Here is a 144,179-nt window from a genome sequence, read left to right as displayed (position 1 = left end):
TAAATAAATAAATAAATAAATAAATAAATAAAAATAATAATAATAATAATAATAATAATAATAATAATAATAATAATAATAATAATAATAATAATTTCATTTTTAGGGGCTGGTAAATAGAACTTGAATATTATTATTAAATTTAAGATTGTTGTTTTTCTCCCCTGACGTTTCCTTCCCCTTTAAAAATTCGACTGATCCCTGCTAGCCATTTATAGTAAAATTGGTTTAAAAGTATGTGTTTTGGTGCATGCAGAACGAAGAAACTACATGCAAAATTAGGGTGCAACATTTTAATAAGCGATTAATCTATAATTTAAAAAAGAATAAATGCAGGACACACTTTATTACAATCACTATTTGTAACTGTATTAACATTAAATAGTCAGACAGACTAGTCATTTTTTATTAAAATGTTGTGCTCTCGTTTTAGCATTCTTCATTCTGCGTTTAATGAGAAAGTAAAGACTTGGACGATTTAAAAGCCTATTTAGTTGTTTCACATTAAAACTCCATACATTAAAGTGGTTTTCCCGCAAAATGTATTAAAAACAGCCACATTTTGCGGAAAAAACGGCCAGTTGGCAGCACTGCAGGTGACATTCGACGGGCCAGACAGAGGGCTCTCGCGGGCCGCCAATTGAAGAACGCTATTCTAGCCTGAAACAGAAAAAAGATCAACAGCAAAAAACTAAAAGGCACTTGAGAATGTTGTACTAATGAGGTAACAAAGAGCACCACACTTGCTTCAGGTCACCTTTCCGTAGGCTGGATTCGCAGCCAGCGCCAGGGAATGATAAAACTTTGTTTAAGCATAGCGCTCGCTCTATTTTTACACAGGTATTCCGACATGGATGCACAAACGCAGATGCATTACTTTTCCTTTGGCTCGAATGCTGAACCAGCCATGCCCAATACCAGTGAAGGACAAGGCTGATCTACGTGTAAATGCAGCTGCAGCATTAGCACATCATGCCTCAACATTGCAGTATCCCATAATCAAAGTTCAGTTTTACACTGAAATACAATTCTTTGATGCTAGTTTTATTACATTATTCAATAGTTTGGCCTGTGCACTACAGTACCTGCAGAAAGAAAGACCTTGAAAGACAGTTCAGTTTGTGCATATTCCAGCCCACTTGTCAAGAAACATGCATTGTACTAACAGGTATGCATCTGCTGCAACTTGCACGGTTACACTGTTGAGTGTACTACGTGATAAAGTACTGCATGACACAGTACAGGTCACACAGCTATCATATCCCTAGGTTGTGTTTGAATCAGAACTGTGTTATTAAACATTTGCTGCAGCACACGCTTTCCTTTGTTCAGCAGTGCCATATGTTTTAAGTAAAACAACAAAAAGCTACCAGCATGACAAAGGACAGGCTGTTCCCTGGGCTGGACCACGATTCAAGTGCTGCTACTTTAATCTAATGCAGCTGTGCAGGCTTTTACAGTTCAGCTGACTTCAGTTAAAACATTTCAGCTCCTCCTGCCCTAGCTGTGCTAGACAGCATTTGTGCCGATTGTTTGACTAGGTCCAAGATTTAGCATACCGTATATGGGGACCAGAAAAAATTTAGCATACTGTATATGGGACCAGAGAAGGTAATGAAACTGCATCCGTGTGCCTACCATTTTGGTTCTGGGTGCTCGATAGTTTACCTAACTATGCAGGCAACTTTAGACCCTCAGTGGATCCAGTTTCCTTTTACACCAATCAGTTAACATTCATCACAAATTATCACTGTGCTCCTACACTCTCTGTCAGGCAGATAAAACAGTTTCGGATGGGCAAGTTAATGAGCTTCAGTTTTAGTGCAAAGTTTGTACCACTTTCTTTTTTTCTTTAAAAAACAGTTCATATTTTTTTGAAATGCAGTAATATAAAACCCAAAAGGTTAAGTTAACTCTTTGTTGCAAAATTTTCCAAACTTTTCACAGCGAGCAAAAGCAAACACAGTTCCAAAACAGAAATGACCCCTACAATAAACAGATCCCACAATGTGATCAAGCTAGTATTCAAACTAGGCTAAAAGCCATTTACCCTAGCCAAACTGCCTTCCCTACTCCACACAAACCAGAAGAAAGTTTACATTATTTCTGTGAATACAATGCCTCCTTTTACAGAATATCCCCCAAGAAAAACACAACCACACCCCGAAATAAATCTGTACACTGCAAACAAGAAAGAAATCAGTTACCTATAGAAGAAGCAATCACAACAAACCAGAACGCCCATGCAGCCTCTTCAAAGGGGGGGGAGGGGGGGCGGTGTCTTCCTTGCCCCACCTCCTGCTCAGGCTCTTAGACGACCAGTCACTGAAGTGTTGCACACCTGGTTGGAGACAGCAGCATTGCAGCCTAGTGTAGCTTCCACTTCCCTGTCCAGCAAGAACCTCCTAGGGAGGGAGGCATTGTAGAGTACAGGTATTTCTCATGTAGGAGTCAATCATACACTAGACGAGCAATCTGGCACACAGAGCTGATGTTAAAAGCTGAAAAAACAGCAGCCGAGTCGGTGACGGCAGCTGTAGCAGTGGCAGCAGCAGTGCGATCCTGCAGACTGAGCTGCTCAACTTCACAATAACCGAGCGCCAGCCTCTCTCTCCTGCTCTTGTTGGCTATGGCCTGAAAGGCGGGAAGACTAGGTTGGCAAAAAGGACTTGCATAAAATAACTGCTGACTGTAGTACTGGAGCTGCTGTAGCGGATCTCTCCGCAAAAAACAAACAAAAAAAAAACTGCTTTTCCCAAGCACTTTCTTCTTATCAATCAGCACTCTTAAAGGTGCAGAGTCTCATATGATTTTAAGCATACTGTATTTACAAAGGTTTTCAAGGCGGTGTTGAAAACACCAGATGTATATACAGTATGTTTCCTGTAAAAAAAAAAAAAAAAGCTCAATCTGGCACAAAACAATGCTGAGCAATAACAAAGCTCTGATGAAAGTATAATCTACTGCTGCAAGTACCGTATGTGCAGTAATGGAGGAAGCTTGTGTCCATCTGCAACTGCTAATAACAGCAACCAAGACAGTACCTTAACGAGTTTGGTTTCAATTTAGAAGACCACATCACAGTGTTCTTGCTACTATCCACCACTACTCTGTGGATAAATAAAAATGGATCCCAGATCTCAGGTCTCCAATTCAACACCCTAATAAATAAATAAAACCTGCAGCAGGCAAGAAAAACACCTGATCCTAGCAGAACCGGTAGGGACAGAGCCGACAGCTGTCAGTGACCTGTTTCCAATCTTTCCGCTTCATTAAGTCACATGTTTAAGATCAGTCTGCCCCTGACAGGCTCAGATTTATGCCTCCAGGTGCACAATTAAGAAACTTGATGTCAGTGGACCATATACAAGCAAATATGAGATGCCTGTGACTGAGAGCAACCAGCATAGTGACAAATCCAGACTAACTTTGGACCCAGATATGATGGCGTAGTGCTTTTTGGTAAGTTTTCAGTTCCCGGAGGCCACAGTCTTGCTTTATTTGTACACTCTGTGCTAATGCTCAGCTTGGATAAGAATCTCTCCCAGGAACACATATGTAACAAAAAAAAACAACACACAACAAATCTATTAAAGTCTGTTATTGAATGATTGAATGTACTGTTTGGAAAACGTGGATGTACAATATATAAAAAGGCAATATGTACTGTATCAGTCATTATAAAAAAGTGTGCCATGCTGATGTGGAAAAAAACATTCTAACCAGATTTCTAAAAAAATAAATAAATAAATAAATAAAACACCACACACCCCCCCCACAATACAACCCAATCTACTACAAAATCTGAGTTTCAGCAGAGCAATAACTTACAGATCAGATGGCCCCATTCACCAATACTTGGCATTGTTTGTTATTTTCATAATCATAATATGATATTAGGATGTTACTGCAATAAAAAAATAGCTCCACAGTATGCTTTTCCCCGCACAGCAGCATTGCAAAATGTCCATATTTAGGTAAGGTAGGGTAGGGTTACATTTCTTAATGCCGAAAAATACTCAGATGTTCAATGGAAATCATCAGAACTCCATGGAATTCCCTAGGAGACAGGTTGCACAAAGCATGTTACCAGTACTCAAACACCTAGTCCTGCACCTTCCACTGAAATGGCTACCGAGTACACAGAAGTTTGGGTACCCTGTGGTATAGATTAATCAAATCAATCAAATCGGACTTGAGTCTGATTGTGTGTGTGTATTCCAATAAAACATGTTACCACTATTACACCACAATTGTCATTCCATGCTATTCCTTTGTTAACAGTATATTATCGTACTATTAAAAGTATCTATGAAAAACATATGTGGACAGACTTTTTGAACGGTCAATTACTTGATAAAAGATCAGATTTACAGAACTTTTGCGCCAAATGCTTCATTTTTCAGAAATAGTAATAAAAAGCTCAGGTAGGTAAAAGCCTTCTTAAAAATAAAAATAAAAATAAAAATAAAAATAAAAATATATAATAATAATAATAATAATAATAATAATAATAATAATAATAATAATAATAATAATAAATCCTTGGCTTTTTAATTCTAGTTTTTTATTCCACCTAGAAAAAAGATGTAGCAAAACCTGTGCTGTTTGCACTGGAGTGCTTTATAGTAAATCTAGCCCAGTATGTTTAGTGACTATGGAATACGGTGAGATAAACATTAAAAAACATAAATAAAGGAGCTGTGTATTTTTCCAATCCCAAATAACATACAGTAGACATATAACTGGAGAATAAAAACACACACATACCGCATATATCTTTAAATTAACGCTGCAGCATTTATTTTAAATTGCCTAAAACAGCTGCAAAGTTTATTCAAAGTGGCGCTTATTTGACGGTGGCGTTTCTTGGAAGTAGCACGGTTTTATGAGGGCGTCGAAACTTCTTGTCCAATATGGTAAAAAGGCAAAACGGTATACAGTGGAACGTCGCATATCCGACCGTCACATAACCACCCTGATCAATTAATCGCCTCGCTAAATAAGTATTAAAAGTAGGCTATGAGAGTAATGGCATTTGCAGCAAATGCAGCTTCCGCGATGGAAACAGAAAGAAAGCGTTATAGTAATCAGCCTTTTGGTGCGTTCCTCTTTAAGAGAGGCGGGCTGTGTGCGTGTGTCAGTCAGCTGCGTGTAGTAGTGATGTTTCAATACACCAGTCGAGAAAGCTTTTTTATTTTTGAGCAATGTGTTTATATGATGGAGCTCACACTTGCAGATATTGGCAGCGTGTTGTTGCAGCTTTTAAATGCATTTGAATTGAACAAAGCAAGCTTCATAAACGCAATGTTTACCGGCCGTTTGTTTAAAATAGTCGAAGCAATATTCAAACCGCTTATCGGATGTTGGAAATATCAAGAAAGCATGCAAAGTACAGTGACAGAGATATTAAGAAAGCAGAACCAAGGAGGCAGGGACTTCTAGAGTTAAGAAAGAAGCCATCAGTTGCAGGTTACTGTACATTTACTGCTTGTTTTGTATTTATTTATTTTTTTTAAAGCTTTGTGTGAAGATGGCTTATAGCAAACCGCATAGCAACACAGTGTATTTGTAGCCTAATTAATCTTGTTTACGTTTGCTTACTTTTAAAGCAAAAAATGTCCCCATGTTTAAAGCAGTTTGCGTGTTGTTTTTGTTCGCTAACCTATTTATGGATGTGTAAGTGCTTTTTCTATAGATGTTCGCAAATCCAACTTTTTCACATATCCGCCTATACCCCAGTCCACAGGGGGTCGGATATGCGATGTTGTACTGTGTATATATATAGGAGTGCAATTACTGTACTTTGACTTTCAAAACGCTGTGAATGTAGAAGCCTTTAGACAACTTTCACGCGATTTGATTTGCATATTTCCCGATTACCCATTGTTCTCTATTCATTGCTTTCATTCCCCTTAACTCGAGTGACCCAGCTGCGATGTGGGGAAAAAACTGAAGCTTGGGAGGAAATTCACCTTTCAGCAGGACAATGATCCCAAGCTCAAGGCCAAAGCAACATTGGAGTGGCTCAAGAACAAAACGGTGAATGTCCTACTGTGGCCCAGTCAAAGTCCTGATCTCAATCCCATTGAGAATCTGTGGCACTATTTGAAAATTGCGGTCCACAAGCGTCGTCCAACCAACCTGAACAACCTGGAGCAAATCTGCCAAGAAGAATGGGCCAGAATCACTCCGACACTGTGTGCAAAGCTGGTGCATACTTACCCCAAAATACTTAAAGCTGTTATTGCAGCGAAAGGTGGCTCTACCAAATATTAATGTGTGGGGGTTGAATACTTATGCAAGCAAGATATTTCAGTTTTTTATTTTTCTTAAAAATATTTCCCAACATAAAACCAATGTCACCTTACAATAATTGATTTTGAGCCGAGCTATTCTGTGTAAAGTAAAAAAACCAAAAAAAAAACAAACAAAAACAAAAACACACAGCAATCCTCCACTATTTCAACTGACAGCAATGTTTGATACAGCCAATTGGCTTCAGTGGATATTCTTGGTGGGCCCTCCCTTGGTGCCTTCATCACGGCCTGCCCAAGATCAGGATTAACAGAAATATTAGGCATTGCACAAAAACAAACACACATACTTATACTAACTTTATATGAATGTGTTATTTTACTGTTAGATAGAATATAAAACACAGAGCTAGTCAAGCGTACTGTAGCATTGGGATGGAAATAAGACTTTCATTGCATAGGAGTTTGATTAATTCCAGGTTTTACTACGAGCTGAATAGGACACACATGAGATTTTTACAGTGTGGCTAATCAAGCTTGTATTAAAACGAGGAATGGGTGAAACTGCTATGCAGTAGGAGTCTAATGTTCATCCATGAAGCGCATGTTAAATAAAAATAAATCAATTGATACATTAATGCCGATATTATTTAACAGACTGTTTCCCCATACAGTATGCTGGTTTATGTACTGTATTTTATTTTATTACATAAACCCCAAGAAATGAAACATCTCAGCTACTCATTAAACCTGTAAAACATGTTACCCATGTAGTTAACCTATATTTTGTACTGACCTGTTGCTCTTGTTGCTTTAGTAGAATGAGCACTTGATTACTTGTAACATTCAAATATCATAATAATAATAATAATAATAATAATAATAATAATAATAATAATAATAATAATAATAATAGAGGATACATGCAGAGGACTGCCAATGGCTGCGACTTATTTATTTTTTCAATCGCTATAGTCCAATTGCACATGTGCTTTTTTGTACTACAGCACAGGAGTCTACACAGATAGGTTTTTAACTGTCTGTAATGCATTGTCCTGTAATGAATACGCAGTACATGGTATATTACTGGATTATTTGCTGCGTTTGAAGTTTTTTTGCAATGGAAAACAATCATTGCATAAAATATAAATGAATTATTCCCGCCTCTGCCAGCTGAACTCTTCACAACAAAATGCACTACTACACAATATTATGTTATGTCTTGGTTCACAGAACAGCGGGAGTAGTTTTCTACTGTAGCTATTTTGTACTGATACAGTATTTTTATAACAGTAACACGTGGGTTTCCACGTTCATTGTGATTTCTTTATAGCGCATTACATACACGAGCATTTATTTAAAATGCACATCCATAGCGTGGCAAAATAACAGTTACATGCAATCAATACTGCTTACCTATTTAGCGTATAGGAGCCATTACTCTTTAACCTCATACTGGCAGATAGGAGTCGAATAAAGTAATCCAGAATGGATCAGTTTTGCGTCCTCGTTTTACCAAAAAAAAAAAAAAAAAAAGTTATAAAACAAACAAAATAAAGGCAGACGACACTCCGGGAGAGACACCTTTTCCCTTTCCTTTTCCCTAGCCGTTTCCAGCGGCTGTCTGTGTGACACAAAGAGGAGGGCTGATTAAGCCACAACACACAGTAATCCGCGCCTAACCTTGTCTTTCCTTTCTCCGGTGGTGTCAAAACAAATTCTCTCCAGCGTTGTGAACACCTGCAACAAAACGCACGCCTCTCAAAATGAAACGCCACCGCACCCCCCTCCCCCCGGCTCCCTTTGTGCCACTACCTTTCTTCAGAGATGAGAATGGTAATTTATTTTTTCTATTAAATAAGCAGCCTCAAATTGTGAATAAAACTACTCTTTTTTCCGTTCTACAGAAGTGCCCCGCTATGTTTAAACAACGTGCACAGAACCACAACCGAGCAAAGAGAAGTATGCAGGGGGTGGTTTTGACGAGGAACAGTTAATTTTTTTTTTCTGGTTTGTTTTTGGTATTTGTGGAGGTGATAAAAATGGGCAACAACGACAAAAAATGAAGTCAAATCTTTAAAATGATTTACTAAACGTAAACAGCCCCCCCCCCCCCCCTCCCCCCCTCCCCCCCTTTTTCCTGTCCAGGGCAAACTGCTGTTAATAAATCACTGCAACATCCTCCAGAAATAATATTTAAGCTACTAAATTTTACAACCACCATGGAGAATCTTGAACATAGAAATTATATATATATACTACCGGTCAAAAGTTTTAGAACACCCCCATTTTTCCATTTTTTATTGAAATTTAAGCAGTTCAAGTCCAGTGAATAACCTGAAATGGTACAAAGGTAAGCAAGCGGTAAACTGCCAGAGGTTAAAAAAAAAAAGGTTAGGTTACCAAAAACTGAAAAATAATGTACATTTCAGAGTTATACAAAAAGGCCTTTTTCAGGGAACAAGTAATGGGTTAACAATTTACTGCTGTTCTGCAGCAATGGAAGTAAATTAAGCCTTGAAAGTTGATGCTAACAATTCCTACAGGTGTCCCAACTTTTGTTGATTACTTACAAACCCTCTGTCTGTATAAAAGCAGTGTTGGAACAGACTGTGTTACTACACCCTCTTAAGCATTATTTGCATAGTATTGTACTGCAGGAAGTAGTATATTGCTCTCATAATGGCGAGAAAAAGGCAATTAACAAAGGAAGACAGACAGACCATTATAACCCTTAAAAGTATAGGTCTTTCCTTTAGAGAAATTGCAAAGAAAACCAAGGTGTCAGTGAGTACAGTTTCCTACACCATCAAAAGGCACTTGGAAACTGGAGGAAACTCTGACAGGAAGAGGTCTGGCAGACCCAAAGCCACAACAGAATCAGAAGACGTTTCTGAGAGTCAACAGCTTGCGTGATAGGCGGCTCACAGGACAACAGCTTCAAGCACAGCTTAACACTGGTCGAAGTAAGCAAGTCTCAGTTTCAACTGTGAAGAGAAGACTTCGAGCTGCAGGTTTGACAGGTCGAGTGGCAGTAAGAAAGCCATTGCTAAGATGGCAAAATAAGAAAAAGAGGCTTGCCTGGGCCATGAAGCACCGCCAGTGGACTACTGAAGACTGGAAGAAGGTCTTATTGACCGATGAATCAAAATTTGAAATCTTCGGTTCATCACGCAGGGATTTTGTACGCCGTCGAGTAGGCGAAAGGATGGTTCCTCGGTGTGTGACACCAACTGTCAAACATGGAGGAGGAAACGTGATGGTCTGGGGCTCTTTTGCTGGAACCAGAGTCGGCGACTTGCACAGAGTGAGTAGTGGCATCCTGAACCAAAACTGCTACCACAGCAGTTTGCAGCGCCATGCAATACCCTCTGGTATACGCCTAGTTGGTCAGGGGTTCATCCTAAAGCAAGATAATGACCCAAAACATACCTCCAGGCTATGTCAGAACTACCTTGGAAGAAAACAACAAGACAGTAGGCTTCAAATCATGGAATGGCCAGCACAGTCTCCAGACTTAAACCCCATCGAGCTGGTTTGGGATGAACTGGACAGAAGGGTGAAAGCAAAGCAACCTACAAGTGCAACACATTTGTGGGAACTTCTGCAACAGTGTTGGGAAGAACTTTCCGAACAATATTTGATTTCCATTATAGAAAGAATGCCACAAGTGTGTTCGGCTGTTATATCTGCAAAAGGTGGCTACTTTGAGGAGTCAAAAATTTAGATTAAATTTTGTTAAACAAAACGATTCCATGATTTCTTTTTTATCTCCAATTGTTTATTTGTTCTATGCTTTAATTTCAGAGTACATTGAGACATTAAACTGTGTAAATTTCAATAGAAACTGGAAAAATGGAGGTGTTCTAAAACTTTTGACGGTAGTGTGTGTGTATATATGTATATATATATATATATATATATACATATATACACACATATATATACATATATATATATATATATATATATATATATACACACATATATATATATATATATATATATATATATATAAACAAAACAAAAAAAAACGAGGTATTCACACACACACTCCCCTTTTCAAAATTAAGCCCTCTTGCCCCCCTGCCTCTCTAAATAATTACTGCAAGCACATGGTCCTCTCAAGTTTCATAGGTTTTATATTCTTGTGTATACAGTCCATCTCAAGCCTAGCTAAACTGGCCAGATGAAAAGGGGGCCAAATCTTCAGGGACAGACAGATCAGCTAAGAATAGAAGCAAGAATCTGCTTAACCCCTAGTTTCCCAAGGTCAAGAACTTCGCTGTGGACTGCGTGGTAGTAGTCTGAATCAAGACAATACCAAACTCTCAGCAGCTCTCACCAGTGTAAGTACTACAATACTATCACAGTAATGTGTGGTGCTGCCCAGTTGCCCTCGCTTTCACCCCTCTTATAAAATTATATTCAGAGACCACCTGTGAAATCTGACTTCTATCCGAAACTATTTGCAGGCAGGTTGGAGCTAAATAAGCCGACAGAGCTGACAAGAAGCTGTGAAAACCGGTTGAGATTGCAGTGCAAAGGCTAGGAATGCTATCCTTTCTTCTTCCCTTCCATGGCCCATTAGATTCAGGCACCAGACAGTGAGTTTACAGGACTGGCTTTGGGCCCAGGGGAATGTGTGCAGTATTTCAGTCACCAGACCACAGGTGCACGGAAGGATTCCAGCAAGGCTTGCAATTCTGCTCCAAGAGATGCTGTACATTGCTCCGGAATCTATACTCTTACTGTGTTTGTGGTGCTGTTACTCTGTTACAGTGGTGCTGTTACGCTGTTACATTAATAGGATCCTGGGGTACCCCAACAAAGTGCTCAGTGTTTGTCATTTTGTAACTATTGTCAACCGTAAATGCGCAATGTAAAGTCCTTGATGAACATCTATGCCATTACTGACTAGACAAGACATTTTCCATGCTTTTAAAAAAGGAGCTTTTAACTCAATTCAACATCAAAGTAGACTTTTTTTCAGATAAAAAATAAAATAAAATAAAAGCTTTTTCCTGCAGCAAACTGGGTTCTTGTTTTTCCCCCCTCATTAAAACAAACTGCCAGTTCTGAATGACGCGTCAACAGAAAAAAAAAGGAAAACAAACTATCCATGCCAACAGGGAGCATTGGCCGGCGACCAAATTAACCTGTATCTGTGGCCGAAATCCGAGACACATCAAGCGCCTGCTTAAAACTTACAACCAACACGTTCAAATGACAGACCTTGGTATTCTCATCTTAGGAGTGGGAGAATTTAACAGAGAACATTAAGTAACGGGGGTATTACTGTAGGAATATTGGATCAAATTCAGTTCAAATCAACTAAAAACAGGGATTTTCAGAACCTGCCACAGTTGTTCAAAACACACCAAGTACTGAGTATTTTATGAAAAGCTATAAATAAATCTTCTTGTAATGTCTGATGGCTTGTGAAAATGCAGTATTACTTATTTAACAATTGCTCCCATGCACTTTGTGCTCAGTGAGCCGCATTCCAGAGGTGAAGGGAAAGAAAAAAAAAAAAAAAGGAGGGCTTGTCTGCCAGTGGACTCCACCCCACCGTGCCTGGTATAAAGAGACATGGAGCAAATTTTAGAACTATTACACATCGCCAGTGAACTGCCAGGGGTGGAGGCAGTCGTGCAGGATAGCCCAGCGCACAAAGCCTGGTGCTCAACCACAAGGCAACAGTTAAAAACATTATCTGAACGGCAGGAAACATCACTTGACTCGCACCTTAAGCTAAAACTCAGTCATATTAAAGCTAGTTTTTCTGGTAATCACCGGGAAATGCAGTCATGAGTTTTATCCTGAAGTGATTCAATAACTTTTAATATGATTAAGACAATAAAGAAAATACAGAACTTCAAAAGGGTATTTTGCACAGTTCAAGGAAGTCTTACTGCCTATGACAAAAAAAAAAAACCCCAAAAAAACAGATCTCTGTTTGCACAGAAGTTACAAATAAAAAATGACATTTCAAAACACTGCTGTGTGCATAGGCTTTTGCTTTTTCAAGTATTTGCATGGGTCTATATGGATGTTCTGTTTAGGAACATGGCTGAGAACATTGGTTCATGTGCATTGTGTTTGAATGTACCTTCCTTTCTCTCTGCATACAGTCTCTTGGGCTGTAAATCCTCCATCTTCCAAGCACAAAACCTCATTCCCATTAGAAAATGAAGAGTGTTGGCACACACTAGCACAGCAGTGCTTTGTAGCCAAGTCAGCTGTTTCTGTTTTGCACCACAAAGCAGCCATGCGGTGGATAGCATTTAATTAAAGGAAACACAATACTGTATAAAAGGATAGGATATAGGAGAGTAAACCTTATATGGCACAAGTAGGATCCAACTTGCAATCAGATGTTGCTCCACAGTTTGGATACAGTATGCCAGGAAAAATCCCTTGGCATATCATAATAATGATATGAATTGATTAAAATAAATTTGCACAAGTTAGCTTGAATTACTTAAACTGAATCTTAAATAAAATAATTAAAATGTTTTTTGCATTAAAATAAAATAAGAACGCACAAACTTGAACACTTCTAGTATTTTAATGGTTAATTGCAATGTGAAGGCTTGTACTTTATTTTGGGGTACTATTTTAAATTATATGGGACTTCTGGTCGTTCTAATGCTCTGATTAAAATCAATGAAAAAAATGCCAAGTTAGATTCAAAAGCAATCAGAGTGCAATGTATAGGATTCACCATGTTTAGTCTTTCCCCACAAACAAGCACCCAGCTTTCTTTAAAAATTTCAAAGCATGCAGACTATACTTCAAGACATTTCAGCCGGGAAGTCCTCAATGATGAATAGCACATGTGTATTATTGCAGCCAGGCTTTATTCAGACTGATCGATTCCTTCAGCTGCAATCATCTCCAGGATTATGCAACCCACCCACACCGGCTCCCCTTCATGGAGACTGGGGCTTCACATGGCAGACCACTGGTTGGTCAAGCAGGTGTATAAAGTCAACAGAATTATGGATACATAGAATAAACCCCACAATACATGGAATGGAAAGAGCTTAAATTTGGTCCTGAAACTTCCCTATCTGATAAGGAGGTAAAGGGCATAATTCATTTAATAACTTTTTTATGAATGTAGGATTTGGGGAAACTCCAAACTATAGGAGTTTTTAAACCAATCAAGCTACATTTAATCAAATTAACTGGTCGGCATTCGTGGCACAAATGGCAACCTGCCGAAACGTTTGACAATATGATTACGTTCATAGTTCTACCTCTTAAATTCATGATGGCATGTTTGAATTTATGTATGGATTTACCGATAGAGGGAAGCAATAACCCAAAACAGAACTACAAGGCAAGAATATGAAGACAGCATGTCCCAGTACTGTAGACCACACAAGTTTAAAAAGATCGTGGCTACGCTGGAAAGGTTTTTGGTGTTATTCTCGATGTCACTGATTGAACATAGTGTTTAGAAACAAATGCAACAAGATCTCCTGGAATCTTTCCATTGCCATTTGCAAAAGCAGGGGATGTTTACAGACTGATGATGTACACGAGCTACAAGGTCACAGCAATGAACCGTGAGCCCAAATCAGACTAGCCTCATTCAATGCTTACAACATTCTTCTATAGTTTAGACTTCCGTGCTTCATCCCCCTTAATAAGACCGCCATACTCGTGAGCTCAAAGAAGCATGTTACCACATTTCCATCTGCACCATGAAACCAGCAATGTAAAACCCAGCCTCATCTCATTCTACAGTAATATCAAACCGGGAGCTGCAGGTTGGGTTTAATTGTATGAGCAGAGATGTTTTGTGGAAAAACAAACAGGAAAGACTTGGCTCTACCTTCTGTAGGGAGTTCAACCAGAACTTCAGACACTTGCATATAACAATACATTTTTTTTTTTTTTTTTTTTATTTTAGAAAATTAGACAACACTTTTTAAACAAATCTTTCTCTATGTAAAGATGTGTTTAAAGATTTGCATGAATGTGTAACAATTGTATGCTGACTTTTGCTTTTAAGCCATTTCTTTTTCCTAAGTGGCCAGACGCAGGGTTTGCGATTTTTCTATTTAAAAAAAAACAAAAAAAACAAAAAAAAACACACAACTCTTTTTTTTTCTTTTGTTTTTTAAATCATGGAATTTTTTTGTTGTACCGTAGTTGTAGCTCTACAGTACCTCCAATTTCAGGATGTTGGAAATGGCGGTTTGTGAATAGTTACTTACCAAACTAAATTACTCAATCTTAAATGAACATATAAATAAAGCAAATTATTTATCATTGTGACATCCTCTAAATGTGAACTACAATATGTGAACTACAAGAATTTAGCGATGGAGTACTCCAGAGAAAAATCCCCCTCACTGTGTGTTCAATTGTTAACGTTCAATTGTTAACGTTCCTGATTGTACCACTAAATAAACCTGGTTTCAGCGGGTCTTAACACAGTGCTCAGCTGTCTATTTGGGACCCCATTGCACTGTCATCAGAATCACTTCCGCGAATATGTTAATGATGGGGCAGGCGCTCTATAACGGGGCAAGACATGTCTTCAGAATACCATTTCCGTGCTGTATTTTTTTTTTCTATGTCTTCGCTTCATTTATGCGCCACAGAATCCCGGGTAATCTCAGTTCACGCTTGCACTCGCATTTGTACTGTGATCAGAATACAGCTCTAAGAGTTTTAGTTTATAGACAGTAAAAGTTTAAGATGTATGTGTTCATAAAACGTTTTTAAAACATACTTTTCATGTGTTTTCCTTGAGAAACTATATATTTGAATCAATTATTTATTTTTTTTTAAATCAAGTGATTTAAAATCGACTTGATTTAAATCAGCCAACCCTGGCCAGACGTGACGCATTTTGGATTCCGAGTCTAATTAAATTACTCTGAACGTCTGGCCTCATTAATTAAAGCTGCTGAGACGGAAGGGAGGAATGCAACTCTCTCTAAATGCAGCTATTATAGAACTCTGTATGTCTGTACATGCCGTCAGGATTTCCTAGTACTGCCAAAATATTTAGTTCGGGGGGGTTGGGGGGGGGGGGGAGGGTTGGACGTGCAATCAGTTGCTGGCCTTCATCAAGTTCATCTTTTACATTCCCTCCATGATACAAGACGGCTCAACTATTAAGGATTTGTGTGTTTTTTTATAGATGTAAAATAAAAAAAATTGACAATTTATATTTTGAAGACCAAGCCAGATGTCTCGACAGTTAAGGTAATACCCTAAATTTTCTACCCACTGACGTCACCAATAAAGCACTACACACACCACCATTCAGTGTCTTATAGTTTTGGATGAAGAACCTCAACATAGAAATATCAACATAATGCAGTTGATTGAACACATAGTTGAAATGAACTTTATCTCTCTCTCTATATAAAAAAAATGTAAAATAGCCATGCAGGGAAAATGTGATGCAAATAGAGGCAGGGAGCTCCTGTTTTTATTTGCATTGGAGTTTGGTTAATGTTGTGCAATACCACCTAGAGTACCACAAAGACAATTAGCTCTTTTATACAACAGGGACCCAGTGCCACTATCCTGTTCAGAGCACCTGCAGGAAAACCCAACGATTGAGCAACAAAGGGAATGTCCCGTCACTCTCAACGCACGTGCTACAGGCAAAACAGCCTGTTTGTGCAGTACATAGAGAGACTGCTACAGAACAGCAGTACTACTGTAAATGTTTTAGGATTAACTCAATTTAAAAAAACAAAAAAAAAAAACGCATTCGGTTAGTTCCAGGTTAGGCCATATTGAGTATTCTGTAGACACACTGAACTTCAGGTGCACCAATTAAGTGACCTCGATATTTCATCATTTTCTGATGTGCGAGCCAGATATAATGAAGCAGCACTATACAAACAGATAGACAAACAGGGCTCTGGCTAATGTTGCGGTGTTGGCCTACAACATTATTGTTCCAATTCCCTTGTAGAAGAACAGGGGCAGCCTGTAAAACAGCCCCCAGCTCCCCCAGGCTTGGGTGTCTGCGTTGAGGGACGCGGAGCACGAAAACTTTGTCTCACTGTGTCGAGCTGATTGAAAATGGATAAGAGCTGAGAGCTTGCCTTGACTTCATGCGACACTTCCAGTCAAAGCAAAAGCGCTTGGACGTCCATTATTGTATGATTAACTGCAGCCTAGGGAACCGCTGTAATGAAAGGCCCATCAGACATCAAAAGGAAACTGTTCTATTATCCTCTACCGTACTAACAACTCAAGTGGCAGGGCTAAGATAAGTACTTGAATAGGCTGTGCAATGAAGTAAATATGTTTGGTATCCTTGTGTTAGTATGTATGTGTAGTACATTAAAATATATTTATTAATAATAATAATAATAATAATAATAATAATAATAATAATAATAATAATAATAATAAATCATAACCGTAATAGCTTGGAAACAAGGGAATAGACCACCCTTATATTTGTGTGGGCTTTTTTTATATTCAAATTTGATAACATTGACTTTTTTCAAATTTAATAGTTCATTTGTAGCCCTCCTACTGTATCAGTCCAAACCTATATAATCAAACTTACACCAATACGAAATGCATTCTCTTTCTCAAACATACCTTGAATGAGTTTAAACCTCTGCTTCAAATACTGTGACACACACAGCGCTCCAGATAAGGTTTTGGGTCTGGGAGTAACTTACCCTCTAATTTTAACACTGAGAGAGTAAAATGCAACATTACCTTGAAGTCATGAGTAATCTCAATAAATAATGTACACTCTTTAATGGTAATGGGGTAGGCATTAAAAAAGAGCCTTCCATTTAAAGGTTCTTTACTGGCTCAGCACATTTATTTCACAGCATCACACTGACTCTGCTAATTAATTATGTTACTTATATTTTAACATAAAAATTCTTAAACTAAGTTAATATGTTAAAACTTCAATATAAAGCCATACAGATAAATACAATAAGGAAATGCATTAATATGTTATAAAACAGTTAGTTTAATATAATAGGCACCTTTTTTAGCGGTTGCTTCTGACGATAGTTCCAGTTGGATTGAAGCTGGAATGGGGTGTTTATGCTTCAACTTGTGTAGCTTCAAATTTTTCTTATTCTTACTGTGATTGGCTACAAAGACAACAGGGCTAGCCAGAGATTGGATCATGTTTGTTGGGTTGTTTTTTTCTTCTGTAGTTACCTAGTAATTGAAGACATTGTATTCTGGGAGATGTAGTTAGTGGAAATTTTAGGGGAGGCCGACAAGCTGTGCAGCAAAATTGTTATGCACATTTTTACGGTTCATATTTAAATTTAGTGCGTATTTCAGATTTGTTAATGTGTAAAAACAGCAGGACCGCCGGACACACGCGAGTAAAACAAAACATTCTGATAGCACGTTTTACCACCAACACTGACTGATTGTTTGGCTAGCTGTAAACTCAACAATAAACAATGCAATGGTATCCAGATCGTGTTGCACATACTGCTTGTCGGGCAATGAGCTCATGTCTTGTTTCAGCTAGATCCAATACCAAAATCATTTAAATATGGTATAGGGATGGAAATAAGACTCCCATTGCACAGGAGTTTGATCCATTCCTGTTTTTATTATGGGGTTAATAAGACTCACCTAAGCTTGTTACGTGACCATTCCTCAATGTTTACCATCTCTATTTCAGAGTTGGAAATCAACAGCAAAGTCATCTGCAATCACTTTGGATAATGTTTCGTATGAAAAGGTCAGGCTTTAATACAGAAGCACCTGCCAACCAAGCACCTTCCACAGCATCAGGACTCTGTCAAAGTCAGTCAGATCTGTTGTCTTTCTCATCATGTCAATTGTTACAGGGAGATGCAGCTTATATATAATGCACATTCAGGAATTTGAACAGTGAACATCCTAGATAGCTCATTTACACAACACATTATTGTTTTGGCCTACAAGAAAAGAAAGAAAAAAAAGTGGCACAGACAGAAAAAAAAAAAAAAAAAACTTTACCCATCATCTCCCTAACCCACCTGCTGGTCTGTAAACACACCTCCAACACCAGAATGTCATCTTAGCTATCTTCTAATGGGATACAATGCACTAGCAATGTTTGAACTTTATGAGGTCAAAGCTTACCTTAAATGCCTCACAGATAAAGTGCAAGCCATCAATGTGGAGGATTCTTTTTAAAAGTGGAAAGGTAAGGGTTCAACTTCAGTTGAGCAGCCAAGAGCGAGTGTTAAAAGTGATAATCTAAAATGAAGATAAGCAGTATCAAATTGTTTGGGAATTTCTGTGCAGAAGAATGGAAGGCTGTGAGATTAAGTAGCCCAGTTGTTAGAAAACGTGGCTAAAGTACTTGCAGTGAAGAGTAAATAACTAAGGATTTAAAAAAATATCCCCCCACCCCACAATTTGCACACAAAGTTAGTAGCTCATTTTTCCAAGCTTATTTTTATGGTTAATGATCCACAAAGGGATTTTTTTTTACCCTGGCACGAACTGCCTACTAATCCAGAGCAGCACCCTCCCCCCTTCATTACTGTATAGAGCAGAGCCGTCTTCTTCCATGTGTGCTGTACCCTCGCACAGCACATCTGCAGCACATCTTGGCTTCAGCACCAAAGCCTGTACCAGTCACTCCCCCTCCTCCTCCTCCTCCTCCTCCCCTTGTCTCCAGCACTTCCCGTCTCCAGTGGCGACCCCCTCAGCACACAGCTCAGACAGTAGCTGTGAAACACTTGCAGTACAGCCATGGAATGTTTTTTCCTGCTTGACTTCCATGTTACCATGGTTATGTCCGATTGCTAAAGTACAACCAGCACATTTTATACAGTGCCTGTAATGTAGCTGCTGCAGTACTATACCTCAACAGACTTTTCTGTAACAAAAACTACAACAGTCTTGATTTATAGTTTGTAATTTCCTTGTATTTTTGTACTGCTTGTTAGATATCCGTCTCATTAAAATCAAATTTTACTTTGGCAAACAAACTAGCCATTTTCCCCATACTGTGGCACTGCACAGTAGTTCATTCTAGTACTTTATAACTCTTCAACACTGCAGACCTGTATAAGACAGCAGCTATTTTAAATACACAGTATTTGAGGACTGTATGCATACTGTATAAAAGTTGTAACTTGATTATGTGTGTTTTCTGTCCCCCTGTGCCCCCTTGTAAAGCATTTTAACCTGCCAGCTGGTGAAAAGAAGCCTTACATATTGTATGCAGTTGACGCAAAAATGTCACAAACCCAAGTGAAGCTCTGATTACTTGCTAAATAAAACACATGGACATGCTTGTTTAAGTTCCCCCCCTCCTCCCAAAGGGTAGAGGTTTCAGATCCAGTATTCATGTTTCATACCATTTATAAATACGTAAAATTGAAATCGTGCACTCGCTCTTAAATAATCCTTAGGTATTTCTCACGGGCAACTGCAGTGTGTAACTGTCAGAGCTCTATCAAGTCACTGAACTGCCCTATTACATTCCAGCCATATCTGTCAGACACTCTGATGTAAGGCCTAGAGTTACTAGCTACCTAAGATGGTGAACCGAGCAGATCGCAGCTGTCAAAAAGCCAGGGTCGTAGAGTCATGGATCTCAAATAGTGTGGGAAAGGTGATGGGTTTGAGGGGGGGGGGGGGGGGGGAGTGGCAGGGGAAGTCGGTCTTTAAAATCCTTCAGTAAGAAATCAAGTCACAAAAGGAATCAGGTCGGGCCACTGCAATGTTCAGGAGGCTTACAACAGTACAGTAGAGCCAGTTAAACCCCAAAGCCTCACATGCTATTACAGAGTTTCATATACTGAAATAGATCAGAGGATCATGCTCTGAACTGAGGTACAACCATAATAAACTATATCAAGCAGACAAACCTGCATCGTTGCATTGGTTTTACCCACCGATTGGTGTTTACAGTAATGCATGGATGTCAAGTCTCAAGGTTTACCCGTGAATCTCACGGTTTTTCACAATTTTGAGAGTCTCACGGCCGTGCAATGGATTCTTACGTTTGTGCATAAGTTTGTTATTGTTTGCGAGGCTGCGAAGCCCTTTATACATGATGCAGCGGTAAATCCAATACAACTGTCAAAGTGTATTATTTCATTTTGGGGGAGGGGGGGGGGGGGGGGGGGCACCATGAAGAGGTGTACATTACCATTCTATATTCCTGTAGCTGCTACACAAACTCCCCCCCTTACACCAAAGAGTTTCTGTACACAACGTCATTACTCAGAGAGAGTCGAAGGAGAGGCTGTCAGACTGTCACTGTCTCGTTCACGCAGAAATGACCACAGAAATAAGAGAAAATGCACAAAGAGAATTTAATTATTAAAGTTGAAAAATGTAATGTTCTTTATGATGCCAGTGTCAGTGGTTATAAAGACAATACAAAGAAAGACGCCATATGGTAAGAAATAACAGAACAATATGAAATTGATGGTATGTCTCTCTTTGGTGTACCCAGACTATATTTGGTTTACTTATTTTATTTCATCTGCAGAAAAGGAACAAAAGCAGACAGTATTTTCTTTTCATGACTAGCTACAGTTGTGTTTTTTTTTCTTGTTTGTTTTTTTATGTACCTGTGCTGTATTCGTGTCGTTTACTTAGCTCCCGGTGTGTATAGCCCTTAAGTCTAGGTCAGTGGTATAGCTGCAAAAATCTTGATCCGTCTCTCCATCAACGTCACCAGCACCCGCTCCCCTCCTCCCCTCCTCCTCCACCACAAAAAATAAAAATAAAAATCTAGTGGTCTAGGTTAAGGTTTTTCATTACTCAAGGTTTTTCAGCAGGGGTCTCACTGGTATGAACACTTAGGGGTTGACATGTATGGTAATGGATGGCATTTTGTGCTAAATATATTGAAAACTGAACATGAGAACACATGATGATTATGATGTGTCCTACTGTAACAAATAGCAAAACAAATGGCCAAGATGATAAGTATATGAATTTCTGTATATTATCCTAAAAAGTACATAAAGTGAGTTTGTGGCTTTGTGCACTGTGAAGTGGTACAGAGAACACTAAAAAAGTATTTTTATTTAAAGTTTAGTCTCAGTTACAACATACTGCAAACAGCAGGATATCATAACTCGAGTTTCCAGTAGATTTACTGAAGGGCAGCTACAGATCAAAATAAAAAGACAGATTTATGGACACATTATACAGAAATATGATAAGTAACTGATAAGAAACTGATAAACCTATGCTGCAGTGCTGAGGTCTGGGTGTGACCAAACAGCTGCAGGTGATACAATCATTGCAGTTCTGCGCAGCCTTACCAGAGATTTAAAACGACACGTGAACTACATTTGACCTAACACTCACGCTTCATTGAGATTAAATAATGGTGTATTCATCACACTGAGAAAGGTACTTTCAGTGGTCAGTCTCTTTGAATACAGCACAAGGGACTGGGCTGGTAAAGCAAAAGTGGAGCTGGATGCTTAATGTTTTAAACTCTGCAGTGGCGCAAGACGTCCCCAACACAAGCAAGGTTACAGACCAAGGATGGTGACAGGCAATTCCTCACACAACTATCACGTTAGGATCTTCACAAGTGTACAAGGATAGGAGCAGATGCTCAATCTAGGCTCCTAATGGCAATCTGCAGCCTAGTTCTTCCCCTGTCAGAATCGGAGAGGGCTCACGCAAGGAAACAGAACGTTCTGTGCAAAAACACGTGGGATGCTCTCTTTGTAAATAAGGAGATAAGAAATAAAAACATTAGTGAGCCTGAGAACTACAATACCAGCCGGCCAAACTCTGCAAGACTTAAAGAGTATTTCACGACTGCACTTTATGCTGCATAGTCTCGGGCAGATATTCAGGCTACAAATATCTGCAACATATTTGCCTTGCAGTAAGAGGTAGAAAACACACATTAAAACACAGACAACATTCCACAGATTTGTACAGTGAGTTTTGGTGATATAATATGCATGGGCTGAGTAAAGGGAAAGGCGACGATGCCAGCTCAATGTTGTTTTGGTTTTTGTGATGCTGTACTGTAGCTCCTTGATAAGATCAGTTACCAAATCAAAAAAGATTTCCTTTGTAAGCATACTTCAAAGCTACTCAACCACACATCGGCACCCATTGTTTTGTTCTGCAGATGGAACAGAACACACGTTTCTAGTGATATACAAAGCACATGCAGGAGTACAGCAGCCATGCGAGTGATGCAAGCAGCAACCTTGTGAAATACATCTCCAGCTGCTGCTCCCACTGATGAGCAACTCCTGCTCACAATACCCTACATATCTGAGGTTCAATATGACCCTGTACAGTACACTGGAGCTCTGTTTAACCCCCCTGATCCAACTTCGTGCTTGTGTTCACTGTATAGTAAGTGTAACACCACAAACAGATAGGATGCAAAGGTGGCAGCTATCTTTGAAGAGTACGATTCATAATTAAAAAAATAAAAAACATCAAATTGGAGGTTATCAGAAGACTACACTAAATGCAAATCTTTTGCTTGAAAGATCATTTGAAATCCAGAATTGCTGATGCTCACTATGGACGTTAGTTTCCATTTAATTCTCAACATTCGAATGTTTGTTACCAAATCAGAAAAGCACTCTTTAGAAGCCTGTAGTCAGCTACTCATGGAGTGTGAAAATGTCCCAGCTCAAGAATCTTCATCCGTGCTATACAGTTAGCAAAACACAAGCTCAAAATTACACCAATAGTCTGGCGCCACCATGTGGTAAAGGTGAATATAACACCTGAAGGCAACAGACAAAAACATTTAAAAAAAAAACACACCCAACTATTGTTTTCAACAGAACGGATTACATTTTCATAGTATTTGGATCAATCATATAAAATGTCCTCCCTTCTTTGTTTTAGGCGTGTCATTATGAACATGTTAAAACAAGCCTAAGCGCCTTTGTGTTCTTAACAGATTTTGGCTTACTTGTACAAAACACTAAATCTTATGGAATAAGAATCTACTGGCAATTAGGCGGAAAATACTTGTTGATTTTTTTTTTCTTTTTAAATATCAACATGCCCACATTTTAAAACTGAATTCTGCTACGAGTTGAAAATATTAGTCATGGAAACAATACAAATGTAGTTTCTACCAAATCCACAGAAATGTGCTTATTAAGCAGCAACAAAATTAACCTATAAAGCAATGCTTTTGAAATATTCGACTTACTGTACTGTGGTAGCAGTAGTAAGGATTCCTACCTTCTGTTAACTACAGGTATTTTGTAAGCTTTGCCTAATAACATGCAATCGGTTTGTGCTCTCTCAGGCTTCCTACAGAGTCTAATAACCTTCTTACAAACAAGTGCTGAGTAGTAGTTAGTGAGAAGATGCAATTAGAAAGAAAGGACCTTTACTTATTAATTGGCAAGTAGTAAGATGTGCAGCAGCAATTCATTTATATCAATATTAAAACAAGTAAGTGATACATCATTAAAATGAGACAAGGAATACAAATCTAGTGAATGCCTTGTAAATATTACATTTGGCAGCCAAGTATATGCCACTGTATATGTATTTTCCACCATATACATACTGAAGGCCTACCTCATTCTCTGAACACACAACCACAATGAATGCAAATCCAATGTAACATGGGCGACACCGCCCCAATCTCCTTCCATCTCCCCCCCCCTCCACTCCAATCCACCAAATGTCATGATGTTGCATGTGATTTTGAATATGCCAAAACTAAAAATGTATAAAATACAAAAATATCTAGTTATTTTAGTATCACACCCATCACCTGCAACTTGTACACACAAGTGCAGCTAACGTATTACTGATTTTCCGAGATGTCATGCTTGATCTATTTGGAAAATATTTAATAATTTGTTACCATGTTAAATCTCTGCTGCATTCAACATGGTTGAGTTTCAGTTCAAGCTTTATAAATACATTTACCAGTAGTTTAAATTTGTGAAAAGGAAATGGGTAATATCCTGTTAACAAATTGAAGAAGTTTTAAAAGGTTTTGAGTATTTTGCAATTCAATTCGAAACTACTATAGAAAATATTGGATTGGAAAGTTTGAATTGGGTGGCCATGCTATTTTACAATTAAATTCTAAAACAAGTACTGCCCTCTTGTGCGAAGACATTGCAATTTCACCCAATACTATAAGGCCAAGACATACAATCTCCTCTACTTCTGAACAACTTTATCTGCCTCTCTTATTACAACAGTACAGTCATAGCTAAAGAAAACTAGGGCTGCATACACCCAAACACATCTGTTTACAGAAGTCCCATAAGTCTTCAGTGTCATTATATATATATATATATATATATATATATATATATATATATATATATATATATATATATATATATATATATATATATATATATATATATATATATATATAATATATAATATTAATGTCATCTTATAAAATGGGAATTGTTGGGATTCCCGACCCCACCACCTGCAGATAGGAAATCTCACTTGATTTGTAACTTATGCAGGTCACATTAGTATAAAGAAATGTAAGACTTGGTTTACAGGCATTTATGCTGTAGTGCAAGCGCTAACAAGACAAAACGCGAAACTGAAGGATGCTGAAATGCAATGTGGCATTACATTACAAAAAATCCTATTGAGCTTCTTGACAGACACCCTTAAGTACCTTTTGATTTTCATAAGATGCTTGCCTGACTACTGTACTTCCATTGCTGCAGCGGTGATGTTTTTTTAAAGAAGTTCATTCATACAGTACTCTGACGTTAAAGCAATCTGGACTGCATTGTGGGTGTACATTATTTGTAACTCTGTTGGACCCACATGAAAACTATGCTGGTATTTCTAAAGAGCTGGTCATATGATCTCAATATGTCAGCCATTGAATTGCAAGTCAATGTCACTGTCAATTTTAGCATGCACTGTTCACATAACCCTGCAAAAGGGTTAATGTTGCTTGCATTATACCCCCCCCCCCCCCCCCCCCCCCAGTCAAACCTGATCTAGACAATCACAGAATACAGATGTGCACCGAAATTGAAGACAGTATCTCAAAATAGTCTATCATCCAGAAGCCAAAAAGTTACTACAACTCTGTTGCACGCCCTTATTCACATGAATGGTCACATACTGTAAAAATGTGGACAAGTGGGGTTTTTGTTATTTTAAGGAGATTAGTTGGGCTTTTCCATTTAATAAAACAGGCCACAGCTGGACATAGCTCAGTCAAGTGGAAGTCAAGTTCTCTCTAAACTTGTTTAATTCATTTTGGCGAGCACCCCAAAGGTTGTTGACCTAAAACCTCCCTGCAAAGTCACAAACACAGGAAGTGGTGCTTCTCAGCACAGCGACTGCCTTCCAAAGCTGCACTTTCTTCTTCTATTCTCAACACAGGCACGGCTGGTACAGATGGTCTAATAACATCAGATGTAGGTCAATGCAAGAATGGAACACTTTACTATAAAACAAAGATTTTACAATGTACATAACCACTTGAAAAGTAGAAAAAAAGGGGGGTCAGCCACACTGAAGAAAACGTACCGTTTAAAACACTGTGCTCTCATTCAACTGCCCAATAAAAACGAACATGTAAAGAATGCCAGCCGCATTGCAATCTTAAGCATATATTGAGAACACTCTCAATTGCTTTTGCCTAGTATAATATTTAGGGATATTGGAGCTCTCTGCTCCCCTGACATGGTGTCTATAGTGCAGAGAGCCCTGTCCTTGAAGTTTCTGATTTCACTTTCTATAGTGGGTGAAATGTATATCTCAGGACCAGTCATTTAAAAATAATGGGAACTATTGAAGCAATTTTCAGGGACTACAGTATAAGAGAGTATAAGACTAACAAGAAACTACCAATAAGTTAACTGCTTCTTTACTGCTTCCCCTAACAAGTATAACCAGTGTGTCAATAGCATGGAAAAGTCATTTCATTCACAAACTTCATTCACAGTATGTAGAATCAACTACGTGTAACAAACATTTATGCAGTTTAATTAAATTTGGAACAAGCTGTTCTGAAGATATCACATTCATTATCCCAAACAACCAGCGATCAGAAATCATGCAAAACTAGAAGATCATTTCTTCAATAATTGGTGCTTAAAGTCTTTACTAAGTTTAATTACAGCTAGCTGAGCGGCTCTCAAAATAAAGAGTTTAAATGTAAGTGTTGGCAAGCGGAGACAGGCATTGGTCAGCAACAGGTCCTTTTTTATTCTTTTTGAATCCTGACAAACATTACTGAAGGTTAAACAAACAAACAAACTGATGGATGTTCTTGTCTGTCAGTGTAATAGCTGCTCTATGTAGTCATGATGGTTTTTTTCAGCAGATTTAGTAATGGAACTCACTGTTTCTCAGCACTCCTTTATCAGCTGGAAGGATGTCGGGTGGAGAGTATTTTTCATCCTGCCATTCTTGCACGGTCAGGAGGCATGTCATTAACTCATTCTTGCCTGCGGTACAGGAGCCAACACATTGGAGGCTTTACCTCATTCCTCGGAGTAACCCAGACTTCGAAACACACAGGGTTAAGCACTTAGTCCTGAGCTGAATGAGCAAGCTGCATGAATTACACGGCAGGCTGTAGGCAGCTTTAATGCAACAAAGCAGCGGCAATTAGCGATCTTTATCTCACACACATTACAATCAATGCAGGAAGTCAGACTCTTCCTCCATTCCCGGCCGGAGCTGTCATGGTTACATTCTTAAAGCGACAGTGTCATTATTAAAAAGGGACAAAATTGGGTTATTCTAGAAAAGATGTTGAGATCTACAAGCATCAACCAAAATATTATGGTATCCGGGGATTTGGGATTTTTGAAGTTGCATTTGTCATGCATTCAAGCATTGCTTATGGCCACTTTGGTGAGGCTAAACTGCCACACTTATATCCAAACTGGCTAGTTCTTCAACTTTGCATTCTCTGAGGATTGATCTAGAGGAAAAATGTGCATTCCCTATTGCACCTTGCACGCTGAGTCTGTAATTGTCGTACGATGGTGATGCGTCTATTTTGGAATCGAAACAAGTTCAATTGTGTTAAAAATGACATTGACCAATGAAAAACGACTGGGAAGACGTGGATTCTTGCAGTACCCTGAACAAAATGGAAAATCTAATTTTGTGTGCAGCCAAATAAAAATTACTTTATGATAAATCCAACAAACATTACAAAGACTTTGTAAAAAAAGAACACATATGGAAAGACATTGTCATGGACTTGGGCATGAATGATATGTATTATAAAACATGAAAACATGGCTTTTTTGCAGTACAGGTTATTACAAGCATATACTATTTATTTCAATTGTCGAGGAAGTAAAGATACAATGGCCTAACCTGGAGACATATATCAGAGAAAGAAGGTTGACAGGGCAAGAGCGGTCAGGGTTTAACAGTCAGAAAAGAGAGGCAGTACATGAAAGTGATGGAAAGTATTTTCGGTAGCTCATTGCTAGCTTCCCAACTTTTAGATATATATTTATTACAGGAGTTTTTGAAAAATTTAATATTGGTCATATGGTTCCTGATGCAATGGCAACCGTGTTGTGTAATATCATATGTGCTTTTTTTATGTATTGCGTAACATTATTGCAGTCCAGTAGAAACGTAATAATTAGCAAACGTTTTCCATCAGCGTTTGCTGATCATTAAGTTTATACAAGACATTTTCTGCGTTCAAAGTTATGTAAGAATTAACAGAATTTAAATTTATTTTTTATTAAAATACTGAAACTAAGTATATTTACTACAAAGCCTCGACAGTGCTCTGAAGTACGATATTAACACATCTAGTGTGCAATGGATTGACTTTTTCGGATGTTGGATTCTAAATGACGGAACGGATCCAGTGTGCAAAGGCCTTTAATCACCAGACAGTAAAGTCAATTTTGTTTGCTCACTCATTGTATTTTGTATTGTACCTGGAATAACACTGTGAAGTTCAAACCATTATGACGTCAGAACTGTACTAAATCAACACGCAGTGTATTCACAGCACATCCGGGAGTGCCATGACAAACCCTGTTCTGTTTCAGGAGTGTCTTTGTATTCCAAGGTTGACAGCAGGCCAGGTAGAGCTCAAATCCTGCATCCTGAAGGTGATTTGCATGGAATCTGAGCAAAGGAAGCGCTGCGTTTAATCAGTTCAGCTCTCAGACACAGGGAACACCCCACACATACAGATCACTGGAATGGGGTAAAAAAAATGAAGACAAACATGCATTTTTATTAAACTCAGCCAATGATGAAGGCACTAGATGAAACGCCTGTTTACTTGAAATTTTTCAGATTTTTTATGTTTTAAAGTTATGGAAAAAACGAAAGATAGGGAGTGCTGGTCATCATGGAGGGAGATCTCATATTATGGATGTCAAAGAAAATTGCCACAATGTTGCAATTTTAACGATATAAAAAGTAAATAAATAAGCTTGCTTTTTTTTTTTTTTTTCTTAGAGAAATATTATATAAAAATCGATAGGATTTCTGTACTGTAGGATCAAAGCTCCACAATTTTGTGGGGATGACATTTACCCAATCACTTGTATTTGAAATAAGGTGTGCAATAAATTTTAAAACCTTTTCTTCAGCTGAAACACCCCAATACACAATGCCCCTTTATAAGGGTATCTTTTGACTCAGGATAATGCATTTTTAATTTGCAAGGTTGATTCGACCTTCTAATGGCCATTGCCCTTTGGCCTATTAAATACAATAAGAGGGCAGGAAGTGGAAAAAAACATTAGTCAGCTTCTCCATACGTGATGAGAGGCTCTGCCTTACAGCGTGAGACAAGAAAACCACACAGACACATCTCTCAGGTGCTGCGTGTGAATCCAGAGCTGTCCTTCACACACACACTACCACAATCTTAAACTGGGGCTGAATTGAATTCTCCTGCATTGAAAGCTATTTTATTTAGTACACCAATCTTATTGGTCATCTGACTGTTGTGTAGTTTTTATCAGCCAATTGTCCAAGAGTCTACACAGTATAGCAACTTACTTTAGACCAACAATACAACACCTACAAATAATCACATTTATCCAATTTAGGGAGCGCTTGTATCAAGCTCTACCAGCAATTAGATCATGAAAATAGATCACTGTGACTTTATTTACCCCTCTCAATGCCCAACAATGATAACCAAGCAGACAGTATAAATCCCAGTATTCATAATGATCACAGCTGCATGAATCGATTATTCGATTACTCAAATTGAGCTCTCCACACAGTAGCAATCAGGTGATGAGACGATGAGGTGAGGTTCAATAGGGTTGAGTTTATTTGGGTTTACCATTCCAATTGTAAAAACAGACATCTGCTTGAACTGCAGCTCTCCAAAGAGGCACAGAGAAGAAAAGCTGACAGTTTTGAGTGTGTGTGTGTGTGTGTGTGTGTGTGTGTGGTGGGTGGGGAGCACTCATCACAAATTCAAGCAGCTGTTTTAATTGGACTGGCACAACGGCCCGATCAAAACCATTCAGCTGAGTCTGCATAATTGTGTGATCGTTTTGTACAGCTCTACAGTTAAAGCAATACAAAAACAACACAGAGCTCAAGGTTTCAGAGATTCCACATTTCCACATTGACAGCCAGTGTCTTATACATCGCGTGTGTCTGTCTGCATACATGTGTTTTTAGGGCCCTTCATATAATGTAATTCAACTTCCAACATTCAGACTGCCCTATAGAAATAGTGGCAATAAATCCATCATATAATAAAAAACCCAATTTAAAATCCAGCGCTGAAGATTATTCCAGTTTCTTGCTGCAACATTTATCCACAGTATGTTGGTGCAAAACAGTACAGACTAAGACATGGAAATTAATAACTGAATGGAAATTAGATAAGTAGTATTTAAAACCTAGATGTCATTGTGAAAATGTTTGTAACATTGTTTCTTTGATTGTAAAATGTTTTGTGCACTACAAAGCTAAAAACATAGCTAGGTTGTTTTTGTTTTGTTTAAAGCACTGCTTTCAACACTACAGTATTGCCTCAAATTAATTATATTTACGCGCACTGCAATATTTAGATAGGAGACCAAACAGCAATTATTGTCTAGGAGTGGAGGGCATGGACTTTAGGTTTCAGAACAATTGCTAATTAGCTGGGAAACATTGTCTAATTGAACAGCTCTCAAACACTTAAATAAACAAAGACCAAAAGGGAGTTTAGCAGTCAGTGTACTGTATACATTTATGTATAAGCAGTTAACAAATTATGTTGTGTTCATTGAACTTGCTTCTCACTGTGTCACATGACATTCTGGAATGGGAAAAATCAACTAAATTACTAAAGAACTAAATTATTAAAAAGGTAATATTGGAGTGGATAGATCCAGTCATCTAATTGCAAACTCCATAAAGTACTGTATGGTAAGAGAATATTTAAAAATAAGAATTGCATTTTAAAATGACATGTGTAGTTGTTGCAATGAAAATTAGCTTATTTATCCCCACGAAAGTGTCTCATTAAAACTAAACCATGCTTTTATTTCTTATCAATTATAAACAGGTTTTGCATGTAGACGATCGTAACTCGCTGAAATCCCTAGTGATTTTCTGTACAGACATTTCTAGTGGACCAGCATTAATTTATCTGCCAATTTTAACAGCTTGCTGTACAGATAAATTTGACCATAAGCAGCATCCAATATTAATGAAGTTCAATTGCAATCTAGACTGATGATCTGTGAACCGGGGGGGAGGAGGGGGTCAAATATCACTGCTACAAAATCAGCTGCAGATGGCACCACCAGGGAAAAAAAAAAAAGATCAAATTCTCTAGAATGCGCGAAGATAGAGTTGAGGTGTTTCTACCATAGGATCTGCTGATGTAAAGCAGCTTTTCCTGGCACAAACTCACATTTTCCTGGCACAAAGTAGGGATGGCAATGAGACTTCCATTGCATTGTGGTATGATCCATTTTTGGTTTTACTACTTTACTGAGTTTAATAAGACAAACACAAGCTTGTTACCTATACACTGTGGCTAATTATCAAGCTTGTATTAAAACCTGGAATGGGTGAAACTGCTATGCAATGGGAGTCTTATTTCCATCCCCGACAAAGGCCTGTGCAGTTGTCCTTAGAGCCACAAAACTGCTGCAGAAATAAATAAATAAATAAATAAATAAATAAATAAATAAATAAAGTGGGTTACTACTTAAAACAGAGCACTACATGTCACTAGAGCAGATTACTCAAATCTCCAAATGCCATACAGGGCCTGTACTGCGCTCGTCCGTCGAATTCTGCAATTAGAACAGACGTAGAACCACTCGCTTCTAAAACAATCCCCACATCATTTTTGAAACAGAAAGCTGCAGTGTTCTGAAAATAATCAGTACCTGTGGTTTTGCTTAAATGTTACTGTTGGTTTTACGTGTGTCTTTCAGCTTTGTGAATGATAATATACTGCATCTCAGCATAAGGACATACAGTGAAACAGTACACACAATGTGTCCCTAAGAGCCTTGGTTAAGGAATATATGTACTAAGTTTCATCACAATGGGATTCTCAAGATATAGCTTAACGTGTGTGAGAACAGACATTCATTCCCAGCAGGGGACAATAAATAGTACATTCATCCTATATGAAGAACCAATCTGTCCTGAATCAATATTGTTCTGTACTCTCAGTTTTGTTTGTATTGTGTCCTTGTTCAAAGTGTGCTTCGGAGACGCAGGTGATCCTCAAAGGTCTGCTCTCACACAAAGTCATCTGCTGTTTTGCTGACTTTTGCCCAGACAATTAGCACTCTAACAGTCAGCTGGCTCCTGCTTGCTGTAATCATGCATCATAGACCCCAGTACTGTACAGTATAGTGTGTGCTTCTCCACAGGCAGTGAAAGTCACTTTCTCTCCAATGAATGAAACAGATTTTGATAAAAGGGTTTAGTTCATCCTCTTAAGAGTAGAGCTCCGGGCAATTAAACTTCCAAATAAGTTTCCCATCTAGAGTGAATTGATTTATTTTCTTTTTGAATTCCTCTTTCAGGTGTGGGATCAGTTTCAGGAACCTTGCTCTTCTGCAATAGCGCAAAGCCATAAGACAAGGATTCCATGCATACTCTAAAGGTGATGCTTGATTGCGTTGAAAATATGCATTTAGGTGTGGAGGTGTTTAAAAGCTGATGCTAGTCCAGATTTATGCCAGAAAGCAAGTCCAAGTTTATGACTGTTGATGTTATCACAAGGAACGACAGAGATGAATTACTTGGGTTCCTGCATTTTGAAAGTGCCATAATGGGGATGATAGGGACGATCGCAATATCTAGTGATCATGTGAGCTAGGCTGTACTTCATCTATTAACACTCACTCAATCAATGACACTAGTTTTTCTGTACTTGCAGTGCGAGTGAGAATTACTTCAATCCGGTAATATAACACATACTCAATAAATCAATCGAGAATGACCTCGAGAACATATTTCCAAATCGCTTCTATTTTATTTTTACATACCCTGGAGTAGGCAGATGTGATGTAACGGTTAACAATGAAAACGATTTAAAGTGTAGACAGTGTCACTCTCACTTAATACTACAAGGTTATTATAAAAGCTTTTGGGTTTATTTAACTTTCATCTACTGAGCTGATTTCACAGATTTCCTGACCCTGGCTATTGAGAAAAACAAGGGGGGAAAAAAGCTGGGATCCCAGTTAGTTATTTCTCTTCAAGGCAAGAGTGTCTCAGACTTGTGTAGCTCTGTTGCTCACAGAAGGGAATAAAAGAAAGATCAGTTGTATAGTTGAACGTGCTTGCATGGATGTAGGGCAGCACAGCAGAAAAAAGCCTGTAGGCTGATATTAATTACCATTTGCTTGAGTTGGAAATTTAAAAGCAGGGAGCAGGCTTCCATTTGCGTTCTGTTTTAGCGCTGCAAAAATTAATTTGTTTGGCCTTTACAACTAGTTAGACCTGTGTGTTTTAACGTGTGGGTTTGTCTTTATTTTTATTGCCTTTGCAACTGTTCAGGCCTGTGTTTTATAACGTAAGCTGTGTTCTATGTACTGTATACACATCGCTTTCAGATGTCTCATCACAAATGCACAGTTTTGCTTTAAAGGTCAACATTTGTTGTTATGGTTGTTACAAACAAATCAGAATCTAAACTGTACTCGTGTCTAATTTAATGATCTAAAACGGTAAAAATATCAAACTTCTTGCTCATCCTTTCACTTTAACTATGCCAGCCTGTGTCTGAACACAGTCTGAAACTATCCCAGATTTCATTTTGTAGCGCTGAATGTACAGTAACATAACAATTTAGATTTTAAGTTAACTGCTGCAATTTTCAGACTATTTTTCTGCCAATGAGAACTTGAGATTCCAGGTGCTTGCCTGGTCTAATACTCTCCTACAGTACATGGTTTAGAAAATCGTTTTTATTTGAAGGACGTTTTACAGTAGAATCCCACGCTGAACAGATGACTTTTGTTTGTGTTTTCTGTAAAATTCCATCAGCATAACACATCACATACAAATTAAAAAACACAATAATAACAAAACAATGAATAAATAATAATAATAATAATAATAATAATAATAATAATAATAATAATAATAATAATAATAATTTCTTCTGCTCATGAACTCAACATAGCTTACCTCTACACAGGTCTAAAAAAATGAGAATTTTAATCAAAACCGATGACCACTCTAGCAGTATAGGAAAGATTCTCTCCTCAAAACAGCAGGACAACTAATCTAATATTACACAGGATATCTATGCCAATTTCTATATTTTTTTTTCAGTAGAAGACGACACTGAAATTAGTTAACAAGTTACCCCTTAGTTAATAACCTCCTACTGCTGAAAGCTGGGATGTTGGCCAAATTTACAAAAGACTAAATGACAGTGGGTTAATAAATAACAAAGGGATGTAGCCTATGAGTAAAACAATGAAATATTACCATATTTCTCAACACATATTAAAAACTACAGGTCAGTGTGGGTAGAAAATCCGGAACCGGGTACCCACTGTGAAAAATACCCAGGTACCCAGATACCACACATATTAATGTTTTAAGTGCATGATACATATTTAAACACTATATAGTACACATACATTTAGTCCCTTCAGATCTATAGACTTGTGTAACCTTTTTACAGTACTGGAAACATCAAAATAACAACAACAACAATAATAATATACGTTTAAATACAGTTGTTAATGTTAAATGTGTTCATGCTGTGGGATTCTTTGTGACATATATTGGTCATATTCCGCTGTTGTTGTTGTTGTTAACATGTCTGTTATGTTCAGGTTTAAAACTAATGCAGTAGTACAGCACCGCTATTACGTTATGGACTGTGGCAATAGCTACTGTAAACTGAGCCAGCTGGGTTTTGACAGCAGTCGCAAAACTGTTAGAGGGACATGTGCGTCTGTTTGGTTGTAACAATAAAGTGCTAAATGCAAAGCTTGTTTTAACGTTGTCTTTATTACGCCGGCCGGAGACCCGCGCTTACAACTGTATTGTCATATTTTCTACATTTTCTTTAAATTCTCTAAATCAATAAATCGATACCCAGGTAGAGTCGGGTAATTTATAACCCGACGGGTACCCGGGTTTTCAGGTCACCGTGCCGACCTCTACACTAAACACTGTTCAATGCAAAAACAGTGGCTTAAGAATTTGCTGTACTGAATGTGGCCATTTCTCTTATTTGGAAACCTCAGTGTTAGACTATGTAGCCCAGCTGGCCATTGGCAGAGGATTAAACCTTCTACTCCTCATCAGTAACTTTGAGAAGCATGAGTAAGCAACTTCAAGCCTGCTGGCGTGAATTAATGATGTGGCCTGCTTCTGCTTTGCCAAAGGGGTCAGCGGCCCGGTAAATGCAGCTGGCTCTGTATTTATCCTGCTGTGGTGAAACAACTCTCCAGTCTGCACAGAACCTCTTCCAAGCTGCAGAGTGAATGCAGAGAGTGAGACACAGACACTTCCCACTGTGACTCTGCAAAAGCAACACCTCTTATTAACTGAGGGCTTTCAAAGTTTACACATTATAAAAGTTGACTTGGTATCTATCTATCTATCTATCAGGATTGAAATAACAATAACAATTATTGGGATTTTACTGATAATTTGTTATTGTGTTGATATTTCACTGTAGATAATTATATTGTTTCTGACAGTCATTAAAAGCGCCACTGTATCAACACCACTGCTATTGAGATGTTTTGTCCCTCTCTCTTCCTGGGGACAAGCGAAGCGATTTGTCCATAAAGAGATGCTATGTGCATTTGAGAATTACTTTAATTCATTGGTATGTCTTAAATTTTATAAAGCCGACAAACATAAAAATCAGAACAAGACTGTGTGAGAGTGGAAGAATTAGTAACTAAGGGGAAAGTTGAATTGAACGGTACATTAAACATGATTTGATATTGTAAATTAATCACAATTCACGATAATCTGAAAGAGAAACTACATAGTGCTCAGTAAAACAAAAATACATGCACACACATACAGTACAGTAACTGGGATGTTGATAAATTAACCTTAGACTGGCAATATTTGTGCACTGCTTTGCTCCATTTCCAAAACCTTAAACGACATGAAAGAATGTATACTATACAGGTTATGAACTTTGTATACCCGTCTTGTGTCATGATGTGAGCTAGTACATAAGGGAATATAAAACTTCAACACATAATAAAAGTACTTAGTGCTGTTTCTAAAAATGATACATTAAACAACGAAAGCAGTCAAACCAGACTGGCATGATAACTTTTGTCAGCCTGCTAAAGCATATTCTTAATACGAGGCATTTAAAATGTTCCTATCAGTTTTGTGAAAAATAACAAGCCTTCATGCCTACTATTCTGATTTCACACAGTAAGTCAAATATGTACAGTAGATTACTAAAGACAAGGTATTAAAAAAAGCTTTGAAAAAAATAAAGGTTAACTCCAAAATGATAAAGAAATAGTACAAAAAAAATCTAAATAAATACCAACGCTAAAAAGGGAAGGGTATGAAAATTGACTTTGAGCTTCTGGGGGTACGCCTTTAAAACCCTGTAATTACAGTATAACTGCAACTTAACACGAAGAGCCTAACCTGACACAATGTCATGCACAATCTGCACATGTTAGTGATAGCAAACAGGTTACTGAAACGATGTAAGATACACTAACCCCTGGCTAGATAGTTATGGAGTTGTCTGGTGGAGTTGTCTATGTAAGGTTATGTTAAATAAAAGACACTGAATCGGATATTACAACTACTGTAGCACCAGACCTAACAGCTAGCACAGTAAAGAAAGCCTATGCCAAGCCTTTACTGTACTTTAGCACCTACAGTATGGTACCATTCCCAAGAGGTTGAAGCCTGACAGGCTTTTTGTGCTATTGGGATTACTAGAACAAGCAGTACCATACTTGCTCTCCTAGGATATAGGCAAGTTCTACGGCCAAACATTCAGTACTGTAGTTCCATCAAAACCAGCAGTCCTCAACCTGAATCCTTTAAATTGGTTAGTCATGAATGCGAAGTCAATTAATTGGTAAATATAGTAAGCCAAAAGTCAGCCTAAATTAGATTCTGATCCAGAGTGCTAACAAGTTCCATCACAAGTGGATAGTGGATTTTCTTCTGACAAGCTGCCTCTTTTTACAGAAAACTCTTTCTCATATTTGCACAGTACAATCTCTCAACAACCTATGATAACTATTCATTTTAAAACACACATCCACTGAGAAACAGCTATCCTGTCACAGAGAATAATGTTCTGACCCCCTACTGTGAGCACGGCTGGATCCCAGTGCTGCTGCAGTTCAAAGCCTCTGTGTAAAACACTCTCAGAACAGCAGGCAGAGGGACAGCAGTCTGCATTAAAGTGGAGTGTGAGAAAGGAATGGGATGAGTACAGTGGGTGTTGGAATTTTTTTTTTTTTTTTTTTATAAAGCAGGCTAAAGCGATGTGGGCTGATGTCAGGGCTGCTGTTTTATTCCTCCAAGCTGGGACTCAAAGACTGGGCCCCTGTTGCTGGTTGAAGCATTGCTGCAATGTACAGCATCACGGCACTGTCCTGATCGCATGGATTTAGAGAAGCCTACTGCCACAGCGCAATATAACACCAGCTAATCCAATTACAGAACCCTCCTCTTCCCTACAAGGACAAGTCACTGCGCTGCCCCGGGCCTCTCGACAGGCTCTTACTGTTACTGTACCATACAGGCCTTGGCACAACTCATCTGTCCCAATGCCACTCACACAGCGTTTCAAGATGGATTTCTGGTGCAGCCAATGGGCTAAACTATGCCCAATCAGCACCAAAGCTAAGTTTCTGCTATGACCAATCTGAAATGATCCCATATTAAACCTACTTATGTCTAGAAGGTATATCAAGGTTTTTCCCCACAGTGGTGCTCAATGTTGCCTCAAACAAAGTACCTGAAAAACAACCGCCATCTCCAGCACACACTTGGTCTCTCTTACCTGTGCTCTGTGATATATATATATATATATATATATAAAAAAAAGGTGCTTCTCTGTGCCACAAGTCAATTTCCAAGTGCATACCCCCTATTTAAAATCAGATACAAAAATGTACAATACTGCAATGTTGCATCAAAAAATTAACTACTGTATACTACAGTTTGTAAAGCAAAACACCAGTGGAGAACATGAGGTTTCTTTAAATCTTTTTTCTAGTATCATGGAATAGGACACATGGTGCTCACCCTTAATCCTTAAACATTGTTTAAACTAGATTGCACATTTCTGATTAGAGAGATACTGTAGGTTACTACAGTACACAGGAACTTCGACATGCATGTTTGGCTGTTGCTTCCATTAGGGTTAAATTTACCTTTTTCTGTTGCGGTGGGTTTTTCAGAACTGTCTCTGCTCTGCTCCAATGAAAAAGATTGAAGCACAAAGTCCCACCGTAGCCAGCCAAGCAATGTTTTACCTGTATCAAAAACATTCCAGTATCTTAGTGTAACTGGGGCAGTTTACACAGAAAAAGTTTGTCACGTATCCACTATTTGTGATCAACAACGCTCATAGACTTACTATATGTCTATTTTACTTATGAACTGATTCTATATTTGCAGCCATCTTGCAGATAAAAAAGCAAGCCTGTCAAGCAATGAGCAAAATCAAATCTAAACTGCTCTGCTCAAGACAGTGTTAACTGCTCAACGGCAAGCCCTGCCATTAAACAGCAGCACTGCATATCACTCACATGTACAGGCATTACCAAATGGCCTGGGGTGGTAATATTAGATTTCTCATCACCACTGACTAAACACAATTTTTTAAATCCTAAAATTCAATCTGATATATAAAACAGAAAACAGAAAAATAAACCTGAAAAGGAGAACCCCCATTTGCAAAAATACTATCAGTGTTGGTTTTTAACTGGTGCAGCAAACTCAAAACTTGTAGCCTCAAGGGTCAAGTTACCTTCTGGTAATGGAGTTCAAAGCAGTGTAAACTACTGGTTAAGATATACTTTGCACACGGTATGCATCTCTCCCTGGCAAATCATTTAACAATCTATTAATAGATCCTCCAGTTGTCCCACGTTTAAACAAGACATATTTTGGCAGCAAACAGTATGCTTGGACTGGAGGGCCACCTTGGACTCCATCCAGTATTCGGCAGGTTGGGAGGTATTTTTATCAGAATCACAGGATCAGAAAATGGCTCAGTCAGAATACGGTTCTCTTCTATCCATACAGAGCATGCTGTAAGTTTTCAAGTGCTCACAGATACAATATCTTTATGGATCAGGGAACTTGCAATGGATTGGTCTGGTATGAAACTGGTATAAAATGATATTTCCATAAAGGCAAAACAATAAAGGCAAACCATTGTGTGCATTTACAAAGCTTGTTATGCCTGTAAGCAGCTCGTCTGTTTATAACAGATTTGTGCTTTCTTCTAAACTATTCATGTGGGTGTTCCAAAGTGTATTTATCTTTCACATGTCAATATCTTTCAAGTTTTGAAGATATGCTGCACTTGATTCAGTCCATGGTGTTGAGTTGCAGAAATCCTCTCCTAATACTCTACTTGTGCTTTCTATTGTATAGTTTTGTTTTCTCTTGTGCCTCTTTTCATTTTATCAAACGATACCAATCATGTTCTTACACAAGTTCAACAGCACTCACATACTGTACCTCCTCTGTAGGCTTTAATAAAAATCATGGGTTTCATTTTCATGTGTTGTCCACAGTGGTTTTAATGAGAAGTCCCTGGTTTCGATAGCCAAGTACTCCTTTTCTGAATCCCCGATTAGTATGTATTTTTTTTTTTTTACTTGTATGGTGAACATGTGGCTTTTCAGTGACAGGCACAAACAAATACGGTAGCGCTGCAGTCTCATTTGAATTTGGCTGAGGTCAAGCCATTGAATTATTCCTTTGACTCTAAAAACAAATTAGTCAATGCATTTGGTATGAATTCCCCAAGAATGGTTTGATGATACTAAAACATAAAAAAGACACTTAGAGAGTATGTTTTACTATCATTGTTGCAGACTGTAACCAGTTGAAAGGATCGACTCCCATTTAGGATTATTCTGGGAGAAACACAGTTTGTCTGAATTTCTGAATACTGTATTCAGCCTTTGGCTCCTTTGTTGAATGGAGTGTTGCACTGTGTACATTCCAATTATTTTTCTATTATCTTTCCAATTACTGATTATCTTTGAATACAGTACAGTATGCACTATCAGCTGTGGGACTCTGACCAAGGGAGCACATGGTGCTTGCAGTTAAAACCTATCGGCACAAAACCAACTTCAGTTTGTTCCAGCCAAGACACAGACACAAGACGTATAGAAAGCTGTTTGTTGGACCAGCTGGACTAACTTGAAAAGCTATCTTTGTCCTTCTGAAATCTCTAGGGGCTTGTGTTTAAATCCCAGCACTTGAATTTAAGAAGATGCAGGGAGTTTGTAAATTTAAGAGCCAATTGTTGTTAAATTGAATTTCCAAAGCCTAACTGTTTTCTCCACAGTATTTTTATTCAAGGTACTAAAAATTAGAAACACCAGCCACATAAGTGTCAATATGTGGTAGGGCCCTCTATAGACAGCCAAGACGGCAGCAATTTGATGCGACGAGTATGCAAGTCTGAGATAGTTCTGAAGGGCCAGCTGTCCATTTCTCAAGGATTTCAATCTTTAATTCATTCAGGGACATTTGGGGTGGAAACTGGCAACAAAATCACTTAATCATCAGTAAATGTGCAGTCCTAGATACAGATGCACCTGCCAAATGAGTGCCAGCTCAATATATCAGCCTTTTATCAGATCTGCTGCCTTCCCCAATAAAAAACGGACTTGCAACAGGGAGATTAAGCTTTTATGTATTACACAACACATGACATAAAGGGGGGGGGGAGTATATCCAAATATCATTTTAAGTCACCGCTAGCACGGCTCAGTGTCATGCTTGTACAGCCAGTAACCCAACACTCTTTCCAGACCGCACAGGAATAGAAACTTCTCAAAACAATCCACTTAATTGATTAGATAACTACAGTCAGCTAGTCCACCTAGTGAAGAGACAGTGGCGGAACACCAAGCCTTTTTTGGAGATTGTTTTATAGACATTACAGGCCCTACACCTGCATACAGTTAATCATTAAAACGTGTTTGTTCCAACATGGCGAGTTAAAAAAAAAAAAAGAAAAAAAAAAAGACATTGATAAGCGTTACAAGGCTTAAAATGTTATTTAAAATTGCTAAATAACATACCCATTTTCTGGTACCCCAATGACCTCTACAGCAACATCTACTGTAACTCTAAGACATTTTCAGCTGCTGTCCGGAAAGTCTTGATGAATCCTCATTTAAAAGGATAGCTTCAAATGCATTTTATGTTGTGTTTTTAGGTTGCTTCAGTATACAATAGTTTTCTTAAATGAATCTCTACCTTAAACAATAATTTGGACGTTACAAGCAGTGAAACCAAGAGCATTTTGAGACTCTCAAGAAGAGTGGGGTTTAGTTGACAAACTGCATCTCCAATTTCTGACTTGATACTGGGCAGCTCGACTTAACTGAACAGGGACTGTCGGTGCTACTAGTCATCTAGTTCACATACAGCACCTCAGTCTATCGTACAATCACAATGAAGATTTAAAGAAGGTATTGGTACAAACTATATTAAAAGTGCCTTTTAAATTATATGTGATTGCTACAGTAGCAGTGGCAGTATTGCTGTGTTCTCAGCATCTATTCATAGGGACTGCTGAAAATACGTAGTCAAAGGTGTTCCGTTTCACTCCCCAGCTGATTCAATTAATAACAACAAAGGAACTCAAATTATGTTTTACATCTTATCCAAACCAAGGTCCTACTGTAAGCAACTCGGCAGTAGCAGTTGTGATGCATAGTTCACCCCTAAGTCTCTATGCATAAAAGCCTAAATGACTAAATAAATAAATAAATACAATTATTATTGTTGGTTGTACACACGGTGTTCGATAAACCCTTAAAATACTCTTGAGGTGTCAATCATTCAAGGTTCCCCCAAATAAAGTGTATGATTTATACTTTTTGTTTTTCTGGGGGGGCTGAGGAGGATAAATGTGCTGCATACAAACTACTTAGTTGCCTAACCAAATAGAGTACTGTGGAAAAGCTCTTCAACAGTGAAAAATAAATCTGTTATGAGGTGCCCTGTAGCTTATTAAAAGCCAAGTCAACCATTCAAGCATATCATTCTCAATTTCAGACCTGATGAGGTAAGCATACAGTGCCACAATACTGTAGCTTCTGCACAGTAGCTTGACAACTAGAACAATATGAATGCACAGGCCCAGTAATGGATCACTGTGACTATGCAACACCCAACTTAACCTTTTTAAGTAAGAATTATCCACAGTTCCACCCAGGCTTTGCATTTTTGCTCTTTATACAGTTTTGAATGTTGTACTTGACAAGCAATGTGTATGCAAAAGATTTTATCCCACTTTTATTTCCTTAGCAGCAAGGTAAATAAAACCATATAAACTTTCCTATCTATCAAGTAGGTTTATTGATAATAACTTATTTTATTGCCAGATTTTTTGCTTTCTAGGTAAAAAAAATAAGCTACTGCATTAAACTGGCATTAACTAATTTCAGGTAGAGAAGCCTAACATGTTTGTAGGTATTGTTAACACTCTCCATTAGGTTTAGATGCAAGCACTAGCCCTGAACAATATACTGTCAGTTGTCTCTGTGGACTGTTAACATTATTAATTCATAACCTGTTGGCAGCAGACAGCTTTCAGCTTGCTTTGAGTTTGTCTGGCGTTTAGTGCAGGGACTGAAAACTTTCTGTGTTACTTAATTCTGCTAGCCCCACCCAATATGCATAGCCTATAGACAGAGACAGTAGGTGGGGCTGAGAGAGTTTAAAGGTCAAATTTTCACATGATATGAATGGCAGGAAGAAAGCTGTTGGTCCCACCATTGAGGAATCTCCAGATAAGCTCAGAGCAAGGTAAAGGCAGATTTAGAGAAATCAGAATAACTCCTTGGAGCAACAAAACCCATTGCACACAAATTTATGAAACCTTGAATTGAGCGCAGGGCTAGTGCTAGTGTCTAACCCTGCGAGTCACAATAGGCTAAATACAAATGCATTTCTACTGTGAAATTTAAATAATAAAAAAAGGAACTTGCGTTTTAGTAACTTGACAAATGCTAAGATGCTAGGGTGGAGTTTTAGCATGGTACACAACCGCCAGTGGCTGATTGAATTGAACTAACATGCTCAGCAAATGTGAAAGTGCACTATATACCTTAAGACATCTGTACAGTAAGTTCAAAATGAAAAGCACTTCAAAATCGCGTTGGCTATCATCCAATGCTGTAAGAACAGCACAAGAAAACTTTAGTGGCAACACACAGGCCTAAAATAAAAATTACAGTTAAAGGAAATCCCCATCCCCTGAGAAACAAATTCATGTTTCGCAAAAAGGCCAGCTTTCACTGAGTCTGGCGTGTGCATGCATTTATTTTCTGACAGCTATAACTGTAGCCGGTGGACAGTGAGTAACACACACAGCACCGGGCCTGCTCCGGTCCAGGCATTACGGTGCCACGAGAAAAGTGCACCAACAAACACATCCCTAAAGTACAGCAGGACAGTCCCGTTATCCAGTCTTGTGTCATACAGGAATGGTATGCAATGTTGCTTTTTTAAACCTGAACAAAATGAAAAACACGAACCTAACTAACTGTCTGTGCATGCAACAAGCCATGTGAGCTAGTAGATACACATAGAAAAGCAACTACTGTTTTCTGGCTGTGTTTGAACCACGAACCCGTATCAGCCGTGCACTCTTCTTCGTATGCTTGACAATTTGCCAAAAGACGTGTGTTTCAAATGCAAGCACTTACCCCATAAGCCAATCCATCGTTGTTTAAGGATAAATCCACAAAAAAGCTGGAGGCTTCCTCCTGCTTTATCCGGATCTCCTTATACTCTCTCTGTGTGTCGGGTCTCTCTTCCAAAGCCTCTTTATTTTGCGCTCGTTATTTTGAGGCTTTGCCCTCTAAATAACAACAGGAGCATCAACCGTGACAGCAGGACCAGGGCTGCTCTCGAGGCTGGCACTGGGAAGAGGGCTGCATTTAGAGGTTAAGAAGACAGGGGAAAGCAAGTGCTGCGGTGTGCCCTTTATTATATATTATCCGTGGTCCGCTGGAAGGTCGTGGCTCGCTTTCAGCAGGGTTCGGAGCAAGCGTGAATAAGTCCAGGAATGCCGCTCGTCTTTTCTCAGACGTGAACCCTTGTCTCGATATTGGAGCTACTACACTGCTACTGCGATCTGTAGCTACCACATACAAGAAATCCGGAAGTAAACACAGATCCGCCCCCGGCCCCCTCCCTCCCTGCCCAGTATGATTTCCGTCTCAAACCGGAACGACCTTAGCGCAACCTTACTATGGTAAATGTAGTCTTCAGTAATAAACACTACTACTGTATACATTAGTAGCTTACATCAGTTCGTTTTGAATTTAAATAATTAGACTTTTTTGGACACTACTAACGGTATGCATATAGTAGAAATGCACAGGGCCTTGATTATGGGGCCTACAGAATTGGAGTTGTTCCATACAAATAGAAACACATGCCATGTGTAGCACACACTTCTGTGTAAATGAGCCAAATTCCAGGCCAGGTTAACTGAACACCTCAGAAGATAGTGTGGAACACAAAGCCAGACAAGCCCCCACTGAGCACCAAGCATCGCAGTCTAATTAAGAGCTAGTGTAACTAAGCCATTAATAATGTCTCAGGTTTTTAAGATGTTCGGAGACATTCCTGCTGTTTTTACAGCTGCACCTCCAATATTTGCATCTCAAATTATTAAGGAAGCTGTTGGTTACACAACATATTGAGAAATTCACTGCTAGGCAAGTTCCATTACTAACCCCTTCAAGTGGAATATCAACAGTCATGATTTATATGAATTTGACCCAATGTCCCATTCATAACGCCTACATAATGATGCTTTTATCCAAAGCGACTTACAGAGGCTGCTGCTGCAAAGTCACTAGATAAATTATCTGCAATATACATAATCCTTTCTTATCACTTTGCAAGCCGACATAACATTAAGTGCATGTGTAACAGGGCGGAGGTCGGGCTACCCAGCATAGCGCAAGCATGGTTCTTAACCACACTGGCTCGTCTGCATTCGTGGTTTTAAAGCTTTAAATTAACTTCATCTCATCTCACCACCCGGGGACAGACTCTGTAACAGCAATGCATCACACAGCACTACCCGTTACACAGTATTTATAACATTAGTTTAAATTAGCATTATTTAACAGATCCCAAAAATAGTTTATACAGCTACACCGGTACCACATAGTAAATAGCAGTACCACAATGTTATGTTTTTATTCTTATATGCATGTTATGTGGAAAATGCATTATTAGGCTCATATTAAATATAAGCTGCTAATCTGAGTTTAATGTTTGCAAATGTAGTGCTCATAAAAGGCAACAATCTGGTGTGCACATCAAAACCGACCTGCACATCTCAGTGGCTGTTAGCTGTGCCAAATTGTAGGGGTTTCTTTGAGATGTTGACTGGAAACTCATTCCACTGGTACAGCCAGATTCCAACCCAGGGCTCCAGAGGTGAAAGGCATGAGACATGGTGCCGGATCAAATAATAAAGTATCTAGCCTAATAGAGGGCCTTTGGACTTTACTCATAAGCTCCTGTGTATACTGTGAAGTCAATAAGTGACATCTAGTTTAAGGTAAACATTTCTCGATTTTTTTTCTTAGTATTGCATCCTTAAAAGAATGTATTCCACAAAGATGTTCTCGTTTACAAGGGCGGTAGAGGCGGATTTATAAATATATAAATTGTCCATAGGTGGCATTGTTGAGGCCCATACAGTATATGCATATCACATGGCTAATTATCTTAGGTCTAAAGCTGTGTGTCACAGCTCATTTATATAGTAGCATATCAATCAGTGAGTTAATTGCCTATGTGATATAAGCTTCAGCACCATTCTTTTATTACACCATTGTATTCCACATGACCTTACTTCAGCACTCTGTGTCGACCAAAGCCACAGAATGATAGACCCCAAGCGAAACAGCACTCCCTGTGGGATTTTAACAAAAGTCATTCAATAATTGAATCTTTTTCAAAATGTTATTTGATGGGGCCCCCCAGGCAAGCATGAGTAACAGCATACGTACTGTTGCCACTACACTCACTGGCATCTATTAATAACACTTAATAACACTGCAACACAGTCATGCTGAAGAAAGTTAAGAATAGCATCTAATAAGAGAATGTGTTCTCTCAGCAAACCTCCCTCTCCCTCTCTCTCTCTCTCTCTCTCTCTCTCTCTCTCTCTCTCTATCTCTCTCTCTCTCTCCAGCAGCACCCTTTACTTGAAAATTGTACTTGAAAAGTTTGAAATAGTTATAAAATGAGCTAAAGTACTGACATCACAGAAGTATAGGTGGGTCTGGTACATACCTGCACAGGAGATCTCCATAAACATCAGTTGCTACAGGAATTCAGTTGGCAGTTGTACATAACAACTCACTGCATTGGAGCATTAATGAACCTTGTGTTTCCATTGCTCCTTACTATAGAACCAATGCATTGCCATTGTCTGCATTGCCATCAAAGGTGATTTGGTAGGGTAAGACCCGTGCTGTAGGAGAGGCGTCCATTGGGTGAGACCGAACCAACTGTGTTTTCTTTAGAGAAACAGTTGGGAACACAACAGTGAAAGATGGTGAGTGACTGCCATCTTGTGGCGAATTAAAGAAACTCAACCCTTTCTAGTGTAGTATAAATGCAGCGCAAATTTTCTCCACTCATGAAACCAGCAGGCCTCTGTCATTCTGTGAGCTACCTGCAGCAGTAGGGGTTATAAATGACAGACATTTTAAAAAGGGTGTTGTTTTTATACTGATAACAACTTACAATCAGCACCTACACAAACGTGTATGTTTTCTTTTCAATATGCAATAACAAATGTAAAATTTACACAGAGATTTAAATCTTGAAGGATGGTGTCTTACAATTTAACTTGACCCTTAAACAGATCCAGCAATCTAAGTGAACAAGTTACGTTATAGCAACCCAAGGTGAGAAAATGAACACATTAAGGACAGGGAACCTACTGTTAAGTCTCCACCAATGCACACCAGTCTTTTCTGCTGTCAAAGTTAGACGATTGCATTTATGCTTATTGCTTTTCTTGCAGTCTCTGTTCAAAGTAGAATTTTTTTGGGCCGAGCCTTTTTTCGATATTTCAGGGGGGAAAGGGTACAAAACCCAATTGAATTAGTCTTCAGTTACACACTTCTCTTGGGAGACATTTTGTGTTGTATCCACTAGGTGTCACTGCAGTGCACCATCAGCTAGTTCCACAGGGGACTGGAAGACCCAGTGGCAATTCCAATTCTATGTTTTGTTTTTCCAGCAGGGGTTGCTGTTGAGCAAAATGTGGGCATACTGTGATGCAGGGAGTTCTTGGCTTACTGGTCAGTCTAAAGCCATGTAGGAGGTTTAAACAAATAAGAAACTAGTATATGTGTTCCAATTCACATGTTACTTGTAGGTCACATGGCTCTATGGAGTGACCTTTATTATCACTCCATTAAAAAGTCATAGACAATTTAAGCATTGGTTGACTCTTAAGAGTGTGGTTCAAATCCTATTGGCCTTTGGCCGCTGGGATAGTGAGGAAAATTGTCTGTGGATAAACTTATCAGTCTTCAGCTATAGTAACTTCATTTGCTTAAGATTGCCTGGTGGAAAGAAGCCATATCCTCCTGATAGGTAACTGGGTTACAGCGGGGAGGGGAATTAAGCCAGGTGCTAAAAAAAAGTGGAGTGATGGAGAAGCAATATATATATATAGATAAAACCAATTGAAAGCAACATTTGAATACATCGTAAGTTAAAGACAGTTCTCAGTTTCCATGCCTAACTCTCTGTTACACTTCCTAGGGCAGCAGTGTGGAGTAGTGGTTAGGGCTCTGGACTCTTGACTGGAGGGTTGTGGGTTCAATCCCCAGTGGGAGACACTGCTGTTGTACCCTTGAGCAAGGTACTTTACCTAGATTGCTCCAGTAAAAACCCAACTGTATAAATGGGTAATTGTATGTAAAAATAATGTGATATCTGTATAATGTGATATCTTGTAACAATTGTAAGTCGCCCTGGATAAGGGCGTCTGCTAAGAAATAAATAATAATAATAATAATTTCACTTCACCTGTGCTAAAAGCATGTCACTCAACAGAGGTGGTTAATGACAGGACAGAAGGAATGTGGACCCCATTGAGGTTTGCAGGTGAAATGACCAAGGAAGAGAAACAGTACCTGGATAAACAAGGCTTGCAAACAGAGATGTGTTTTTATCAAGTGCAGTACCAGATATCATAACATTAAAATACAGGATGGCTTTAACATGTGTTTCTTTCAAAACTGCACATTTGAAAGGAAGTGCATGACAGGTAAGAATTTTGTTCAAACCACTTTACTGTGGAAGGGTTAAAAGTGTTAGTGTTTTACGAAACTATTGACCAGCTTGGAGAAGGGGCTCCTGTTTCTCTTTCTTTAGCAGTGCTGGTGCCTCCTGGCCAGGCACAGCGATAGTGCAGTGCAGTCACCCTCTGATGCCTCCTGGTCAGGCACAGCGATAGTGCAGTGCAGTCACCCTCTGATGCCTCCTGGTCAGGCACAGCGATAGTGCAGTGCAGTCACCCTCTGATGCCTCCTGGTCAGGCACAGCGATAGTGCAGTGCAGTCACCCTCTGATGCCTCCTGGTCAGGCACAGCGATAGTGCAGTGCAGTCACCCTCTTTATTGACTCTGCCTCTTTAACCACAGCTGACAAGGTCATTTCCTGAAACCCAATCTTGTTATTGATATGGACTCCAATCAATATTGCCACATCCTCACCAGGAATCAAAAACAGCACAGCTAATTTTAGCACATGAGCTCATTTGTGGGGGACTAGGTTACACTGTGGAGCTGTTCACTGATAAAGACTTTCCTCCTCCGGGACCCAGCTGGGTTCAAATCCAGCTCAGATCATTTAAACCTTGCTACATTTGCTTATTTATTTTATGTATCTGGTCTTTTAGTTTCAAATGTTTTTATTCAAATTGTTCAGTTAATGTAAAAATATAAAGTAACAGATTATGACTCATGATATATATATATATATATATATATATATATATATATATATATATATATATATATATATATATATATATATATACACAAACACACATACATATATATAGATACATACATATCCATTCCAGGTTTTACTATGAGCTTTATTAGCCAGAGTGTACAAGTAACAAGCCCAGGTGTCTCATTTCCATCCCTTATATCAATTTCAATATACATAAATAGATATGTAATATAGAGCTATATACATATTCACACATCAGTTATCAGTTCTCAATTATCCATGCAAGCATGGTTGTCTTTCAGACCTGAAAGAAATTAGTTGAACGTTTGTAATCCCTCTATGGATGAGAGGCAAACCACAGTAATTCAAAAGGTAAACAGACAGTGAAATAAAAATGAAAATGTAAATCAAAGCTCTACTCTTTGATCATGTTGCCATCCATTTCGAATCCACTTTGAATATATGAAAACCTTTTTAATTCAAAGAGTTTTGTCTTGGCATGCTTTAACAAGCGCCTGGGTAGCTAATTGGAAATCAATGGGGTGCTAAGCATTTGTTGATGTTTAAGCCTGGATACACTGCTAATCGCCAATAGCAGGTGTAAAACTAATTTAGAGCTTACCTTTCCACAGCTTACTCACTGATCTGCCAAGCCGTTAGGTTCTAATTTTCATAACCTTGTTACACAGTGAAAGTATATTGTAAATAACCTAGTGTGTGCTACATATACTACTGCAGGTGATTCCAATGTCCAACCACTGCATATATAGCTCAGCATATTCAACCCACACTGGGTGAACTGCAGCAGCAGACAAATAACAGCAGTTGGCTGTGGTGAATGATGCAATCCTCCCATTATATATTTCTACAGACGGGCTGTTACACAGAAAATTAGAGGGCATCTCAATGGAGCCAGCTCTTCCTGCTCGTTCATAAATAATAAATAAAAAGTGCAGGTAGCATTCAAACTCTTCCTTGCTGGACCCAACAAGCGATTTTGAACTCTATCCCTGTACTTCAATCGCTTCAGAGCTCTTTACTTCCCTTTCAGGCCAGAGAACTGAAAATACACTAAATATTGTTCAGTTTGACACACCTTTTTACACGTATAACTTTAAAGTCTATATCAAAGCTCTTTTCAAATGTCAGCATTAGTGCACTGATAGTGTAAGGATTATTAACTACACTGTCAAACAGGTAACACAGCAATAACGATCCATAATGTGTTACAGATCTGAAAAGCCAGAGCACTTGTTATTTTTTTTGCAGTGATTTAAAGGACCCCAGTGCACTAGAGCGGCCATTTTGAAAAAAAAAAGCTTTGAAACAGACTTTAAAGGGTACATAATTTTATTTTGTTACATGTTCCCATGTGTTGCTACAACTGTTTACATAAGATGTGTGTATTGTTTGAATTTTTTACATTTTGACCACTTTTTTAAACTTTTAATTGCATTCCCTGCCTCAAGATGGCTTCACATGTACCCGCATGGACCTCTCAGAACTACATTTCCCATGACAGGTACAACACGTGGGATGTGTAAAGCTATATTTTTCGTAACCCTGCTACTTACTCTTTCAGACACAGCATTAGGTGTTTGCAAGGTATGTGCAATCTGTCAATCAGGGCCCGGCACGCTTCACTGTAAAGTTTTAAGAGCTGCCTGTAGACCTTGCTTTGTCCTTTGCTATCCTGCTATTATCTTATAGCAGCAGCAATACATTTTAATAACCTTTTAACTTCCCCCTTACTATTGTATGGTTGCTCTAATTACAGTTTGTCATTTTTCTCTAAATCGCATTCCATTAAAAACATCTAACTCTGCTGTCCTCACCTGCTGCACATATACAGTGCCTTGCGAAAGTATTCGGCCCCCTTGAACTTTGCGACCTTTTGCCACATTTCAGGCTTCAAACATAAAGATATGAAACTGTAATTTTTTGTGAAGAATCAACAACAAGTGGGACACAATCATGAAGTGGAACGAAATTTATTGGATATTTCAAACTTTTTTAACAAATAAAAAACTGAAAAATTGGGTGTGCAAAATTATTCAGCCCCTTTACTTTCAGTGCAGCAAACTCTCTCCAGAAGTTCAGTGAGGATCTCTGAATGATCCAATGTTGACCTAAATGACTAATGATGATAAATAGAATCCACCTGTGTGTAATCAAGTCTCTGTATAAATGCACCTGCACTGTGATAGTCTCAGAGGTCCGTTTAAAGCGCAGAGAGCATCATGAAGAACAAGGAACACACCAGGCAGGTCCGAGATACTGTTGTGGAGAAGTTTAAAGCTGGATTTGGATACAAAAAGATTTCCCAAGCTTTAAACATCCCAAGGAGCACTGTGCAAGCGATAATATTGAAATGGAAGGAGTATCAGACCACTGCAAATCTACCAAGACCTGGCCGTCCCTCTAAACTTTCAGCTCATACAAGGAGAAGACTGATCAGAGATGCAGCCAAGAGGCCCATGATCACTCTGGATGAACTGCAGAGATCTACAGCTGAGGTGGGAGACTCTGTCCATAGGACAACAATCAGTCGTATACTGCACAAATCTGGCCTTTATGGAAGAGTGGCAAGAAGAAAGCCATTTCTTAAAGATATCCATAAAAAGTGTCGTTTACAGTTTGCCACAAGCCACCTGGGAGACACACCAAACATGTGGAAGAAGGTGCTCTGGTCAGATGAAACCAAAATCGAACTTTTTGGCAACAATGCAAAACGTTATGTTTGGCGTAAAAGCAACACAGCTCATCACCCAGAGCACACCATCCCCACTGTCAAACATGGTGGTGGCAGCATCATGGTTTGGGCCTGCTTTTCTTCAGCAGGGACAGGGAAGATGGTTAAAATTGATGGGAAGATGGATGGAGCCAAATATACAGGACCATTCTGGAAGAAAACCTGATGGAGTCTGCAAAAGACCTGAGACTGGGACGGAGATTTGTCTTCCAACAAGACAATGATCCAAAACATAAAGCAAAATCTACAATGGAATGGTTCACAAATAAACATATCCAGGTGTTAGAATGGCCAAGTCAAAGTTCAGACCTGAATCCAATCGAGAATCTGTGGAAAGAACTGAAAACTGCTGTTCACAAATGCTCTCCATCCAACCTCACTGAGCTCGAGCTGTTTTGCAAGGAGGAATGGGCAAAAATTTTAGTCTCTCAATGTGCAAAACTGATAGAGACATACCCCAAGCGACTTACAGCTGTAATCGCAGCAAAAGGTGGCGCTACAAAGTATTAACTTAAGGGGGCTGAATAATTTTGCACGCCCAATTTTTCAGTTTTTTATTTGTTAAAAAAGTTTGAAATATCCAATAAATTTCGTTCCACTTCATGATTGTGTCCCACTTGTTGTTGATTCTTCACAAAAAATTACAGTTTCATATCTTTATGTTTGAAGCCTGAAATGTGGCAAAAGGTCGCAAAGTTCAAGGGGGCCGAATACTTTCGCAAGGCACTGTATATAATAGGTGGGACCGGCAGAGTTGAGCGGTTCATCGTTTGAATGGAACGAGGAAGGCTGCTCAGGCTCAAAGCCAGGTAAAGGTAGAGTCTTGAGTAAAACATAATGGAGCACTAGGTCGCAGAACCAGTCAGCATTATGGAAAATACCCTGCTAATGTAAAAAAAAAAAAAAGCAATTCCAATAACATGTTATGTTTTTTAGATTTTTACAAGTGTCAGCATGTTTTCATGAGTAAAGGTCATTTTGAAGCAGAATGATATACAGTAATGACCTAATCTGGTTATGGAGAGGAAAATGATCCATTCTTCTGTTTGTGTGCCTTGGGCTCCAGGCTGACTGACTCATACTGGATGATGATGGCACAAGGAGATGCAAAGTTATAACTCATGTCTGGATACCTGAAGCCAGTTTAACCACACAACTGGGAGGGAGAGAGGGAGAGAGAGAGAGAGAGGGAGAGAGAGAGAGAGAGAGAGAGAGTCACCCTGCCTTCGTATATCAAGCACCTCATCTTTAGAACTCTTTGTCTACGTACTGTTGTAAATAACAACCACAGGGTCGTTTATAATAAGTTTGCCTGTTCAGTTCAATTCTTACCAACAATTGGGTAGGAGAGAAATAACCAATATATGACTTTTATTGAACTAATAAGAAATTCATATGAAATCATCACACACATATTTCATGAAAAAGTTCTCACGCTAATACATGATTTCAATAAGAAAAAACATTGGTTCAGTAATACTGTAATTGCATTTAAATTCCTTACATTTGTTGTTATTAATCTTGAAGCCACTCTCAGCCAATCAAAACGGCAGATTTCAAAACATTCCAGGACTCCAAATTGACAAAAATTCAAAAGACATGAATAACAGCATTAACCATTGTCTTCTTTTTTTTTTTTTGTTTAATTAAAATGTGATTCAATGTCAGTTTAAATTTACAGGTGACCCTGTCGGTCTGTGGTTTTCTTGCCCACCCATAGTTCTCACTAGAAGACACCGTAACACTATAAAAGATGGTCAGCTGTACATATTAACTTATATAAAGCTTTCCCAGAGTTTCATACAGATTAATGACAGCACTCATTTGGAAATAAATACAATTAAACACATGATATTTTTTTCCACTAAGAATCTAATTCTGCTCAAACTAAATGAAACACACCTTAAGGGTAAGTGCAAAATCAGAACCCCTCTGTAACCCTAGAAATAGATGTGAAACATAAGCCCCCTGTTATGCAGTGTGGTACACTGCAGGGAAAGCGATCCCACATCTGTGATAATACACTTCCAGTAACACTGTATCAGCAGCATTTAAACTCTCCCACTAACTCGGAGAACTTTTCCTTTGTATTCTCCTAGGCAGAGCAGAGCAGCATTAACATGCAGGCCCGAGGTTACGCAAGGACGTCAGGTCCTAATGGAAAAAAAGCAAGAAATCCTGTTTAGTTTAAGGAGGTGTTAGTCACTCGCTCCAGTTTGTGGAAAGTCAGGAACACACAGTGCTTACGTAACAAGCTCAACAGTTTCCACATATAAGCTCCAGGCCGTCATTCATCACCGTCTGGTAACAATGAGTTTCCAATTCAAACACAAGGCTTCCAACAGCAGATCTACCTTTTAATATGCTTTTATTGATGGCTACCGTCCAGCTCATCGTCTCTACAGTACTCACAATGTCCAAATGAGCCTGGGGTGGATGTGAAGGGCTTTTTCTAGCAGAGACTATTTACTGATCCCCAAACGAACAAGGATCTGGCAATACATCCTAGTCAGAACCATTCACCTGTAATGTAATTGAGCTTTATGAATGTTCCATATGTAAGCCAGAACTCTCAGACTACAGGACCACACACCATAGTCTAGGCTATTTTTTTTTAGCCACTACTGTACTAGATACAGAACACTTGCACAGGATTCCTTCCTAGTAAAGGCAATTCAATTTTACATAAAGTACAGTATATATTAATTTGTTTATGTGCAAAAAATATTTAAAACTTTTCATCTAATTAATGAATAAAGACTACATTTTAGAGTACGTCTAATTCTGAATCGTTTTTGGATTGGAAAATTGTGCCGGATTATACAGTGTGCTGTTTCACAGAGGCACTGTACAATCTAATACTGTACCTATAAAAGGTATACATGACAGACTAACATTTTGAAAGGAGCTCTTGCTAGCATTTGAATAGGAGGAGGGCCAGCCTGCAACACATGCACAATCAATTCATAGTTTCAAATAATTAACAGGAAAAAGTTCACACGTGGGCAAATAAATATGCTAAAATTGTCTATTTATTGATTTATTCATAACACCAATGTACAAATACAAAAAGCACCAATGTTACAGCATTCAATAAATAGGGCTGGGAAACAAAATAAGAATTATTTTGTCATCACAACTTATATTTATTATAATAATAATAGTAATAATAATAATAATAATAATAATAATAATAATAATAATAATAATAATAATAATAATAATAATAATAATCAATACATCACAATGAAATACAAGAGCAATGGAGGTGAATGGAACAGATGCAACAGCCACAAAGAAATTAAAGCTTAAAATCAGAACAAAGAAAAATCTTGACCAAAAACAGAAGCCATATACAGGGTGATTAGAAAATAAGTGACACACCATATCATTGATGATGTGGTAAACTTACTTTCTAATCACCCTTGTATATTAAAGGACATAATAATAAATAGTTCAAAAACTAGATTTTATCATTTATTTAAGCTTACTCCCATAGTTTATAACAAATACAAGGGAAACAAACAAGATCTGTAGTTGAATATCTATAAGTGGGCGTCATTTGTTAATTAAAGGGAATGAAAGGGATAAATACTAATTAATCTTTGAGCAAAACACACATACACACTGAAGCACACACAGAGTAAATACCCTGTCACGCACACACATGCTTCTGCTTCATCATTACATTTTGGATCTCTGGTGAAGGTATAAATGGTGTATTCTCTCTGGTGGCTAAGAAAAGTAATGCCAGCGGAAGGGCTGAAAGGGTTTCATATCCACTCATGTATGTACCGAATATCCACCAAATATTTTTCTGCCGTACATTTCAAACAAATAATTACAAAATGACTCCCGAATAACAGCTTTATACTACTCAGTAAGTCATATATATGCAATACAACTTGATGTTGTAATATGATTCCTTAACCCAGTTGACACAAAAGTGGCAAGGAATAAGAAAAATAAAAATAGCTCATAGTCCATTGAAGAACTTTCCACATGCAGTTTTAGTAGTATTATTTCATAAATGAGTATAGTATCCTTACAAAAATCATTTAATATTTAGATTGTGTGTAGCATTTTGGTGTACAACGTCAATAGTAAAACTATTAGCGATTGTAATAGTAAATTACATCGTGAGAGTTTATGGAATTTCCATGGTAACACTAAGGGCTGATCGTTTTTCACCAAAATACTGTGCCGTCGTACGAAGCAGTATACTGTACTACAGGAATTTTAAACATGTTTTGTGTAAGGGGTTGAGTTGTTGTAATTGACAATCACACAACTGAACTGTAGAAGTGCACTGCTTAAGGAACCAGAAGCATTAACAATGAGGATAAAATCTTGATTAACACGGGCCACACTGACGAGAACATGACCATTAGAACTGCAGTCTGAGTCGCTGTAAATGAATGAGCTTGGTGCTAATACACCAGCCAAGGAGATACAGTCTCTCTGCTTTGAATTCACTGTAATATAACAATAAATTTCAATTTGTCGCTAAAAAGAGTGTTTAGCGAATTGACCAGCTGTACGCCAAGAGAATTCATTCTTTTAATTCAAGTGTCATGGCAGTGTTGCCAGTCTTGCTTCAAACCTCTGCTGCTTTCACACCAAGCCTGACCCACACAAAATATTTCACAATGAATCTGCCACTGACTGATTGCACAGACTATAGTTTTGGTATGTTGTTTTTCATTTTGTGGTATTTGAAATATCCCATAGGAACTGGGTGTGCACACTGAATATAAAGGCATAGCGCACGCTACCATAAGTGGAGCAATGTTTGGCATTAAATATATTTTCAATCTTTAAAAAATATAGTCTCCTTGCCCTATTCATTTTAAGTGAACTGGATGTCTTTTTTTGTAAATAACTGATACAGACCAAAGTTCAAAATTCATAAAGTTTAACATAGCTTCAATGAATCAAAGACAATGCATCCATTTTTAATGCATGAAGTAAGTTGCTTTATATTGCTACTGCAATTCAAATGAGCGGAGAAGCATATCGCAGAATATATATAAAAAAAGGTTATTTTTTAAATCAAATGGGGCCTTGTAATAATCATTACTTATTCAATACCAGATTGTCACAGCAGATGTTTTCATATCACATGAAGTGTGCAGGCCCAAGTCTGCACACACAGATTCAAAAGCATCACCTGTATGCGAATGACAGCATCTTGTATGCAGCTGAAAAGACCTCCCCAGATGGTATTTACAAAAGCCATTCACTGCTTTACAATACAATCTAATTAAGCCCAAACTGTTTCTGAATGCAAGAAGAACCATGCCCTGGTAGCCCATTCTCAGCTAACAGCATCAGGCCATTCACTCTTCCTTAACCACTATACAGTTCTGTAAGTACGTTGGGGTCTGGATGGTTTCCAGACCAAAATATTCATATCGCGGTCCCAGGGAGTGTCTGCAAATGTTAGCACAAGAAATACTTTGTTTTATATTGAGCTCCCTGCCGGGGCCCCAATGGGAAGTGTATACTTTTAATTGTACTGTGGGCGAGGGAATGTCTGTCTGCAAAGTGATTGTGCCCTGAGCATTGCTTGTAATTTCTGCCATTCATTTCTATTTTAGTGTGACATATGCTAGTTACTTTATTACACTTTTAATGTTATGATTTGAATTTCTTCCACTACAAAAAAGATGCAACTGTTAAATAGTGACCCTAATTTTATATTAGGTTATAACAGTTTTAAATTCATGAAATGTGTTAGCCAGCTATACTTATTACTACTGGCCTTATCAAAAGAATTTTTTTATGAACAAGACTAAAATTAAACAAAACAGATTCAACAGTAACAAAGAAAAAGTAGTGCAAATATGTAAGGTTTTACTAAAACTGCTTCTGTATTTTGTGCTCATTAAATATTTAAAACAAATCTATTTTGTTTACTGATTGCACTTGCAGTTCTTTTAAGATTTAAAAAAGCTCTAAATCAAAAGACATATTTTGGACTGCCCTAGTCTAGACTTTGCCAGGGACCATATTAAATTTAACCTCAGGCATTGGAGACCTATCATCTTTATGAATATACATTTTGTATGAAATATCCAGACAGCTGTGTGGCAGAAAATGACTGTTTTGGGGCAACTTTATGATGGTTTGGTGGTCAATTAACTTGCACATGACCAGAAATGTCAGGGTGACTATTGTAAACTATTGGGATCCCCCATCCCATTATGAGATGTTTGACTGACATTAATAGCTCTGTTCTGCGTATGGATAATAGTGTGAAACCTATGAGTTCATGGATAGGCCAACACACATATATGAAGAGTTTCTCTTGTCCTACTGTGGCATTCACAAGTCTGCATCCGATTGGTTGGATGGTTAGTAGTGGCCAATGAGAGTTGTTGTTGTTGTCTAGTTGATGACTGTGTGAACTTAGTGTTCATGTATTCAAGTCATGGGAAAAGTGCCCATAGTGTAGCAGAGGCCTTCCATAAATTGTCACCAGAAAGGCCAAATCCAAGTCACATGACAGAGAACCAGATTACCATGCCCAAGGCTAAAGGAGGAGCTGTATTGGAACATGTTCTGTAGTGATGTTTTTTCATATGCTGCATTGTTTATAAAATACCTTGTATATACTAATACTTAAAGAAACAAAGACTAGGTAGACGTTTCTTAGGGATTTAATTTGTTAAAAGATCAATCGATTAATATGACAAGTTAGCTTTGATCAATTATATTTTGGCTCATTTATTGTTGAATGTATGTATATATATATATATATATATATATATATATATATATATATATATATATATATATATATATACTGTATATATATATATATATATATATATATATAAAGTGAATGCTGATTGGAAATCATGAATGCATGTACTGAATAACGAGAACATATATGTGAATAACTGATCATTTAAAAGCAATTGGGGAGATTAAAACCCTCCTGCTGTCTTTTAGCTTTGTAACACCTTGTGAAGGTGGCTGCCTGCCTTCCCTTTAGTTTCTTTCAATATTATTAAAAATCCCATTGAGTGTTTGAAATGTATAGATTACCAGGATGTCAAACGTGCTAACACATTGAATGTAGCAACATGTACAGAAATGATCTCTGATAGAGTGGTGGAAAAGTATATTTCGAATTACTAAATCAGATTTTTATTGGCTTATAATGTAGTCAGACTCTGCAGAGCTACTTTTTAAAAGACATTGAACCCTATCCTGGAGTAACTGCTGATCATTAAACCCTATACTTATATTTTAAGCCTGCTATTCTGAATTGGCTCCTAGTATTGATTCATGCATGTCTAGAGCTGGATTTGGACCCTAGTCTCCAGGAATATAAGGTTCAGGTTGACCAGTTTACTCCATCAGCCCGTTGTATGTGTACAGTTCATCCCTATATGTGTCTAAAATTACAAAAGCAGAATTCTCTCAGTGGAATCTGATCGATTGTCTTGTGTCTGGGCTGACGTCTCTAATTTTGCCAAGCAAGCTTATTATGAAATAAATGGAATGAGCTCTATAGCATAGATTTCCTTTGTATTTGTATATCTTTTTTTGTAATGTAGCAGCATTTGCATGAATTTTGGCTTCAGTTTTGATCCTCCTGCTAGCAATATTTTCCTAATAAAAGTTTAGTGTGTTTGGGCCATTAGCATTGTATCTATGTACCAATCCAGAATGCTGTGTGGGAGCATACACTTCTAGACCTCCCCCCAGACCCTTAGCAGTGCAATTCTTATTCGAATGTGGGAGAGTCACTCTTGTCGGTTTAGAATGGGCAGGCCAGAACATGGTTATGAAACACTAATACCATAAACAAACTGAGATTCCCTTCACTAAGCTAATTATGTTATAAGGGACCGGGTAAAATGGTTTTCATAGGGCCCTGGCTCTAATAGAGGGAGTTCTCTAGATGTCACCAAATGTATAGGGATAGTCAGAATATGAAAACAGACTGAATCTTAAGAGCTTCAGCAGCGATTGTTGACTTCTTTTCACATCTGCCTTTTACACTGCCTAAACTTTTACTTAAAATGGATTGTATTCCTATGTAATGTATGCTAATAGGGAAAGAAGCTGCAATGGGCCATGGAAACAGTGGAACAATATCTAAGATTAGCACTGCTACTTGAGAGACTATCCACTTGGTGCAACATTTGTTTAGTTGTTAAGTAAAGGTACAGAAAAGCAATCAGTGCAGGGGCTTCTGCCTTCCCCTGCCTTTCTGATACTGTTTGGGCTTTGCTGTGCTTATCTTTAAAGTCTAGCATTGAACGTATTTACTGTACAGTGATTTCCATAATGCACATGGTCTTTTAAAAACAAGCATCTCTTTTTTAACAGATATACCCAAACATGTTATGTCAGAAATTACACTGTACAGTAAAGTGCCTTTTTAATTGTATCCAACTTCCATAAAGCCTTCCAAAAACTGGATGAAAATTAATAACCCTTTCTGCATTAGCTATGGCATACTGAGCCTGTTGTATATTAGTCTTTATTTCCATTCTGCAAAGAGCAGAGGTTAGTTATAATCTGGACAGAACAAGTGGGTCTGTTTGGTTGCCTTTTTAAAATACAGATAATCTAGAAAAAGAGTGTGTGAAATCATAGCTATGTAAAAAATCCATTAGTACCCTGGTGTTATTTACTACTGGGTGTTATTCATTCATCATTTATTTTTAAACTTATTATCCCGTTCAGATTGTCATTATTAACCAACGACCGCATTCACAAGCCACCCCACAAAATACTAATGCCTGTTTTGTGTGAGTTTCAGAAGAATATTAATGTGGCATTAAAATGAAGTTATTTTACTCCATGGACAAGGATATTAATACACTAAAATCTCCAATATTATGGAATAACGAATAATCTTTCTGGTCTCGTCGGCAGGTGTGCCCCCCCCCTCCCCCCTCCCTCCACACAGAGTAATCCCAAACCCTTAGTTTCATTTAAACAGAGATGTCCCACTAGCTTATATTGTACACTAGCAGCGATGATAGGAGAGTATTTACATTAAGTTACAAAAAATATTGCAGCTTATTTTCAATTATTTTCTTTACTGACATTTTTTTAAGTTAAAAACAAACCTGAGATGAAACTCTCTTTTTTTTTTTTAGATTTTTTTTTTTTGTGTGTGTGTTTCATTTCACAAACAATTACAAGGGGAGAAAAAAGCCTTACCATAAAACCTGAGGTATTTTGCATCAAGCAGCCAAAGGTATCTGAATATTTTATCTTAAAAAGTTACCTAAATTCATCCAATATAGATACACTGTTATTTACAACAAGAAGATAATAATAATAATAATAATAATAATAATAATAATAATAATAATAATAATAATAATAATAATAAACAATATTTATAATAATAATAATAATAATAATAATATTCAGGATAGCCTGCATCTTTCATTACATGTATTTAAATAACAATAATAATACAAAGAAACAGAAAGAAAAAGAGTAGTCTTACGGCTTCTGTTGAAAGGAGGAGCGCGTAAGGTGGGATGTTTGCCGACAGCATCCATTAGAAAGAAAAGTTCAAAGTTACAATTAGGAAAAACCATCATAGAGAATCAATAACATTGCAGAGTAGGAATCAATCCCATTGGATCAAGGAACCTGAACTTCCAATACATGTGTTGGCGTTGTGACTAGGAGCGCCCAATGAAACACATTGCTGGGGTATTTTTGAGGGGGGTAGGAAGGGGTCTGTACCCCTTTTTTGTGGGTCATGACTTGAATTGGGTACCACCCCACCATTGAACCTCCCCCCTCTGAAATTTTCAAAATGGCCTCTCAAATAGCTTGTTGCTATGGGAACTAAGCGGTGTGGCTTGGAGGACACCTGGCCTGCAGTGGGGGATGCAAATGGACTGCTAACACCCACACCCATCGAGTTTGCTTACTGTTCTAGAAATGACTTTGTGTAATGTTACTAATGTAGCAATAATGACTAAAGTGGCCGCCTTTTTCGTGTCTAAGAAAAATGGCAGACTTCTGAACACTGACTTGGGTACTGATTGTTCCTTTAAAAGGAGATTTTCCTGCTTGCTTTCAGACTACATTCAGTACGTCTTTGGGTAATCAGATTAGAACATGCATTCTCAGGGTGTGGATCAGCATCAAGTCTCGTCTGGAAGCAATCTAGATACCACGTTCCACCTCTGAAGCCTTGAACAGCATCATACTGCAAGCCATTGTGTAGTACGGTTATACCACAGAGATTGAGGTTTACCAAATGGATAAAAAAAAAAAAAACATCAACTGAATGAGATGGTAGAAGGGGACCATTTTGGGTCATACAGTAGAATGGATGTGTCACTAAATAAATCAACAAAAATTCAACTCAATCAATGCCCTGATGCTGCCAAATATTCATGTGGTATAAACATGTTTCCTCCGCACCATATTTTAGAATATTCTGATTAGACCGCAGCTATAGAATGGGTTTCCAAAGATAGTCAAAACCGAGGCGCGGCTACCGCTTGGCTTGGGAAGCCAATAGTACCACTTACTGAACATATCTGGATCATGCAATTGTGCCAGCTCCAAGTGTTAACTGAATGTGGCTCGGGATTCTTAGAGAAGAACAAAGTGCATTTAATGGCAGATGTATCCCTAAGTCTTCAGGGTTGATACAGACAGAAATAAAAACCCATAGATGTCTTGTATTGCTTGGAATTTGTATGTTTTTTGTTTTTCATAAATACCATACAGTAAAACTGATGAGCGAGAGAGAGAAAGAGGAAAAAAAAAGTCCACCAACATTATATTATTTCTCATTGCCAGAATGAACAGATAAAATAAATTAAAACTATACTGGAGGAAATATTAAGTCAGTTAAAATTGCAGTAAAATCATTTACCTTTATATATAGATATATATTTATTTCATATAAAGCTTGACACTGCGACTCGGCAGCACGTTGTCGAAATGGAACCCACTGCTCTGAGCATGCTCAGAATAAACTTGGGGAGGAGCACATCATTCATAAAAAGGAGTGGCTGCCGTTTAGCTTTTAAAATACAAAGCCCAATTAGAACGGTGAACTAGTGTCAAATTGTGGAACACTCACTTTGTACTGCACTGTGCTACAGTACGTACCACGGTTTCACCAAGTCAGCTCAGGCTTCATTCTCCTTAACAAGGAATCCTTCATAAATTCAGTACCACTGTATACCATGGTCAGGATACCACACGGCTCTGGTGTGCATTGTGAGGCAGCGTGGTATCCATATAACCCAAAGAAATGGTACAGCAAAAATTGTATTTGTGTGGAGGCCGTTGTGGATTACCATAGCAACCCTGCTTCTTCCCCTTTTTTCTGGCATACTCAGAGGCCAAGAGGCTCAAGACTGTTCATTTGTTTTTTAAAAATCATACAAATAAAACAAGTATAAATAACCACCCCACCCACTCTTACCCCCCAAATCCTTCCCCATTAAATAGTTCCCTTGCTTCTGCGTGTCTGTCAGGAGACCTCGATGATTTCCATGCTCCCGGAGAAGCTTGACTGTTTGCCTATTTTGCCCAGGTCTTCCCTGGACCGGTTCTCCGAGATGCCCTCCTCAAACTCCATCTGGCAGCTCCTGCGCTTAAACTGCTTGTCCACCGTGCCCCTGCTGTCCTCGTGCCAGCTGCCCCGGGAGTCTCGGTGCTCCTGAGGTTTGTCCCGCAGCTGCACCGCCTCACAGCCGCTCGGGAGCCCGCTGCAGCTGAACGAGGTGTAGGTCGAGCTGCTGCCGAACAGCATGGAGTTCCCACTACTGCTGCTCCCGTGAGCGGGCTGACAGTCTGTACCAAAGTACCAAGGGTTCTCGCCTGTAGGAGTGCCGGGGGTTGTGGCTTGTACCGTTTCCCTGTGCTTGTTCCACACATTCATCCCGTTGGACCCTACTAGTGGCTGATGGCCATTGGGCAGGCCCAGCAAGACTGAGGTCTTCAGATTGTCATCCAGGCTTGGGCTCTTGAGTATTGGGCCCTCCCTGTTGAAGTTCAAGCTTAAAGAGTGGGCCGGGGAGCTAGACATGGGACCCCCGGCACCCCCGTTTTGCTTCGGTTTCTTCCGCTGCCGTACCTTGGCCTCGCTGCTCGGCTCGGCTGCCCCGGGGCTATCAAGGACCGGAGAGAATTGGCAGAATCCATTGCTCCCGCCGGGGCTGTCTAGCTTATAAAGCTTGGGGACGTCTTCAGAGTCCATAGGAGTGGTGACGGTGGGCGTCCGCGGGCAATTGTTCAGGGAGTAGGCAGACTTGATGTCCAGGGAGAAGGAACGCTTGAGCCGGTTGGTGTCGAGGATGCGTTCGGCCGACAGGTGCAGGCCGTTCAGACCCTGCTGGAGCGTGGTGGGGGAGGCCAGCTTCGACTCCCTTTTCTCTGGATTGGGCTGGGACTCGGAGCCCTTCTTTGCTTCAGAAGCCCCTGAGGTAGAATGCCCGTTCTCCTGGTTGGTATTGGCGCTGCCGGTCTCCACTTCCTTCTTCTCAGGCTCCACCTCCTGCCTCTCCTGCTGGGGCTTGCTGGAACTGGAGGACCAGGCTTTCAGCATCTTCATATCCTTCTCGTACTCAAGCAGCTGCCCCAGGAAGTTAAAGTTGGGAGATATCGAGGGCCTCCGGTCTTTAACAAACCTTTGGGATCCCAAAACAGAATTACTGTTAGAGCTTTCTAGCTAGTAGGCAAGTTAGTAGGCAAGTTACCTTTAGTGACCTGACTGGGTTTACAAAAAACATGCTGTTAATACATTTACCAGGAATCAACTCAGAACTTTAACTGAACTGCTTCATGCAGACAGAACTGAAATTCAGCCCAGTGTCCTTTCAACCATGAAAGAACTTCCTGCTTCTCATTTCCAATAAAGTCATTCCTTTGATTTATTTTCTTGGGTATTCGCTATAGAGGTTTCTAAGAAAGATAAGCTACTTTTAAGCATTTTGGATTATACAGAGATCTGCAGTCATAGAACACTGCTCAAACAAATTTACATTGAATATTTCATGTTTTTTTTTTTTTTTTTAGCTCAAAGTGGCTATAAACCAATCCACCAGGAACAAGAAAACTACTGCAACTCCGAAACAATACCTATATGCATCGTCCGAGGATAAGCCCATGGTCTTCATGATGTAGGCGATGGCTATTGTAGCTGACCTTGAGATCCCAGCCAGGCAATGCACAATCACTCGACAATTGGCCACCTTTGCTTTATCTGAATGGAAAGGACACATTTTTAACACCACAATTTAAACACCTTGTTCTGGCTTTAGATATGCATATGCAAAGACCCAACATGCACATCTCTTTTAATTGTCTAACCTACATCTGGTTAACAATAGTAGCCCGGCTTCATTCGAATATCCCTGGTTTCCCTATAACAATTGAGGATCAGGATTAGACTACTGTGCAATACAGCCATGCTTACCAATAAACCCGTTGGTTTTGTCCAGCCAAGGCAAAAGCTTCTCACAGTAGTTATCGTTGACAGGAATGCGCATGAAATGGCTCTCAGAGATGAAGTCCGGCTTCGGGCATGAGTTGCTAGCATTCAGGACAAAGGTGATGCCATTCTGTGCCATCAAATCCTAGAAGAAATAAAGCAAATATGTTATACTCCGCGGCTACTTAGCAGTAACAGTGACCACAAAGCACATTCTTGACCCACCTTAATGAGACTCCCATTGCATAGCAGTTTGATCCATTCCTGGTTGTGGTTAATCAAGTTTGTAGTAAAACCTGGAAAGTGTTAAACTGCTATGCAGTAACAGTCTTATTTCCATCCCTGCATAGTCAGACTCGTAATGAGAAAAGAACTAGGTTTAAAGAAGCCAGTTTGTGCGTGACATCTATTAAGTAATTAAGCTTAGCTCACTTACATAAAGATACAGGGAAGAGATCAAATACTTTAAGCTGTACCTAAGTCCCTTGGCATTTAACACTCTCATACATCTCACACGCAGTCACTGTGGTCTAGCCAGTTTTGTAATCTGATCAAATTCCACACAGAACAAGTATGTTAGTAATACCCCAAGCCTCAGCTCCATTATACAAAATTAGAGCTATCAGTCTCTTTAAAAGTTATTAAATCACCATGACCTACACTCAGCGTAAATGCCAATGATTCTCAATAACTTGTGACAAGAAATGTTGTGGCCAAGTTTGATCATAGTTGGATAAACAGTTCTCTATGTAAGTGGGGTTAATAACATTTCTTAATAACAGGCATATCTGGAATTTCTTTCATCAGGCCAAATTGTCCATGAAATATGTGAATGCCACGCTGACATCATTGGCAATAAAAAGACATTTATTTACGCAGAAGATACTGAAGTCATGTACCAAAAAAAATCTAAAACAAGCCCATGTCCTAGTATTTCATTTGCTCACTTGAGATACAAAAATAACTATGTTGTAACCTTAAAAGGAGACTTGTTGTGCAAGGTGATTGTGTGGGGTGGGGATATTGACATAAACTAAACCATATTTTAAAATCATAAAAGTTCCTTTTCTTAGATATGTATTTTGGAAATTAACAATACTGGGAAGATGGGAGAAAAAGAAGTATTTAGCAATTGTGGAATAGGGTGTACAGTTCAGATTAGGCCAGTCTATATCCAGTTCTGTGGTATTGAGCAATATGCTGTTTTTTTGCAATTGCGTTCTGTTCAGCACCCTCTGTGACAGCTACTAGCTTTTCTACCTTGTTTAAGACGTCCTTCTGTGAACCCAAGTAGAGATGCGGCAGGATGCACGTGGGGCCAACGTTGGCGACCGGCAAGCAGGGCTGGGAGATGCTCATTGGCAAGATGGCGGCTGGCTTCCCCTCACACAACCCCGGGAAGCAGGAGGAAAACGCAGCAAAGCCCCCTGCAGGACAAAAGAGGGACACTGCACATTAGGTACTGCTTTCAACAAAATACTCACAATTTAAAAAACAAATCCTAAAAAGATGTCAAGCTTTGTATTACCTGGTCAATAATTATCAGTCATTAGTAAAGTTCAGCCTATCAGTTCTTATTAATTCATTATCTGTAATTTGTAGCTTTTCAGAATTTTTTTATTGTCAGAGCAGGGTTATGATAATAAAAACGTGAAGGGTCTTCCATTGTGAGTGCTAACCAGCATGACAAAACAAGCTAGCACGAGAAGACGTGTTCTGTTCCTGAAATGAATCACCTGCCACCTCAATGACTCACAGATATGTGGTTTGATTACATAAGAGATTACCAATACCCTTTTACTGGAGAATGGTTACACAGGGTTTCAGTAACATTCTGCTCTGGATCTTTTCTACATTAGAACCTGGAATATGAATGGCAACAACACTGCACGTCTGTCAACAAAGGCCAGCATATAAAACCGCTTTCCACGTTCCTAAACACACTGTGTAAATAATTAATCGAGCTCTAGATTCAATTTATGATTTGAAATCTGTTTATTTTATGTGATTGGCACCTTCCCATTTTCATAGTAGTTTCTGTTGCATACTGTGTGGCCAACGCATTTAAAAATATAACTGAAGTTTACAAGACAGACTTAGCAAGTCCTTGGGTTACAGATGGTATGAATACTTGTACTGTAGTTTTCCCTAAATCTTACAGAAGGAAGTCATTCCTTTCCTAGCCTTTCATAGGAAACATCTGAAGTATATGTATGAAAGAAGACAGGCCCTGTACTGGATTTGCCCCTGTGAGTAAAGTCTGGGGTGATTCTATTCTACTGCAGATACATGCCTTGAAGAAAATATTTGTATTTTTTATTTTCTAGTCTTAGAATGAATACCAAGTTTATTTGAAGACTAGGAGTACCTAAGCAGTAGCAGTGCCTAGTAAGTTTAAAAAAAAAAAAAAAAAAAGCAAGCACACGCAATTTCTAAAGCCTCTGGAAAATTGCTTGTGTAATTCCAGACATATTAAAAAGTAGAGTTTGAATGACCTCTGTCACCTATGGAGCAATTCAAGGGAAACATGAGCTGGGGTGGATAAATTTAAAACCTAATCTCAAATCAGCTTATCAAATCTGGGAGACGTTAGCCCTGCATCCAAGTAGGACAGGGAGTTGAAGGCATGACATCATCCTGCATTAAAGATTAACCTTGACCTGTGTGTGTCTGTGAGAAGAAAGAAAGAAAGAAAGAAAGAAAGAAAGAAAGAAAGAAAGGTGTTTTTTTTCACTTTGTCCTCTTCAGGGCTGACCCTATCAATGGCACCTGATTCAACTCATGGAGAGAGTCCTACTGCCCATCTGCTCCTGTCTGCGCTGGCCTACTTTGGCCCTCATTCTCACTGCTTTTCACACTGGCCTGTCTGTCTGCCACTGGGCTTGCACTACCAGGCAGCCTCACAATTGGAACATCTGCTCTTTAGTTCCTCTGGCTCTCTGCTTCTGTTCAATATGTGAAGGAAAAGCTCTATTGAAGCAGGTTTATTGTAGAATCCTAAAAGCTAAAGCAGGCTGGTACACAGGGCTCTGTATCTGAATCACTTCAATATGATGTCAGTCACAGAAAACACAAACTCAGTTAAAATGGAGAAAGAACATTTACGCAGTCACCACTTCATGTATTTAATTAACAACTGGATACTAATGCAGTCTTATTTTATAAGACATTATAGTGTGGTACATACATAACCTTTCTTCCACAGCCTGTATGCTACCTCAGCAAGCCACCTTAACCACCTGCTGTGGTAGCTGACAATAAGCTGGACTGCACTGCAAAGAAATAATTGAAGCTGGCTCTAGCTTTACCTGGCCTGCCAATAAAACATCATCTGGAAGGCATTCTACCCTTACACAAACCAAGAGAACCACACACAGCTGCAAAAATAACATATTATACAATATCCCTTTAATAACACAGCTAATTAATGATATTAGCACAGCCACGTAACACAAATATAGAACTTTTCTTTATTGGATTGCTAGTAATATTACTAATATAGTCTCTAATGCCTTCTCATATATTGCATTATCAATTTACAGTAGCATGATCGACTATAAATTACAGCACTGTAACTGAGTTAGTACAATTTAAAATCTGCAACCCCACCATGGTTTCTATTTGTGGACACTGGCCCTTTAAGCTGTGATTGACTGATCAGCCTGCTTTAAGCTATTAATGGCAACAACCAGAAGAGATGACATCATCCTTCAGCAGGCCGTATCTTGTTCATCAGTCTAAAAGAAATCTGATCCGCCTGCTATTGCCTCCGTAAGCAGCTGCTTGCGATCTCTAGAAACACACACTGACACACACTGTCATGGTTCATTGGCCATATGCAGCCCCCCACCCCCCCCTCACAACCCTGCTTAACCCTAACACTTGGCACAACACACTGACATCATCGCTCCGGAGGGCCTGTTGCCATGCAGACACAGGTATTAATCACAGCTCTGGGAGTAGCAGGGCCCTGACTCAACTGGATCTATCGGCTGTGTCATTCCAGTGGGGTGATACAGTATCAGGGGATCTAAGCGACATGGGAGAAAGAGACCTTTCCAACTAGGCTTTGCAACACCCTCAATTTACCCAGTATTCCCATTCAAAGGTAACTTTGTTTACTTTTTTAGGTCTTTTGAATCCAAGTGACATGCCAAACTAATACAATATATTTATTAACCATATCAATTTTAAATATTTCAAAACAGACCCCATTTCATAAAGTTAGTTAATCTAACACTTACTGTATCACGTTTTAGGAAATATATATCAATATATCAATAAATCAATAGTTCACTTCTTGACTCAGATGTTGATTACAATGTTCTTGAATTAGCCAACATGTGCAGTAGCTAATTTTTTACATGGAAGTTTTAGACATTCTGCTCCAATATGTGGGCAATACAAATCGATGGCATCTATTGAGATAAGTATTAATACGTTTCTGTTCTAAATTGACAAGGCAATTCTCTGCTGTAGGGAAATTAAAATGACCTGCAAAATCCTTAAACTGATAATCTTAAAAAAATAAAAAAATAAAAAAAAATATGTATACCTTTCCTCCTTTAAGTTGACTAAACTAACCTCTCTCTCAAGTGTAGATAAGCAAAACAGCAGTTTTCTACTGAGCAACTATGTTGATCTTACTAGAGCCACTCAGCAAGGGTTATTGCTTTAAAATGCATTGCTTTTTGTGATCACTTCCTGGAGGGTCAATGTCTCTTTAAGAAAATAAAATCCATTGAATGGGATGAAAGGAAGGGGTGTGGATTGAATTAGGTCATCAGATATTGTTGCTCATTACTCCTGCAGGGCGTGAGCGCTACATAAAAAAATAGATAAATACAGCATGGCAGTTGCCTCCTTTGACATTTTTCTTTAGAATCCACTTAATTGGAACCAGGTGTCATAATAGGAGTGTGTGCTGGTGTTCCGAAATGATGTCACAAATGCTAGTTTGCAAGTATCAACCATTAACTCCTTAGTGGTTGACAAAGTACGATAAAACCACAATAAAAACACACACACACACACACACACACACACACAAATCCATGCATAAAACACATGCTCAATTATAACACATACACACACCAAACACACGTACACGCTCTCATATTGTGGTTTGGTTTTAAGACTGCCATCCTTTAACTTCGCACAATCAGTTTCCACTAAGTACAGTTAGTTGAAATACTAAGTACAATTTTGAATTTGCAGAAAGCAGCTAGGACTATGAGGGCGTTTTCCCTGTCTTAGGTGCGTCACTGTTCTCATAATTACGCTGTGTTGTAAGAAGCTTCAAATAAAATTTAAAAAAAGATGTTTGTGCTATGACTCTCCCTTACTATCTTCCTTTTTTCAGAGTTATGTAACAGTGACTTTTCAAGCTCCTCCCATGACATTTCCATACTCAAGGCACGCCAGAAAATAGTAAAGGTGACCAGCAGCAAGCTCTCCAAACCTAAACGGTGCATCCGATCATCTGCTCCCCCGCTCCCCCGTGGATCTGATCAGTAATTACAATGAGAAATGAAACATCCCTGACTGTAGATGCTTTGTCTGATGCTTTAGTCTTGTGACCAGGTTGCTACACTACTTCGCCAATAGGCTGACTGATATATTACAAGGTGAAGTATTTCTCCAGGATGGTCATTCACAATGGATTCCCTCCAACATAACAATAAAAGTTAACACAATCAGAATTTGTCAGAAAAAAATAGGCAATTTGGCTAAAGACATCGGAAAACCTACAAATCTAGTTTCTCCCTTCTTTGTATCATGTTTCTAGTCTGCAAAAAAAAACAAAAAAAAACACCTTACAGTCTTTGTGAAATACTGTATCTTTAACCCACTGATGGCAACCTTTTTTAAAGAGCAGAAAAATACATAAGCAAGGGTGGACAAGGACACAAGGTTGACTGCAAGTCATACTAAACCACTAATGCTTGGTTTACAAAATGTGAAACCCGTATTTACAGTACCTGCTCCAAGCAGCCTATAGCCGCAGTAATGCTACACAATAGCAGAGAACTGCGCCTTGAATATGCAGCTAAATATCTTCAGTCCCCTTAGCATTCAGTTACTTCAGCTTTCACTATATTTAATATTTCACCTATTCAGTTGTATTTGCTTTCTTCTCCTAACATGCTTTTTGTGGCTACAGAAGTACCTGTGATTACATTATGCATTTTTGCAGACCCCGCCTGCATATGCTTCATATAATAAATAAACACATGTATCAATCAATCAATCAATCAATCAATCAATCAATCAATAAATAAGCAAGTTCTGAACCTCAAAGCACAGACTGACCATGCATACTACATGCTTAATAAATCAACTATGGTATAATACTTATTTTACACTAAACCATATTGATGATTTTCAAACACAATAGCACGGCTATTTTTAATAATGGGGGGGGGGGGTGGGTGCTGGGGGAGGGTAAACACAGCCGGTTACCTCATCCCCCTCACAGCATCTCTTGCAGCAGAATTCATTCACTTACTCCCCCCTTCTTGCCCTCCTGGGATCATCATTACCTAGTGCATTAATGGGCATCCTATCTGCATCAGCAGCTTTCTGTAATCTCAGAGCTATACCACACATTTACTGTATGCTAATTCCGGGACAGCATTGGCATATATGTACAAATATACACACACAGGAATATAAGTACGCACACAGACATGCACACATTCAGTATATCAAAATTCTGTATTTTCAAGCTACCGTCAATCAATCTGTATAAATTGAGCCACGCATACTACTTCAATTTGCTAAACTTTTGCAAAATATATATTTTTTTTTTTAAAAAATCAAGCATGTTTGCTAATTTCAATGCTTTTCTTTGCAGGATTTTAACAATATGGTGCAGCTTTGCAATAATCTTTATTAATCTAGTCATGCCATTTTTAATCTGCAATACAACTTTTTTGTGATATCTTTTTTGCTGCATCAGGGATCAAGCCCAGTTCCCTTGTTCTGGCTTAGGCACTCTATCATCCTTGCATCTGTTGGGTTCTTTTCACACACATCAGCCTTAGAAATAGATGCATGAGGCATCAAAGCAGTCTGGGTTTAGCAGTCTGGGTTTAAACTCCTGTATGCAAAAAAATAAAAAAAAGGATGCAGGCTGTTTAAAAGGCACTTTTACATCTTAATCATGCAATGACAAGTCGGGTGGAAGACGATCCTTTTATATGGTTCCGTTTGCAGGGCTTACCTTTTTAAATCCTCAATCCTCCCTGCAAGAAAAACAGGGACAAAGAGAGACCCCCCCAACCCCAAACAACCTCAATACTAACCTCTCAGCTCCCTTCCTTCCTTTATCCTGCGCACCCTGATTTTCAGTTTCATTTCACTATCATGCATCTCAGTCCAAAAGAGCTCCTCTGGAGGGGCGATTACAATGTCCACAGGCATCCAGGCAATTTAGCAACAACCCCCCCCCCCCACAAACAAGAATAAAAAAAAAGAAAATGGGCAAAATGATAACCCTTGGAAGCTGCTACAGCTGCCTCCTCTGCAGCACCATCAACTACTAAGTCCTGCTGCTGTCTGTGTATGCCTCAGCCAGGCTATTGTGTGCTGTAAGCCTTCTGTGTGTGTGTGTGTGTGTCTCTCTCTCTCTCTCGCTCGATCCCTCCCGAGCTCTGCTCAGCTCCAGTGTGGAGTGTCTGAATGAGCTCACTTGCCGTGTGCAGGATACTGCTCTCATCAGCCAGAGATCAGTCATAGCTAATGTGCAAGGCATGTAACCACATTCCTTACTCACCACACAAATATGCGGCCACCTTAAGGGCCCTTCTGCAGCCTAGCAGATTGGCAGGCGTGTTTTTTTTTTTTGCTTTTTTTTGCTTTGCAGTTTAAGGAGGACTGGGAAGATACAGTTTTTGTATTGTATTTTTTTTTATATTTATTTATTTATTTATTTATTTATTTATTTTAAACCATCTGCAAATGTGTTTTTAATGGCTGTTCAAATAAATTATGAGAAATACTATAATTTACAAACACATTTACAGTAGTTTTACAATAAAGGTGTCAACCACATTAAATTGCAGAAAAACGAAATATTAATAAAATAATGCCAACACATTTATGTTTAAAGATGATTAATGCAATGCAAATCCCTAGTTAATATATAAAGCAGATGGAACTGGATACTTAAATTATGCTCTCAAACTACATTTTAATAGTAGAATCCTTTCTACTGCAAACTGCGGTATAAATTAACAAGAAAAATAAAGTAAAAGGGAAAGCTTAGCCTAAATAAAGAGGTTTGCATTTGTAACACAATAGCTACTGCACTGATCCCTAATAGACAGAGTAAAATGCCTTCTTGCAATAAAGACACTCTCACAATGAGTGTGGGTGTATCTTGGACATCAACATCAAACACAGAGTAGACAACCCTTTACTAATATACAAATATATTCTCGATGGTAGTTGATTGGAGAGAAGCTAGAAATGTTTTTTTTTTTTTTTTTAACAAAAACAAAGCATCCCCGGTGCCATCATGTGAGGGGAAAGGAATTGAAAAAGCATGTGATCATTGACATAGCCAGAAGTTAAAACTATCTGGCAGACAAACTGTTAATATCTAACAACACTGGTTATAAAACTTGACTGAGAAAATCATAGAATACAGCTGTGTACCAAATGTTTGGTGGATATTACTATGTTGTGACTTTGTACTAGCTGGGGAAGATGTTGAATTTCCTGCAGGATGTTCACTAAATATTTTTTGTACTGCATAAATAAATCACAAACAAAGTATCTCTCCTCATCTCTCCTGGCATTTGAAACATTTATAAATATCTAACAAATGCTGTTTTATTGCAAAGAATGCTAATGGTTTTTTTTTTTTTTTTTTTTTTTTAAAGTTCTAAAACACTTTTAAATTATACTGTGCAAAATGGACCGTTTTGTTGTGGCTGTTCTGTCACTGAAATGGACTTAACCTTTGAATGTTGCCTCCCACTCGCCCGCTTGTTCTTTGGAACCAGAGAAGCTTGTAAAACTTAGGCCAGCTACTTGGAAGTAGAACACCAGCTTTTACTACAAGCTTAGAAAGACTGCCTCTCACGTTTGTATTTGTTTAGAGCGTTGGCATGTGAGCGGAGCAGGAAATAGGACAGAGGATCATGAGCTGGACAGTTTCTATTTGCAGGGGCACCAGTGCAAGCTTGCCCAAACTGTGTACAAATTAACCTCCAAAAGTGTCTGTTTTGCTCATATGCCACATTGACCAAGATGCAATTTCAGTAATATAGTTTTCAGCATGTTGGTCTTTTTAGAGGGGTCATTTGATACACTTAGGACTATAGATGGCTTAATAACAAATACCGGGCTGGCCTTATTATTGAAGGTGATTTTACGTTGCCATCAATAGGAGCAAACCAGGAACGTAAAAAAGTGACCTGCATTTTGGGATGTGGGTTGTATACTTCATATACAAAGCCAAGTGTATTTTTCAATGTCAAGGAAACCAAAGTTGGTCTGCAATTTACGTGTGACTGTCATAAGCATTTTATCCAGGAAAGAAATAATTAAGAACATCTTACGGTAGACTGATGAAAAGCTAATTTGAAGGTTGACCCCCCCCCCCCCCCACCCCTTTCTACAACATAAAAAAACAATTACTGTGGCAAACAAATAAAATACAAGTTTAATTACAAAAAATTACAGGGATGTATATATGCACACTGTATAAACAATGGGTCAATTAGTTTTCTTCTTCATATATATATATATATTTTAGCTCATAGAGCCAGCTGCCAGATGATATATATATCAAACATTAAGTTATTATTATTATTATTATTATTTATTTCTTAGCAGACGCCCTTATCCAGGGCGACTTACAATTGTTACAACATATCACATTATACATTATTTCACATTATACAGATATCACATTATTTTTACATACAATTACCCATTTATACAGTTGGGTTTTTACTGGAGCAATCTAGGTAAAGTACCTTGCTCAAGGGTACAACAGCAGTGTCCCCCACTGGGGATTGAACCCACAACCCTCCGGTCAAGAGTCCAGAGCCCTAACCACTACTCCACACTGCTGCCCTAGTTGTCTGCTGCCCTAGTTGTCATGATAAATAAAGTTGTCATGATAAATAAAATGTAGCAACAACAAAGCCACATTTCTATCCAGTGCTTGATTTATACAGCACCTGCATTGTACAGATATACAGCACATGTACAAGTAATACACACATTCAATATGTATCTTGTATGCTATGATTGATTAGGGCTCAGTTTAGGACAGCATTATAAAGAGAATGTGATGCACCTTTTCTATGTATTAAATGCAGGAGCTCCTGCATGAAATGTGTAAATATTTTTAATGTATGCTTACCACCTGCTGACACACAAAAACAGCAGTTTGTATTTTTGGGAACACAGGTTGCCCACGTCTCAGTGCTGAGTGAAGCCAGCAACATGGCAAGAGGGTGCAAAATGATACTACAGTACTGACTACAGCACCAGACTACTGGACTACTAATGTACTGAAGAAGGTAGTCACAGTCAAATCCTTAGCAGCACCCATTTTATTATGTGGCCTAGTACAGTATAGTACTTCTAAGTACAACTTAATTTAAAACTTAAGGTTGTCTACAGTCTGGTACCAAGTAGTCAATTGTTTATCAAATCACAGCTGAAGACTTAAGATTTTTGGAGTCAGAAGTCGACCCAGCGGTTGAACAGGGACTCTTTTGGCAGAATAAGTAGTAAGAACGGTAAATAACAATTATAGCAAAACAGAATGAAAGACAACCTACATAAGGGAATATTAAACAGGCAATATATTAAATATTATGAAAAATGTGGATGATATTAAATATCCCTTTAAGGCCACAAGCAGCGGCTCTGGGTAAAAGGCAGCACGTGTCCCAGAGAACTCTGCTGTCAAGACTTCAGCTGAAAAACGAATTCCCCTCTTCAGCCCATGCAGCCCCTGCAGGGACCATGAGGATCCCTCTCGTTTGTCAGGGAATCAGTAATAATCAATTCCATCTTGTAGAGCCACAAAAAAAAGCGTGTAGATATGACTAAAGAAAAACAAAGTTTACTAGAATGACTAAAGAGTAGCAACTACACCGAGACACTGCTTCAGCTGCCTTCTGCTCCTTAAACGTGTTCCTACATTTAGGACTTTTCAGACCCATTCAAAACGTTAAGTGGATACATTACATAGCTCATCCGTATGATACCATTATGTGTTACCCAGAAGAAACCCATAGCAGAATAGTTAGCAGACCACCAGCAATGGCAAGACAATGGAAAACACATTACATTGTGGTCTTGATAGCACTCTGTCTGTTGGGTACTGATATGGTACCATGGTAGTACTAGATCATACCATTATGATACAGTACCATTGGCATGTCAAAGCATGACCATTCTACCGATGACTCATACCATTGTAATGTCGCTGCCATTGTGCTACTATTGCCCCATCCTGCAGCACCATTTTATTGCCACTGTGTGCAAAGCCATTGAAGATCAATTGATATGAGGTCCTGTGACACGACAGCCTGTGTGGTGACATCAGGCCAGGAAATAGACAGACAACAGTTTTGGTGAGTGAAATGTGCTGGTATGCAGACTTAATAATAAATAAACGGTTTAAACAAAAAAAACAAAATACTTTTGTAAAGCAAAACGGCACGGTGGCCAAAACGAACAAACAGATACAAACAAGGAACGTGCCGTTTCCACGCCAACACGTAGCAATTGTTATGATTGTAATTGCTTTTCTCTCTCCTGTTCTTTCTCCTTGAACACACCAACCCCGTGTGCGTGAAACACTCACTCTTTTATGCAGCTGTGCTGAGACTCGCCTGATAATCAATCATTCAATTGAATCTCGGCACAGTCTGCACGTGAACTAATTGTGCACTCCCCATGCCCACATACAAATACCCACTTTAACCCGTGCCTAAATACAAATACACATTTTAAATCACCTGTGCTACATAACCTACACTCTGTGAACAACTACACATAAACACAAAATACACATAGGGGTGGGTCACCCCGCCACAGGTCCCCATTATTAGTTTTGTATCAGCAACAGAATGGTATGTAATGCTATTTGGGAAATATGGCTTAATAATAAGAATGGTACAGTACCAAATGAGAACTTTCACCTCAGGAGTTCAAATCCAGTGATCTGGTATCAGCTATCAATTTGTTGTTCTGTAATAATTATTTTCATATGGCGAGTTGTTTATGAAGCGCATATCTTGTGAATTCATAGAACTGATTACAAGCAGAAGGATATTCCATTCCATCTCCTTGTTCATGAGTTGTCGTGTGCCAAAAAACACGAGACTGAGGAATGAGAGGGAAAAGCTGCCTGTACCATAAGCCCTGAGGCTAAGCCCGTTCATAATTTAAATGATAAAATAATATATGTATTTTTTAAATCCAATACTAAAAGCATTTTGAAGAATAGCTCAAACATCAATAGAAGGCCATTACCTAATCCTGATAAAACATTCACAAACAGAACTTAAATCTTTAGCACACCAACCGCCTTTTTTCATGTTGTTTTCCCTACTGAATTAATCACTCAGTTCACTGAAATGATGTTTATTATTTTTTTATTTTTTCCATTGCAGTAGAACATCCAGGGCCTGTGTAATTGGGCCAATTGTTAAATCATAGCCTGAGAACAGTCTGTTATAATTATAGATTTGGGAAGACAGGAGCTGTGACAGCATTGTTACTAAATCTGGAGAATGATGCAGAGAGCCTGAATATGAGCACTAGCACACATGGCAGCTTGGGTTAACCCCCTCCGAGAGCCACCGCCCAGCTGGACTGCAATGCCATAGCATAGTGGTGTGGAGGGCTTGAGTCTCGATGACAAATAAACAAATGACAAAACAGACATATCAAGGGACAGCGCTACAGTAGATAAATGAACTGATGATACCTGAGAGATATATTATTCATTTACACACATTGAAGCCCACAGTAATACAAAAAGTAGCTTAATGAAAATATTTTGTTGTTTTTTGTTTAAGCTTTTTTTTAATGCTTTTTAAATAAATAATAACAACAATTAGGGAACAAAAAGATTTTTCAAGTAGGTAAAAAAAAAAAACACTGCTTTGACAGTTAAAAAGCAACTTCCTGCAGTTCAATCTTTGTCTTTGTGATTAATAATAAGTTAATATATTGGGTGAGGTTTGTCGCTTATTGTAAGAGACATCATTTTCCATATTCCACAGTTGGAGCAGCCAGCTACGATCTGCGGTTCTCTCGCCCAGGCAGCGCAAGATGACATCTCTTATACAAGAGACACCCTGCACACAATGTATTATTATTATTATTTGTTTATTTAGCAGACGCCTTTATCCAAGGCGACTTACAGAGACTAGAGTGTGTGAACTATGCATGAGCTGCAGAGTCACTTACAACTACGTCTCACCCGAAAGACGGAGCACAAGGAGGTTAAGTGACTTGCTCAGGGTCACACAATGAGTCAGTGGCTGAGCCGGGATTTGAACCGAGGACCTCCTGGTTACAAGCCCTTTTCTTTAACCACTGGACCACACAGCCTCCTATATTAACTTGCAAGAAAACACATCTGAAACCCTTGCAGCCCATATGAGAAAGTGTGCACTGAAGCCTGTCTAACACTAACATGCTTCCACACAATCAGCATTGAGAAGTCTTTTCAGAGGCCATGTTTGCTGGAATAGTTAGAAAGCATGGGGGAATAATGATGACCTAATCAGAAACAACAATAACTCTGACCACACCTTGCACATGCTATATAGCCATGTCTCTATATGTAGGGGATACTGTTGCTTTATATCATGGGGGATGAATACAACAAAGAGCCTTTGAATGAGGACGGGCAGTGTGCTAACTTTCAGAGTGAGGGTTAAAACAGCAACAGGAGGGAGGAGTGTATCATAACCTTTTATCAAAAACGCTGTTATAACAGAGGGCCCTTTAACTGGGATTGAGTGTGGGGTGGCCTTGCCCATCCGAGGTAGTTTGCATACTGAGCCATATAATAGGGCTGGAATGTAACATTGCATCAAAGACTGCATTATAAGCTGTATATTCACAGTGAAGCGTAGGGCAGCTTCACAACCAAGAGCTTTGTGAGTTGCAGCAAAGTGAGTGGTTAGGGGAAAGTACCATTAAGATCCAATATTACAATATTTGTACCAGCTAAGTCAGTATGTCTTTTCTTTGAAAGGCATTCATCTTGTAGGTCACAGTGATTTTTATCTGTATAAAACTAACATAAGGTCAGAAAAGTCCCAGCATAAGTTATTTTTATTGTGACGCAGCGAGTTACTTACTGCTAAGTGGGAATTGGCCTCAGTAACCTTTATTACTCACTACTGTTGTGTAACTCTGAGGAAATGATACACACAAAAACATTCAAAAACAAGAAACACCAAGCAATTTCTGTGCTACAGATTGCCAGTTATTACTCTGAAGAAAACAGCAGGGCTCTTGGGAATGTTTAATTGAGGTTTAGGATAATAACAATTCTCTTTCTACTGTCCTCTGAAGGGAATCTGGGGTTTTATAAAGTCTCCTGCTTTTAATTAGGCTATAAATCCTATTTATCATGAGAAACATTGGCACTGTAATGAAGATCTTTTTTTTTTTTTTTTAATTCTGTTTTAAATTCCACGAGCGTGTAAATACTCCCTATCGAACTGTAATATAGCTTTCAATCTGGACAGCAAGAACAATTCTCTGTTTCTAATTGTAATCTAATTTTAAATCTTGCAAGCATGTTACAGTTCTCCAATAGAAATGTAGGAATTTGCTGCCACTCAGTAGTTGGGGTGGGTTTACAGTATCCAGAACTAATCAATGTGAGATACAAGTTAGGAAGGAGGGACATTGCACAACTGCACTGGGAAAGTTTTTTTTTGTAGGTTATTTTATTTATTTGGTTTATCGGTTTTTATCGTTTAAAACTGAAAATCTGGGGCTCTCGAGTGGTGCATCCAGTAAAAGCACTCGCGTAGACTGCAGGATGTGAAAATAAACGAACAGTTTTCAAGTCCCAACACCAATCGAACACATCTAATGCTGGTGAAACAAAAAAACAAAATGAAAAAAATGATTTCCAGTCAAAAAATGCTACTTCTTCTACTGTGCTTGCATCACAGAACTGAAAACATCCAAACAGGTCTTCCCATTAGTTTATACTGAATCATTTAATTGAGGGTTGTGAAGCATTGATAACATTTTTAAAAAGCTGCAAAACTCAAAAATGATAATAAAATACATTTACTTGAGAAGTTGCTTTATTTTTTTGACTCGTGAAACAAATTGCTCCTGGAAGCAGATTTTCACAGGGAAGCAAATTTGATGTTACAATGGCCTTCATGCTCTTCCAGTATAGTACTGAAGCCTGCCGCAGTTTGAGCCAGTCTGCTCTTCTGAATTGCTGAGACCAGGGATGCTCCCTCTCTGTCTAAGTCTAAACCAAAGACTCACTTGTTCTCCATCTATAATACTGTACTTAATTTGTAACATAGCTCTAAGTAGTGTTAAGATACAGTGTCACTCTGGTCAAAACTCTAATAGACAAGGTCTGCTTTAATACAAGCTGTGTTATTGAATACAAAACAGAAACCAGAGACATTTGAGTGTAAAACTGAACATGATTGTGAGACAATCATGAGGGAATGTGCCTCCACAAAAGCTGAATGTAGCAGAACTGGCCTATTCCCAGAGACTGTAGGAAAATTGACACTGGAGGTCTGTGTGCTACAGTTGGTGGGTCCTTTTCAGCCCTGTGGAAGCTAGAGAAGGCCTAAGACATCAGGGAAGACAGAGTTTTAGAGGAAAGAAGCTGCAGAGTGTTGTTTATACTTCTTGCCTCAAGAATTCCTCTAGAGAAGGAAGGGAGACGTGAGGGGAGGGGGCTGTAAACGGGAACAGTTTAGTAATGACAAAGTCTGCATTCTTTCACGATATCTCGGACTGAACTGGAAATCCAAATTTAGCCTCGCCGGGATGGAAACTTTAAACTTTAAATCAGGAAATGAGCCCAGGAATGAGCCTCGCTGCCAACACGAGGAGCGTCAGAGAGAGCTGGGAAGCAGGGAGTCCAGCAGCATTCCCACTCAGGAATGGGCTGCTGTTTTTCACAGGGTTGCTAACAAACTTGCCCGGGACATTCTGAAAACAGCTGTAACTCCTCAGCCATTAGAGTCGCCATGAGCAAAAAGCGAGATGCCCGATACCCATGACACTAAAATCCATTTTATATATCACCCTAAAACTGGCCCCCTTTTCGTTGTGTTTTGTTTTTTAGCATTTACAGATTTACAGTACTATACTATAGATAATAAAATATACTCCTCCTTCCTCCTGGTATCAGATCACCAATCACCGCCCCCATTAATTATTATTACAATCACTAAAATGTAAAATGTTCTTTCTAGAAACCTGGTCCTAATAGTGATCTTGCTACAGAGCATGAAGATTTAGTACTGGACCTATGATATGTGTGAGAGTTGTGTACAACTATTTAGCAACAATCACAGGAAAACCAAAGGACATCTCAGTGCCGTCAGAAGTCCCTTGGGTGTTCCTGGAATGGTGATGTTCTCAGAAAACCACCACCAGACACAAACAGGTCATGACAGATAAGCACGCTTGCGTGTGCAATGCATTTTGACAAACAGACATGTCACAGCAGAAACCTTCGACACTGAAGAGAGTGACAATAGAGTGGAAGCTATACATTGTGAGCATTGCAGGCCACTCTCATTTTTAACAAGTCACTTAACACCAACACAAAGGAATAATACTACTGAAGGAATATTGTGGGACAGCTTTAAATAAATTGTATCTGATGTTTTTGCCTGTCTAGTTAACAGCCAAGCTATGCCACACAAATAGTATGTTATTGGACATTACTGTTTATTTGGCCTTGATGTTTAAAAAAAGCATGCACGACGTGTGTCAGCTATTCTGTTTACTTCTTGAAGCTTGTTAGAGGAAGCAGGAGCAAGCAGGAGGGATTAGAAATCAGGCCTACTGGCACATCACAGCTGTCAGGGAGATCCTCTGGTCCATTTTAAGATGGTATGATAACTGTGTTGTGTTGCCATGGTAACAGGACCAGGGCACACTCAACACAGAGCAAGAACGCAGTACACACACGCTACTAAACCTGAAGGATGCGGTTCTATTTCTGTCTGTCTGTAGAAACGGCACACTATCATCTTTCAAACGTTGACGTTTCTATCATTTTCTTTTCTTTTTTTTTTGTTAGGTTTGTTTGAAGTTTATCCCCAAGGATAGCTCAGCTGAGCTTCAGCGTGTCTGTATGGCGGGGGGGGGGTTTGTTTGTGTGTGTGTTACTAAGGCACAAAGCAGTGAAGTACTATTTGGCTCCCTTACTCAGACAGAAAGGTACAGTTCTATTCAGCAGTAGAATATACTACCTGAAGTCTTTACCTAATGTGTGCAGTAAGTGCATCATTTGAAATTGGAAATTTGAATTTCCTGATGTGTATACAATTAGTTTTAAAAGGGTTAGTTCTGTAGTCTATACCATATACAGAATGAGACCTCCACACTTAATTACATAAACTGACCAGTAGGGGGCACTGCAGCAGACCTCCTTTGCTTCAGTATGAAAGCACTATTGTCCTGTAATGTAATGGGACAAAAGGTCAAATGGGAAGTAAACCCTGGATGAGCTTTTTTCTTTTTTTTTTACCTCCCCTTCGATTTTTATGTTTGCAGGCATTCATTGATTCCGGGTGCTGTCGCCCCAAATCAATTAATTGTCTTTCTCCATAGCTGTCTCTAACTAACTTTCAGTTAAACGCACTGCAGCTGTTGAATACAACATGCCAACCGTCTTTGGTTTCCTCATTCCAGAAAGTCATGTGACATTGGGATCTTTCATCTCGGGAGGCACATAATAACACACTTGTCCCAGCTATACCAACCCCCCACAACTCCATGTAATACAGTATAGTGGAGGGTAGGTGGAGCCAATAGAGTTGAAAGGAATGAAACATCTAACGGCCTTTATATATACATAATAGATTGTGTTAAATATATGAATATTACAAAAAGAAAAAAACACAAACTGTAGCAACATTTAAAAATGCTCTCTAAATATATATCTATCTATCCATCCTGTGGAGTTACAATTGACCACTTTTACTAACCCACACTAAGAATGCCCCTTCTGTCATGTACCCTAAAAACAAATTAGCAAAAGGAATTGTGCCCCCCCCCCCCCACCTAATGAGATCCAGATTATCTTCAGAAGGCCAGGCCTGCCCTCGAACGGTCTGGCTCCTGTAGGCCCCCGTGAAGCCAGCTGCTCCTCTTTGTGTTTTTTCCACAGGAGCTGCTGGCGGCATGGCTCCTTTAAGACAGCAGAGGTTATGGAACAGTCAGCTCTCCTCCCGAGGGGGCTGAAGAAATGCTCTGGGATAACGTCATGCCGGGAACATTTGGCAAACTCAGCCCGCGAGCTTGTGTTCCTCGCTTTCAAAAACACATCATGGGAGGACTGGAAAACAAACAGCAGTGTCATTTCGATCTGTTTGTTTTTTGATGAGCTGCTTCAACAAATAGATAGGTAGGGATCTGAGTATTGGATGGGGATAATCTGAATTAGTTAAAGGAGCGTCTGCAAGCAGAGTGTGTGTGTTTACAATAGGGAGATAGTTTAGTGTGCGCTCGCGGGATCAAACAGCCCACAGCCCTACAGGAACTATGGTCAATTGTAACCCTACAAAAAAGTTAATCTTGCTACTAGAATGTATTAATTGCTCTGTAACGCCTTACCATATAATACGCTACTATACTAGCATCCACTGCCGTTTTCTTTAGAATACTGCAGTACATAATATAGTAATTATAGAAAAAAAGACCATTATAAAATGCACATGTAGTGTATTTAGTGTGAATACAAAGCTAACCTCTACCCAGTCCTCATGTACAGTGCAGATGAAGCCACAAACTATAGGGCACAGCCTGCGACCCGGAAGGCAGCTCTGAATTACCAGATGAGAACATCAGAGAGGGTAATTAAGTCAGAACATGTGGGCTGTGAATGTAGCCTGGAGAAGCTGTGAATCTTCAAGTCTATTGTGCAGCACCGTGCCTGTGTGCATGCGTGCGTGTGAATAAGACTATGTTATTGAGGCCATTTAAAGTGAAGCGAAGACAACCAGAAAGATAGACGCTCAATCAATGTGGTACTTACCTAGACAATAAAGCGAAGTAGGCCGTTGTGTTTTATTAGTTTATTTTTAAGGATTTATTGTTGTGCTTTAAGTGTTAAGACAGGCACAGTGCAGGCAGCACCATTACAGCTTCCCCTCACAGCACTGCAAGCAAGTGCCCCCCAATCCTGACCTGAACACCCCCTGCCTGCCATTCACCCCCAAGCCTCTCTCAGATAAAACTTAGTGAGGCAGATTAATGTTCACTGGAGTCTGAGACTAGCTAAGTAAATTAAAGCCATCAGTGCAAGTACTTTAAAAGACCCCACTTTATGAAACTAGAAACATGCATTATTTGAAGTGCTTGACCCTCCATGGTTGCAATAAGCGTTTACTGGTTCTTGCACTGACTAGGTGCCATATATGTAATTCTTGGAGAAGTCTGACACTTAGCACATGACACTTCAGTTTCATTGCTACCTTTTAAGCCATTTAATAGACAGATAACTAGTAAGATAACTTGAGACTTGCATTGATGGCTTCAATTGTGAAATAATAATAATAATAATAATAATAATAATAATAATAATAATAATAATCTTCCTGGTTGTAAACACAGCAATTATACCGCTTCCTCTCCACAGGTAATAACCTTCCCCTCCCCCGCTCTCTCTATTTATTTAGCATAGATGTGATGGTTTTAATTAAGGACCTGTGGTTTAATAGGATGATGTTGATAAGTGTTCTACCACAGGGGGTGGGGCATGTCAGATTGGTGCGGAGACTCCTCCCTCTAGACTTAACCCACTCCCAGCCATGCCCCACCCTCCCCACAAAGGTACTGCATTCTGTGTGGATATGTTACTGAATCACAACATATATTTTTTCTTTCATTTTCACTTAGCTCACCACCCATTTCCAAAGATCACTGGTTTGCTGAACCACAACTGTGTGATCCATTACCAAATTATTTTGATTGAATCGATGATATTGACTATTAAAGAAGTATGTGTTTTTAGTCTTGAGCTAGTTATTTATTTTTTGGGTAATCGTTTTGTGACTGGGTCTGCATTAAATCAAGGTCTAAGGCGCTACCATAGTTATTACAGCAGAGCCAATATTTTGGTCATGAAATATGCAATAGAAAAATAAATTGTGTTGTACTATAAGTGTAACATATTTGTTAATAATGTGGTGATTTCAAAGCAACTTTTCAATGGGTAAGTCTGGGGTAATAGCCCTCTTCTGTACAACAAAAACCCCAAACCTATAGCTGTAATGTCACTGCATTGGGAAGATACATTCCACATTCAACCACTAGAGGGAGTACTGCTACTACAATCCAGTTACAACTGCAGATGGCTACAGCACGGGTTTCCTTTGAAAAGAAAGCATTATTATCTGGCAGTAAGTCAAAATACCATAGTGCATTTCAATAAAGGTTTATTTCTTTACGTCTACTGTATGTTTCGTGAGAATGCTTGAGCAATGTTTTTATCAGAGTGATCTCCAATACAAAACAAAAAAGTACAGGAACAGTTTACATTGTACAAAGGCAGCACGGCAGCTTAAATACACACAATAAAATGTTTGAATTGATTTGTGGAATAGCTTTCCATTGTCCCAGTTATGTTCATACTTCATACCACTATCCTACAGACGTCAGTGTAACATTTTTATATTGGAATATTTACAGGTAGTTCATTTATTGCAAACCTCTCCGTCTCACTGCTCCACATACTCCCTGATAACCACACCCATGCACGGAATGAGATTTCAAACACAGGGCTCCCTGTGTTCACAGTACCACCCCATTGAATACATTCGAGTGGCGAACTAAAACTCCAGCTTGCATCTGCAGTGTCAGAAGCCCTACACACATGCTGGTACTATGAGGATACTGCAATCTAGATAGCGTCACGCAGGTAGCAGCCTATTCAAGGTGCATCTGTCATTCTTTTGAAAATGAAATGCTGTTGGGGATTCATATGGGAAATTGGTAAAAGCATTTCCAGGAATGACATCAAAAATGCATTTGAACCAAACAATCCCCTGCGGTCGAGATGAGATAGCACACTGCTGCGGATAGGATAGATCGGCACTGAAACAGATAGTGGATTCCTTCTACAGTCAACGGCTTGATTCAGTCAAGCTTCCAGAAAAACATCAAGAGTGACTTGGTAGGGGGCTGAAATAAGAGTTATCTTAATTTATGTATTTATCTTGTATGCCTGTGGCCTCTGTAGAGTTCTCACACACGTCTTCTCTCCAAGTACATCTGGTACAGCAGAGTGCAACCATAGTTTGGTGCTAGGCCATCTATTTAAACCCCAGCTTGACAGCCACAAGGACATCAAGTGTGCAAAGTCGCTCAGTGTCCTACGACAGTACGAATGAATAGAGGCATAGCAATTACTGGAAGCCAGATGCGCTACATCAGCTGCACTCGGCAGAATGAGCCTAAAAATAGCAGAGACCGATTCACAATAATGGATACGAGTTCCCTTGGGAAGCTACCTCACCCCTGGTAGACCAAGCCTCTTCTGAATGAAATTATTGATTTTCTTTTTTGTTATGGATCTCCAGGGGCATGGTCGCAGATCTTTGACTGCATTACAAGAACACCGTCCTGTAAGCAAAACGATTTCCGTTTAAAATGGGAAAGCTGATATCCAAAACAATCATGAGTAGTGTTGCAGATGATGTCATTGTTCAGGATGATGTCACTGTTCATTAAAAAGCAGCAGCCAGCGAGCTGCACTCATTCTTAGGGAGTCATGACGCCTACATCATATTGATTTGATATCAGGTTGCTAAAGGCTGCAATGCCATGTACTACAGTAGGAGTTTTTGCTAAACACTAATTACATTGTATCTGATGGCTAAATTTAGGTCCAGAATTTGCTAACCAAGACAGTAGTAAATGGATAACATTTGGGAAACTGCTCCACCTGGGGAACACCTTGCGTAAGAAATCCTTTTGAAGAGGGGACAGTTATCTATTCAGGGATAGCAAGACATTTAGTCAGTTAGCAGGATGACTGGGGTAAAACTGGCAGTAAGTATCCCATCCAGCAATGGTGTTTGGGCTCGGTACCTCTCGTCACATGTGGAAGCCCACTGAGAAGTCCCAACACAACCCAGGAGAACATGCACAAACACGGGGATTCATTCAGCAAGGCCCCCCGCCACAATTACACAAATCCACACTGTGTAATGGGCAGTGTTGTGTGACGTACTGCTGTTATCCCAGTTCGCACCCAGCCTGCGCCCTGTTACCTTGGTGTCATGACCTGGATCTCATTGACTGGCTGGAGTCGATCGCTGAGGTTAAAAAGGGGAAGAGTGTAACGGGCAGTGTTGTGTGATGCATTGTAGATTCTGTTGCCTGTCGTTGACATGAGACAAGCCCAGCTCTTTTGCATTGTGGTTAAGATGCTCACTTGTGGGGCACCCACCGCACCCACCAGATAGCTACACTAAATTACAGTTACATAGCATCTTATATACAGCACTTTTTCATTTTTTATAAAAATGTAAAAACAAAAGCTTGGTAACAGCTTTGTTATCTTGCACAGTGGTCATTACCTGTTTGTTATGTGCACTGTTATGTGTTATGTCCATTTTTTAATACCCACACCCGGAAAACTATCAGAATGAAAAAGGACCTGGCAGTAAGATGCCTTTACATTTTTATTTCTACATCCCAGATTCCATTAAGAATCCCAGATTTCGGAACCTGCCAACCTTTCTGAATCAGAGGCTTTTCAAAACAGCTCACAGCTGCAGAATTACTCGCAGGAAGCACGCAGATGATCTAACCCTCTGAGCACTGCAAAAAAAAAATACATTTACATAAATCCCATTGCCTCTGGTCCGACGCTGCTCAGTATCAGAAAACATTACACCAACCCCCACCCCACCACATATACCTTGACACTGGCTGGCCAAAAAAAAGGTCTAGTGTATCCTGTGACACGTGACCACATACATTGTGGTCAATAGCTTTGTTGTAAAATTTCAGGCTGGCAATCTTTTGCCATAACATACTTGCAAGTATTATCACCTACTGTATTGGAAATATGGCTGTTATAAAAGAGAATTTCAACCAAAAAGGACAGCATTTCTTTCTGATACAAAGCGAAAAACATGTACTGAAGTTCTTTAACAGTTCAACAGAACAGTTTGTTTGGGTAAGCACTATTCTACCTTGATGAGATGGGGCTTATCTTAACTGACTAGTACTCACACAAACCCACAAAACTCAATGCTGTCGAATCATGATTATAAAAAAGGGATGCTGTGTCATTATAGGAACCAGGAACCCTTTAAATCTGGGACGCTTCAGTGATTCTGTCCATTTAAATACTCCTGAAAAAACAGTGACAGATGGCTCTGTGCTAGTTCTCAGAGAAAAGGAGCAAATTGTGTGAACCTTTGCAAGACTCCGAAATGAAGGTGCTGTATTTTATTTATTTTTTTCACCGTTTTACTGTTATTTACAAAGCAGTTCAACAAAACAAACTGCAATTAATTTACAAAAACAGAAGACCGAACTTCGGCTTCACCGCTGTGCAGTCATGCACACTCACAAAGGGTTCCTTGGGAACTGCCAGTAGTTTGGGGTAAAGGTTTTAGCCCTCATTTCTACCCCCTGAATGGAATTGAAAGGTTTGAGTTTATTTTTTAATCCCACAATTAAACCCCCAAACCAGTACCTCTATAAAATAAACCTATAGATACATATATACTGTTACACAGTCATATTTTTGGTCGTAGCTGACACATTTCTTTGAAAAATCTTTCAAAATCTTCTTCTTGGGAACCGGTGAAGCGATTGATCTGAAACTTGGGATATGTCATCAACAACCAAACCTGCTTCAAGTTTGCAAAGCAGAAGTTGCTGCAATAAATTTTAATATAAAAATGGCTGCCACCAAATTCGCCCCAAACATCAAACTGCTTCTGTTTAAAAACCGTTTAACCAACTAACTGAACTTAGTAGGCATCAGCCTGGTGACAATGGAATTAAAATAGGGCAACATAGTGTTCTTTTGTAAAACAAGATGGCCGCCAGACCTACATTTTCTTCAAAAATTTAAAACCGCTTCAGTTGAAAAACGGTTTAATTGATTAACTCCAAAGTTGACAAGCATAATCCCAGTGTCAATACATTTGCCTTTTTCAAAAGTGGTGTTTGTGCATAACCCAATATGGCCGCCTGGTGCATTTCTTTAAAAACCTTTCAAAATCTTCGGTCGAATGTAAAACTAGCTTATAACTCCTTATAGAGTGCAGATAGGTTAATGGTTACTATGGAACACATATAGGAACCCATATATGCTCTATTCAACAATTGCCTTGACCATGACCTTTGACCTCTACTTAAAGGCAATTTCCAACTGGTACTGAGCTTGGAAGCCGTAAAACTGCCTGGCTGTTCTAGTTATCATCATCATCATCATCATCATCCAAAAAACAAGCCAGCATAAAAGACCTGTTTTCCTATTTCTGGATCCTATATGTTTGTCCCTCTTCAGAATTGTATATTTATTTACAATCCAGCGTTGTTGTTAAATTGTTTGAACAAACTGCTAAATCACAATGGAGTCTGTTTATTACTTGCCTTACTGCATTTAAAATGATCAGTTTCCTTCACTCATAAACCGATGTTTTTCATTGCCGTTTAAATAATAAATCTTTTAAATGATCTTTTATTAATAACTTGAAATTGTCTAAATAAAACAAAACATTCACTGAGTAACGGTTATATCCTCCATAATTGTAAATATTGTTTAAAATAAGTGTGGTTATTGAAATAAAACAAAGCTACAATGTTAAAGGGTCTGCAGTTGGTAGCTATCGACTTTGCAACAGCACTGGTTATAAGTATCGTACTGAGCTTGATTCATGGGTTTGCAGCGATCCTGAATTTCTAAAAGAGTACTCTGTCGAAACTGACGGGTTTCATTTGTTGTTGTATTGTTGTTGTCTGTAGCAGAAGAACTACTAGAGTGTATTTTGAGAAGTGAAAGCATGTTTCGCACGCAGGTGGTACAGCAGACTAGATGCGCTTCTGTGATACGGTGACTCACTTTGACAGTAGATACAGGTAACCCTCTTTCTATCCAATGAACTGTCAGGAAGTTTTTTAAAAATAAACTTCTCATTCACAAGTCCTTCAACTGGAGTGCTTTGCTACCTAATGCGGTTCCGTGACTAATTTTATATTCACACGATGGCTGCACTCATTCACTCCTGGCATGCACTCGAGTGTATTAAAATGGTGCTCCATTTTAATACACTGGTATGTCTGCCATCATCATGAAAAGAGGTTTACATTCACATCGTTACTGTGAATTAGGGCTGCAATGATTTCGATCGATTACATTCCTCATTATATACATCAATATAAATATTGAATAATCGATTCAATAATTACATTTTTGTAACGCGCATTGTTAGTAACATTATTTAAGTTTATCAACGAAAATGCACCAAACGCCCTGCCCTGCTATTTACAGTATTTCTGCCACACAAGCAGTGGGCATGCTCTTCTTTTCCTGCTCGTGTTAACCAGCATCTGATTTGCTGGTCCCATCCTACCAGCGAATCAGTTTTGAAAATGCTTTGCAAGTACGCCCCTCTGTGTATTCGATGTAAACAAACAAAAAAGCGTGCCTTTTTTTTTTTCTTGTCCTGACGCTACCAAGGTGTAATTACCCCTCACAATCAATTGTTGTGCACAAGCTTTTACTGAACTGCAATGATATTAAAATAACCATGTCGGGGGGAGAGGAATGTAGGGAAGATTAACTGACAGTCCTACTGTGAATAGGACTTTAATTTAGGGCACCATCTGGTGTCTAAATGTTGTATTGCGGCTCCTATCAATGGGATTTTCCACTAGTATGCATGCCTCAAGAGTTGTATTGTCGTTTGAGCAGGACCTTTGAAAAGGTGTTACAGTATCAGTGTTGGGTTATCCACTTGTCATGCATAAGTCATGAGCCAGTTGTTCTTTTTTTAGAAGCTGTTGAGATGTGTTGTCATATAAAACGCACTACAATTCTACAAAAGTGGCCAAGACACTACAGCAGGCCCTTCCTAGAGTTGGCCCTTCCAGTCCTGGTCTTTGTTCCAATCCTTTTGTTAATTGTTTATTGAACCTCCATCCAGACCCTAAAATAGTACATTTTATTGTATTTTATTTTATGTTGGCAAAAAAGAAGTCAGGTTCCCACAAATCATGCTCTTTTTAAATCTTCTTTAAAGTGATCATACTTAGATGATATATCCAGCCAGTGTTAAGACTGATTAGGATCCAGGCTGCCGCAGTGGGAAAACCATTGGCCTGCTTATTGTAGCAGTGTTGAATTAACGCCCAGTGTAAGGCAGTAGTTGCTGTGATCGTTTGTTTACACTGCAACACTGTATTAGAGGCAACCGCAAAAATCTCAAATAGGATCATCCATAAAGCACACAGATCCCTTAATTACAAAGCTGTAGTCATGCTTGTTTTCAACACACAATGTAAGTCAGTTTAAACAAAAGTGAGGGATGGGGAACTCCAGAAGAGATAACATCACAAGGCCTGGAAACCTAATATTTGCCTAAGCCTTAATGCAACATGTACAGCACTGCACAGTGTCCAATCTGTCACTTTCATGGAGAGGACTCGATACTTACTCTGTGTGTGTCTGGCTGGATAAGCAGCTGGTTAAGATAATGGTACACACTATGAAGTACTCAATATTCACAGTCAAGTGCTCTCAAAGCGATTTACTCCAAATCGTCAGCAGCACAATCTTTTAGAAAGGAAAACCGAGAATGAGCAAGAAATGGGTTTACAAGACCCGGAATTAAATAGCAGTAGGTGCATTTCCTTTTCCTCTTTTGCAGGGTTTGCTTGCGGATACCTTCAGTGTTTTTGCTGGTAACATTTAAAGAGTAAAACTACTGAGCCAATATATGCAATACACAACTTTTATACAGAATAGCAATGTTAGCATGTTTCTAAAAATGTGCCTCTCTATATTATGCTGCGGCATAGATACCTCTTGAGTTTGTTACCATGACCATGACTTAGACCATGACGAAAGTCATCTTTATGAGGGGCGGCACCTTAGTGAGGGGCGGAAGTATGAGTATGTAAATTCCAGTCATTGGAGTCAAGTGAGTTATAAGGACACTTGTCAGTTGGGGATTGGTGTTCCACTGACTACAGAGGCGGGACGTTGCATACTAAAGGGAACGTACTACTGTGTTCGGGGTTGGTCCTGAGGAAAAATAGGCGGAATAACGGGCGGAGGGAGAACGAAAGTTTGGTGGTGGTTTGTTTTGAATTTTTCAAGAGATACGAATGGGAAACTGTACTGCTAATTTCTTTTCTGTGTGTGTTCTTTTTGTTTTATGTCTGGGGAACACCGTGAAGACGATTAAGGATGTTTCCACTTCTCTTCTTTTTGGATTATTACTCCAGCACCCCCTCCCTCACGCCGTTCTTTTTATTTTTGATTATTTTTGTTGTGTAAAGGAAAATAATAAAACTATTTATTCTTTTACACATTAATTACTGTCTGGACAATCCATTATTACTCACACGCCTCACACTAATTTAATTGGAAATGCTTGAGCAGGGAGAAACCCACATCCAGCATAGCACAGATATGAAGTCATTGCAGCTCCCAATGAACTCGTAAATCACATCGGATATGACCTGTTCTGGGACGATTCATCTGATAATCAAGCTACTATGAAAACAGGGGAGAAAAACGAGCGAGAGGCTAGGATTACTGCATCTCACTGATACAAGAACACATTCAGCAGAGTGCGGTCACTTCTGAAAAGGTTTCCTCCATTAATAATACTCTTACATTTATAATCTATATCAGCTAGTAACTGATCACACATGTATCAGCATATACCAGCTTGCAAACTCTATAAATCAAATCCACCAGGACTGCTACCTCCTTGCGTCTGCAAAGTCTTCTGATGCTGGATTTTACCAGCACTGAAAAGACCCCAACAGCTCAACGCTTCAGTAATTATGTCTCAAGTTATCAGGCTTTCTGATTCTCCTTTGGTGTTTAAATCCGGTTAAAGACTTTATTTTTCAAGCATTTAAAATATTTCAGGGGTTCTGACTGCTCTGACCTTGAGTTATCAGCTTTTTTTTGGATGCAGGTTTAAATGATTAAAAAATACTTTATTTCAGGACTTTTCAGACAAACGCCCCGAAATAAATGATTTTTTAATCCTACATGTTTTTTTCATTTTTGTACACTGCAGTTATACATTGTAAGTGACTCTGCAGCAGCAGTTGTTGATGCATAGGGTGTGTTGGGTTATTGATTCAGTTTAATAATCATCCTCTTTCAAATAAAATGAATGATTTATATTGAAGTAATTAGGCATAAAATGTACTAAAAGATTTCCTAAAGAATTTAAGCTTTTGTAACTGTAATGGTTCCTTTTTCAGACAAATAACTAAATGTGGTAACAGATTCCATTTTATATGAAAAAACAGCATTGTTATTTTTAGTTACATTAAAAAAGAACTACAGCTAATGCATAGCTTCAGAAAGCACTTGCATATCACATTAACACACTTCTAACATCACCTTGCTACAAAATGGTGTCAGATAACGACACGAGTGGGATCTTTAAAGAATATTCTCATCTGCAGCCAAACAGGAAAAAAGTATCTCTGTAAAATGTAAACTGTGAATGAGAAGTAACTTTGTAACTAATTGTACTAGTTACATTTTTTCAAAGTTATACGCTACTGTAACTAGTTACAATTTTGTTCAAGTGACTTGTACTGTAAAGGGATTACTTTTTAAAAGTAACTTCCCCAGCATCGGCTGTATCAATGGTGGGGTGTCTGTGTCACATGTAGAGTCTGCTAAAGGTTGGGGAAGCCTGCTCTTAGCAATGCTGCTTCTCCCCTTGTGTAATGAAGCGATTACCACATTGAGACACTCTGCCATGTATTTCTGTCACACCTCATTCTCCTCTCAGCAGGAAGGGATTAGATTAGCTCCTAGCCTCAGATGGGGCGAGTAACAAACTGGCAAAGACGGAAAAACCCTCTGCTCAGTTTAAAAGGTGTAATTTAAAAGCTAGCCATTTCTATGACTACATTTTTGGCAGCATACAACCAAAGACAAGTCTGCCTTAATACATCTGCTAATAAGCAAGCTACAGTACATTTCTCTTGCATTACATAAAGAGTTGGTCTGTGTTTGTCCATTCCCACATTTGTTGTCAATCACCTGCCCTCATCCATAACTTCACAACTCAATCAGAACTCCCAGGTAAAACTACTAGCGTACACTGAAGAAGGCACTAGCTGAAATGTTTATCAACTTCACTAAAGTTTCTTGTCGTTTTACATTCAATTACAAGCCCAACAAAAGGGGGATGCAAGCCATCCACAAACAAGATCTTACACTTACATTAAAACCAGACTTTACTTAAAATAGTCTAGTGTAATGTTAAAGTACAAATTAGTTATTTAATATCAGAAATAGTTATTTATATGACAGCCTTTACTGTGCCCTTTGAACTGGTAATGAGAATCCTGCACACTGTACAGTAAAAAGCAGATTTTGCTCGCAGGCGCCTTATCCCCTTGCGTGATTCTACACAGATTCCTAGCACCACTGTGGAATGCTGTGTGGTGGTGGGCAATCCAGCCCTCATAAAATATTTAAGCAGATGTCAAATGGTGAACATTCCTTGCTCATGAATCAAGGAGACATGTTCCTTCTGTTCTGTGTGACAATTAACTGCATTTCTGCAACAAGCCACACTTCACAAGTCTCCTTGAGTATAAATAGTGTTTCACTCTGACACCTAAACAAACTCTAGGACAACATATTGGTAAACCCACTCCTTGTACGCAATCCAGGGCCTCTCTCAAGCACAGCCAAGGAATTATGCAGTGCTTCTGTGATATGGACCACTGCATAGTGTCCACTTGGAGCTACAGTTGGGCGAAAAAATGTAATGGATTAAAATCCAGGTATGAGAAGCGAGAGAAGGTAGGTCATTGGTCTTAGATAGCAGATTTAATATTACAAAAGAGATGTAATAGAAAACAAGGAGATTTATAGGTTAGTAAACTGGTAAGAATTGCACACCTAAAAGGTTTAATATATATATGTATAAAAATCAAGAGTCGGATTATAGTCAAACACCATCCCAAACATTATATGAGGCAAGGAGTTTGGAGAAGATTAACATCAAGGCATGTATTGTGCATGTAGAGTGTGACAGACGGACGGACGGACGGACTGACTGACACAATCGGCACTTGAGGATTCCCATTTGAACCTAAACAAAGGCCTTGGATAAAATATCTATATGCCTGTTTCTTATATTTTCCCCTTTAGAAGGTTACACAGGGCTATTCAAATCTCCCAATTTGTCTTTGTTCCGAAACTGCCACTGGGAACAGTCAAATTGAACCCTCTTACTTCATTTCACCAAATGTTTTGAAGGACACAATGGGCCCCTTTTTATTACATTGTACTCGGGCGGGGGGGGGGGGATTAGACGGCAGTAATAACCAGACAATGCTGCCTGCGATACAGGCTCTCAGACCTTCCACAGCTATGAAGATCTGTCAAGGAAAGAATCCAGGGCAGAATGACATCACTTTTACAAACCTCGGTAATGTGTTATCCATCTTAAACCAGGTTGTGTATGTTAACGTCAATGAAAGAATAAAAGCGAAAATCAATTTTTCAAATCTTACCCGCAATACTGTTCTATTCACTATGCTGGCTTCAAATGTTTAGTAACGAACTACACTTCTTTAAAGAATTATGGGTCTGGGTTCCATTATGAGTGGTTATACACATAGATCTTGTTCTAATCTACATCATAACATTCTTGATGGCACATGTATGAAGTAACTGCACAGATATATTCTGTAGCCTCTTCCTCCCTACTCGCATTAGTCTGTTTCATTACCAGTCAATTCACTTCAGTCTACAAGCTTGAACAAATGGATGGCAGAGGATAGTCTCCAGCAGAGCTCTGACTGCAAGATCCATCACTCCATGAAAAGAGATTGATCTACTTGTCAAACAAATGCAATTTTCCATCTTCTTCCTTTATAAAAATTGCTTCGGGGGGGGTTGACCATGAGGCACAAATGTTGGAACTAATATCATGCAGCAGGGGCCTTTTCTACCCCATATTTGAACAAATTAACTTAAAAAAATACCCCCTCCTTGTTTCTCATAAGCGCATTAGCAGATGTAATATATCAGCTAGTAGTCCCATTTGTAAAGTTGATTTATGGTAATAATGATTGTGGTAACAGTTTTATTACAATGATTTAGCGTGTAAATGAGTTCCGGTTTCCCGAACCCGAACAATGAATAGCAAATGGTCCCTAATTCGAATCTGAACCCAAGTAGCGACACTTCTGCACATCAACAGTCAAGTCAACACCTTTTACAGCCAATCAAATACATGAAAAATCCTTCACTGGTTGTCCTTCATGTTGTACTCCTGCAAGGGCCCTTGAATGCAAAGGCTGATTCAAAGTTGATAAAGAGTACAGACCTATTTTTGACCTGAGCAGGTTGGTGCTTGCTTTAAGAAGAGCTGATGGCAAATGTTTGATTTGAAATCCCTGGACAATGAAATTCTTACTAGATTAGATTAAATTTGTTTTTTACGAAAGAAAGTATCTGAAATTGTTAACATTGGGTCTGATGGAATTTCAGTAATTTCTCATTTGTCAGAGAACTGACCGTAACTACAGTTTGAAGTACTGGAATTGTATCATTTCAAAACACAGTAGACTCTCACAAATCTGCATTAGCAGAAGGCAGCTCAGTAAAATTAAATGCAGTGCTGTTTAACTGTGTCTCAGGGCAGCAGAAGAAGATGATTTATTAGAACTCTAATTAGCATACCACTTGTCTCACTCAGATTAATCTCAACTGTCTGACAACGCAGCTCTGGGCAGCCTACAGGCAAGCCCGCAGGTGCCCGGCCAGACTACAGGGGTCGCTGGTGCGTGGTGAGCCAAGGACACCCTGGCCGAACTAACCCCCCCTCCCCCCGGGCAACGTGCCGCCCCCTGGGAGCTCCCGTCCACGGTCGGCTGTGGAATAGCCTGGACTCGAACTCGCGATGTCCAGGCAATAGAGCGCATCCTGCCTCTAGCGAGTGCTTTTACTGGATACGCCACTCGGGAGCCCCCCGGTCACCAAAGACTTGATACCATCACTGCCTGTATCTCTCAGCTTCCAGGGTTGCACTCCCCCCTCTATGAAGCAGCGGAATCAATCATTTCCACACCACTGGCCTCGACTCCCTTGCGGCAGTGCGAGACCTCCCCTGTCCTAATTGTGGAATCAGGGAGAAGGCCGACACAAAGCGAGCGGGATGCGGATGAATAGCGTCCAGCAGATGGCTTGGAGGCATTACACTGATTACTCTTTTCTTTCTCTTCAAAAGCAGCTGAGGGAGAACGCAGTTCTGATTTTGATTTAATTACGAGCAGCCGATAACAAGGTGTATTAGTTCAGGGCCCCAGCAGGGGCTCATTGTCAGAGAAAGACATTAACCACTAATACATCACTTTAATTCACTTCTACTTCAGTAGGCACTTTAAACTTGGATTCCTCTTGTGGTTTAGATCCGCTTTGTATCATTTTCTGTTTCAGTCATTACAAATACTAAAAGAAACATCATAAACTCAATGAAAAATATATTAATGTCTGCAAGTTTTAATTCATATACTTTTAGATACGTTTGCCATTAATATGCTTATCAATATGCTTAACCTTACCTCGCTGGTCTTTATAATGCTTTACCATGCTTTGACTGTGCTTTATTACACTTTGCTATGCTTTTACTATAGGAACAGGGAAGGATTTCTTAATAGTTCCATTAATAGCAATATGCATATGCTGATTTTGCACATATAAGACACTGAACTTGCATTGGTGTGAATGGTGCTTTATATTCAGAGGCCCTTTACATTGTACTAGTTAGGGTGGAGTCCACATCGCCCAGTGATATAAGTGAATGAATCAAAAGTCATTTCAACAGTGAAGATATTGAAAAATACTTTTGGTTGAAACATTTGTCATTGAATTTATTAAGTTTCTTTTAGCACTTCTAAAAGAAACCAATAACAGCATGGACCTCTGCCGAGGTTAAAAGAAAATAAACCAAAAACAGCAGCTTATGAATGCCAGTTAAACTGACTAAACACAATGTTCAACTTTCTGTAATTGTTTTTTTTACAGCCAGGGGCAAGAAGGCAGAAGGACACTGGTGCTCAGAGTTTATCCAAACTGACTGCTTTATGAAAATATAATTTCAAGATGACATCTAAGATCACCTACCTACCCTGCCTGGCAACTCTTCCCCGCATGTACCCTGCACCTCCTTACACTAGAATTCCATGACTTCATCTCAGCATGACCAATTATTTTCATTCCAATGCACGCTTACCAATTGGTTTCCAATGTTATGTTAGCCCCCTAGGACCTGTCCTGCCATAGCATTACTGCACGCACACATACCCACAAGCAAACAGACCGCTCCGGCACACCGTGTAGGGCAAGCCCTATTACACTCAGCTTGCTCCAGAATTACACAAAGCCCTTTCCACAGAAACTCTGTAATTATTTCACTGAGAGGCAAGCAGCGATTGCAGGCTATGAGAAAGAAGTGCAATTAGGGGCTGGAAATGATGCCTGCTATTTTTAAATTGTAATACATAATGTATAAAAGTGTGTCAGACAGTTATTGTATATTTCACTACCCATCATGGCTTAGACTATAAATACAATAAAGAATTCTATTGAATTTACAGATTGGAGAAGTCTATTATACAGAAGATGACATGTTTTGACCATTGCACAAAAGAGCCAGGCTCATTTGCTCTAGCATGCCTAGAGCTTTTAATGTTACAGGCAGGGGTCAGAATACGTAATGGCAGTGTTTCAACACCTCCCATTACACATACTCAAAGTGATCCTCTCTTTACTCAATAGGTACAGTAATTGGCTCTGGATTTTGAAAAACTGTTGCAGGAAACTGCCGTAACAGTTAAAGTAAAATATGTTATGAATTATTCGGAAATGTAACACTGATTTAAAAAAAATCAGAAATCATGCAAAATTCAGAATACAAAAGACAAGTGGTCAAAGACTGTCAGAACAAAGCAGTTAGAATGGAGCTACACGTATTTAAGAACACAGATTTAATTAAAACTGCACAAATCTGAAGTAAATTGTCAAAGCAGCTCTCTACAGTTTCAGCAGTGCAAACCTCTAAACATACATGACTGTGTCAAATTAACGTCACCTCAACGGCACGTTTTATTCTTACTCCTAATAATCCCAGTAATTTCCAGTTACTACAGGACTCAGCAGGAGAGAGAGACGCAGCATTAGCACGGACGCCTACCTGTGAGAAGCGACACTCTGTGGAAGTTGCTGTTCAGTTTGCCCAGGAGGATGTGGACGAAGCTGTCGGAGGCAAGCAGACTGGCATCCCACGTGCTCTGGTCATACACCACCACTTCCTGCTTCCTTTTCACATCCATCTGTACGGCGACACAACAAGATAGAGATGGAAAAAAGCATCACTTAGAACACGAAAACAAAAATAAACATGCTTTTATTTTTTATTTTATCAAACTTTAAACTATAGCTCTCATCAGCACTAGCAACATTACCAATGATATACCCTTGTTGATAGTGGCTTATTGGGGGGGGGAACCGAAAAACAAACAAACAAAACTGAAAGTCCTTGTTAACCAGAAATTAGTGTTTTGGGGGGGGGTGGGGGGGTGGGGGGGGACGACACTACATCCCCTGTGTCATATCAAAGGGAATTCAAGTTTGCACAACCTGACAGGGATGCTTCTAATTTAAAGTATTTTTTAATACAGCACTACTTGGGGGTAAATTGCATTTTAAGTGGAAATAACAGCATGCGGTTAGATTTTCGCAGAAGATGATAAAGCTACCATGAATCAAATATGGTCCTCTGAATAAAAATAACATCCAAGATGTTGTTAGGAGGCACAGGGGCTGTTTTTGAGATCCTGCCTGTGTTATGGACAGCACAGCAGGAGACTGTAGGGATGACAGTATAGCAAGCATGCAGCTGAAGAGGATGTGCTGGAAATAGAAAGATTATAGAAGGCTTTTATTTAATCTACTTCTGCATAATATTTACTTTAAAGACTGGTACACATGGCAAAACAGATGCTTGAGTTGAGACGTCTTGAATTTGATCGTGTTTTGGCCACAGTGAATGGCGCCCCATGTCATCCTGGTATTTCAAAATAATCATTTTGGCAGCTTTCCTGGATCACAATAGCAAGAGCAATGCCACATTAAATAAACAACAAATCACTCATAATAAAAATCATTTCACACCGCAAATAATCTTCTTAACTTTTTTCATTATACAGTATGTATAACTGTATCTTTGGGGTTTTAATCTATCAGTCAGACCTGTGGGCTTCGAGCGATTAAAAAAAGAATGGATCGATTAATTTGGTCTACCTCAGTGCGGTACCAAAAAATGGTGCGCAAAAAAGATATCTTGAAAAATGGCAGAGGGTACTTAAAGGGAGGTATACCCAATATTTCATAAAGAAGAAAAAAAGACTGCAACGTACAACAAGTCTATCATTTCATCTTAGTCGCAAGTAAATTATTATATTTTGTTATTTAACATATTTCTTTCAAACGGTATCAGAAAATTAATATTGAAAGTTAACTGAAGAAAGCAATTTTCTTTTTTACTCAGTCAATTAATCAATCGTTAAAAATGTGAAAACAAGAGTGAATCAAATAAACAACTACATCTTGACATTCCAAACACTCAGACACACGTCTTCCCCTTTCGTTGCTTTTAAAAGCACTATACACTTTTTAACCCAGGACCATGAATTAAAAAGAAAAAGAAAGCCCTCCCATCTTTAGTTCTCTCCCTTCCCTTCCAATGAAACATTCAAAATTAAAAAAGCCAGGTGAGCCCTCCCAACCCATAACCGCAATTAAAAACTAAGTTAATATTTTACATGACTAACTTCCAATTACTGTCAAATTACATTGTCAAGTCAATATATGCATATGAAACACTAGCTGGCACTGTGAAACATGTACAGTAAATAGCACTTATACTTTGTATTATTTAAATAGTTTTTTGTTTGTGTAGTGGTGGTGGTTGGCAGGGATGGGGTTAATTCCTATCCCTGCCAAATACATATGATATGTGGCTGTTCCCAAATTAGATAATTGGTGCTAATTGGGAACAGCCACATGACATAAGAGAGAGAGCTAAAAAGCCCCATTAAGGGGCAGCAATCGGGAACAGACATGCTCCTGTATAGGTCTCCAGCTCACCGGTATAGTTTTACTTGGGTGAGGACTTTCTTTAGCGTGATTATTTTGTTTAAACCTGTATTTGTATACATACACGCTGTGGTGCTTAAAACTGCAACCTGCCATCTCTGACCTGTTTGTTTATCTTCCACCATCGGCGCCATCTTGTCACATACTTGTAATTATCTTTTAATACAATTTCATATCACTAGCAAACCGGTATGATTAATCGATACTGTCAATAGGGTGCAATTGGTTTGCTGTCACAGCGAGATGATTAAACGTTTCTAGAGGGATATGTTGCCATTCCTCAATTATTTTCCTTCTGTGTTAGACATTTACAGCATGTGAAACGCCAGTAGTTTGATACATCTTTTATAGTGGTGGCAGAGAGATTAACTAGCTATCAATTATCTTATTAACCCCATAGTCACATTTTGCAAAGGTTTATTAAATCTGCGTGACTGTCAGCTAATTAAATACTAGCCGACAGTCACAGAAGTAATACAAAAATACAAATAACAGCAATGGCAGACAGCTTTTCGTCCACCCTGCATTTTAAATAATAATAATACAAAATAATACAAAACATGCACAGGGGCTGGGAGTACCCCGTCACAGGTGCTTATTAAAATTGCTGATGTGCAAGCATTCATTTGCGAACATCTCATCATACTTAGATAAAAAGCCCTGAGATTTCTAAATGATTTCCAAACTCCAACTAAACTGACTGAGCTCAGCCATTGTGTCACTACCATCTTTGATATATCACAACACTAGTTAGGCGCTTCTTGAATTTAAATGGAAAACTACATAAGGAAGTAGCTTCAGATATCTTTCTAATCTTTTTGACAAGAGCAACAGAACCACTATGAATGATTGCATGTTCCATAAAATAGCACATTAAAGGTAAAAAAAAAAAAAAAGTCATTAAAATGACAGCATTTGAGCTATTCTTTGACAGGTACTGAATGCACATAGACCATTTAAATGAGGCTCATTACGGTTCAACATAAATTGATTTGTCTATTTCCATGCATTGATTAAAAAAAAAAATTGTGAAGGTCTCCCTTGTTAGCGAAGGCAAGCTGCTTCAAAAGGTGCAAGCCGCAGATGAGATCAAACAAACATGAACAGACATAAAGGGGCTGCACTGGTCAGACAGGCTTTTGGACTAGCTGATAAACTGTAAATATTTAGCTCAAACAGGTTTAGTGACCAAAGACTTTGTTTATGTTGTGCAAAATACGGTGAAAAGGTAAACACTGACAGACCCGCCACTATTTTGTTTTTTGCTTACCATACATATTAAGAAAAGCTTTGAAAACACCAGATTTTAACAGATATAATGTGAAGATTCATGAGAAACAATGAATGTGCTGTGCTGGTTGGAACTGAACCTGGACTTCAGTTGTCTCTTCCCCAGAACAGAATACCTAAACTCACAAATGAAACCGGCTTTCAGGAATGCACCAGTGTGATTAGAATCTGAGGGAGAGTGTGCAGTATCTCAAGGTGTGTGGTTTAATGTGGAGTAAACCACACAGGTGATGTCATGTGACTCCTCCACTCCCAGGGGGTCGCAGGTTATAAAGGCTGGATCTGTAGAAGGAGTACAGAGAGTTTCCACAGTCTAAACTCCCTCCATCAGGAATGAGCTGGCAACACCCTTCACTCTGGTTTGTTTTATAGGGTCCTAGGAATCTAATCTGACCCAAATTAGCAGAACAACTTTTCCAGGTTCAGTTACAGAGCTTCACGGAGATCTTCTCTTAAATCTTACCTTTAGAGCCCCACACTATTGTATTGCAGTTTGCCAATACCTAACACATCTGCACACACAGCATATATATTAACAAATATTGTAACATAACTTAAACCCAGATTATACTACTTTTGTTTACCCTCAGGTAAAACCGCTTAAAGTTACTGCACAGGAAATCAGGGACGACTGGTTATCATGCACATTTACCAAACTATCTGCAAGTATCTTTAACATATTACAGCTCACAGAAAGGATTGCAAAAGTGTCCAGCAGGTGGCAGTGGTGTATATACCTCTCTTCTCTCTGTCCCTGACTTATGTGTCTAGCAATATTGAAGAGAGCTTAACCCTTTGCGGTCCTATGTCGGACCTTGTCCGACATTGCAATTATTCCTATCCGGTCCAATGTCGGACCCTGTCCGACATCATCAAAAAAACGCAAAAAACGGGTTTCTAGTCGTTTTTATTCCGGAAAAAGCCGAGAAAACCATTCAATGGCCAAGTGGGAGCGACAGGAGCCGAGACGAGCCGAAAAAAAAAAGGGCGTATCTGATGAATAGTCATACTTGCCCCTGGCATCCGGCCATAAGGAAACAAGCTGGCTGTTATTGCGTCAGCGCTCAGAGAATATCACAGACATTTGCAAAGCTTTTTTCAGATGTTATAGTAATAAAATAATGACTTGGATCACATTATTGAGGCGTTTGGTGATAAAACGAGTGATCAGGAGATGATTGATCGGTATGTACGACTATTATTATTATTATTATTATTATTTATTAGCATATGTGAAAGCTATAGCGAACGAAAGGGGCTGGAGATGCCTAGTGAGTGCTTTGTTGATATGCAGGGCCTTTTAAACCCGTTTGACTGTGGAAAAAAATACTTTTAACCCTTTGCGGTCCTATGTCGGACCTGGTCCAACATTGCAATTTTCTCTCTCCGGTCCAATGTCGGACCCTGTCCGACATCATCAAAAAGACGCAAAAAACAGGTCTCTAGTCGTTTTTTCTCCGGAAAAAGCTGAGAAAACCATTCAATGGCCGAGTGAGACCGATAGGAGCTGAGAGAAACAGAAAAAAAGGGGCGTAGCTCATGAATACAGATAGCCCCGGCATCACATAGATAACACTGACATAAACAAACAAGATAGCTGCTTCTGCATCCAGCGCTCAAAGAGTATCACAGACATTTGCAGAGCTTTTTTTAGATGTTATAGTAATAAAATAATAACTTGGATCGCATTATTGAGGAGTTTGGTGATAAAATGAGTGATCAGGAGATGATTTATTGGTATGCATAACTATCAAGAGGTATGTGAAAAAAACAGCGAACGAGGGATGGGGCGGGGCTGGAGATGCAGTACTGAGTGTCCTGTTGATATGCAGTGCCTTTTAAACCTGTTTTACTGTGAAAAAAATACTTTTAAACAGCATGTCTAAAATTAACTGCGCGTGTGAAAATAAATTGGACCTGACGCGCCTGACACGCACTTAATAAATGGACTGCAAAGGGTTGATCTCACACGCTTTGCAGAGGCTCAGCACAAGGTGTTCAACCCTAATTGGATCACTGCTGGGTGATGACATCATCAGAAGAGTGCAGCTTTGTTCTGTACCTCTGTCAGGAATGCCACACCAGCTGTGACGGTTTGCAGGCGCAGTAATCGAGACACAAAACCGATTGATAATATTGCGATAATCGATTACTCATGTGTCCCTCATACAGGATGTGGTCACTGATTAGGAACTACAAAACATTATGTTAAAACACACATATTAAAAAAAAAATACACATATTTAGTCTATAATTGAATTACTTTTTGAAATGAGAAATTGTGATGTGATTGTTACAAAATTATAAACTTAAAGTGCTCAATTTAAGTGATTAGGTTAAAGTATTGCAAAATAACTTGTTTTACTCTTTTTAAAATTACATTTAAGACTGGAGTAAACGCTTTGTAACTATATTTGGTTTAGTTTTAAATTTGAGTTTGGTATAACAGATCAATGTGAAATGCAAACTGTTATATAAATGTCCCTCATCGGTATAAACAACAGACAAAACAACAGAAAATAAAAGACTAACCCTAGATTCAACTCTCCAAAAACCTAAATTAATGATGCTATTTTTGCTTAGTTTTTTGTTCGCTGTTGCATAGTTTAGTATCTGGACCCAGGAGTCTGCAATACAAATCAACACAAACACATTGCAAATCTGTATAGGGACATTTCTATTTTTAAATCACAGCCTCATCCAGATTTATAAAACAAACTACACTAAAAAGTTTTTAATGAATTCTGTGACTAAGAAGGACAAAAATATACATTTTACCCATGTGAAAAACAAATATCTAGGCTATATTAATTACTTCTATAAATACTACTTTTTCTACTTTTGAGTCAGACATCATAGGCAATATAATATATTCATTATATCGTCATTATATCGTTCCCCTTTGTTTAAAAATATTTCACAGCTAAAAGAAAGAGACAGACAACCACTATTAACAGTAACACCAGGCAGTCATCTAATCACCAGTACCAAGCAAAACAGCCAGGAGCTGATCCTGAGAAGCACATGTGATAGGAAAGAAGTCAACGGGTTAAAAATGCAGCTTAAGTGATCAAAATGAGGCACTGGTTTCCCAGCCCAATGCTGCTGCATTCACGCTTTATTCACACAATCGCTGTGTTGGGTTTTCTTGCCACCCTGTTCTGTGTTTGCAGTCGGCTTCTCAGCTTTCACTCGCACTGGAGAATGTGAATAAAAAATGCTTGCTGATTTAGTTTTTGAATTCCTAATTTAAGTGAACTTGACAGTTCTGTAAAACAGTTTTAAAAGGGGAGTGTTACTGTACTGCTGAAAATGAGGACACCCCCCACCTCCACACACACAAGACTGCAGAGTGACATTTTTCATTTGCAATAATCAACACTACCTTCACAAGTTATGTATGCAATTCAGATTTATAAACACTTCATTTATTTATTTATTTTATTTATGGGATAGTTGAGATAAGAACACATATAGCAGTATTGTGTAATTTGTAGCACAGATCCTATAAATCAGGAATCTGTTTCTAAGATTATTCTTGTCCACTGAGTAAAGGGTATATATGATTAATATATTTAAACTGAGAACCTTTTTTTGATAAAGACAAAATAATCTCAAGTATTTATGTTTCTCTTCAACCAATATTAATAATAATAATAATAATAATAATAATAATAATAATAATAATAATAATAATAATAATAATAATAATAATAAGTAAATTTGTTAAACAGTAATCAATTATCCTAAGGATCACAACATTAGACTGATAGGAAGTCTTTCTGAACACCTTTATTAACAGAAATATGCTAAAGCCTATTATTTAGCTGAACGATAGTTGAACTATTAAAAATAGCAACCCCTTTCTTTAGCTGTGACCTAATAAATACACATTGTGAAAAGCAGGATATTGGAAGAAAAATGAAAAATGAAGAAGGATGATTAATGAGGTCACTGCACAGCCTACCCCTTGCTCCTCTACCCCCACTCAACACACCCGCTGACTTTTCAAAGCTGTGCTGGAATCAAAGAGACAGGCAAAACCCCTGGGGGGAATCGAAGGACTGGGACTACCTGGTGATGCAGAGCTTTCACTGTTAAAAATACAGTGCCGGAATAAAAAACATTGTATTGTTCCTAGGTTGATTCAGGACTGTGGGGGAAAAAAATATAATTGTATAGAACCACCTTAATAATATAGCATCTACTGCATATTTCCAGGAATATTACCATTTAATATCCTGTTATGTGTGTTTTGTATAATTCTTAATTACTGTTTCTCCTTATATGTTTATTTAACAGGCTGAATATCTGAGATTTTTGATCAATTTCTAATTTCTGCTCCCTCTGAGGTAGGAGATGGAACTAACCCATTTCAGATCTAAAAATGCATCATAGTAAAAGCATAGCAAAATAAAGCACAGTGAAATAGCCAGGTATGGAAAAGTATATTAATAAACATGGCAAACCAGGGTAAACTATGGGAAAAGCATGGTAAAACTGTGCAAAAAACAGTGGAAAACAGTTCTAAGGGTTCTTCCAACCCTGTTCCAAAGCTTTTAAACCTACAGCCTGCTCCTAATGTTTATTAAACCTGGAGTGGAATGGCCCTCCACAGTTGCCCACAGTTGATAACATCTTTAAAAGGCATTCATTCTATAGGTTTGTGCCCAAAGACACTGTATTAAGCACTCATCAGCTTAATTTCACAGTTGATCATTTCCTCTGGGGGTAAACAGTGATCAAGCTAGTTTTTTGACACAAGGGGAACTTATCAGCTTTCTAATGAAACCCAGCAGTGTTTTATCATAATTATACACCTTGAACAGTAATCCATTTACATAGAACAATACAAATATTAACAAAAGGAGATCCATGGTGTGTTTACCTGGTTGCTAAGCTACGCTCTCAGCAACTGCCACAGCCATAAGAAACCATTGTGTTTAATTGCGACCCTGAGTTTTCGATAAATTAGGGTTATCATGCTTAATCAATGAGGTTTGACGGCAGGTAAAGGCATCACAATTGGCAAGCCCACTGGCTGATGAAGCTAGCGAGGTGTGTAATATGGTATACTATATTAATCCACATAGGTATCTACAGCGGCAGACTAAATAAGGTAATTACCTGTAGAGGTTTCCCTGGTGCAGGACTGGTGCTCAAGAAACAGGCTTGTCAGTTGGTCACGCCATGGGGTAAATTACTTGTTCATATTTCAGGATTATTCCGTTGTTTATTATTATTCAGTTTCTTTTGACAGGGTGAGTCTTCCTAGGCGTCAAAGACATCCTAATCATTAAGCGCTCTCTAACAGCTGTTTTGTATGAGGTAATGTTAGCATGTAATAGGAAACACAGGAGTCATAGCAGAAAGCGCTGACAATTACAAGATATAACCCACTAAATTACCTCACGTCCCATACTGTGATGACCTGCTGAAGGAAATATCTCAGCAGCTGGCTGGACTGATGTATATTTTAAAGACTACGGGCCTACACGCTTTTTTTAAAAGTCTGTTTTAATTTAAAAATGTGATATTCGTGACTGCTGTTTAACTTCATTCTTTGTGAATTGGGCCCAATGTGGAGCACTGCAACTGGAACACCACATGTAAGCCGTATGGTTCTTGTTACATCAGACCACATTCTTCTCCTCCCTGCCTGTGTAGAATTCATCTTCAGATCCACAGCAAGCGCTGGGCCAGGCCTTGAACCTGTTTTGAGCACTGCTTCGATCAGCAAAGCCACTCGACCTACATTTCCCTTAAGAGGCCTTATATAACAGGGGATCCTGCTCTTCCATCCGTCAGGCCCTTCCCCTCCTTCCCCTGCCTCTCGTTCATCTCCAGAGAAGGAGATAATTCCAGAGGCATGCTGTAATGGCTTAAGAGCTGTCAAACCAGCGTGTGTACATTTCACACCAGTGCCACTCGGTAACAGAATGTTCCAGCTCTGCATTCCCCCTCTGTGGGGGAGTCATATCTCCCTCTCCCTTCTCCTTTTCTCCCTCCCGTCTCACCTTCAAGTTCCCGTTCAGCCTCAATCCTTGCCAAAGTCAGCTGTGAAGCACATGTTGTCAATGACACCATGCCTCATCTCCCTCTTCTCTCTGCCAATGTCTGCTCCTGATTAAGGTTTGCAATCTCCCAGAGGCCATTAAAACTGTGCCCTGTGATGGGGTCTCCTCACCTAGTAAAAGCACTGCGTTTGGTAAACCTAAAGTTAGCAATCGGCTGGAGACACCCACAGGGAGCACTGCATTGGCCTTTGCACACTGGCAGGGATTGGGAGGAAAGTAAACTGGAGCTACAGTACATTGGAGCTACTGGGACATTGCCTCCAGGGTAGCTCAGGTTGGAACGAGTGAAAAGATTAGATTTTCTTGACAATGAGAACATAGGTCTCTAGTTAAACTTCAGACCTCCTGATTGGCAAGTAGGGTTCAATTGGGTTGGATCGGCATTCAAATTGGGTAGAAAATATAGTATATTTTTCGGAACCCTGGTACTTACTCTTTAAGAGTAGTAGAATATCTTCTCCAGCAAATCTAGGCTGTATTCTTAATTAAAAAAAAAAAATCTTCTTACACATAACAGGCCTGGACTTTTTTTACTCCGGGACCCGATCACTAAGCCATGACCAAGGTTGTCAGCGTTTCTTTTCACTGCAGATAAATATTTGCCATCTGTCATCTCGGCTCATTAATACATTCAGTGTTGAGGATTGACACAGTGCAGGCACTGGCTCGCACTGTGCTATTAGCTCAGTCTTTCAACACTGGGGCACGGTTTCAGATTCGAAAGACAGTCAAGTCTGTGATCTGTTGGGTCAATACGCAGGCAGCGGTCCTGGCTGCACTTGGGGTTTGTCTGCTTCAAGTTTTGAGGGTCTGTTTTAATGTCCCGCCCCCCCACCAATTAAAATCAATAAAAAAACAAGCAGAAAATGATGTTGAGAAAAAAAAAAAATTAAATGTGCATATTCTTATATAATACACTTCACTGGACATGTGTTCAAAGTTAAAGAGTTTCGGGAGGGGACGTACTGTATTAAGATCATTCGCTGTTTATGTTAATAAGATAGACCCATGTGATCTTGTTCCCGATCATCTCAGAATATCTCAAAAGTCTCACTGTAATAGCAGATGTTTAGATTTACAGCCCACGTATGCTTTGGATCTTCTTGCATGCAGCACCACAGCGCAACCTATTGACAGAAATATACGGTCCCGCACCATATTGATAATGCATTGATATACAGTGTATGACCCCACCCTGACCTTTGCCTGGGATCCATCACCACCAAACTCAAAAGGTGTCCTGAGCACTAAATCCTCGACCCATATGTAAAAGGAAATTAGATACAATCGACTTGAAAAAAGCTGAATGCCCCCCCTACTCAGTAGCATAACAAGGTATGCTACAAGGTAGCATTAAGGTAAACGTGTCTCAAAAATAACAATATGTATCAACATTATAAACTGCATCAAATTAATACCATAAAGTATCAAATAAAGCGCACAAAAGGCTTGGCACAAAACATTGCCAAATTCACAGTGATTTGACATCATTTTTTCACAAACCATGTTCTATCTCTGGCAGCCAGTGTGGGGGGTGTGGGTAAGTGCAGAACAGCTGGTAAGAACAGCTATTTCTTCCACTCTGATGCTCAGTGCCGTGCTAACATTTGGGCACCCCGGGCGCTCTCAAAAATAAGCACAAAAGAAGCCTTCCTCTAAAGCACGGGAGGAAGGGGGGCATAAATCACAAAGCGCTAGCGCCCAGCAGCAGGCCGCACGCGCCTCTCCACCAATCTGCCACGGGTTACACAAAGGCGATGATGTCATGCTTAACCAATCACAAAGGGCCCCTCTGGATAGATCCAGCTTCATCCAGCCTTTCATTAATCACTAGCATTATCCTCTTTTCAGGGAAAAGAGAGATAATAAAAGGCAGACAGCTGTAGTGTGGAGGAAAGCAAAGTCTAGAAAACAGAAGAGAGATGCGAAGCAAGCTGAAGATATTCTTAAAAGGGCAATGTCTCTTCATTGAGGCTGTACAAAAGAAATGACTCTGTATTACTATATGATGCTGTATAATGAAGTAATACTGCAATTGGGTTTTAGAATTAAAGAAGGAATTCTTGCTCCCCCTTTTCAAGAGAAAATAATAGCGCAATATAATACAACAACACCCCCCAGGTGTTATTTATAAAAAAGTAGGCACACTTGTAATGGAATTTAAATGTAACACTAAAGAATGCAGCCAAAATGGGTGGATGAATCTGATCAGCAATGTGCCTTCTTACAAACATTGTTTTAAAGTAGGGTCATCTATACTGCACAGATGAATGCTGATGAAATACAAGGCAATCTTCACTTGCTATACTAGAAGTGGAGGCACTCTAATTTCCCAAGTGAAAGAGCATTCTGCATCACAATGAAGTGAAACATAAGACTGTAAGAAACTACTTTTGCACCTTACCTTGGATTCAGTTTTAATTCTTGCACCAAATAACAAAACAAACAACAAATGTGAGAACTTTTTTTTCCCACTATATGCAGTGTTAGCAATAAATGATTGCACAAAGTTAACATAAGTTTTTGTTATCTGGCCCTTTTTTTTAACAATTATTTTTATTCATTTTCCAATTTTTCTCCCAATTCTTGGAATGTCCAATTATTATTCAACCTGGCTCACAATCAAGAGAAAGAAACCTAATTTTTTAAAAAATGTATCACTGCCCACAGCAGTTTAGTAACAAGAGTGTTGTCCATGGCTTATATTTTAATTATGTTAAGGAACATGACAGTGTCCACATTTTGTTTTAAATTTAAGCGATGACTGGCACTTGCTTACAATCTGCCCAACATTACTGAATACCTGCTCACTAGGGACTGACGTTGCCGGGATGCTTAATACTTCTGACCAAAGATACAACTTTTGGAATGACCTTGGTTGTTTTTCTTCATTTTTTGTCTTATTATCTTACAGGGGTTGCAAGGCAACTTTATACAGATGTAAACGTGTACTACTAACTATAAAATTATTAGATTTAAACTTCTCACTGAAAAAATGTATTTGTACATCACAACAATCCCCCTAACTGCTGCTCCCAGTATGAACCTATCCCTCAAACTGCTGCTCCCAGTGTGAACCAATCCCCCTAACTACTGCTCCCAGTATGAACCAATCCCTCAAACTGCTGCTCCCAGTATGAACCAATCCCTCAAACTGCTGCTCCCAGTGTGCAGTACCTTGATCTTGGAGTTGGGCTGGAGGAGATCGGTGATGGACACCTTGTCCTGCTGGAGCCGTCGCTTCACCAGCTTGGAGCAGCACACGTTGACAGAGCTCAACACATGGGAGGAGTTGTACTCGGAGAAGGTGCGGCTGTCAATGACCAGCGTGTGCTCCAACCCGCGCTGCAGCAGGCTGGCCAAGCGCTGGGCGTCCATCACGTTGCGACGGACCTTCTCCCCAGCCATGGCTGTCTCGTGAGGGGTTGGGAGTAGCAGAGCGATCCGATGAGGGGCTGTAGGACGAAGGCGGCTGGGCGGACGATCACACTCGAGGGCTCATTGTGTCCACAGGTTCATCTCTCTAGGGAAAGAACAAAGGGAAAGGGGTGTCAGACCCAGTGTGTATCCCTGGAGACCAATTGGTAGTAGATTGGAGAGACTTGTATTTGACACCTGTGCTTTGGATCAATTTATATGCCTATGGGATTCCCAGTTGAAAAAAAAAAACACTTCCCAAACAGACTAAAGGAACTTAAAACTATATTTAATTCAAATTATGTTTTCAGAAAATTGATAATGGTTAAATCGAATGAAAATACCAAATCGATCCACAGCACAGATTAAGCCACTAGTTGTTTACTTGACTTCCTTGCAGCTGGACACTGCAGCATAGATTGATTATCCCACAATGAGACTGAACTGTTCCTCACTCTCACCTGCATCTATGCTGGTGACAAGTGATAAGCTACTACCCACAACCTCTACTCAAGTTCGTTTAGCCAATCAGTGGTTCACAGATCCAATCAAAATAATGTAAGGCAGCGGTCGGTCACAAAAGCTCACCTACATCCAATCATATTAGGGCGTTTAGGTCACTTTCAAAACATATACATAACGGTTGGAGCCCGACACTGGGACAGTGTTACACCCAAGCATTGCATCGTGATGAACTTGAACTCTTTAAAAGGATTACAAAAAACCCTCCAGCGATGCAAACTGGAAAGGTTAACAAAGAAACAAGATACTATGGAATAACTGAGAAGAGTTACACTTTAATATATAGCAGTAGGCTTGACTCAATGGATCTTGTGTTGAAGGCACCCCTTACCAAAATCTCTTCAGTGGCACTATGATGCCACTATTGGTCCAATGGTAACACAAGGACACAATTGCTCTGTCACAAAGAGTCATGGGTAATATGGTACCCCAGTGGTAACATTATCATTCTGTGACCTGAATGGTATCCCAGTGATATAAACCAATAGAAACTGATGGTAAATAATTGCAGTACCATGACACAATGTCAGCATCAGTGTGCTACTGTGTAACGGCCAACATTAGTTCTAAGCCCAGAGTATTCCCATTGCTGGTGGACTGCTAATGGTTCTGCTTGAGATTCTGCAGTGTATCATTATTATTATAGTGTTTTATAAGATATGCTGGAGCAGCTGTGTGACTAGATAGCAAGCACTCAAATTCACCATTGCTGCCAATTCATCTGTGTAATTTGAATAATTCTAATAAAGCCCATAAAACCCTCAGTGTAGAAACAAGCTGTCATTGTCCTTAATTCCATTACCCAGAGACGCTCTCATGGGGGGGTTGCACCCGTGTCACACAAGCTGGGCAAATCAGAACATATCTGCTGGCAATGACTCTCCGACGAGCACTGCCATGCAAATTTGATTCTCAGCAATTCATGTGTAATTAGCTAAATTCAAGCCCTTTATTCCTTGGGATCCCCATGCTGGGAGGTTTGAATCTGCCTTGTTGTGTTTGCCTGTACAGAGTAGCTTAAAAGAGTCATATCCAAGGATTCAATCTGAAATACAGTACTGCTATTCTACTAGTATTTGTGATGAACTGTGATATGTTATGCAAAATATTGCTCATCAGTTTTATTATCAAGATAAGAGTAGAATTTCCTGGGTATTATTTACACACACAAGGGAAAACAAAGGGTTGGAATGCGTCCTCTCAGAAACGTGGGTTACTTAGATGGAATAAAATCCTTGTGCCAATAATTTTGGAGGTGACTGTATATTTTGTGTGTTGTAAAGCAGCTATAAGAACAGAGCCACCATAATTACATTTAATCCCAGCACCAGGGCTCTTATTGTGATTAAAATCATTGGTTCCTATTCGCAAAATTTTTTTAAAAAGTGTTATTTTAATTTGAAATTGAAAAAAAAAAACATTTCTAGGTGGTATTTAAAGAAACCAGCTACCATTGAGGTCGGTTTGATGAGTATAAAACTGTATTCATGAAGAATAGAGCTGTCTACAAATGCTCCAAACAGACTTCAGTGGCAAATCACTAGTCATCCATTTATTGATTAAACAGCTTTTGATTACCATGTTTTTTTTTTTTTTTTTTTTTTTGTTTTGCGAGTCTTAATTAAACATTCATTGATCAATTAATCATCCTGGTGCCCTGTTTGGACCTCACATCTCTCTCTCTCAATTATATATTATACAAGATTTCTTTTTTATTATACAAGATACTTGTATTTGAAGGCTTTCTCCGTACTAATAAAGTTGTCTCAATGCATATAAATTATAGAGTCAACACAATTATTTTGTTTTGTTTTAAACGACACCAATTATTATTGATTATTACTGTACCTGTCCTGTATTCGATAATGAAATTGGTTGCTTATTGTGTATCCACAAAACTGTTTGCTTCAGCCAGTCTTGGTGGGTGACTACTGGCATTAATCCCTGGCTGGCACTGTCTTGGCAGGGATGCAGCACGGATTGGATATTATCTGTGCCTCCTTTATTCTGCCATTCCCAAATCTCCTCAACTTGCATAGTCTTGTGTGTTATCTTCGTAATAATTTGCTGATAATACTGTAAATGTGGATATTTGGTTGAAACACAAATATCTTAATGGAGTTCAAAGCTGCCACTGACTGCAAAGCAGTCTTTAGGGGGAGCAGCTGCTTGTTTAATGCATGGAATGAATTAGGAACTACCTGAAATTAAGGTATGCCAACTGAAAACCTGATACACATTCGAAAATAGAAAAATACAGTTTTCCATTGTGCTTTTCATTCAAAACACAGCACATATGAGACCGACCGGGTGAATGGAAGTGTTTCCTTTCATTAGCTATCTAAGAATGAATGGAAGGTGAGATGATACACTCTCCTCCGTTTGCTCTTTTTTTTTGTCTTTCTCTTTCCCTGCCTGTGTCAGCATTGTATCAACCACATCGTCAAATATACCCTTCCATTAGGGTAAACACTGCATGTCAGTTTATTTTAAAATGAATCATTGACTACCCTTTTAGTTATTGCCAGTGTAGCAGAAAAAGCATTTGGTCTTTTCCGGGCAAATGCTTTTAGTGTTCACTTACCATTCAGTGGGAAAAGATCTGCCCTGTAAGCACTGCTCTGTTACACAGTCTCTGCAAGCAGACTCATGAGAGACATTTAAAGACATTTAAACACATTACCAGCCTCCTCTTGCAGCCACAGTCGTGTTCCATGTTCACTCCTTTGTTTATGGTCCTCTGCCATTGGTTAGATTCTGTGTAGGACTTGCTTGTTTACATCACCCAATGGTACTTTATCTTTAGGGATATATAACTTTCTACGTAAAAGACAAAACTAATTATGTAATTAGATCCTGGTTTGGTCCGCATATTTTCAAAATGTTTGAATTTTGAAACTGTCTGCTTAATTTGTTCCGCTCCACACGTAATGGTTTAGCATCTCAGCCCATTGAATTGAATGGAGAGGTGAGGGCTTCAAGTGAACTGTTCAAGTCAACAATTTCTTTCAGAAAAGAGAAACACACCTGGTAAAGCTACCAAACCAGAAATAAACAACTAAGACTTTTAATTCTGGGGCTTGAGTGAAGTATGAAGTGGTTTCTTACTCGTTTTAGATGTTGAACTGGTGGCTTTTAAAATGCCGCAATGGCGCTTTGGAATAAATAGATTTGAAAATCAAGCCCTATGTTTCTGATGTTCCAATCTCTCAAATAACACAGGTCTGACATCACATTAAAAACTGCTCGCTTTGTATAAATGTAAATATTAATATTAATACATCAAAAGGGTAAACCAAACAATGGAAAACACAAAAACCTTCCTAGAAAGCCAAGACTTATTTTTAAATCTTACACAAAATACCTCAGTAATATCATTCCCCAGTACATTATATACAGTATTAAACTTAGGCCTGTTTAGCATTTGCAATTAAACCAGTGGTCTTTCCCATCCATTACAACAGGGCGAAAGAGATTAATTTAGCATATTCGCACCTCTGTTGCCATGGCAACATGGTTTGCAAGTCATGTCATACACACTGAAACACCACCACCACCACATGTGACTGTCCTGCTCTGAAATGCACTGATATCACACAGGAGGGGGTGAAGTGGGGAGACACTGGCAGGTTAACAAGCAATAAGGATCTGTTGTGCTGAGTGTGAACTGTACTTCCTATATAAAACACCTTCAGGGAAAAAATGTTACGCAAAGGAAGTGACTGGTTTATTTAAAAAAGAAATTCAAACCATACTGACCATTAGTAAATGCACTAAATTCAATTTTAGCATGTATTATTCATTAATCTTTTTGGAATTAAAGTTAAAGCCAACCTTCAAGATCCTTGCAGCAGTTATTGCACTTGACCACCTGCTGGTGCTGTAAGCTATGCATTAATTATATTGCAAATTAATGAAAAACAAAAGCAGTCCATCCTAACACTTCATGTGAACCAAACAGATGCTCATACACAGACACTTTCTGTAGACAGACGTGCGTGCAAGACATCAGTGCTAAGAAGTAATTGTTCAAAAGACAGACACTTAAAACATTCTGCAGAATTAGAAAGTACCTCAAGGAGAGAGAAGAGCTACTGTAGCTCTCTGTAGAACAAATTAATGATGATGTTATGATTTTAGGGAAATGTCTTTTTAACTTTTTCCCTCCTTCTCCTCCTCCACAAGAAAGTATTAAAAAAAGGATTAATTCAACTGGGAGACTCAATTGACTGGAACAGATTAAATAATTAAATCCAGTATTTCAGGAGTTTCTGTGAACACCAAGAGATGTTCTGAAGCAAAGTAAGCTTGTATAAAACCACTGTGCCACAAAATGTTGTTATCTTTAACATTAACATAAAATCCCTGTTTATTTACTACAGTCTTCCTCTTTGGGTGCATTTTATCAGAAACATGTTGATAGTCCCGTTACCAAACTCTTTCAACAAAAATCCAACTGGGAAACTAATAAAACAGCAGTGTATTGCCGAGGAAGTATAGTGCAGAATGTTACATCACTTGTTTACATAAATGACATAACCGTGTTACTGGAGTTCAAGGGGTGTGACCTCACCACGATAAAGGAAGTATAATTAGACGTTGAAGAGGTGTAGAGAGTAGAGAAAATGCACATAAACAAAGTGCTCCATTAAAGCGCGTGAGGAAATGATGCACATGCATTTCAAAGGGAGTACCGTACTGAACTAGTACAAATCTCCTTGCCCTGCTCCCTGTGGGGCTGTCAGCTTGTTAATGATACACAGAGCTGCCTTGCCACCCTGCTGCCAGTGCAAATTAATCACTGCTGCATCCCGGGGAGCATATTACCTGGATGGCTGCAGCAGAAGCTTGCACAATCTACTCTTATTGCTCCTCGGATCTGATTTGGTGGAGCAATTAAATCTAGCCTGTTTCTCCAGCTGCCTGCAGAGACCAAGCCTACTGCAAAATAAAGACTTTTCACCTGCAAAGCTAAAACACTCCAAATACAAGCCTGCCTTCCACTCGGATATCTGTACTAAAACCCTATCTGTATTTGTGACCACAAAACTGCGGTGGGATATACCAATATAATGTTTTCAATAGATTATCCGTATGTCCATGCTAAGGTCAATTCAGGGGAAGAGTTCTCAAGATACAGCCTTTATTATTTTTATCACAAGCCACAAATCATCCACACGCATAATCAAGAACATGTGGAAATGAATGTCCATAGCAAGGTTTATCACAGTATGACCCATGTAAGTGTAGGGATGCCTCCACGATTTTTCCATTGTCAGGGACAAAAATGATGAACTCTTTAAACAATGCAGACCTGCATAGCCTATAAAAAGACTGCACTAGTAGTACAGTATAGGCTAGATAACAGCAGACCAGTAAACAAAACAAATATAGTAATATTTGTATATACAGTATGTCTTTCTATAAAGCTACAGAGGGGTTGATTTGATAAACCGATTCCATACTGGGATATGTTTATAGAGCAGGGAATCCACCTGAATTGCATCAGACTTGTTTATGGGTAATCCCAGGGAAGGTGGTTGATGCAACCTAAGGAGAAATCCCCAGTGCTGTAAAAAAGAAATAAATAAACAAACACATTTGTGGCTTATCCTGGTGGGTATAGGCTGATCAAATCAACACTTTATAGTGCTAATAGTGTTCAAAGTACCTACATGTTCATAGCTATTGCAGGCAGTTACATGACATAACAGCGAGTCCAAGACGGCGCCGACATTACCATTACAGTGAATGCCCACAACAGCGCTACGACATCACCACGCTGAACTACAATTCCCAGAAGACTCTGCGAAGTTCACAAAAGTGTCACTTACCAGGAACTCGGGCGCAGTCAGAGTGGGGTTCACCACAGAGTCAACTCAACAGCCTCATAAAAGGACGCAGCTGTCATGCATTTGTATTGGAGAACTATTCATGGTTAACGGCGATGAGTGCAGTTGGTGGCTGCGTTCGCGTTACTCCAGGAGTCTGTGCCTGACTTCATGGCTGCGTAGACGGAGCTAGGACAGCTTTGGGAGGTTTCCCAGCACAGTCGACTGAGCAAACATGGAGATCGACTCGATTGATTTTCTGATTGCAGAAGAATATAGTTTTTTTTTTCACTGTTCCCATACAGCTTCATCATAACTAGACAGATAAATAAATTATGCAAAGACTTATTTCAGTAACCCCAAGACCATCTTTTATTATGAATCTGTTTAAGCAATTAAAGTTATGTACATCAGTTTTATATGGAGGATATTCCATGCCAAAATTATAAATAAAAAAAATAAATACAGGAATAAATAAATAAATGAATAAATAAATACATGGACATTTATTAATTAATTAATTTATTTATTCCTGTATTTATTTATTTTTAATTTTGGCATGGAATATCCTCCATAGTTTTAAGAGTCCCGTTTGAAAATTAAACGGTATTTGTCATTCACAATACAGTAGTTGTAATTTATACAAGCTATTTTTCTGTGTTATTCACACACCCATTCTAGGTGGTGCTACCACGATCACTAATCCTGCATGTGGTTCTCTACGCCCCTCTTGCACTGGTGGCGCTCTTCCATGGTTTTGTTTTCCATTGCGCAGCACCTTTTAGAATCTGCAGGGGATGCGCACACTCTGCGCCCAGAGGATGCGTGACCTCTGTTGTCAGTTCTGGCTGCGGTCAAGCAGTTTGCCTTACTCGGACAGGGTATGCGCGCAGACTCACGTAATTTGACGTAAAGTCTACACAGACTCTCAAAAGTTTGTGTGTCGCGAACGCACCCGGTGAAGCCCAGAGAGCGAGTGAAAGAGCAGATAAACAACACAATACGCTTTTTAACACTTAAGTAATTACTGTTAAGAGTTTTTTTTTGTTTGTTTTGTTTTTTTAATAATTTTATATAATACAGTACCTGCCTGCAAATAGGCCTAAGCAAGTTACACACAGGTAGAAATAGTTTAAACAATTAATTTGAACAAGCAATGAAGACATTGGACCACTGTCAACACTTAACAAAAATGATGTGGTAGAACTGCAGTACAAATGCAGTATTTTTTTATCTTAATCTATTTTAAATCTTAATTTCTCAATCTCTCTCTCTCACACTTGGAAGTGATAGAGCGATACCACCCAAAAAGTCGGACAGTGAGCGATTGTGGTAATTCGCTACAATCGTTTCTATGTTATGGCAGACTGTGCGGTACCATGCTCTGCCCTCAGGCAGCAGATTGCCAGAAACTAGCTGTTCCATTTTTAATTCACTGAGGGCCTGTTCTTTTTTTATACCCTCGATGAACTTCCAAATGGAGGGGTGTTGAACACCAAGGAGTTCCCCGAACACATGGTGTGTGGGAGGTGCTGCTCCACTGCATCGTAGCAGATCCACATTTCTGAAATACAGGTATTACAGTTATCTACAGTTCTGCCGATCCCAGGCTTGTATTGCACTGATTGGTAATGTTATTTGGCATGTGTGTGTGCTGCACCACTTCACCTGGTGGAACGAAGGCGAGGGCAGGAAGCTGCTTCGTTCCGAGTGCAAAGTCGGGATCCTGCTTGTAGCGCTCCTGTACTGTACTGTTGTATCTATCTCCTGATAGATTGGCTCAGGTGGAAAAAACACCCCCGGCTTCTGCAGGTTGGAAACAGGGTGGCCTTCTCAAAATCTGTCATCACAGACTGAGGGTTGAGGTCAGGTTTCAGAATCCTCACAGCCCGGAGAGCACGCTCATATGTTGACTTATTTAGCAGGAGGATGAAGGCTGTTGGGATGACGTTGCTCTGCCCAAGTCCATGTGCAGTGGATGCATGAACAGCGGAGGTGAGGTTTTAAAAGTCCCATCCACGTACCAGTTTGGGGACTGAGCCATGTATTCTAAATTTCCCTCTGTTGAAACAATGAGGATACGGTCAGCTTCTGTGCCGCTGTCAAACAGTAGGAAAGGACGACCATTTGTAGTTGTCGTGTACCTTTGTGGAATCACTAGCTCCAGCAGACTGGCAGGGACTGGGGGCTCTGCATTAGCCGCTTCAGGGCGCGGGCCGAGGGCAGCTGTCCTTGCACAGCGGGTCCCACTCTCTCTACACCTGAGGCGAGGACTTGCTGGGTGTTTTATATAACAACGATACAAGGACATGACATGTTTGGATTTTTTTTTTATGTATATTTTGGACAGATTTGTTTTTTAAATAAAGAGTTTAACTTTATATTGTTGTCCTTGCTTCTCTGCCCTGTTGTATCCCTACTGAACCCACTGTTTTCTTTCTAGAATGACACTTTTATCCAGAGCAAGTTCGCTTTTGTTGTTTGAAATTAAAATGTTGTAGTCAGATAATTATTAGTATTATTATTTTTTTCTAGTACTACTGCTAATCAGGGTCTGTAAACTATTTCTAATAAAAGGGTCTATTAAAAGACCCTTACAAATACATCACAGAAATATTTACATCCACTAATATTTTTGAATTGTCAAAAGCGCAAGCTTGATCCAACTACATCTCGCACTCTCCTGAAGAGGCAATGTGAAATTGAATCCACATTCTGCACTACTCTTCCTCCCTGAAGTTCATACTGCAGTGTTTTGCCACGCCTGGGAAAGGCATTAAGAAATCCAAGTGCTACAGTGCAGTCCAGTCGTGACAGCTTGTTTTTCTTATTTTTCAGCTCTCCAGGTCATCAAAAATGCATGCTCTCTCTCTCTCTCTCTCACTCACTCTCACTCTCAATGGAGAGTGAATGCGGAAAAAAATAAAAACATCAGAAAAAAACAAGCAATGCAGCACTTTCACTCACACATGGTAATCTAGCGCACCTGCTGTGAACTGCAGTGTTTTATTATAACCTTCCTGCCTCAGTCATGAGGCAGCAAACCCTGGGGTACTGTGCTGGTAGCTTTACTGCAGCACAAGGAACTGCTGAAACCCACTGCCTTTCACTGCAACCCAGCACTGTAACAACTGAGCTACTCAAAACCACTGCCTTCCACACTGCAGCCCAGCACTCCAACCACTGAGCTACTCAATCCCATTCCAACCACTGAGCTACTCAAAACCACTGCCTTCCACACTGCAGCCCAGCACTCCAACCACTGAGCTACTCAATCCCATTCCAACCACTGAGCTGCTAAAACCCACTGCCTTCCACACTGCAGCCCAGCACTCTAACCACTGGGCTACTGAAAACCTGTAGGTGCCAATGCTAGGATTAGTAATTAATAAGTTCAGACACCCCCTTCTCCCTCCACACTGTAGGTAAACATTGTAGTAAACATAGCATTTGTACCTACGAGCACCTCAGAGTCACCCCCCCGCCCCCTCCAATGAGCAGCACTCAGGCTGTGGAGTATTGTTGCTGTGACAATACCATGAGTTACAGGCAGCTGACACTTGAATTAACACGATGCGAATGACGGGTCAAAAGGTTTCCTTTCTCTTTAACAGACAAACAGTTTGCTAAAAGAATAATGATACAAATACTCTGGATATCGGCATACACAGACAGAGAAGCTGAACAATTGTTTCAAATAAACGTTAACCAAATGAAGCCTGCTGTAAAAAAATAATAATTAATTTAAAAATCTATGGTGTGAATATGTATGTACCACTATGGTATACAGTATCTACTGTATTTAGTCCAAATTAATAGTTACTATATATATATCTATGCTGGTGTACAATTATGAAACTAATTACTGTACCTGGGTTTTCAAAAGTAATTATCTAATCGCTGTTACAATAAACTAATTATTATTCGAACAACATGCACACTTTTTAGGATAATCTATATGCTGGCTGCGTGTATAGAGTTTGTGCAGGATACTTGGTTAATGGTATTCTATATATTACACAATGCTCAAGGTCATTTCAGTCAAATGGAGCACTATTTACTACACAGCAAAAACACAAATCCAACTCAAACCATGCAGTTACATTGCTAATCATCCAACTATAACCATGCAATTGCACTACGTTTTTGCATCTTTCCTTTCTAACACCTGCACACTAATATCCAGGGCTGCAGAAAGGCAATCTCTGAGAAGCCTCACCTGGTAACCTTAAGAATGACTTGTTTTAGGCTTGTTTTTACTATTGCTGGTCGCATGTAAAGAATCACATAGCGCTGTACAATTTAATCTCATGATTCTTTTCCTTCAACTAGTGTATTTACATCAAAATGGGGAATACAATGACCAATAATTGATGGGACAGATGCATAATATATTTCTGCCTTCTTGAATCTATTTAGAACTTAAATGACATTATGTATTTTAATTATTTGACTAATATTATTATATTAATGGAGCATGTTGACCAGGACAAAGCCAGCTTGTTATTTATTTAACTAAATTCAGTCAGATTTGATTTATGGATTAATAAAAACAGTACTTGCTTTATTAATAATACTAATACCAGTACTACTACAACAACAACTACTACTACTACTACTACTACTACTACTAATAATAATAATAATAATAGAATGTGATGGTAGTGTTCTGGTTAATTGCAATAGCAAACCTGCAGTAGCCTTCTCTATTATTCTGCGGCTCCTGTAGGGAAGATGATGCAGTTCCCTTGGGAATTAAACCTAGCAACAGAGGCTCCAGATTGCAGTGAAACAAGAACGAAATTAAAGAAAAAAAAATGGGTTAAAACTCTGGAGGTAAAACAGCTGGTCACAAAAATGTAACCACCTGCCATATGCAGCACATATCATACATATATTCCTCACATGAACAGTTAATGTACTACACACAGGACATCAATACGTGGCAGATATTCTGCACTATATAACAGCTGCATCTCCCAGTTGCCAGTCAGTTAACATGGGCAAGAGCTGACAGACTTTGAAAACGGCTAGGTACTCAGTTGGCAGTTAATTAAAAAATTAAAACAATTAAAAAGCAGATTCGTTATGTTGAATCAGTTGTGCCCTACACCCTACTGAAATGGTAGGTGTTTCTTTTACTTTGTCCAGCCCCTTTATATCCTAGACAGACAGGTTTTTAAGTGACCCGGGATGAACCAACAGGAGTTCTGCTCCAAGTGGAAAATAAATACTTCTCTGCAGTATTTGAAAGATTTATGAGAGAAGATGCTTCATACCAGACCGTTTCTTCACCCCAAGTATACCGCTTGTGCTTATGAATGTTTTCTCAGAAACAATGCAGAAAAGATGCAGTTTCCTTACTGTGTTAACCTTATAGCACCCTATAAACCCACAGTGAAAGAGTGTCATTCAGCAGCTGAAACTACAATGTGGGAATCTAAACAAACTGGATGGCCAACAAGGCCAGAGTTGAAGTTTCGTGCACAGAAGAGTAACCTATGTAACGGGCAGAGTTGTGTGATACACTGCCATTATGGATTGTCCTATCCCCCGTTGGCGAGATGAGATGAGATGAGGTTAGGTTAAAAGCTCTAAAATCACGAATGTAGATGAGCCTGGCTCTTTTGCATTGTGGTTGAGACGCTCGCTTGTGGTGCTCAGGGTCGGCGGTTTGCACCCAGCTTCCGCCTTGTTACATATGGTTGTATGCTTTTTTATCTAAAAAAAATTAGCCTTAGGCTTGTTCTTACAAAATGTATTTTCTAATTTCACTGAAAAACAATCTTGCATGCAGATTCCATCATTTTGTCTTTTTCATAGATGCATTGTGTTGCTGGAGCAGGTTCCACTTCTAGACATTTTCTAAAATCTGACCACCTTTTTCGTAAAATAGTTGCAAACACACTAGCCAAAGCCTGGGGGGAAAAACCTCCCGAGTGATGCCATTTGCATGCTCCATAAAAAGAAAAGGAAACCATACCTCTTGTGATGTATAAACAGGCACAGTGTAGATCAACACTGAGATTTTCACAGAGGAGGCACCCCCGCAAGAGCCCTTTACCAAGGTAACCTAAAATAACTCCTGCGACATGCAGGACAGACTCCTAGAGAACACAATGCTGTATCCACTGTGCTTCTTCCTAACGCAGGCAGGGCTATGCAAATGTAAACTGGAATTAGCTTAACATTTGCACCTTCACCGCCCGATGGTAAAGCAAAGGCGCAATGTAGCTTGATAAATGCACTCCATGCTTCAGTGAGCCCTGTTTCACTACATTTAATTATTATTATTATTATTATTATTTAATGGGGTGGGTTAACTAGACAAGCATCTTTACTGCTGTCGTGTTATTTACCTCTTCTGGATTAACCCCATCATTGCTTTTTTTGCGTCAACTGAATCCCTTTTTTTTTTATCAGCACTGAGGTATTAAAATTAAAACCTATGGAGATGTAGAAAGGGCTGCGATTGGCTGAAAGGTTGCCATGGGAACCATCGTCTTACAGAAAGGGGGATTTGGGTTAGGACTATTATCATAGCGGTTATAGCGATTAAAACCAGTGGTACTGTACTTTTTCACTTGAGTTTCTTGACTTAATATTATATTGTATTCCTAATGCAAGGCAGCATTGAATAAGACACTTCTTTTTGCTTGCAATAAGAGTATTGTTTCCCAAAACTGTGAACTACACAGTTGCCAGTCTCTTGGTGAAGTTTTGTATAGTGGAAATGTAGGTATAATTAAGTTTTTATGTTGTTCATAACCTCCTAATGCTGCATATATCTACTACCAAGCAATTTCAGGAACCTGTGTCCTAACAAATTAAATACTGTTGGAGAATATAAACAAGCTGGACTACCAGTAATGCCCGAGTAGGCTATGGATAAGGCTAAAAGCCAAACAAATATAATGAATATAGAATTGGTTTTATATTTTAACAAACTAAAATGAATAACATTTTACCACAAAATTGAACTATACCAGATCTCCTGGTCTTCTTTAAATGAATATCAAGGACTAGTTGAAGACTGTTTTCATTTAGTATTGTTTGTGAAAACCATTTGCAAATATGTGTAACTGGTATGAGGTGTAATAACATAAAACTATCATAAATGAAGACAAAACTTAAATGAAATAGGAGCATGCTGTCACACCAGCTATAATCCCATTATTCTGTATTAAAGAACCATGCGATACAAGTATTATAGCTACATAATGAATTTGGTTATGGACAAGAGTGAATACAGATTGTAACCTCAAACCAAATCTTAAAAACATGATTACAATGCCAAATGCGAGTCTTACTTTATTTCGTAAAGTTTTTAGAGAAAAGACCCACGTTTCAGGTTTTCTGAACAGATTCCCATTACATTTAGTTTGCTAAAACTGTATTAACCTAGTTTATAATGCAGTGTTAAACAATTCTGACATCTTCCCGAATTGTTGCCTTTTCTAATTATCAGCTATGAGCTGTTAGGAGGTGTGCTCCACCAGGATATACCCATGTTTAATTGGATCTATCACACCCATTATGTGACAACTACTTTTTTTGTTTCTTAAGGCAGTGAAGTCAAGGAACCAAAGCAATGGAAAGCAATGACAGCACAGGGGTTGGACAAAAAAATCAAAAAAACATTGTACTGTCAACAGGATCATCATAGGTAGTCCTGATGGGACATGTTTGATGCAACAGGTCTGTAAGATGTTAAAATTGCTCTTCTGAGGTTTGTCGGAAACACCTGCCAGCCAAGCACTCTGTTAAAGTCAATCATATCTTGTCTTACTCTTTGTGACTGAAACATAATGCATGCCATTTGCATAACATTATGATTAGTTTCCATAATATTACAGAAGATGTCATTTTTATTTTTATAACGTCCTTGTATTTGTGCTAATATATGCCAGTGTGGGTGTTGAAGCGTTAGTTTTGTCTTTAATTAGTTCTACTTGCATTACTGATTTGTTTAACTAAAAGAATCCCTGGCGTGGATTCTGGTTTCTATAAAAGCTACATCTCCCTGTTGCAAGTCAGTCAGTTAGGATTTCTGGCTAAAATGACCTATATGTGGTCTGCATAATCTCTTACAGGGCCCATTGTCAAAAAGCTCAGCAAATCATCCCGTTGGTTTCCAATTATGTTTAGCATTTCTACAGGATTAGGCTTACTTGGTTTAGACCAGGTAGAAACACAAAGCCCAATCAGTTGATTTAGATTTGAATAAGGATGCCTGCCTTCTATGCTGGTGATCATGGCTCTTAATAAATGATAATTGGTCACTTAGGCTGGTTTAGCTGAAAGCAGTAGCAGGGACACCACCACTGCAGGAAACAATATCTTATTTTAAAAGACAAGGGATGGAATATAAAAAGCATGTCTATATGTAAAGGATGACATCATGGCTAGAATTAACCAGGGATGGAGCAGGGGGATACACTAGGTATACATTGCACACAGTCTCACTTCCTTTAGCTTTCTATGTATTAAAAGGGCAGGGGTTCAAGCTTTAAAAGGACACCAACATTATTTGTCTGGGTCAAAGGTCATCAAAATGGTAATTTCTGCAAACAGAAATGTTTTCTTTCAAAGTTGGAAATGAAAGGCTGAACTAAACTATCATAAGAGTGAAAAGGTTACTAAAGTAGATTTCGGGTTGGCAAATTGAATATAAAACCTTAGTGAGTGCCCCATCTAGATAAAGCGCATTCTAAATCATTAAGGCACAGCTGCCAACACAATTGGAGGCTTCTGATGGCAATATATTCCCATTCGTCTGCTCAAACGTCATTAACCTAATAAGAAGTCTCAGGCTTGGAGGTTGTAAAAACAAAAGACTGCAGCGTGATGGTACACAATCTCCACTTGGTCCCCACTTCCTTACACCAGTGCACTAAATGCAGAGCCCTATTTGTATACTGGATCTATTTAATTATGCACTTGATTATGATATAGAAAGGCAGAGAAAGCCTTCAATTATTCAGAGGCCTTGTATCACCATGGGTGTACTCTTGCAGCACAACAAAACACAAACGCCTTGCGAGCCAGCCCTCAATGTGAAAGCGGGTGAAATGTAGCCCATCATCAGAACATTATTAAAAATCTTAAGATGTATTGTACAGCTGTTGTTTTGTAAAGAAATGCTCTGTGTGTGTGTGTGTGTGTATATATATATATATATATATATATATAATGCATTTAAAAAAGTATGGTAAAATGGCAGGGCACCACATTTTTTTATTTTTTTGTGGAGTTGACTAATGTTTGTTGGGGGCCGTACTAAGACCACCTGACTAATTTCACTTGTGACCCGAGTCATGTTTGAGATGAAAGGCCACCTGAATTACAATACATTTTAAATCATTTTAGATTTCAAGCATACCTGCAGGTAATGTAAACAAACTGGACTGTTAGCAAATATTTGCTTTAGTTTCACATTTAATACAACTGGTGCACTACTTTTTTAAACTAATGGTACTTAAAATAAACATATTTACAAAAAGCTATGTTCCCTTTGTGTACAGTACAAGCTTCTAAGGGATTGAGTTTGCTGGTGTATATTCATATCTCCATGCTACACTCATTATAAACTATCATGTATCTCTTTCTGAAACTGTTAGTGTGTATGTGATGGGCACACCAAAACAAACAAGGATACAGTACAATGATACATACTTTTTCCCTTATTTGATCAGCCAAAAAACTATTCTCTTGGAATGGAAGAGAGTATCATTCATACTCAGTGCAAATGCAAATACATAAGAACTACAGGTGAAACAAAGTACTAAACACGCTTGTTAACAACTGAATCTCCTCGTCTTCCTTAAGAAAGTCTATAATAACCTCCAAACTTGTTAATATGGTATACAGTAGGAGACTGAGTGAATAATTGTTTGGCATTATTAGGCAGGTACAGATGCAAAATGCTTGAATTTCTACTGAAGGATCAAGGACATGCAGCGCTCCACATAAGTTATGAAAAAACCCCAATACGCATTGAAAAAATATGAATTACTTATGATATTTATATTTAATGCATAAAGACTATGCATTTCAATTTTGCTGCACAGCTTGAGTTCACATGTTACCACAGTCCTTGTACTTCGCTGGTTCCATTTGTCTCAATGGTGAATTGTGAATATACTGCATGCGGCAGCTAGAGAATGGATCATACAAATGCCAGGACAGCTAATTGTCGCCTGTCTGGGAATTGTGGAAATAATGACCAATAACTCTTGGTTTTTAATTAAAACAAAACAAAACATTTATAAAATAAAATGTACAGTTTAATTCCCTCACTTGCAATGCATGTTTGTGACAGTTGAATGTTGCATTTTACTCACCCAAAATATATTTTACTCACATAGTGTATAAATTGAAGAGTAAATTACTTTAATGACTCAAACCCTTATCTGAAGAGCTGTGTGTATTTATGTGTTTATACTGTACTGTATATCTGCATAGGTAGATACCAAATTTAAGGTGTTCCCTATAAAAGGCTTATATGAATATTATTTTCTGTGGTGTGTGTCTTTGTATGTTGTACATATGTGTCAATAATAGAATGAATAATTAACCCCCATGGGAAGTGCAGCATTTGAGTTCAATTGATACATTTCCTAACCGCATAGCAAGCAGTGCAGAATAATGAATGTCCAAAATGATCAGTATTTCAAAAACGTAATTCAGTGCACTTTCAAACCAACACAAGAAATCGGGGGCAGTATGATACACAACATGAAAATCAATATTACAATAACCCAATTATTTAGCGTAGCATATCAAATCACCATATTAAATATGTAGTTATAAATTGAATATCAGCAAACAAACGATAAGAGCCACAATCAAGCTTTTATTAAACTGGAAAATACTGCCTGTCATGCTTTGCTTTCATAAAAAGCTAGTATTGTTGTTATTGATCTCTGCATGTTGCACTAGATTTATTTTTAAAAAAAATGTAGTTAGAGGGGACTGTTAGCAAATACTTATAATTTAAACCCGATTGTAATAATTATACCGCATGGCACTTGTATTTTTGTATATTAACAATTATTATTCGATTTATTTTAAACGAGCAAGCTGGAATTCTAGCAAATACAGTAGTGTTATTGTAATTGTCAACAGGCAGGCAATGCTGTGTATACGTGTGGGCTGCAATGCAAGGACAACCGGGTCGTAAAAGGTTCCTAAAAATGAGATGCGAATGTACAACAACCCCCTCCTCGGCAACGTGTATACGTGGGGAATTATGAAGACGACAAAAATGGGGAAACTACTTAATAATTTACAATGCGCGTGATTCATAGCCATGAATGATATAACAGCAGTTCAGGGATCGCCCATGTGCACCCCCACCCCCCTTCCGCTCAATGCTGCAGAACAGTAGCGCAGCGAGATGAAAATATTAATGTACGGTATTACAAACGCCCTTCTAACACTCCACACAGTCGCTATGTACAAAAAAACATGGACCTTTAAATAGACTCACCCTCTTTATTTCCACGTTGGCTGGGTTGCTGCTGCTCTCATTGCCACTGACTGTGTATGTTAATGTGTAATGTAAATCGTGGTTAGGAGATCTATGGAAAATAAAATAAGGAAAAAAAAAAAAATAACGCGACCCAAACGCGCAACTACTGCGCTTTATCCGATGATGTCACAAATGCACTGCAGACAAAACCCCACAACTGTTATTATAATGACATATTGCAATACTTAATTTCCCTTGTGTTTAAAGAGCTGCAGTGTGCTTCAGATTGGACAGATAAGCAATTTGCATTTACAGGGTATTAGCGACCCAGGAAAACAGAAGGTGCACTTTAGAACTAAAAATGAACTAAGGATGAGGTCATGCTTCTGAAGAAAAAAAAAATTACAGGTTGACGTCACCTCCAGCCAATAAGAGCGAGCGACTCAGGGGCAGGGTGACGTCACCTCTCTGATCCTGCAGATTAAAGGGATAAAAGGCCATGTGGAAGTGCCAGCTCTTAAAGGGGACGCGCACACGTACATACTGTATATTAATGTTTTATGTATGTGTTTACAGAAATTGCAACAATATGTTTGGTACAGGGGGAGGAGGGAGTCACACAGCAGGAGTGTGTGGTTATACAGGATGACCCGTGTTTAAAATATGTTTTACACATTTAATACATCAGTATACCAAAAAGTGGATTTTAATACCAGCAGTCTTTTTGTGGTTTCTTTCTAAATAAGAAACCCCAAAAAGGGTGCTGCTAGTAATCTTTACCTGTTCCAGTATTTTTTTTTCCATTATTGGAGGACAAACTAGAGGACAAATACAGAACCTCTTTACACCATACATCATAAAAATACAATCCTTAATAAAGCTTTCCTGAAAACTGTTTTAAACATGGGTATTGGTGAAGTTCTAGCTGCAAGTGTTTGTATATATCTTCAGAGTAAGACCTGACATTTGTGAGGAGTTTTCTCTACTGGTAAATGATTGTAATGCACCAAGTTATCTGGCATACAGTCAATTATACAATTTTGGTCTATGTTGTGTTGGCTCAGTATCTTCTTTTTTCTTATATATATATATATATATATATATATATATATATATATATATATATATATATATATATATATATATATTCCTATGATAAGAAGGTTAAAGGGCCAGCAAGTCATTTTTTTAAATGAAGGGGCATGAAAATAAACACAAATATTACAAATAAGACAATTGCAATGATATAGAACAAATTAAAAGTCCCTTAGCTTCAGGAAGGAGAAGTAAAGTTATTCCTCTGAGTTTTCTAGTTTTATGACACTAAAATCATTGTATTGCTCCCGGAATATGTGTCTATGCCATTTACCATATGTCCCTGTTCCTTTACTGTAATTTTACATGCTTTTACCACAGATACACCAGACCTTACAATAAACAGTTATAGTCTTTCGTTGCCAGAAGCAGCTGTTCTGGAAGTGAAAGGGTGCCATGAAGGACAGCCTCTCTGCAGTAAACTCTATTGAACCCCTATCTATCAAGACAAGGCCCAGGTTTGAGGTTGCCTGGCAATGTGTTATGGAACAGGCATTCTTGGTAAACAAACATGCAAACTGAAAAGAATACATCATTAATTCCTCAGTACAAGCAGTGGAGAGGGGCTCATAATAAACAAGCAAATGATGTATGTTCAAGTGTGTACCCTGGGTCAATATCAAACAGATATTTTCGTTAAGGGGGTTGGGGGGGGTTATGTTAGGAATTACCTCCCATCCCCTTCTATGGCCCATTCCAGAACTCAGTAACTACCCTAAAGGCAATTTAACATGCAGGAATACAGGACGAGGCCACTTTATTAGGAACTGCAGGGTTTGGACTCTTTATTGGGAATGATATATTCTTAAACTGATTACATACAAGAAAATAAATCTAACCGTCTGAATAGCCCCAGGTGGTAAAAGTAAAAAAAAACAACATTTGAATGATGCAAATGTGGCAACAGCAATTTGAGGGGTGATGTCTTGGTTAGGGCAAATACATTTGTGTGCAATGTGTGTGCAATGTGAAGAAAGGTCATTACTCTTTTGTAATTACATTGTCATGTATAGTAATAACAGTAAAGCATTAAAATTCCAGCAATGCCTAGCACTGGTGCACTGATCAGCGGCGGTGGTGTGCTGGTTCTCAGGCGGTCATACTGGTTCAGTTGACTGAATGCTGGTTGAGGAGCTAGTGAAGGTGCCCCCCCACCCCCCCCAAAAAACGAGGTCCATTAAATATCCCTTCTCTGTAAAGTCAGCTACTTGTCTACTCTCCTAAATGAAGTCAATTAATTGCTTGAAACCTTGTATACATACTGGGTGCCCAGTAAAAGGCCAGTAAAATTGTGCATTTTCAGCTGTGGTTTCTAACTGGTCATACTGGTTCAAGAGACATTTTGCCTGTAGTTGCCTGTATTCATAAATAATGTAAAGCAGTGCTGAGCAGAGACCAGTAAATATGTGTTCCCATTCCCACCTTCTTCATTACCAGCTCCATTCACTTGGTTCTCCTTTCAGTGGATTATATATTCAAGGATATTTCCACCGATCCAGAGGTTTCTAATGCAGTCTTTGAAATATAATGTCATTCTACACCATTCACATAACATCAACATCAATATTTCACTGGGCTGCATTCTTTCGAAAAACCTGATTGACTTGTCCTGGAGAAACATGAACTAAGTACTGAGATTGGCAGTCGGACTTGTTTTAATGTTTGGGGTGCGTCTGAATTAGTGGAATGGTTTGCTTGGATTTGAAGATCGAACATATCTATTCAGGGATACCAATATATTTTGTTTTATTTGTTCCTAGTTTTAACATATAAGGGTAACACTGAACTTTTGAGATGATTTGCTCATTAAAAACTTTTGCAAGGAAAAAACAAGGAACGCAACCCCTTCAACATCTATGAATGAATTTCCTGAGCAAGTGGAAATATTTTGGAATGTTTTCAGAAATCGCCACCCCCACCTAGTGGTTAAAATGTATAATACATAAATACTGTACCAGTAAACTAACTCACATGCTCCTAATAATACATCAATACATTCCTTTGTTTTCTATTTAGTTATAAAAATAGCTATAACAAAATGTTTCCATTTTGCAATATTCTAGTACAAATGTTGGAACAGAACTAGTTAAACCTGCTCCTGCAATTTACTAACAAAAATACATCACAGCAGCAAGGAAATACTGCAAAAATAAAAAAGCCTGAGGTCATCTTTGTTAGAACCTCCTCTGGTGCCCTCTGGTGGCAAGAAGTACTCTATTTTAGCATCTCTTCATTTGTCATGAGACCATTACATTACAGCTCAAAAAGTAGATCACCCATTACCTATATCTACATCATAATGTCTCATAAGAAACACACAGACTGAAACCGGTGGTTTCCTAGATTAGCCATCAATAGCTGCATTACAATGACTCTTCTGTTGGTTTGAATGTTGTATCCATGGAGATAGAACGTGGTGACATCACTATGTTGTTTGGCTGAAGCATGTCCATTACAAGTTTTATCAGAGGAATGGTTCTCAAAGGAGTATCTATCTCCTCAGTGGCTGTTGAAGTTAGTATTGGTGATTTTCAATATGATTACCAAACAGCTGCAGTAAACCAGATACACCCCACGAGAAATTACAACACTGAACAAATATGAAGTGGATCTTGGGATTGTTGGTAACCATGGTAATAAGGCATCACTGCTAATTTATATTGCTATAAATTAATGAAAATAATGACCACAATTAATAACATTGTTGAAGTTCATCCCAAACATTCTCAGTTGGATTAAGATCCGGGTATCGTGTTGGCCTGACGCCAAGGTGATGCTTCTCAAACTATTAACGCACAATTCCATCAAGGTGGATTGGTGAACTATCATCTATAAAAGTATAGCCATCGCCATCGGTGTTCAGTATTGGAACCACAGATCTCTATAGAGAAACAGGTTTGTTTAGAATCAGGAAGTTCCCTATTTTGAATATCTACAGACGTGATGTCAGTGGTTTATGTCACAGGTGACTTTACAAATCAATACTGCTGCCTAGGTAACCCCTTTATGACACAGTGAGGAAATTGATTTTAAAAAGTGCGTTTAACAGTAGCCGCTACATTTAATTCAGCTATGAAACAGGCATGCTATCTTTGTTTTGGATAGGGTTTGTTGCAGGCAGACGTTTATTGGGCTATCCCTTCACACCAACCTTTGTAAGTAAACATCACATTTCAATTCTTAATCCAGTCAGGAGAACTCTTTCTAGTTCAGAACCATTCAGAAGCTTTTATCACAGCATTCTGACGTGCTTGGTGCTGGGGCTCGGCCTCGCATTTCAGGGGACGTGCGCTGAGATACAAAGGGAGGTAATTTGACTGCCAACAGAGAGGCTGAAGGTGAGGTGGAGGTTAGGGAAAAGCATAGCACTGACTGCGAAGAGAGGTTGGTTTAGATGTACCTAGCTTGAAAACTATTATTAATTGCCACTGATTGAGGTAAACAGTGCTCAAGAGACCTTGTGTATTGTTATATTGATTAGAAGTTGATTTGATCAACCTCTGCCCCGCCAGGATAAACCACTGCAGAGCATATTACAGCACTGGGGAATCACCATGGACAAACCACCTAGCGTAAGTGGTTAACTCTGAAAATAAGTGGTTGATGCGATCCAGTTGCACTAAAATTCTGGCTTATCCCAGCTGGATATAGGCTGATCAAATCAATAGTTGTTTGAGTCTAGTGTACTAAAATAAACAGTATATATTTAACAGTATATATATATATATATATATATATATATATATATATATATATATATATATATATATATATATATATATATTTAATTATTTTGTGTACATAAAATAAAACCTTTACTTTTTTTTTTTTTTTTTACAATGCAGTTATACCTATATAAATTATGTACATATGTAATATTTCATGTGTTATAAGGAGAACACTTTTGACGTGAAGGATCTTGAAGAAACATTGACGTACTGGAAGTCTAAGGTAACAGAATGAATCCCTTCTATAGTCTTTCTTTTGTAATGTTTTTTCTTTACTTAAATTTTTAGAAAATAAATCACAACCAATAGGTAAATCAAGATAGAATAATCAATATAAAGTGATTGATTTGCCCATTTACTGTTGAAATAGATGTAATATCGTACAGTTTTGAATCAGAATAATTTCGATTCTTCTGTGATTTGCAATTGGAGTCTAAATAAAACAAAACAGTGCAAATCATTTAAGATGGGAACATGGGATTATTATTTTCCGATCTGTATTTTATCTTTCAGTCAGAAAAGGAAGTGGTTAAAGATATTATAAACATAGTGATGGATGAAGAGTTACTCCATACAGGGTTCGACCCTGAGGAAGTATGTCTGTGTCTGCTGTCAGGCTATCTTCCTGTCTGTCTCCTACCTACAGTAAAACCTTGGCTATCCAAACAGCTGCTTGGTAACCCGTTGAATTCTATGTTTTTAGGAGGTTTCTTGATTGTGAAAGGCTTCCAAACACAGTGTACAAAGTTTCAAGCTCACCTACACACCAACCCCCAAACCATGCATTTTCACTTCCTTATATGCCATGAGCCTAACTAACCATTAATCATTCAATTCAGGCTCCAGCCACATTCTCACATGTATTATGGCAGGGAGCCTATGTTCCCAACACACACACTCACACACACACACACACACACACACACAATTTACATTTAGGGCTTTCGTCCTGCCACATGCATGATCAACACGTTTTACATTGTTAAAAAAAATATAATGGCAATCCTGTACATTCAAAAGGTGTTGACATTATTTAGGCAGTGTGGTTATGGTTTTAGAAACTGTCACATATTGTGCTAGCTATACTTTCAAAGTCTAAAGCCTAGTCTAAGGTCATTACACATGTGCATTATTTGTATCTTTTCAGACTGAAGACGAAGAGCTCTCTGCAAGTGTTTGCGTTTCAACAAGTGATGAATCAGAACCAGATGTCTACTTTATTAAGGAAGTATGTGGCTGTCTGTCTGTCTGTCTATATATTCGTATTGCTGACTGTCTGTCTGTCTATCTGCATTCTTCAGGTAATGCCTAGCTGATATAATAAAAAACGAATCTGGTTGGAAGTTCAGGGATTAGTAATATATGCATTTATTATATTATTTATTTTTTGGTCAGCTATTTGCTCCTATTTTTAGCTAGTGTTCAATTCCTCTATGTGTCTCCTTTCTGTTATATTTTGACTTCAAAACTGGACCCTCAAGTCATTTGAACCTGACTCCTGTCTTGTAACTTTCTGTAACCATTTAGCATTCTTTTCTTTTATAAACACTTCACCTATCCCGGTCTCCCACGACTGAAGAAATATACAAAGAAAAAATGTACCGTAATTTTTTGAATATAAAATGTACCTTATATGTACAGAGTCACCTTAGGGATCCTGTTGAATACTATTAAAAACACCCTTCTATACTATATAGAATACTGTGACGTAATATACTGCATACATCGTTTATCATGTATAACATGCTTATACTGCATACATCGTTTATCATGTATAACATGCTGAACTTATCCTTCAATTTGTAAAAGTGGTTGCATTATATATAATGTAAATTATGGTACTGGTAATTGGTTAATATACTCCGTGACTAATTGTTGTATTTCATGCTATAATTGATAAAAAATATTAAAGACATATTTTAACAAATACAACTGAACATCTTGTGACTGAATGTTTGTAGTTGTGGTTATGGGTCACTCAAGGCAACTCCAAGCAGCTTTTAGTAAGTCATCTAAAGAAAGTAGGCTGGAAACCAAGACTGGGTTCAGGACTAGTGTATCTCCCCGTCCTGCTCAGAGACAGTTTTTCTCCAGACAGGTCACAAATGTTGCTTGTTGTCGAGGGACAATGATTTTAGGGTTTTACCTGCGATTCCAATTCCACCTGAGTGCTGTCAGTAAGATCCTGTTTGTCTCATGGCCATTTTAAAACAAGGCATATTTTCTGAATCAACAATCAATATAATTTTTAAAATACAGATATAGTAATTACAGATATTTCCTTTTATAATAAGCATATTAAATTGAAGTATAATTGCAATTTAAAGGTTATGATATTTGTCACAGTCATTGCGTGATTGCATTGTATGATTAACTTTGAATTGGCCCTTGGCCCTATGTTTCTTCCAGTAAGGGTACCAGTGCCTGAACAAACAAACAAACAAACAAACAAACGGGCCTAAGGCTAGTACAGTGTTTGCCTGCAACATTGTATTAATGCCATAAAATGGTGGCAATCTTTGTTTCAAAAGAGGGCCTAGTTGCAGTAGTTGTTTTTTATAACCATTTTATTTTGTATCTTTTCAGCCGGAAGATGAGGTAGTTCGGGAGATTGTAACCTTGGTTACAACTGGCAATAAACAAACTGAAACCAACCGCCCTTTTGAGGAAGTATGTGTCTGTCTACACCATGGCCATGTACAGTATAGTGAAATAGTTATTTGTTTTGTTCTCTTACCCTTTCTATGATGTTTGCAATTACTGAAATATTTTATTTTCTTTGTTTTGTTATAAGTCTGTGCTTTCAGGGGCTGATCCTCAGTTTTTTAGCTAGATCATTATTCTTATAAGTAAGCTCCAGTACCATCTAATGCACAGTAGTGAAATGCCAGCAAAACAGATGGAAACGTCTTTTTTGTTGTTGTTGTACCTCTTCAGTTGTAGGTACTTTGCCTACATACATATGTAGCACAGTCTAGATCCAAAGTGTCAGGATCTCTCAATGGCTCTGGCTCGTGTGTCTCAAATAAGGCAGCTAGAACTGAAGAGCTGGAGACACATTAAAGAGTAAAGAGAAAATGCAGCGTTCCATTTCAAAATGGCCGCTCTAGTGCACCGATAGTGTAAGGGTTATTGCCCACGTTGTCAAACAACAGAGCAGTAACAATCCATGATGTGGTATGGAACAGAAAAGCCAGAGCACTTCTATAAAAGTTTCCCATAGTAAAAGTATAGCAAATGTGTCATAAAGCATAGTGAAAGCATGGTAAAGCACAGGTAAGCATTGTAAAGAATAGCGAGGTATATAAAAGCACATTAATGAACATGACAAACCAAGGTAAACGATGGTAAATTTATAGTATAACCATGGGAAAAGTGGTAAACTTTTATAAGGGGTGCTAAATAAAACCCAGTCAGACTAGATTAACTAATAACCACTTGATATGAATAACATCTTCAACATGTGCTTATGTCACACACGCAACACAACCCCACATCCTCTCACAGGAGCTAACTTGCTATTGCACTACGCAGAAGGAGTTGATACATTGTAACAAGTTCAGGTACACCAGCGCTATCTGGAAACTTGCTTTAATCGCTACATTTAGAAAAAATGATAGTTTAATAATAATTTTCAAACACTGATTCTGAAGCCTTGGTCATCACCAGTTTAGGTACACCCTAGCCACGCTACCTAAATGATGTGATCAGCCCACTTTAAAACCACATAACTGCCATTCATTTAATTTACAGGCAAGACCTCTAACATGTAGTCCATTACCCTGATACACATGTACACTTCATTTCACTTCTTGTAGCAACTTAGTAGTCCTGTCCTTGCTGAGTTCAGTTTTGTCTTCATATCCAGTCAGTAGATGAAGATGTTCAGGAGACTGTACATTTAGTTACAAGCAATGAAATCGCTCCAGAACAGGAGGTCCAGGTATGTGTCTGTCTGTTGTTTTCATTTTTTGAAATTACAAATTGAACAAGGCTATGGGATGAAAACCTTGTGTTCATCTGCCATTGGGATCACTTCTCAATCCACTGTTTCCACTCAGAAAGTCACCCTTCTTGTAGCCCCTATAGAGCTCTCAAACATGTCTTGTCTCAAAGTACAGCTTTTACACCAGAGGGTATCCAATAATCTGTTCTACTGTGACGTTCTGCCCCTAGTGGATGTAAGAAATACTGCATTTGTTCTATATGGTATTTGTGAATCCAGAACATGTAATGGTTACACACTGGTGTACCGGAAATACTTAGAGGATAGACATGATTCCAGGAGCTCTAATGAGGCCATAAGGGTTCTTTTTCTGAGTTAGTGATGACTGAAACAGAAAAATGATCCAAAGTGAATCTAAACAACACCAATAATACATCAGTTATGATTACTCCAAGTTGCTCTTTGAGAATATTGACTGAGCTGGTAAATAGAATTGATCTAATACTATGTAATGTATCTGCTCTGTTTTTCCAGCCTTCCAACACTGGAGCAGGCTCAGAAGCAACTCCTTCAGACTCCACCTCGCAGGTAGTGGCAGCTTAGTGGTACAGAGGAGGTGCCTTGACTGATACTTGAGCTATATCTTGAGATCCAAGTGTGATGACATTTGTTAAGGGCATACTTTAGTTACTTAGACAGTTACATCAGGAAATGATATGAGCTGATATTCTACATGCTGTCTTGTCATGGTGAACTACTTTTTTTAATGCTACCGACATCTGTAATGTGTAACTTGCATCCTTGGCAAGGCATGTGTGCTACTGCCAGGTCTTGTTCAAGTTACCATAGGCTTCTGTTTACAAAACAGCTGTTATACAGTGTGTAGAGTCTGATTTAGTTAATTAATATGGGCAGAGTGGAACACTAGAGGGCGCTGTTGCATAACACAATTACAGAGTGTATGGCCGATCAAAGAATGTTACATAACCTTTTATTTTTCACAGGACATTGTCAGACCCTTGACAAATAGGACAGCTATTCAGGAAAATGAAAGTCTATTTAGTTGTTTCTTTTGAGTATTGAACCATTAAGATGTTTTGTATAAACAATTACAGTGCATATTATTTTGCCTTTAGCAGTGTCTTGTGCACAGAAAACATTCACACACGATATTCAAAATTAGGCTGCAGTAAAATACTTCTGCTCTTATTTTAACTACAAGAAGAGAAGTTTAGCTAAAATGTTTATAAAAAGCACAGGGTTTGTTAATTCTGTATATTTTTCAGATGGACAATGTAGAGGTTCTGGAGATAGTAAACTTAGTGAAACGTAACAAGAAAAAAGAAACTGAAACTAACTGCCCCAAAGATGAGGTTTGTATTATCTATCTATCTATCTATCTATCTATCTATCTATCTATCTATCTATCTATCTATCTGTGCATCAACGTACATCTACTACACAGCCTGGAACTGTTTGGAAATAAAGCCAATGCATGTTACGTTGTTTGATATAAGACCTTGAGCAGTTGGCTGCTAAAGGAATTATAATCAGTGCTTCAAAGTCCATTTTCTTTTATTGCACTAGGAATATTTCGGCTCTTCGCTTGTTTTTTCTACATTACAAATAGAACGGTACAGAGAACCTGCAGCATCCTGGTATCTTTGCTGTAGGTCACAAGGTCTGACTGCAGCTCGAGCATTGAAATGAACAACAGCAACAACAACTAATCTACAGCACTCTATATTGAAAGCGAAAAATACGTGCAAAGAACCTAAAGCTCTTAAACAAAAGAATAGAGTGGTCAGTGATACAATTGTTAGTGCTGATATGAGGTACAAAAATTGATTTTAAAACCTGGATTCGCTGTGTCTTCGGTTAGTTGGTCAGATTAGTTTATCCTATAATCAGATCTAGTTTTCTAAAGGCTTTAATACAGTACTAAATAACGTCACCATAATTAAGCAATGACAGGAATGTACACACAAACATCTATCTTCTTGTTTGTTATAAAAAACAGGACTTTTTATTAAAAAGAAAACAACAAAAAACCATGTTAGTTTTTCTGAAAGTGTGTTATTAAATTTAGATTTCTGTCAAGTCACTAGAGCAACTCTTAATGGAAATGTCTCTGCTCTGATCTCTAGGGCTCACAACCGTCAATCCCTCCCCTTGCCTCTAGATCAGACACCACCTCACAGGTACAGCACCTGATTAAAACAGAATGAGGTATCAGGTATGAATAACAATATGGAAAAGACCTTGGCTGCAGTGGATGCATGACTGGCAGCACGCAGACAATGTGGGGAAGCAATAAAGGCTAACTTGGTGTTGAGTATTTATCAAGGGAGGTTATGCTGAGGTTATATAAAGCCCTGATGAGACCATACTTAAAATATTGTGTTCAGTTTTGGTCTCCACACTACAAAAAAGGACATTGGAGATGGTTCAGCAATCAGCTCAATCTAAGGGCAAGATGGTATGTGTTATGGGGACTATTTTGCCTCGAAAATGTAAGAAAAATCGAGCGATAGGAGATTCAATCTAGTCTGGTTTCTATTAAAAATGAGTTGAAAAGGTTAGCCAATACTTTAAACTGAGCTCAGAAACCATGACTAAGATGGAAAGGAAGTGGAGAAAGAACAAAGGGTAGGAGATAGTTTTCCTCCAGGAGTGGTGAGTGTATGGAATAGGGTGCCAAGCCACATTGTTGTTGCTGAAACATTGGGATCCTTCAAGAGCCGTATGGATGTTCTGGGATCAATCAGCTTTTTAAAGTGAGTGTTTTGGATATTATTTGCAGAGGGTGAATTTTAAAAGGTTTTCTGAATTAAAGCTAATTAGCTGCAATTTGTCCCTGTGTTTATTTGTAGGGTCTTGGACAAGGGGATTGGAGCAAAACCCTTGCTGCTTTTAGGCGAAGGTAAACTTTTAATATCTCTACATGTCTGAATAGATATGGATGTCATACTTACACCAGTTACACATTGTGGCTATTAGCTGCCCTGCTCGCATATCCATAGACTTCCTTGCTAATTTCTTTCTTTTTGTTTGATAGAGGCTTCTCTTCCGGGCATGTGATGTCTGGAAGGAGCCTGGAGCGAATGAGAAGCAGGTAACACACCATTTTATTTTTCATTACAGTAACTTATACAATACATATAAGTGAGTCTTGCCTATATGTTGACTTAATTTTAACATTCAAAATGACTACACACATGAATGTTTTACTGTAATAACACAATTATGAAAAGGGAAAAAAAGAAAGTAATTATTTGTAAGTATAATAAAATAATATTTAATATTCTGTAATAAATACTATAATTGTTATTATCTCAGGGAAGCTTACCTCTGGCAATGGGGATATACCGTAGCGTAGGCTTATGTATGTACAGTATGTGTGTGTGCAACACTTTTAGCTACAGTATATCTCAAGAACTGCTAATCCAATTGTGATAAAACATTGCATTGACATTCCTTAGCATGATATATTGTGTGAGAACTGAGTCTAACCGCTGTTTAGTTTGAAGCTGATAAATAGGATTCAATACAAGAAAAAAAAATCCATAAATAATGATTTGATACACACGCAAAAAAAATGTCGTTCATAATAGCATTAACATCCTACACAGTGGGCATTACTGCTGCATGTCTGTCATTTGGTTTGTGCCCTCTGAAGTTATATTATGTAGCATGAAGACAGCCTGAAAAATGACAGGAAAGATAATGTGTAGGTGTGTCAGATTTGGACTTTTGGACAGTCATCATACAACATCCATCATTTTCAAGACACAACATTTTCACAAATATACAAATAGGCGAAATTCCCAGCACGCTTCAATAATACTTAATTACAGGTCTCTTTTATTTGAAATTAGAGTTAATTAGCAGAGAATAATAAAGGAGAATGAATAACACCTAACTGTAATGCATTGTGCTACCCTGTAATTTGGCACTAATGAAGTTTAGACACAGTAAATTGGGATCACAACTCCACGCTAATCAACAAATTGCCACCTAATTTAAAACAATGACAGAGTGACAACATGAATTGCTGTAGATTCATCTAAGGAAAGGAATGTCTTCTCTGCAAAGGCTCTGGGGCACTGCATGCTGCAGCTCAATCCACAGCATTAACACACTGTTCTTCCTCCTTTCCCGGTTAGTGTTTTTCGACTGTTCACCCCCGCTGTTGGAAACAATAGCAGGTTTGGCTGGGATACTCTGAGAAACAGGTAATGAAGTGTTTTTACATTATGTGTGGATGGAACTCAACCGACTTTAGACCAGCCCTGTATTTCTAATAGGGGTAGTCAACTAGTCCAGTTTAAAATAGTTTGTGCACTATATTTTAAAACTTTGTGGACATTTTAAAAACCAAACTGTTGCAAAATGTAATGTATATGTTAATGGATTGCAAGCGCAACTGCACTTCCTTTCATCTGAAACCACACACTTCACAACTTTGTGTTAACAGCGGTGGCATTGCTTGTTCGCTACTAGCATTCACTTTAAACACACAAACACATTGCTATGTTGTTGCTGCTGCTTTGAAACTGAAGTCTAATGTAGTTACTCCTTCGGTTTAAAATAGAAGTCTATGTGCATGTCCCCGATTTATATAAGCACCCCAACAGCTGAAGATCAGTGTAAATGTAAGGCATCGGGGCTAAGATGTTACTGACAACTCTTTGTTTTTCAGATTCAGGAGCCCTGGAAAGAGAAGCACAGGTTAAAAATCCTTTATCTTCCTTACAGTCAAATAAAACATCTTTCTCTCAACTGTGTCTTGTTGAAGTGATTGTTTTGGAATGTATATAACTTCATGGTGTCTTTTTTGGTTACCTACCTTTACCAAATTATCTTCAATGGAGCAATACTGCACACCAAGCTGTGCAGACATGCCTTGGGTATTCCTGGAGTAAAGTAGGTTAACTATAGGGATACATAATAGAAGTGCATGTTATAGACTGGAACTGTGCAACGAAGCTACAGTATTGTATGCATAGTCTTATAACCTTGGAGTGAGTCTCCAGTGTGTAAGCATTTGAGCAGCTATAAAGCTGTGTGCTTGAGTTCTTAG

General features: G+C 38.7%; 2 protein-coding genes across 5 annotated transcripts in view; both read right to left on the bottom strand.

Moving 5' to 3' along the window:
* LOC117432290 (MOB kinase activator 2-like) overlaps window positions 1-44,043 on the bottom strand; it is an 85,222-nt gene extending 41,179 nt beyond the window's left edge. Inside the window, exon 1 of one of the 3 annotated variants that reach the window (XM_034053980.3) lies at window positions 43,580-44,043. In XM_034053980.3, coding sequence (XP_033909871.1) covers window positions 43,580-43,596 — 17 coding nt within the window. In that variant the 5' untranslated portion in view covers window positions 43,597-44,043. Of the gene's footprint in view, window positions 1-2,207; window positions 2,507-7,673; window positions 7,938-43,579 lie in introns of those variants that run through there. The other 2 variants (XM_034053979.3, XM_034053978.3) reach the window with 2 other exon arrangements.
* Window positions 44,044-60,681: 16,638 nt separating this feature from the next.
* Window positions 60,682-130,702, bottom strand: LOC117969113 (dual specificity protein phosphatase 8-like). Of its 2 annotated transcripts, XM_034917028.2 has the most exons (7): window positions 130,346-130,702; window positions 112,262-112,607; window positions 99,754-99,892; window positions 66,344-66,510; window positions 65,069-65,228; window positions 64,732-64,855; window positions 60,682-64,280 (listed from the first exon to the last, which is right to left on the bottom strand). In XM_034917028.2, exons 2-7 carry the CDS (start codon window positions 112,490-112,492, stop codon window positions 63,122-63,124), a joined length of 1,980 nt encoding a protein of 659 aa, XP_034772919.1. In that variant the 5' UTR covers window positions 112,493-112,607; window positions 130,346-130,702; the 3' UTR covers window positions 60,682-63,121. The 2 variants fall into 2 exon arrangements, with proteins under 2 accessions (XP_034772919.1, XP_034772921.1); XM_034917030.2 differs by lacking the exons at window positions 99,754-99,892; window positions 112,262-112,607; window positions 130,346-130,702 and adding an exon at window positions 72,391-72,847.
* Between the last annotated feature and the right edge of the window lie 13,477 nt (window positions 130,703-144,179).

The sequence above is a fragment of the Acipenser ruthenus genome, chromosome 27 (genome assembly GCF_902713425.1).
Source record: "Acipenser ruthenus chromosome 27, fAciRut3.2 maternal haplotype, whole genome shotgun sequence".
Taxonomy (NCBI): domain Eukaryota; kingdom Metazoa; phylum Chordata; class Actinopteri; order Acipenseriformes; family Acipenseridae; genus Acipenser; species Acipenser ruthenus.
Note: the sequence above shows the minus strand (reverse complement) of the source record. Positions and strands in the feature narration are given on the sequence as shown.

Excerpts from the sequence above, each read along its gene's own strand:
- LOC117969113 (XM_034917028.2), bottom strand. The coding sequence starts at position 112,492 with ATGGCTGGGGAGAAGGTCCGTCGCAACGTGATGGACGCCCAGCGCTTG. Across the intron at positions 99,893-112,261 it reads AGCCCAACTCCAAGATCAAG|ATGGATGTGAAAAGGAAGCA; the intron begins GTACTGCACACT and ends GTCGCCGTACAG. Across the intron at positions 65,229-66,343 it reads AGAAGGACGTCTTAAACAAG|GATTTGATGGCACAGAATGG; the intron begins GTAGAAAAGCTA and ends TATTTCTTCTAG.